The sequence below is a fragment of the Salmo salar genome, chromosome ssa19 (assembly GCF_905237065.1).
Source record: "Salmo salar chromosome ssa19, Ssal_v3.1, whole genome shotgun sequence".
NCBI lineage: Eukaryota > Metazoa > Chordata > Actinopteri > Salmoniformes > Salmonidae > Salmo > Salmo salar.
In genome coordinates, this window is record NC_059460.1 from 71609799 (window position 1) to 71753977 (window position 144179).

A 144179-nucleotide genomic window follows, 5' to 3' on the forward strand; every position below is an offset into this window, starting at 1 on the left:
ATAGAGACCGAGGGATGGAGGGAGGAGGAGAGATGGAGAGACAGAGGGATGGAGGGATGGAGGAAGAGAGATGTAGAGACAGAGGGAGGGAGGAGAGATCTAGAGACAGAGGGATGGAGAAAGGAGGAGGAGAGATGTAGAGACAGAGGGATGGAGGATGGAGGAGGAGAGATGTAGAGACAGAGGGATGGAGGGATGGACGAGAGATGTAGAGACAGAGGGATGGAGGGATGGAGGAGGAGAGATGTAGAGACAGAGGGATGGAGGGATGGAGGAGGAGAGATGTAGAGACAGAGGGATGGAGGGATGGAGGAGAGATGTAGAGACAGAGGGATGGAGGAAGGAGGAGGAGAGATGGAGGGATGGAGACAGAAAGTGAGAAACAGAGGGAGAAAGATAGAGAGAAACGAGAGTGAGTGTAACAGAGACAAAAGAAAAGTGCAAGACTAAGACAATACAATTAAAATTAAATCCTGTATCAGAGATAGCCTGCAGAATTCTGTCATGCTATCCAGGTCTGTGCCCAAACAGTTCGAGCTTCTACTTTTAAAAATCCACCTTTCCAGAAATAAGTCTCTCACTGTTGCCGCTTGTTATAGACCCCCCTCAGCCCCCAGCTGTGCCCTGGACACCATATGTGAATTAATTGCCCCCCATTCATCTTCAGAGTTTGTACTGTTAGGTGACCTAAACTGGGATATGCTTAACACGCCGGCCGTCCGAAAATCTAAACTAGATGCACTCAATCTCACAGAAATTATCAAGGAACCTACCAGGTACAACCCTAAATCCATAAACACGGGCACCCTCATAGATATCATCCTGACCAACCTGCCCTCTAAATACACCTCTGCTGTCTTCAACCAGGATCTCAGCAATCACTGCCTCATTGCCTGTAATGGGTCCACGGTCAAACGACCACTCCTCATCACTGTCAAACGCTCCCTAAAACACTTCAGCGAGCAGGCCTTTCTAATCGACCTGGCCCGGGTATCCTGGAAGGATATTGACCTCATTCCGTCAGCAGAGGATGCCTGGTTATTCTTTAAAAGTGCTTTCCTCACCATCTTAAATAAGCATGCCCCAATAAAGAACATTTGAACTAAGAACAGATATAGCCCTTGGTTCACTCCAGACTTGACACAAAAACATCCTGTGGCATACTGCATTAGCATCTAATAGCCCCCGCAATATGCAACTTTTCAGGGAAGTCAGGAACCAATATACACAGGCAGTTAGGAAAGCAAAGGCTAGCTTTCTCAAACAGAAATGTGCATCCTGTAGAACAAACTCCCAAAAGTTCTGGGACACTGTAAAGTCCATGGAGAATAAGAGCACCTCCTCCCAGCTGCCCACTGCACTGAGGCTAGGAAACACTGTCACCACCAATAAATCTACAATAATTGAGAATTTCAATAAGCATTTCTCTACGGCTGGCAATGCTTTCCACCTGGCTACCCCTACCCAGGTCAACAGCTCTCCACCCCCCACAGCAACTTGCCCAAGCGTCCCCCATTTCTCCTTCGCCCAAATCCAGATAGCTGATGTTCTGAAAGAGCTGCAAAATCTGGACCCCTACAAATCAGCTGGGCTAGACAATCTGGACCCTCACTTTCTAAAATTATCCACCGCAATTATTGCAACCCCTATTACTAGCCTGTTCAACCTCTCTTTCATATCGTCTGAGCTCCCTAAAGATTGGAAAGCTGCCGCGGTCATCCCCCTCTTCAAAGGGGGAGACACTCTAGATCCAAACTGTTACAGACCTATATCATTTACATTTTAGTCATTTAGCAGACGCTCTTATCCAGAGCGACTTACAGTAGTGAATACATACATTTCATTTTTTTTTTTTTTTGTACTGGCCCCCCGTGGGAATCGAAACCACAACCCTGGCGTTGCACACACCATGCTGGCGTTGCAAACACCATGCTCTACCAACTGAGCCACAGTATCCTACCCTGCCTTTCTAAAGTCTTCGAAAGCCAAGTTAACAAACAGATCTTTGACCATTTTGAATCCCAACGTACCTTCTCCGCTATGCAATCTGGTTTCCGAGTGGGTCATGGGTGCACCTCAGCCACGCTCAAGGTCCTAAATGATATCATAACCACCATCGATAAAATACAATACTGTGCAGCCTTCTTCATCGACCTGGCCAAGGCTTTCAACTCCTTCAATCACCGCATTCTTATCGGCAGACTCAACAGCCTTGGTTTCTCAAATGACAGCCTCACCTGGTTCACCAACTACTTCTCAGACTGAGTGTGTCAAATCGGAGGGCCTGTTGTCCGAACCTCTGGCAGTCTCTATGGGGGTGCCACAGGGTTCAATTCTCAGGCCGACTCTTTTCTCTGTATACATCAATGATGTCGCTCTTGCTGCTGGTGATTCTCTGATCCACCTCTACGCAGATGACACCATTCAGTATACTTCTGGCCCTTCTTTGGACACTGTGTTAACTAACCATACAACTCTCCTTCCGTGGCCTCCAACTGCTCTTAAATGCAAGTAAAACTAAATGCATGCTCTTCAACCGATCGCTGCCTGCACCCGCCACCCATCTAGCATCACTACTCTGGACGGTTCTGACTTAGAATATGTGGACAACTACAAATACCTAGGTGTCTGGTTAGACTGTAAACTCTCCTTCCAGACTCACATTAAGCATCTCCAATCCAAAATTAAATCTAGAATCAGCTTCCTATTTCGCAACAAAGCATCCTTCACTCATGCTGCCAAACATACCCTCGTAAAACTGACTATCCTACCGATCCTTGACTTGGGCGATGTCATTTACGAAATAGCCTCCAACACTCTACTCAGCAAATTGGATGCAGTCTATCACAGTGCCATCTGTTTTGTCACCAAAGCCCCATATACTACCCACCATTGGCTATCCCTCGCTTCATATTCGTCACCAAACCCACTGGCTCCAGGTCATCTATAAGTCTTTGCTAGGTAAAGCCCCGCCTTATCTCAGCTCACTGGTCACCATAGCAGCACCCACCCGTAGCACTCACTCCAGCAGGTATATTTCATTGGTCATCCCCAAAGCCAACTCGTCCTATGGCCGCCTTTCCTTCCAGTTCTCTGCTGCCAATGACTGGAACGAATTGCAAAAATCACTGAAGCTGGAGTCTTATATACACACGTGTGTGTGTGTGTGTGTGTGTGTGTGTGTGTGTGTGTGTGTGTGCGTGTTGGTATTATTAGTGGCCTTCTGAAGTGTAATCTGCCCATCATAATTACAGATGTGCTCTCCATTCACCACAGAGACATTATAATGTGCTTTCCATTCACCACAGAGACATTATAATGTGCTTTCCATTCACCACAGAGACATTATATTGTCCTCTCCATTCACCACAGAGACATTATAAAGTGCTCTCCATTTACCACAGAGACATTATAAAGTGCTCTCCCTTCACCACAGAGACATTATAACAGTCTCACTCCACGTCTCGCCCCCACCTCTCCATGTTTGTTTGTGTGGTGGGGGGGTAACCATCCTCGCCCCACATCCACCCATCCCTGCCCTGACCCAGGAGGTAATTGTGCTCTCGATCTGTTTTGGGCATCAAGCCTCTCCTCTTTTTCTCCAACCCTTTCCATTCTCTTATGGTTGTTTGCTCCCAGAGAGAGGACACATGTCAGGAGAATTTTGCCTCTTAGACCACCACCCAATGCGGGCGCATGCACACACACACACACACACACACTCATCTGCCCTCCGCAGCCCCCTCATCAGTAACTATTGTCTAACCCAGCCCCCCACCAAAATCCCCTGACATGCAAATCTGTCCCCTTTATTTCACTTTGGAGAGACATTGAGTGGAGTGGTGGAGTGAAGTACCACTGGCCTCTGCCATCTAACCCCCCCTCCGCCTCTTACCATCTCGATGGGGCAGTCTCCTCGCAGTAGATTGACTGGGTTAGGATTTAATTAATGAAATGTATGATACAGTATGTGATTCCTTTAATAGAATGACTTAGTTTAATGGTGTTGTGTGATGATGATTAATATAGTACTTTAGAACGTGGCTACAGCGGCCAAGGGCTAAACGAGGCCCTCCTCTCTCTCAGTTCCAGACCCCGTCTCGGAGCCTGATACAGCGCTAATGGTGACTGGGGCTAAACTCAGGTATATGGACGACGTCATTCATAGCTGTGCGTGGTGTTTAATCCTTCATCAAATCCTGAACCAGCACCTGACCAACTTCTAGCAACTTTTAGTCATTTTCCACACCATGTTACAGCTTAGTGTGAACTTCAGATGTGAATTGGTGTGTGGTATATCAAATTCTGTACAATCATTTATGGAAGAATATAGAATCACATAGAATACATCTGTACCCTAAGGTCAAAGGCAGTTATTGGTCTCTTTGGGAACTCAAGTGGCAGTCAAGCATAAATCACATTATCATCTAAGTGATGGATGTGTCTGCTGCCTGGATGCTGAAGGTAATGTTGTGAACCCAGTCATTTAATACCGTGCCACATTAAACAACAAAAACAGGTATTTGTACACCTCATATAGGGGTTTCACAGTCTAGCTCTGGAATGGGGTTGAAGTTTTTACTGTGTTAGAATTGATGTGTGTCTCAGTGTGTTTCAGGCTACTTCACTGCCTCCAGCTCTCCTCCAGGTCCAACTGTTTGAAGGTGGCGTGAAGGACGGGAGTGAGCCTGTCGTATGGAGAAACAGGAGGTTTGAGGGAAGAGCTTCTCCAAAACCGTTCGTCACTCTGATACCTGGTAAATGTGATAATTAATACTGTAATTTTACTAAACCCACTCGGCGAGGTCTGTAATTAAAACTGATGTACCTACTTAGCGTACCCAGCATCACAGGTGGGCCCAAATTAATCTGCAAATAGAGCTAAATTGCCTGCACTTAGCATTTTCATCAACGTCATTCAGTTTGGGGGGAAATATCAGTAATTAATTCTGATATAACAAAGTCATAAATTTGAGGTTAAATACGTCGTCGGCAACAGACGCGCTGACAGGCAGAGACCTCATCTGATGTTCCCAGATGGGACCCAATACTGAGACTCCGAGATCTTGGCTGGGAGTTTAAAGGAAGAACTCTGGTTTACTGGAATTATAAAGGAATATAGGAATATCTCTGATAAAGCCTCTTTACACTGGAGGATTTTTCAGAACTTTATAGTCAGTTTGTGTCTCATTCCAAAGCAGAAAGAAAATCTACATTGAGCGGGAGGGAGTTACATTCTAGAACACATTTGCATCTAAGAACAGAAAGAGAATATACTGTATCAAAAGGACATCAGGACTGCCTGTTATTCATACTTATCTATTCTATTGTTCCCTAAATACAATACTATTATTCTGCTAAAGTCCCAACAGTCTTTTTAGTCAAGCAGATACTTTTATTTCAGAGAATGGGTTGGTGTATTTGTTTGATTCTAATGTTTTTTTTCTTCTAATTTCCTCTTTTGTTTTGGTGGCATAGACAGCACACTCCAGTACACTGCTATTGTTTAATGATAATAGTAGATTAAACCAATCCGCAGTCAAATCAAAGAAATAATCATACATTTATGAATATTTAATATCATAGTCATGGCAAATAAGCGAGTAATTAGTAGTTTCCATAAATTTGCAAATTGTTATTTTATGTTAATGAGAGATCTTCAGTTTTATGAATAATTTATGAATCAACAAAAAGTTTATCAGGAAGAAATTAAAAAGTCCAAATTGGTCTGTTTACTAACACAGATGTACTAACAAATACTCTCACACACACACGTGCACACGTTTCTCTATCAGTGCCCATACTATTTAAAGAACTTTCATAGGGAGATGAGAACTTGGGTGACTGTGGGTGGTTGATGAGTGTGTGAGTTCCAGGCTCCCTCTGTGTCCAGTACTGGTTATAGAGGCAGAGAGAGAGCTGAGTTCCAGGACCCCTCTGTGTCCAGTACTGGTTATAGAGGCAGAGAGAGAGCTGAGTTCCAGGACCCCTCTATGTCCAGTACTGGTTATAGAGGCAGAGAGAGAGAGCTGAGTTCCAGGACCCCTCTATGTCCAGTACTGGTTATAGAGGCAGAGAGAGAGAGCTGAGTTCCAGGACCCCTCTATGTCCAGTACTGGTTATAGAAGCAGAGAGAGGCAGGTCAGTCACAATAAAGAGAGACACCACTCTAGTCTGATACAGTCTCACCTCCACAGTGGCCAGATTGGAGCTCACCTACTGTAGGGGACTGTATTACAGTAGGAGCCAATGTTGTAGTGTGGGGGCATGGATGAAGTGGTAGGAGGTCTGGGGAAGGGGTACATGTGAGGGCGGAGGAGGGGGGGAACCAAGGGAGGCAGTGAGTCAGAAAACAAGAGCAAAACAAAGCTGTGATGTGGAACTTTCCGGAGCCAGCCACTCAGGGGGGATTAATGAGGAGTAGGAAGCTGTGAAATTACGTGGCCTTTGAGTGGGGAGAATGGCCCTAGCAGAGCATGGCCCTGAAATGAGGTGAGACAAACTTCACCTGATCCACAATTAACAGCGTCACGCAGAGACAGGGGGTGTCGGGGAGGGAGAAATCACAATTCTCTGTGTGTCAAATTATCACCCCCCAAAAAGGGCAACCATGAGAAACTGGGACCCAGTGAAGGGAGGAGAACGAGTATTTAAACACATCCATTTATTAGAGAGAGAGAGGCAGGGGAGAGACAGACACAGTGAGTGAGAGAAACAGACAGAAACAGAGAAAATAGAGGTAGAGAGAGACAGAGAGAGAGAGCGAGACCGACAGAAAGATACACAGAGAGAAAGACAGACAGATAAGAGTTGGTTCATTCTGTTGTGTTATGAGGGTGACGAGGTGTAACAGGAGCCACACATGATTAAAGGGTTAGGGGGAGCAGGAACACTTGTTTGCCAGGCCCATCTTTGTGTGCCTCTGTTGTCTGGTCTAGCAGCAGGCTTTATCTGTGTGTAATTCTCCCTCTGATGAAATGTGTTTAAAGAGATGAATTGGGATCGGAAGACCCGTCCTGACATGATTATGAGAGACTCATCTGGAGCCATCTGCCACCGTTATGAAAGGGGGGTGAGTGAGGGCTAGCAGAGAGAGTGAGGGATGTGGGAGGAAAGACCAGGAGAGAGAGGGAGAGAGGAAGGGATGGAGAAAAAGAGAGGGAGGGAGGGACCTTCTGTTCAACAGCCCCGCCACAAACCCACAATTACACAGGCCCTCAGCGTACTGTTACCATACATGCTACTTTATATCTAGGTGAGAGAGAGTACCATTCAATCAACACTGATAACCAGGTGGTTGGCTAAGACTTCTAGAACTCTGAAAATACATCTAGAAAACCACATTTACTGAGTAAATAAAGTATTGATTGTCATTTAAACACTATGCTCTCCTGCACATAGAAAAAAAAATATTGACTTCATTAACCTAGTTACTACTTTTACCTGATTAGAGCCTTGAGTGTACACAATCAAATGAGGTCAAAGGTCAGATTTCCACATCCAATGCTATGCCTTTCATATTCAGTGCCTAGTGAAAGTCTACACATGTTGCAGTCTTCACATTTTTCTGCCTTAGAATTCTATCTAAAAGGGGATGAAATTAGATTGAAAATGTGGAGTAGGTTGTGTTCATCGATAGGGAAACAAAGTGAAAGAAACATTTATAAAAAATTCTAAATGAAGATGTATTGACTGAGTTAATACTAGAGTTAATAATTGGTGGAAGCGTTTTTTGGCAGCCATTACAGCTGGGAATCATGTTGAATAAGATTCTACCAACCCGGCCTCCCGAGTGGCGCAGTGGTCGAAGGCACTGCATCGCAATGCATGTGTGACATTCAGAAGGCAAGAAAAAAGATTTTAAGTACCTTTGAACGAGGTATGGTAGTAGGTGCCAGGCGCACCAGTTTGTGTCAAGAACTGCAATGCTGCTGGGGTTTTCACACTCAACATTTTCCCTTGTGTATCAAGAATGGTCTACCACCCAAAGGACATCCAGCCAACTTGACAACTGTGAGAAAACATTGGAGTCAACATGGACCAGCATCCCTGTGGAACGCTTTCAACACCTTGTAGAGTCCATCCCTTGACAAACTGAGGCTGTTCTGAGGGAAAAAGGGGGGTTGAGATGCAACTCAATATTACGAAGTTGTTCCTAATGTTTGGTATACTCCGTGTATATCCATTGTTTTTGTCAAAATTGCTCAAGCTCAGTAAATTTGGTGGGAAATCATTGATGGACAACAATATTCAAACCTCGTTTGTGATTTTCAAGCAGAGTTAAGTCAGGACTGGACCATTCAGAAACACTCAACACGGCAGGTTTTCCTTCACTTTTTACCTAGGATTTGCTCCTTTCATATTTCTTTTGATCATGACAAACTCCCTAGTCTCTGTCAGTGACAAGCACACGAAAAACATGTGAAAGTGAAAAGAATTAAGCCTGTGTTAAAACTGTTTGCAACAAGGCTGTTAAGTAATACTGCAAGACAACACAGCAAATACATTTACTTTGTGGCATGAATAAAAAAAAACTAAAGATTTGGGTCAAATCTAACACAACACAGAGTGGTGGCAGCATCATGTTATGGGTATGCTTGTCACCAACAGTGACTGGGGAGTTTGTCAGGATCAAAATAAATATGAAAGGAACAAAGCCCAAGTAAAAAGTTTGAGGAAAACCTGCCTCAGTCTTTGGAAAACCCAACCCTGGGATAACATTTTTTTAAATTCAGCAGGACAATTACACACATTTTAATGCCAATGACACACCAGAATACATTTCCAAGATTGAGTGTTCCTGAGTGATCCAGTCTCAGTCCTGACTTAAATGTGCTTGAAAATCCGAGAAGGTTTGACTATTGCTGTCCATCAATGATTTCCAGCCAAATGTATTGAGCTGGAGCAATTTTGACAAAAATAATGGATATATGTTGCCCTAATAGTTGTGCAAAGTTGGTAGAATCTTATTCAAAATGATTCACAGCTGTAATGGCTGCCAAAGGTGCTTCCACCAAGTATTAACTCTGGTGTGTGAAGACATTGGCATTCATACGTTTTTTTGTGTAAAATGTTATTTCACTTGTGGAGTAGGTTGTGTAGATCTGTAGGAAAAATATAAAATTGAATCCTTTTTTAAGGAAGCAAAATGTAAAGACTGTGCAAGGGTTGTGTAGACTTTCACTAGGGACTGTATGTGAAAATATATACTGTATATTTGCCAAATCTTCCAGGTAGCAGTGGCTCTGGGCTGGTAAAAATGACATCTATACGTCATGTTCACACACCAGTTGGAGGAGAGGACACACCAGATGGATCCATTGCTCATCGCGACGTCCACTAGCTGTTGGAGAGGAGAAGGCGGACGGAGGCCGCAGCCAACATGCCTGGAGTTGTGTAACAGGCTTTCGTGTCACATGGGAAATGTGCACGTTTTCTTTGCTGTTCCATACCAGCTATACACTGGGTGAACTAAATATTTTCAGACTCAATAGTTTCCCGTGTGTATCAAGAATGGTCCACCACCCAAAGGACATCCAGCCAACTTGACACAACTGTGGGGAGCATTGGAGTCAACATGGGCCAGTATCCCTTCGACACCTTGTAAAGCCAATGCCCCGACAAATTGAGGCTGTTCTGAGGGCAAGAGGGGGTGCAACTCAATATTAGGAATGCTTTGTACACTCAGTGTATACTGCAGATACAAATATATTACGTCATTGATATGCTCAATGATATGGATCAATTCACAATCTGAAGTTCAATGGTAAGAAAAAAAAAGTTAAAAATAAAGAGTTTATGGAAGATTGGCATTGTTCACACATGTAGAGCACTGTAAGTAAAATGCTTGAAACTACAGTTTGTATTGCAATCAACTTCATCTTAGGAGAAAGAGAGGCCTCAGTACAACTGGTCAACAATGAAGACTTATCACAAACTCAGTTGTCAAACAATCTCCCCTATAAAACACAGCAAACCCTCATCTCCTCAATCCTCTCCATATTCCCACCCTTTTACGAAGATCAATACATGAGAGAGAAAGAGGAAAGTGGATGTAAAAATGATCCTACTGGCATCCAACAAGGGTAGTCCCACTACCCCCCTCATTTCTCCTGTGTTAAAACAGTGCCTATTTCATTCCCCACCATTCGGGCTCTGCCATCACTTCACATTACAGGTCAATGTTATGGTGCTTAATTATCTGCCGGCTGCTCGGGGCTCCTAATAACCTGTCATTGGGGGGAATTTGAATGTCACACCATATTGTTGAGCCCTAATGGCGGTCGGCAGATCCACTGATGAGCCTTTTTGGGACAATTACAGCAGATATTCAAATCACAGGTGGGGTGTGAAGTGACCCACTACAAACACACACACACGCAGTAGAACACACACACACACACACAGGAATATACACTACATGGCCAAATGTATGTGGACACCTGCTCGTTGGACATCTCATTCCAAAATCATGGGCATTAATATGGAGTTGTTGCCCCCTTTGCTGCTATAACAGCCTCCAATCTTCTGGGAAGGCTTTCCATTAGATGTTAGAACACTGCTGTGGGGACTTGCTTCTGTTCAGCCACAAGAGCATTAGTGAGATCGGGCACTGATGTTGGGCGATTAGGCCTGGCTCACAGTCGGCATTCTAATTCATCCCAAAGGTGTTCGATGGGGTTAAGGTCAGGGTTCTGTGCAGGCCAGTCAAGTTTTTCCACACCGATATAGACAAACCATTTCTGTATGGACAAGGAAAGGACCTTCCCCAAACTGTTGCCACAAAGTTGGAAGCACAGAATCGTATGCTGTTGTGTTAAGATTTCTCTTCACTGGAACAAAGGGGCCGAATCACAAAAAACAGCTCCAGACTATTATTCCTCCTACACCAAACTTTACAGTTGGCACTATGTATTCGGGCAGGTAGCGTTCTTCTGGCATCCGCCAAACCCAGATTTGTCCGTCGGACTGCCAGATGGTGAAGAGTGATTAATTACTCCAGAGAACGAGTTTCCACTGCTCCAGAGACCAATGGCGGCGAGCTTTACCCCACTCCATGGAAACCCATTTCATGAAGCTATATACGGACAGTTACTGTGCTCACGTTGCTTCCAGAGGCAGTTTGGAACTCGGTAGTGTGTTGCAATCGAGGAAAGACAATTTTTACGTGCTACACGCTTCAGCGCTCAGTGGTCCCATCCTATGAGCATGTGAGGCCTACCACTTCGCGGATGAGCCATTTTTGCTCCTAGTTGTATCCATTTCACAATAACAGCACTTACAGTTGACTGGGGCAGCTCTAGAAGGGCAGAAATTTGATGAACTGACTTGTTGGAAAGATGGATTCCTATGACGGTGCCAAGTTGAAAGTCACTGAGCTCTTCAGTACGGGCCAATGTTTGTCTATGGAGATTGCATGGCAGTGTGCTCGATTTTATACACCTGTCAGCAACAGGTGTGGCTGAAATAGCCAAATCCACTCATTTGAAAGGGGTGTGCACATACTTTTGGCCATGTAATGTACATACACAATGCATCTTGACCACATAATCCAGCACTCTTGACACTGATAAAACGGACACCCTCCCTACCCCTCCTGCTGAAAGAGTTTTAACTGTAGCCTGATCTCTTTTATTATCATCCTAATCCAGATATCAACCATTTCATCAGGCTAGGAAGATATGCATATCATGAATTATTTTGACACTGGGACCTTTTAATTTTCGCTGGCAATATTTCACCCCACCAATCAGTGCCTGGAGTGGTTGTCGCCGGGCGGACGTGGCGGTGTCAGAGGACGAGCCTCCCCTAGTGGCTCCAAATCATCTGAAGGCCATAATGAACTACAGCCACAATTATGAGCTGCAGCCTCTCTCTGTGTGTGTGTGTGTGTGTGTGTGTGTGTGTGTGTGTGTGCATCTCATCAAGACCATGCCACAGGGAGGGGAGGAGGACTACTTACATACAGACAGTAGACACATACACAATCAAAATAATAATACACACACAATATATCCACACACACGGAAGGTATTCTAAATCACAGTCATATAGTGATTCTCTTTGTCTTTTTAGTCAGCTAGAAAAAGGGACATCTCTTTAGTCTTTATGTAGTTCAGCCTGGCTGAACTAAAAGTGGGATGGCTCCATTTATCCTGGAGTAACTGTAAAGATCAGCGTTGAGTGTTTAGCATGGCAATGACATAAACGGCCTCTTAGTGATCTGCTCCTCCTGTCTTTCCACTATTTAGTCTCCATAGAGTCTCAATGCTACATGAGCAAATTGGATCTCCAACCCAGTCAGCAGGTGACCTTCCCTCATCATCCAGCCTGTTGACCCCCCCCCCGTCTAAAGAGAGACATTACATCTCATTACACAACAACACGCCACTCGCTCAGCGCTCAAGATAAAGAAAAATGTCTCAATTAAATCTCCACTGGAGCCCTCCGCCCAAGAGTTATGGCGCCCGGTAACGCTGATTGCTACACTCACACGTCCTCAAAAGTTATTTGACATAAATTACAGGAGTCACATCATTTCCAGCCGCACGGCCCCGGGGGATTTATGGCTGATCCCATTGACTGGAGGCTGAACCTGGAATCAAATCGTCAAAGCAGCCCGGCGGCTCGACAGATACACCTTTCTCCCCTATCTCCTCACGATCAGGCCCTCATCCCCGAGCGCATAGATTAACAATGCAAATAGCGCTGCTGCTAGTGATATGGATGACACATTCATACACAAATATGCAAGTGGGCTGATATCACAGACGAACAAGGAGTGTTTAGGAGAAGGGCACTGGGGCTGCTTGATCAGACAAGATGTGGGTGGAAGTGGGGAGAAGATAGCTTATCTGAAATATCCAATAAATGAAAACCTCTTTGTGGAATTAACATTCTCAAAATAAGATAAGCAGGAAGGCTCTCTGCTGTTCCAGAATCCAGACACACACAGTTCTAGATCTGGAGTGAGGTGTTGCTGACTCTGTTCATTCTCAATGGCAAATAGTTGCTTCCATGGAGTAGCTGGCTTCCTTGAGAATGTGTGGTGTATCAGTAGGAGTTCATGAGGAAATGTTGAAGAATTAATAAAAAGACTAAGAGACACAAGAGAGAAAGCCTTAGTCCGGAAGAAAACCTCATATTTGGTGTTCCTCGAATACTGCATAGCCTACAACCAGAGGACAGGTATTTATAGACGATCATTATGAAACCATGTACAGTGCCTTCAGAAAGTATTCACACCAATTTACTTTTTCCACATTTTGTTGTGTTACAGCCTGAATTCAAAATGTATTCAATTGAGATTGTGTCAATGGCCTACACACAATACCCTATAATGTCAAAGTGGAGTGATGTAAAAAAAGAATTGTACTAGTTAATTACAAATTAAAAGCTGAAATGTCTTGAGTCAAGTATTCAACCCCTTTTCTATGGCAAGCTTAAATACATTCAGGAGTAAAAATGTGCTTAACAAGTCACATAAGTTGCATGGACTCACTGTGTTCAATAATAGTGTTAAACATGATTTTTGAATGACTACCTCACCTCTGTACCCCACACATACAATTATCTGTAAGGTCCCTCAGTCGAGCAGTGAATTTCAAACACAGATTCAACCTCAAAGACTAGAGGTTTTCAAATGCCTCACAAAGGGCACTAATTGGTCGATGGGTCCATGAAAAAAAGCAGACATTTAATATCCCTTTGATCATGGTGAAGTTATTAATTACACTTTGGATGTTGTATCAATACACCTAGTCACTACAAAGATACAGGCGTCCTTCCTAACTCAGTTGCCGGTGAGGATGGAAACCACTCAAGGATTTCACCAGGAGGCCAATGGTGAATTTAAAACAGTTACAGTGTTTAAAGGCTGTGATAGAAAACTGGAGGATGAATTAACGTAGTTACTCCACAATACTAATCTAAATGACAGAGTGAAAATAAGGAAGCCTGTGCAGAATAAAACTATTCCACAACATAGGTCCTGTTTGCAATAAGGCACTAAAGTAAAACTGAAAAAAATATGGCATAGAAATAAACTTTCCGTCCTGAATACAAAGTTTTATGTTTGGGGCAAATCCAACACAACACATCACTGAGTACCACTCTTCATATTTTCAAGCATTGTGGTGGCTGCATCATGTTATGGATATGCTTGTCATTGGCAAGGAATAAGGAGGGTTCTTTTAGGATAAAAATAAACTGAATAGAGCTAAGCACAGACACAATCGTAGGGGAAAACATGGTTTCCAACAGACAATGAGACACAAATGCACCTTTCAGCAGGACAATAACCTACAATTCAGGGCTAAATCTTCACTGGTTGCTTACCAAGACAGGACATTGAATATTCCAGACTTGAACATTTATGGCAAGACCTGAAAATGTCTGTCTAGCATTGATCAACAACCAACTTGACAGAGCTTGTAGAATTTAAGAATAATGTGCAAATATTTTATAATACTGGTTTGCAAAGCTTTTAGACTTACCCAGAAAGACTCACAGTCGTAATCACTGCCAAAGGTGATTCTAACAAATTTTAGGACATTTTAAATACATTTCCTAAAATTTCAACAACAAAAATAAAATCACTTTGTCATTATGGGGTATTTTGTAGATAATGAATTTGTTTTATACATTTTGAATTCAGGCTGTACCACAACAAAATGTGGAATAAGTCAAGGGGTATGAATACTTTCTGAAGGCACTAAGTCAAGGTTCAATTCTTCAGCTACATGTTCAATTACTGCTTAACTCAATTTATCTTTTACTTTTGGGGGGGAAAACAAAACATCTCAAATCTTCTTACAGGGTCAATTGGGCCTGACTTCAGTGAGCTGCTTTAGAACTCTATATTGCTTAAACCGTTGCTAATCAGGGTTGGGGTCAATTCCAATTATCTTCCAATGCAGAAAATTCCATTGTGGAACATTTGACATTGGAATTTGGTTTACTTTAAGAATTGACTGGAATTGAAATGGAATTGACCCTAACCCTTTTGCTAGCCTTTAAAGCCAACTGAAACTGAAAATGTTTAGAGGTCTATTGCATCAATGTAGAAAACCAGTTTCCAGTATGTTTCTCCTTGTCCTCGGAGTTGACATGTGATTGAACAATGAATGGCAAGTTTTGAGTTGGTTTTCATTCTTGTTGGTCACAATTTGTCATTTCCACACATTTCCCAGCTAACTGACTCCCTCTAGCGGAGAGCACATAATTTCCCCAGAGGGCCCGAAAGTCTTCTGTGGTCTGATGCACTTGCCCTCCACATGCGTATGGTCTCGGTTACCCTGCTTGGTAAAGTGAGGCTCGTTGTAGCTTTTTCAGAATAGGTCAGTCCCACTGTGCCTCAAAATGTTCATAGGTGGGGCTATGATAGATGGGTTCATAATAACAGGAAGTTCATGGTTAAAAGGACACTAAGACATGGTACGAATAATAAATAACAGAAAAAAAGTTTATATTGTAGTAATATGTTTTACTGACAACAATGCATGCCCTCCATGAACTCTGGGTCCTTCCTTTACTGATCCTGCAATGTTCAGCGCTCTGCTTCAGTTCATATAGTTGGGTGAAATTAAGGCGAGACCAGTCAATGTTGATCTGTATGAAAACCAACAGGGAGGGGGCGGGCGGGGGGGGGGGGGGCGGCAGGCCAGGGCAGGGCAGGGGGAGAGGTGGACCAGGCCAGGCAGGGGATTGACCTGGCAGGGGATTGACCTGGGGCAGTTCACTTCTGCACCCGCAAGGAAAACAGATTTAATCATATCTTGTTCTTTCCCGCTCTACAAGTACAGCTGCTGCCCTCAGCATTTTGATCTGGCAACACAAGCAGGTTTATAGCTGCTGTACTATGGCCATGGTAGATGACTGCGTGCCTAGGCCAAAGTCTTGCTCTTCCTATGGGGATTGTCAGGTTTCAGAAATCCTATGACAATGGAATTCAACTCAATGCACACACAACATGCCAAGTGTGGCCCTTTTCTGGATAACTCATGAAATGCAAGTCCCCCCCCTCCGCCCACACACAGCTAACACAGACGCAAACCATTTACATCTTTAAGTTATTTTTAATATTCTTTGCCTTAATCGTAAATTGGGAATCAACCGTTTTCAGATCTGAAATACATTATATTACATTAGACAGCAGATACACACTGTACATGAGAAGCTTCTGCTATTCTGAGGACTTGCTACATGATTATGTCAGCCATCCTGATGGAGTGACTATTAAACAATAGGGTGAGCTTAAAAACAAACTGCATATCTCACACAGCTTCACTCATCCATTTTATTTCATGTGTTTATTTCCTTATTTAACTCTGCATTGTTGGTTAAGGGCTCGTAAGTAAGCATTTCACGGTAAAGTCTACACCGGTTGTATTCGGCACAAATTAACATTTGATTTGACATAAGAGATTTAAACCGAGACAAAAAAAACTTGTTCAAGTATTTGATATACAGTACAAGTAGTGCAACTTATAATAAAATGTACTTTACATGTTGCAACTTGAGTCATGACTGATGCTGTTCATGTTAAACAAAAAAAGGAAGACGAAGGATTAAATAGAAGTGATGACTTCATCCTACGACTTGTTGTTCGTAAGCACTGCTTCTGAGGGATGCAGATAGAGAATAAACTCACTGTAGTGGATATACGTTATTAGGTCAATTCTCTGAGGTTATTGTAGGCCTTTCTTGCAGTCAAACAACCAAATCGCCCCTCAGTGGCCTTATGGGTGGAATGTTATTAATATTTTTCATAATTAATAAACATTATTTCATTCTATTTCAGTCTTCTGTGATGTATATAAAGTGTAATATTAGCATGCAAACTCAAAATGTAATACATTTCAACTGTATATCTGACATGGTCCAGGTGTCTTCTGTTTTTAAGCCCATAACCATGTGTTTGAGGTGTATAGTTTTGTTTCAAAGTAGATCTGTTTAAGACTACCAAGAAACACTGTGACCCTGAATTAGTCCACTGCAGTAAAAGGTTCAATCACACCATTCTACTAGCTGTGTGAGCTGTGAGTTTGGCCTCCAGAAGGATAACTATTGTCTGGTCAGCACTTCCTTTACACAATGAGATCATAATTCAGCTGGAAAAGGATTACAGGTATGAAAGGGTTCCTCAAAATGAATAAAAAGTCAATCCAAAGAGGAATCTATGCAAGAACCTAATATCGAACTTCAATGTTTCAGTCAAACCCTCTTCACAAAAGGGCAATATCTACATTTTAAATGTGTTGCATCTTTCAACAACAAAGTAAAATGGAGACAAAGAATAACTGTTGAACAGAAAAAAAACATGATTTCTTCCTGAAATAAGGACTGAGATTAACATTATGATTAATGTTGCTAGGAAACCAGGCACCATTTACCAGAGGGTGGTGCAGTCTGCCCAACGCATCAATGGGGGCACACTGCCTGCCGTCCAGGACACCTACAGCACCCGATGTCACAGGAAGGCCAAAAAGATCATCAACCACCCGAGCCACTGCCTGTTCACCCCGCTATCATCCAGAAGGTGAGGTCAGTACAGGTGAATAAAAGCTGGGCCACAGAGACTGAAAAACAGCTTCTATCTCAAGGCCATCAGACTGTTAAACAGCCATCACTAGCCGTCTACCACCCGGTTACTCAACCCTGCACCTTAGAGGCTGCTGCCCTATGTACATAGAATCACTGGTCACTTTAATAATGGAACACTAGTCACTTTAATAAATGTTTAAATACTGTTTTACTCATTTCATATGTATATACTGTATTCTATTCTACTGTATTTTAGTCAACGCCACTCTGACATTGCTCGTCCTAATATTTATATATTTCTTAATTCCATTCTTTTACTTTTAGATTGGTGTGTATTATTGCGAATTGTTAGATATTACTGCACTGTTGGAGCTAGGAACACAAGCACTTCGCTACACCCGCAATAACATCTGCTAAATATGTGTTAATGTGACCAAAATTTGATTTGAAATGTACATATCAAGACCAGTGATGCTGCTTCCACCTCTAGTGTCCTTCTGACAGCAGTAATGGTGTGTCCGTATGTGTATGTCATTTTAAGGACACTGCTGGCTAAAGGGGGTAAAAAACAAACATTTATAGTGGCTGGGCCACAATAGTGAACATGTTGATGGGCTTAAGGGTGAGGGACACACATTTAGCAGGTGGCTATCAAGCCCTGAGGTGGTTGTCTACATCACACCGATTTAGGACCGGTTGTCTACTCTAAATCAGACCTTTCAGACTACAGATGACCATATGAGAATCCTATATGAAAACACTGATGAAGGGGAAAAGGCTAAAGAAGTCAATTTGATGCGAGTCAACGCATCACAACCTCAACAACGATCCGTCTGAACACTCACCTCTACTGTACAACCAAGAGACTCCCACGTCCTAGGAGGATTTAACGAGAAGTAATGAGTGAACTAAAGTTGACTATCTACAGTATAACAGTAAGCATCATTTCCCTTTTCTTTCTGCATCAGTCCTCTATGGACCAGCTAGTGTCGCGTCATCAGCCGTCCTTCACTGGGGTCTCTTTGTCTCGCTAAAAATATGACATCTCTCTGTGAGAGACATGAGCTGCTAGGGGAAATAGCTCCCAACGCAGAGAAGACAGTTTGCATTATTCACAAGGCTTCATAGGTTTCGAGTGAAGTTAAACTGAACAAATAAATAGCAATACATGGCCGTGAAGAGTCCAAAAGGCACACAACAAAGGATAGAGATGTAAACATGATGAAAACAAGGCAGCGAGCAAGATTGGCACAAACAAAAGCCCCCCCCCCCCCCCCCGCAGGGGACGAAAAGTGAATTAGGGATGATCAAATCGGCAAACAGAAAAAGGCTGAAAAAACCTTGATGAGGAAAAGAAGCAACAGAGAGCACAAAAACACTCCAATTTCCACAAGCGCAGCATCATTCAATGCAATCGCTCAAACTCAGAAGACGATGCAGCACAATGCATTCCCACAATGCAATTTGGTTTCAAAGAGATGATGGACCCATCGGGCGTCAGAGAAAACTACTTCTCTAAAGGAAAAGAGATGTAAGCTGATTCTGAAGTCCTCTGTCTATGGCTTATGAGACGCATAACGAGTAGAGATTGACTTGAGTGTTTTTAGTGTGCAGCGAGTTCAGCCTGTGGTACAGTAGCTAGCATTTTCTTAGCTAATTTTGTTTTATAAACAAGTAAAGGTTATTGCAGGTTGCACTTGGCAGTCCAGCGCTCCTTGTACACTGAGCAGAGTGGTACTCTGTGGCTGCTGAGAGGGAATAGAGAGCAGTGTAGAAGGGCTGGATGAAATAGGCGGGGCTAAGGTGACCGTCGGGTGGTGGTTAGTGGGCTTGGGGTTGTGACGATTGGAACTGACACAGGAAGTGGTCACCAGTAGAAGGAGCGGGACAGGAAGTTGGCGGCTGTGCTGAGCCAGCCCACGCCATCTGTGATGGAGCCAACGCGCGTCACGGCCTTGTCCTGCTCCTGAGACGGGCTTTCCTCCTCAGGGAGGTAGTCTGGGATGTCCTCGTTGTGCTCCACCACCTCCTCCTCTGCACCCTCCTGGAATGGAAGCATCAGCTGGGGGGGAGAAAGACAACAGGGAGTAGTTCACAATCCCTACCTAGTGGCAAACTGCTTTGATATTTAAAAAAATAAAATAAAGTGAAGACAAAACAAAACCAAGATCAGGCAACCTCAAGCTATTCTCGACCTCTCTAGTGCCATGTCTGAAACATAAGTGAACCAGCTCTTCCCCCTGCTGGACAGCAGAGGAACAGCAGCAGGTCAGTGAGGTGCTGTGGCTCCTGTTGAGAAAACTCCCCCCAGCCTACCATCACAGTGACCAGGGGGAGGGGAGCAGTAGTCTAATTTAACTACTTCAGCAGGGAGGGGGAGTTCCTTGTGTTACTAATGACTTTATCCTATCATCCTCATGTATTTTTTATTGTATTCTGCATGTTTGGGAAGCATTTCACTGTTATGCTTCGTAAACAACAGGTGTAGACTGTGACAAATAACATTTGATGGGTGTAGGGGGTTCATGGGGTTAGGTTTCCTATAGATACAGGGTGTCGTGACACACTGCTTCGAGGGCATGCTGGGATTGGTCATGTGACTAGGTGGTGAGTAACGCCCTCAGGACAGAGAGATATGACAAGCTAACAGTCACTCCAAACAACTACCATCCCCAGCACACAGAAGCATCTCCAACAATATGGGTTGGCAAAGACAGCTACCATGCCTACTGCCACTGGATGTGGACCTTTGGAGTTAGAGAATGAACCACAGCACCCTAATATAACCCAACACAAAGACTTGGCCTGTCAGGTAACAGGGCAACCGGTCACAGTTGAGATTTTTGAATCACGTTTGAAAATTCACCTTTTTCAGCCTGGTCTTTAATAAATTATTTTACAGTTATTTAGCTTGGCCTTTAAAACAATGGTTTCACTATTATTTTAGAAAGGTTTTTTTGTTTGATGTTCTTTTATTCATCTATTTTATTACCTTCAGGTTTTTTTTATCTCCTTCATTTTACTATAAAGTGTTGCGATTTCAAATGCACTTGAAATAAAGTTGAGTTTGATTTGAGTACTATCCCTCCTCCTACTCACCTCTCCTCCATCCTCTCCCTTCACCACCTGGGCAGCCTTCATCACCTTGGTGGAGTTGATCGCCGTGCCCAGTGCCTGAGGAACAAAAGATGGGCGGTCTTTGTATGACAGATTTGTAACCAAAACAACTGATGTTTAAACCCTTCTTCTCTGGCCAGAGTGCAGTGTTTAATGGATGGAGCATGCCTGTGTGGTCGGACTCACCTCAGCCTTGATGTCGGAGCGGATCCTGACCACACATCTCTTCACAGCCATCTGGAAGGTGAAGCTGATCACCCCCCGGATCTTCAACAGGGCGTCCTCACACAGACTTCTACGAGTCTGAGAGACGGCGGGGGGAGAATAAACAAAATGAGAGGACGAGAAAAGACAATATTGACGCGAAAGCAGCGCCGGATAATTTAACCATCTACGTTCTCTTCAGATGAAGGGGTTTCATGTTACATTGCATTTACAGCAGCAACATAACAATCAACATGACATTTCAAAAGAGCTCATCTCTCATTGTCCTGTGTGTGTGGAGATCTGAGTGGTGTGTCACTGAGTCTGTCTGGTGTAATGTGATCAGGGACAGTTGCAGCTCTCCTGTGGTGTGGTATTCAGGTCTGATCTCAACACCCTGCTGTTCAATGGCTGACATTTACAACACTGACCTACACTCCCTGACAACCTGCGTTAACACTATGTGGTCACCGTGACAACAGAGCAACAATATGCCTGTCTCAGGGGTTCTAGTGGTGGTGACTTCTCGAAATGTGTTAGCCTATCACAATAAAGAAGACAGATTTGATTCCTCTCCCGTTTTGATTCCAGTGAGACACATTAAGGCCAGAAGTCATGAAGGAAAAAAACTGTTTGGAATCAAGCCAGGATTTTGGGTTTGGCAAACTGATCCCCTCAGGTGTCATTGTGTTTGTACAAGGTGGAGACACCACCATCCACTCACCGAGTCATCCAGGCCGTCGATGTGCAGCACCACGGTCTTGGCCCTCTTGTTGGTGGAGCCCAGGAAGAAGTGGGCCTTGCGTCTGCAGGAGGCAGCCTCAGCCTGATCTGCCTCATTACCAGCTGCCTGCAGAATCTCATAGATCTCAGACGCCAGCAGCTTGGTCTCCCCTGGGGAGCTGCCCCTGAGAGAGGGGAGAAAGAACGAGAGAGGTTAAGTATAAAACATTTCATTTTCAAATCATTTTGTGGACAGTTCTCTCAGCAAACAAAGGCGTACTTGCTGTTGTTAGAGATTTTTAATTTTTTTAAATTTATTTTAAAAACCTTGACTTCTTCATCATGTCAAGTACTCTCCTCAAATCCAGACAAGGGCAAGATGGTAGCAATGAATCCAAGTCAAAAAGGAAGTGGACATACACAGTAAAAAGTATCCATGTCTACTCTGTCTCTTTCTACAACACGACAACGGCGGTCTCCGTTACAGTTGAGTGTCCTGTCCTCGGTGGTCTGGGCCTGTCCATGTCTCTCTCAGAGCCGACTGGACTGAGTGGTTGATATTTCTAAAGGTCGTCGCTCTGCCAGACAAACTGCACGGTAAGAGAGCTGTCCAGCTGCATGACGGGGGGGTCCCACACGCCTACAGAGAGCCACTGTGACAGGCTTGTCACTACCTAACCTTTCCACTGTATAAATAGACAGCCCTGTTGAAGGAGAAATTACCACACTACAATCATAAAAACAGCCAAACATTCACAATCACAAAGGTCTCTGTCAGTCTCTAAAATGTCTAATAATTAGGCTATACTGTTAATGAAAGTATTAAAAGTCTTCTTATTCAACAGATAACATCAGACAGATCATATTGAAAGAGCGAGATTGGTCAGTAAATATGATTTCTAAAGCATATGTTAGCTTGGCTAATAGAAGTACAACTCCTCCTTAGCGGAGAGCATGGCTAGGCTCTAGATCAGGGATCATCAGCTAGACTCAGCCGCGGGATGATTTTTCTGGAGAGAATGGTCAGGGGCCAGAACATAATTACAAATTATTTGTAGAGTACAAATTGACCGCAAGAAGCCCAAACAGATATAATATTACACTAAAACATAATAATAGCAAACCTTACTTACGATCATATATCGCTCTCTCTCATATACACACACACACACACACACACACACACACACACACACACACACACACATGGTGCAGTCGGAAAGACCCCTTTACTTTCTCCACATTTTGTTAAATTACAGCCTCAATCTACACACGATACCCCATAATGACAAAGCAAAAACAGAATTTTAGAAATGTTTGCAAATGTATTCAAAATAAAAAACAGAAATTACTTATAAGTATTATAAGTATTCAGACCCTTTGCTATGACACTCAAAATTGAGCTCAGGTGCATCCTGTTTCCATTAATCTACAACTTGATTGGAGTCCACCTGAGGTAAATTAAATTGATTGTACATGATTTGGAAAGGCACACACCTGTCTATTTAAGGTCCCACAGTTGATAGTGTATGTCAGAGCAAAAACCAAGCCATGAGGTGTAAGGAATTGTCCATAGAGATCCGAGACAGGATTGTGTCGAGCCATAGATCTGGGGAAGGGTACCAAAAAACATCTGCAGCATTGAAGATCCCCCAAGAACACAGTGTCCTCGATCATTCTTAAATGGAAGAGGTTTGGAACCACCAAGACTCTTCCAAGAGCTGGCCGCCCGGCCAAAATGAGCAATTGGGGGAGAAGGGCCTTCGTCAGGGAGGTGACAAAGAACCTGATGGTCACTCTGAGTCCCTCTGTGGAGATGAGAGATCCTTCCAGAAGGACAACCATCTTTGCAGCACTCCACCGATCAGGTCTTTACAATAGAGTGGCCAGACGAAAGCCACTCCTCAGTAAAAGGCACATGATAGCCCGCTTGGAGTTTGCCAAAAGGCACCGAAAGGACTCTCAGACCATAAGAAACAAGATTCTCTGGTCTGATGAAACCAAGATTGAACTTTTTGGCCTGAATGCCAAGCATCACATCAGGAGGAAACCTGGCACCATCCCTATGGTGAAGCGTGGTGGCAACATCATGCTGTGGGGATGTTTTTCAGTGACAGGGACTGTGAGACTAGTCAGGAGAGAGGGAAATATGAACGGAGCAAAGTACAGAGAGAACCTTGATGAAAACCTGCTCCAGAGCACTCAGGACCTCAGACTGGGGCGAAGGTTTACCTTCTAACAGGACAACGACCCTAAGCACACAGCCAAGACAATGCAGGAGTGGCTTCGGGACAAGTCTCTGAATGTCCTTGAGAGGCCCAGCCATAAACCGGACTTGAACCCAATCGAACATCTCTGGAGAGACCTGAAAATAGCTGCAGCAATGCTCCCCATCCAACCTGACAGAGCTTGAGAGGATCTGCAGAGAAGAATGGGAGAAACTCCCCAAATACACGTGTGCCAAGTCATACCGAAGAAGGCTTGAGGCTATAATCGCTGCCAAATGTGCTTCAACAAAGTACAGAGTAAAGGGTCTGATGTTTTTTTATTTTTTATAAATTAGCAACAATTTCTAAAACCTGTTTTTGCTTTGTTATTATGGGGTAGTGTGTGTAGATTGAGGGGGGAAAAAATAATGTAATCAATTTTAGAATAAGGCTGTAACGTAACAAAATGTGGAAAAAGTCTGAATCCGCTCCGAATGGACTAGACAATGCTCCTTGCACAAGCTACATGGTATCACTACCAATTTTCATTAAAGGACTCGAAACAGCTTTAAAATAAAATGAATCCCCACACAGAGTGTAACAGCAGAGCCTTGGGACTGGACTGGTGTTAACACCAACATAGTTAAACTTCGCTAGCCTGTCCCTCCCTTAAGCCTTGTGTTCACACTCTCTCCAGCCATGAACGACCTCTACCCAAAGTCAGGGTGTGTAGAATGGGAGCAGGGGGAGCCGGTGTGACCACAGGGCCCTTCTTGACAGGGCCTGTCACTAGCTGAAGTGACTGGCTGGTTAGCTCCAGGCCCAGGGTCAGTCTCACAGAGAGTTGGGCCCTAGGAGAAGACCATATAGCCTGGTATGGGCCTGCCAACCGCTGGCATATCTCCATCTTAGTGCCAGTGATAAGCAGCAGTCATAACGCCAAACACCCTCCAGATACTCTCACCCAACAACCCGATCTGGAGCATCACACACATCTAAAGACTAGAGAGCCGCCTCTGGATGACCCCAATGTGTCGGCCATTTTGATTTAGCAAGGTACCCAAAGGTGGCTCATTCATCCCTTCTCCTCCCCCTTATAACTCTTCCCCAGGTCGTTGCTGTAAAAGAGAATATGTTCTCAGTCAACTGATAAAATTAAGGGTCAATAAATTAAAACAGGAGGGCTTCCTAAATAATTAAGGGTATATAGTAAGGGTAAATGAAATTGTAAATGTTTTATGCCTGGCTAAATGGCATTCAATGGACATGAACATGACAGACGCAGTGATGAAAGTGTAGATCTTAGCTGCTCAGCCTGATATAACAGTCCTTGAGAGAAATACCTGGCAACCCTAACATTGTTCAGCATTCAACAAAAACCAGTGAGGACACTGACTAGATGAATTGTGATATTTTAAAAAACAAGTGGCAGGTTGCATTAAATCCCTCAATGTGTGGAAACAGCAAATTAAATTGTTTACAGACCCACTTTAATTCAGAATTAATCAAATTCATCCTTACATGTCAACCTTAGACAACCTTCCTGTCCAGAACATTTGCAAACATGCACATATTGCCTGCTGAAAGCAAGAGAAATACTAGGATGAGGTTTAAGTGAAAAGTGCACAGTATGCTTCCATGTGTGTGTGTCTGTCTGCTCATTCCGATGCAGTGCAGTGCCGGTGATGGGGAGGGGACTTACTTCTGCATGACATTCTGCAGACTCAGCATCATGCCCAGCTCTCCCTTCATCTTCTCTCTGTTGGTCCGACATTCTGCCAGGTAGCGCACTGCCTGGAAGGACAAGGGAAACCATTACCTCAAACTGACCTATCACCATCTTTGGTTTTATGTCTGTCAGGGCACACAGTGTTTCCCCTAGGATTTTTTTCAGTAGTGGTGGCAAGGGTAGAGGCTGCTGCTGCAGGGGGGGGTGAGTGGGTTGCATTGGTAGTAGCGGCAGGGGGTGGGGGGGTAGAAAATAGGGGAAAATAACTGGAGTGTGTGTTAAAAATCAGACAGGCAAAGACACATACACACAAAACACGCACCACACATGGCTAAGTAGCCAACCAGCCACTTACATGCAGTGAGAGCAAGTGCTGTGTATGTGTGTGTTGCATAACCAATGCAAACACGCAACTAGTACAGTGTCCAGGTCACCACTAAATAAGAACTATTATATAAACCACTCAGATGTGTGTGCGGATTCTTGGAGATGTGCCTGAGAACACACCATCACTCTAACCTGTCCTGACACAACTGGACAACGGGGGGGGGGCACATGACAAGAACACACAAACCACCTCCCTTTCAGAACCCCTGGAGAGGACAGCTACATAACCTGTGTAAATAAACTTCTCAGACTGACACTTGTTATCATGAGCAGTACGAGAATATGTGCACACTGCTGGTACACTCAAGATTAGCCTAGATCTTTCTTCCCTGTTCCAATTCCTTTTGATCAATGGATCAGCTCACATTTCTGCATAACCAGTGGTGTAAAATACTTAAGTAGTACTTTCCAGAATTTTTACTTACGTCGTTTTTTGGAGTATCTGTACTTTACTATTTATATTTTTTGACAACTTTTACTCCACTTCATTCCTAAAGAAAATAATGTACTTTCTACTCCATACATTTTGCCTGACACCCAAAAGTAGTCATTACATTTTGAATGCTTAGCAGGCCATGAAAATTGTCTAATTTACACACTTAAAGAGAAAATCCCTGGTCATCCCGACTGCATCTGATCTGGCGGACTGACTAAACACAAATACTTTGTTTTTAAATTATGTCTGAGTGTTGGAGTGTGCCCCTGACTATCCGTAAATTTTAAAAACAAGAAAATTGTGCCGTCTGGTTTGCCTAATATAAGAATTTGAAATTATTTACACTTTTACCTTTGACACTTAAAAAAAAAAAGTTATACCAAATACTTTTACTCAAGTATTATTTTACTGGGCGACTTTCACTTTTACTTCAGTCATTTTCTATTAAGGTATCTTTACTTTTACTCAATTATGACAATTGGGTACTTTTTCAACCACTGTGGATTACAGGGGCTGGAGCAAGGAAAACTCCTGACCTTGCATAACCAACAAAATGACCAAATGGTGGTGGATGAGCCTTACCAATAATGCTGAGTAGACGACCTGAGGGTTGGGGTGGTCCAGAAAGAGGATGAGGCCTGGTAAGCAGCCGTTGTCCTGTACTATGGCTCGTCTGTTGAGAGGGTCAGCTGCGAGATCTCGTAGCTGGTTCACCACAGTCAGCGCATCCAACTCCCTACTCATGGTGCCTCCTCTCCCAGTGCCGTGCACATCAAATCAGCCTCTTTACACTGTGGGTATAATAGGATCAAGTTAGATTTAGCTGTACAGTACCGAACATATTCATTACAATGACAACAGTCTCTAATGCCTTTATTTGTGGGACACTCACTGCATGACCAAACCAACCAATTGAAAAGACACTGCCAATAACAAATGATGTATCAATCTGTTCAAATACTGCAATCAGTATGAGCATCAGATTGTGATTTCTGAAAAACAAATCAATTTGACAGGTCACATGAAAAGCAACACCATTATTATTTTTGTCTGTAAGCCTACTAACACAACTATGCTAAAGCAGGTTAAAAAAAGTGCTAGTTATTTATTCGGACACTTGGCTGAAACATAAAACGTGGCAGTCCATTACATGTAGTGACACATGATGACACAGGTTTAAACAATGTAATGATATGGTACTGTTAACGTTACATTAGCAGGCTGTTCTGAAATGGGCCAGTACATACAGTGAGGGGGAAAAGTATTTGATCCCCTGCTGATTTTGTACGTTTGCACACTGACAAAGAAATGATCAGTCTATAATTTTAATGGTAGGTTTATTTGAACAGTGAGAGACAGAATAACAACAAAACAATCCATAAAAACGCATGTCAAAAATGTTATAAATTGATTTGCATTTTAGAGGGAAATAAGTATTTGACCCCCTCTCAATCAGAAAGATTTCTGGCTCCCAGGTGTCTTTTATACAGGTAACGGGCTGAGATTAGGAGCACACTCTTAAAGGGAGTGCTCCTAATCTCAGTTTGTTACCTGTATAAAAGACACCTGTCCACAGAAGCAAGCAATCAATCAATCAGATTCCAAACTCTCCACCATGGCCAAGACCAAAGAGCTCTCCAAGGATGTCAGGGACAAGATTGTAGACCTACACAAGGCTGGAATGGGCTACAAGACCATCGCCAAGCAGCTTGGTGAGAAGGTGACAACAGTCGGTGCGATTATTCGCAAATGGAAGAAACACAAAAGAACTGTCAATCTCCCGCGGCCTGGGGCTCCATGCAAGGTCTCACCTCATGGAGTTGCAATGATTATGAGAATGGTGAGGAATCAGCCCAGAACTACACGGGAGGATCTTGTCAATTATCTCAAGGCAGCTGGGACCATAGTCACCAAGAAAACAATTGGTAACACACTACGCCGTGAAGGACTGAAATCCTGCAGCGCCTGCAAGGTCCCCCTGCTCAAGAAAGCACATATACATGCCCGTCTGAAGTTTGCCAATGAACATCTGAATGATTCAGAGGACAACTGGGTGAAAGTGTTGTGGTCAGATGAGACCAAAATGGAGCTCTTTGGCATCAACTCAACTCGCCATGTTTGGAGGAGGAATGCTGCCTATGACCCCAAGAACACCATCCCCACCGTCAAACATGCATCAAAGGGACATTGGACGGGGCCATGTACCGTCAAATCTTGGGTGAAAACCTCCTTCCCTCAGCCAGGGCATTGAAAATAGGTCGTGGATGGGTATTCCAGCATGACAATGACCCAAAACACACGGCTAAGGCAACAAAGGAGTGTCTCAAGAAGAAGCACATTAAGGTCCTGGAGTGGCCTAGCCAGTCTCCAGACCTTAATCCCATAGAAAATCTGTGGAGGGAGCTGAAAGTTTGAGTTGCCAAACGCCAGCCTCGAAACCTTAATGACTTGGAGAAGATCTGCAAATAGGAGTGGGACAAAATCCCTCCTGAGATGTGTGCAAACCTGGTGGCCAACTACAAGAAATGTCTGACCTCTGTGATTGCCAACAAGGGTTTTGCCACCAAGTACTGAGTCATGTTTCGCAGAGGGGTCAAATTCTTATTTCCCTCATTAAAATGCAAAATCAATTTATAACATTTTTGACACACATTTTTCTGGATTGTTTTGTTGTTATTCTGTCTCTCACTGTTCAAATAAACCTACCATTAAAATTATAGACTGATCATTTCTTTGTCAGTGGGCAAAGGTACAAAATCAGCAGGGGATCAAATACTTTCCCCTCACTGTAGTGCAGGTTAGCAAATAAGGCTCATTATGGAGGCCACAGTTACAACAAAATGCACAACGGACTCATTATGGAGGCCATGGTTACAACAAAATGCACAACGGACCAAAACAAAGCAAATATGGAGCTTTTTTTTTTTACTGAGAATTACCCTCGTTTTATTCTGAACAACCAGTCGCAAGCAAGATCAATAGCCAAAACCGCTAGCTAGCAATCTGATTAACGGGCTAGCTAACCAATGTAGCTAGCTAGTTTGTCATTGCCATTTTTTTCACACTCGTTTGCATGCAAATTGAATGAATTGGTGACGGTGAATGGCCATCCATGTTGATAATCAGAACTGTATGAATTACTAACGTTAGCTGGTTACTTCACCTTGCTGTAGCATGGATTGTTGTCCACGCATAACCTCTGAAAACACGCCCAGGACAACCAGAAACACATTACTCTCTGGGCTACAGTAGCTAACGTTAGTCAGTATTAGCATATTATTACCTTTTCTCCAAGTGATCTCCCGTTATTTTGATTATACTATGACAGCGATTAGGTTAAAAAAAGAAAGCTGTTTCGGTCATAAAATTTCGTCAAATAGCTAACGTTAGCTAGCTAAGGGGTACATTTTACGATTCATCACGGCCTCTGTGTGAAGACAGCTGATTGGACAGTTCAGTTGTGACTGTCAAGGCGAAGAGCCATTCAGAGCGGTTTTTTCTGTCAGGCAGGACACTAGGGCAGAAGATGTTTAGAACTAACCCAAGATAGACCAAATCCTGTCGTTTCCATGTTTAGCAAGTGAATCATAGTGGCCTGAACAAGGAAGGAGGTGGGCAGAGCCAAGCACGAGCTAGCAAGAGCCTATTGACGCTTTCTAGCATGTGTTGCAACCTGTTCTCAGAGCATTTCGTATTATTCTATACGTATATTTGGTATGATATATTATGTTTCGTATGTTTAAAAATATATATTTAACCTTCATTTAACCAGGTAGGCTAGTTGAGAACAAGTTCTCATTTGCAACTGCGACCTGGCCAAGATAAAGCATAGCAATTCGACACATACAACAACACAGAGTTACACATGGAATAAACAAAACATATGGTCAATAATACAGTAGAACAAAAGAAAACAAAAAGTCTATATACAGTGAGAGCAAATGAGGTAAATTAAGGCAATAAATAGGCCATGGTGGCGAAGTAATTACAATATAGCAATTAAACACTGGAATGGTAGACGTGCAGAAGATGAATCTGCAAGTGGAGATACTGGGGTGCAAAAGAGCAAGATGGTACAGTAGGTATTCATTTATGGCTGTCCAGCTCGGGTGATATGTTATGATTTGCAATTCGTATTAAATCAAATCAAATCGTATTTGTCACATGCTGCGAATACAACAGGTGTAGACCTTGCTTACTTACCAACAATGCAGTTTTAAGAAAAATACCTAAATGAAAAATAAGAAATAAAGTAACAAATAATTAAAGAGCAGCAGTAAATTAACAATAGCGAGGCTATATACAGGGGGTACCGGGGTTAGCCGAGGTAATTGAGGTAATATATACATGTACAGTAGGTAAAGTTATTAAAGTGCATAGATCTTATCCTCTTATCCTACCTCATTTGCACATGCTGTATATATATTTTTCTACTGTATTATTGATTGTATGCTTGTTTATTCCATGTGTAACTCTGTGTTGTTGTATGTGTCGAACTGCTTTGCTTTATCTTGGCCAGGTCGCAGTTGCAAATGAGAACTTGTTCTCAACTAGCCTACCTGGTTAAATAAAGGTGAAATGAAATAAAAATAAATAAAAATAGATCATAACAGAGAGTAGCAACAGTGTGCCGTTAGATTAGATGTTCAGTAGTCTTATTGCTTGGGGATAGAAGCTGTTTAGAAGCTTCTTGGACCTAGACTTGGCGCTCTGGTACAGCTTGCCGAGCGTTAGCAGAGAGAATAGTCTATGACTAGGGTGGCTGGAGTCTTTGATAATTTTTAGTGCCTTCCTCTGACACTGCCTGGTATAGAGGTCCTGGATGGCAGGAAGTTTGGCCGCAGTGATGTCCTGGGCCGTACGCACTGCCCTCTGTAGTGCCTTGCGGTCAAAGGCCAAGCAGTTGCTATACCAGGCAGTGATGCAACCAGTCAGGATGCTCTCGATGGTGCAGCTGTAGAACCTTTTGAGGATCTGAGGACCCATGCCAAATCTTTTCAGTCTCCTGAGGGGGAATAGGTTTTGTCGTGCCCTCTTCACGACTGTGTTACGAATTTGCAAAAAGTACAATATGTTACGATTTTTACAGAACATATGATATGTAATGAATTTTTACTAGGTGGCTAACGTTAGCTAGCTCGCTAGCGTTAGCTAGGCTAAGGGTTAAGGGATAGGGTTAAATTTAGGAGTTGGGTTAAGTTTAGGATTAGGTGAAGGGTTAGCAAAAAGGGTTAAGGTTAGGGTGAGGGGAATGGTTAGCTAACATGCTAAGTAGTTGCAAGGTATACTGAACAAAAATATAAACTCAACATGTAAAGTGTTGGCCCCAGTTTTCATAAGATGAAATACTAGAGCCCAGAAATGTTCCATATGCACCAAAATATTATTTACCTGAAATTGTGTGCACAAATTTGTTTAAATCCCTGTTAGTGAGCATTTATCCTTTTCCAAAATAATCCACCTGACAGGTGTGGCATATCAAGAAGCTGATTAAACATTATGATCATTACACCTTGTGCTGGAGACAATAAAAGGAAACTCTAAAATGTGCAGTTTTGTCATACAACACAATGACACAGATGTTTCAAGTTTTGAGGGAGTGTGCAATTGGCATGCTGACTGCAGGAATGTCCACCAGAGCTGCTGCCAGAGAATCCAATGTTAATTTCTCTATCCCAAGCGTCCTCCAACGTCGTTTTAGAGAATTTGGCAGTACGTCCAACCGGCCTCACAACCGCACACCACATGTAACCACGGCAACCCAGGACCTCCGCATCCGGCTTCTTCACATGCAGGATTGTCTGAGACCAGCCACCCGAACAACTGATGAAACTGTGTGTTTGCACTACTGCAGAAACTGTCTCAGGACAGATCATCTGCGTAGTTGTACTCGTTGTCCTCACCAGGGTCTTGACCTGACAGCAGTTTGGCGTCGTAACCAACGTCAGTGGACAAATGCTCACCTTCGATGGCCACTGGCACGCTGGAGAAGTGTGAACTGTAACTCAGTAAAATCTTTGAAATAGTTGCCTTTTGTTTTATATTTATTTAGCTAAAAAATTGCAAGTAGTTGAAAACTTGCTAATTATATAAAATGGTAAAGTTGTCTGTGATGAGATTCAAACTAGCAACCTTTGGGCTGCTAGACGACGTTCGCGTTCTACGGCCACCCACGTTATACGTCCACCCATCCACCCCGATCGGTCTTATGTAACCATACCAAAGTAATATCGTGTCCTAAATGGCTTTACGTATAGAATAATACTAAACGCTCTGAGACCAGGTTGCGCATTTTCCATTAGGGAACGCCTACTCTTCGATGTTTGCTTGTGCAATAACTCAATTCGCCATTGCACTCCTTCTAAACAACGCAATTTTTGGAACCTTTGGCAAAGGGTAAAGCCTAAAAAACGTTGTCCATTCTGTTCGTAACAGATTCTAGTTTTGGAAACAGAAAACTGTATTGAGATCAAATGTGTCATCGATGAGAACATTTGCAGAAAGTCGGCCAAAACCCATCTCATTCCATCTTCTGCCACTGGGCTTCCTCTCACCATCATATTTGGTAGTAAGTGGAACCGTCAACCAGATACTTCACAGTTACACATCTGGTGAAATATGTCTCATTAAAATACATTTTAATATAAAGTTAGCAAAAATAGATATCATCATGGAAAGGAAAATACCTGTATATTTGTGGAAAAATCACCACGATTAACTCTTTAGTCATATCCCAGTTTACCTATTTGCTTATGGTCTTGCCGACACTTAGCGAACAGTTAAAATTATATTTGGAGCGACAAGTTAGACAAAATTCAACGGGCCTATTTATGTAATGAATGTGTTCACGGAAAGTGGTACCTCAGCGCCAAGTCTAGGTCCAAAAGGCTTCTTAACTATGCAAGTCAGTTAAGAACAAATTCTTATTTACAATGTCGCCTAACCCGGACGACGCTGTCCAATTGTGCGCCAAGGCTGGTTGTGATACAGCCTGGAATCGAACCAGGGTCTGTACTGACGCCTCTAGCACAGCAGTGCCTTAGACTGCTGTGCCACTCGGGAGCCATATTACTTCAACAGTATTTAACATGAGATCCTCTATAATCTTTACAGGAATGTGGTTCTGAATATAAACAGCAACACCTCCACCCCTGGCATTTCTGTATTTTCTGTAAATGTTTTAACCTTGTATTGCTACCGCTGTATCATCAAAGGTATTGTCTATTGTCTAAGTGAGTTTCAGAGATAGTCAGAATATGAATGTCATCTGTTACTAGCAAGTTATTCATTTCATTAACCTTGTTTCCTAAGCTACATATTTTGAGCACTTTTATGAGATGCTTGCTTGTTTTCATTGCTTTACTGGGAAGCTTAGCAGAAGTAGATATTCTCATGTTATTTATGTTAGTGCAGGGTGAGCTGCACACAGTGGACTTCCTACTAGGGCACACCGCCTTAGTGCTAACAGCATACATCTGGTTCATAGGCACATGATTACTGCATACAATAGCTGTAGGATCAGCTGAGGCATTCAGGGCAGTTTGAGGGACATAAATTAGGTTACTTACATTGTGTCTACCAATGCCCCTGGTGTAATGTACATTTGCTAAAGCCTTGTGATGACTCAGCGACACAATGGTGGGGATTAGCTGAGTTGGGCTTGGGTCATTGATAAGTCATTGTCTCAACGCAGCCTTATAATGCTGTGAAAGGATCCAGGAACCCAAATGATTTGGGAGGATCCCATCCTCCTTATAAAACATGTTTTGTTTCCTAAAGGTATCGAAATTGTCAAAACAAGTTACACCCATTGAGCTGCAATAATCACGTAGCCAGTTGTGAAGAGAAAGAATCTTGCTAAAGCGTTCAATGCCACGATTCAGAGAGGGCACAGGGCCACAATATGGTGGGTCTTTTATTAGTGTGTAGCAGAGAGTCAATCAGCTCTTTGAAATTCAGTTTCAACTGTTCAGCGCTGCCCTTCATAATGTCATTAAAACCCACATGGACTGCGATAGAATCAATGTCCATGTCCTGGCGTAGTACATTCGGGAGCAGCTTGGTAATGTTATTTAATCGAGCTCCGAGATAGGACATTGTTTTTGCACCAGGAACAGTCGCATTTCTTACCATGGAGATGCCCAAAATCACGGCTGGCGAGAAGGACAAGGACATCCGCCCACTCCCATGCTTTACAGGATTCTGAGAACCCTTTAAGGATGGACGAGATGCAGGATAACTTGAGCCCGTAGCTCCCAGCGCCTGGTGCAGGCCTCCGACAGATGGAGAAGCCCTGCTCGATCCAGAGCAGGGACGGAAGGTTGCCTACGTCGACTTCTAAATCGTAGGGGAAGGATTAGGAGTAGGCACAGCAGCCGCAGACACTGGTACCCTCAGCGACAAAGGTGCAGGAAGATCAGGCTCCAGGGCAGCGAAACTATTCGTTGTTTGCATCCGCTCCAGGCCTCTCGTTGGGAGTGTAGACTGCTTTGCGGGAGGCCACTGTCTTCGGCTTCCACGGCTCGTGATATGCGACCATCGTCGATTGCCATGCTCTTCTTGCTGTGCTCCTTCGACTCCGCTATCAGATGGGGGGAGGAGAGGCAGGAGATGGCTCCCCTGGCGAAAGAACTGTGGGCAACACCGGCCAGTCAGATAACGACAAACGACAAGACGGAGATGAATCCAAAATGCGCAAATGCCTTCCAGCCACCGGTGTAGAAAAGGTAAACATTCCACTCTGCGTTTTCCCCAGTTTCTTACGTAGGCTGGCGACCTGCATGATCAAGGAAGCCACCTCAAGCCTATAATCCCTCAGACAAGCAATCAATTGCCGCATTGGAACTCTGAGTGATCCAGTTTGTCCTGAAACAAAGCGTAGTAGATACAGCTCCTACAGCGCTGGAACCGTTCATTTATTCCCCAGACAAAGAAGGCTCCGTTGGAAAACTCATCTGGGACTAACGTCATTAGCTTGATGGCTAACGTTAGCCGCTTAGCTAGGTTAGCGGCTATTTCAAGCAGACTTTAACCTGTTAGTTAAGCGGGAATCCGGGACAAGAAATTGCGGTCCTAGCTGTTAAAAGCTAACCGCCTCACAGAATCCATGCAAAAACAAGTTAAATTCAAAACAAGTTTGAATCATGGTAATATGTGGTCCCATGTCGCAAGGAACTGTACACAATTCTCTGATGGTGAAAATTTCCCAGTTCTTTCATGGCCTGCATACTCACCAGACATGTCACCCATTGAGCATGTTTGGGATGCTCTGGATCAACGTGTACGACAGCGTGTTTCAGTTTTCGCCAATATCCAGCAACTTTGCACAGCCATTGAAGAGGAGTAGGACAACATTCCACAGGCCACAATCAACAGCCTGATGAACTCTATGCGAAGGAGATGTGTCACGCTGCATGAGGCAAATGGTGGTCACACCAGATACTGACTGGTCTTCTGATCCAAGCCCCTACTTTTATTTTAAGGTATCTGTGACCAACAGATGCATATCTGTATTCCCAGTCATGTGAAATCCTTAGATTAGGGCCTAATTTATTAATTTAAATTGACTGATTTCCTTATATGAACTGTAACTCAGTAAAATTGTTGCATGTTGCGTTTATATTTTTGTTCAGTATATATATTCAATTCAAGGGGCTTTATTGGCATGGGAAACATATGTTAACATTGCCAAAGTGAGATATATATATATATATATATATAATAACTTTTTGCTCAATCTGATTGGATGTGCCTGGTTCTCCAGTGTGTGCACCCAGGTCCACCCATGCCTATGGCCCTGGTTTTAATGCACCTCACTGCTGGAACAATTTACAAAACTCATTACAATTGGGTGTTCTGGTGCTGCTTTTCCCTGATTAAATAAATAATAAATACAAATACATTACTGGAACAAATTGTCACGACCTTGATTACTGTTGTGATTAATTTACTAATGAATGTATTGTATTTACCAAATTGTTCACAAAAAAAGACAGTGACAGTAAACTACAGACAGGGAATTGATGTTACTTGACATTGTGTTACTTGCTGTCTGTAAGCCAAGACCTTGGGTCCGCGTCCTTATGACAAGAACTCCAGTTGGTCAGTTTGCCTGTTATTTATTATAATCAACCAATAATAGTATCATAAAGTTATAGTACCAGCCCAGTCTAAACAATGTCTCAATGCCCATTGGTTCATAAAAATTATCCACCAACCCATACGTCAAGGAAGAAATATTTTTTTCCCGCCCACTCACTCCGCCAGGAACGCGGTTACTCAAGACTAGAGCGGAGATTTGGGAAACACATTTTCCCTGGACGTCGACAAAGTTAGTCTCGTAAGTATTTTTTATTAATCAAATTCGACCCACAAACTTTGCTATGACTTACCTTTCGCTAGACTCGTTATTAACTGTCTACGTTCAAAACGCCTTGGTTAACAAGAAGTTTCGATAGGTATCTACACTAACTTGTTAGTTTAGTTAACGTTAGCCAACCAACTAGCATAACTATGCTTGCTTAGTTACAGAAGACTAATGGAGGGATATGTCAGGAGAGTGAATGGTTCAAAACCCAGTTAAGTTGTTCGTCACGCAGTGGATATTTCCAGAAATGTATGGCTTTCGTCCCAAACTTAAGCCAGGCCAGGCTTAGTTACACACAGCAACTTGCTAGCAGTAGTTTGCAAGTCCGAGAGGCCGGTGAGTTGTCTAACGTAACACTAGCCCGATCACGACTCTGTTCCATTACATTACACATGTCATTGGATGAAGTCTTCTGTAAGGGAGAGTTTTGGTACGAGTCCGACGCTCAATCTGAACCTCATTTACAGGCGTCGCTTTATGGTTTTGGAATCATAAGGACCTTTGTGTCCAGTAGCGGTGCCTGGGTAAAATCACTGGGCAAGCCTATTAAAAAGCCACATTACAACCTATTTTGTGATATTTGCCCTATAACCTATTCATTCATACGCCACCATGATATAATACAATAAGGCCGTGACGACAACAAGACAAGCCACACACTGGCCGAATAAATTCAGCTACACATACTTTTGTTTCGTCACAAAACCGGAGAGCAACATCTGTCCAGTGACATCCACAAAGCAAACATTGCATGTAACAAACCTGCAGCATGGTCAAGTAAGTTAATGTTTCAGACAGTTTACTAAACAACTACTGATTTAGAACCATGCAATTTAGAACCTACTGCAAGTCAGCACAAAGACAACAGGAGCACTGTCTCCACTATTCCAGCACCATTTACACTTAAACATCAACAAGGCTATATGCTTAGTTTAATACAATGAAAACAAACTTAAAGATTTTAAAAAACAATTTAGTCCAATCAGTTTCTAAATATCATGTGTGTGTGTGTGTTGCATGCGCAATTAAACACTTCTCTTTTTTTTACCTGACCCGTCTTGTAGACTAGTTGAACGCCAATGCCAACCTCATCTTTTTCATGTTGGCAAAACGGTCTATGGCTCTGTCATACAGTATGCTTTTAGTTTTGTTTTCATAGGCTACCTAGGCTAGCAAGCATTTTAGCTAACATCCTCTCATGTAAATGGGAGCCTACTAGGCTACATCTAGGCACAATATGTGGTACGATATATGCATGTATGGTTAGATCAGAATCATTGGCCTGTACAGAGAATTAAGTCAAAACCACAATCCAAATCCACATCTCCATCCATGGTTTAGGAAAGTGCAGTTTTAGCATGCTAGCTACTGCAGGACATCAACAGAAGCAGACCAGAAACAGACACGTTTGTCTGACAATGATGACGTTTTGCGAAAGCCGGGGGTACACTACACAATTTTGGCCATGATTTAGCTGTCTCAGACAAGTTTTTGAGATTGGAGACAAAATCCCCATGTCGTTGCCTACTCAGGGCGTGTGGCCATCACCGATGCTCTTTTAATGTGAGCAGATCAAAGACGCAGTCTGAGGGCTACCGATCTCGTCTTTGAGCAGTCCCGATATTTTCAAACAGGTTTGATTTTATCGGCATAAAATTTGCACTGCTCTTCTTGTAGTGAGATGTGCAACGCCAAATTGAGAACGGTGATCAGCAATAGCCAGTGAGATGACGTTGTTTTGTATCACCCAGAATGTGTAGACCCTCAAGCAGGAGCAACAACTACTAGTATGCGTTTGTACTTCCCTTCAACAAAAGCCAGTGTCAAATCGTTACAGCTCTGAAGTTCACAAGCAGTGTTAATTTTTTCAAGATGTTGGCTAGATATTTCAACTCTGTATGGCAAGCGTGAATGTCTGACTGAATGTTTGAGGCTGCTTTGAGCCACAGCTCGTAGCTACGTTAAATTGAATCCCATGATATTTTTTGTGAGACGACATGGTATCGAGAATCATCACGACCAAGTGAAGAATCTTGTAGTATGTGACCACCGTCTGTCACATCATTTAATGTGCACACCACTATGTTGGCAACACACTAAAGGAAAGACGGCCGTTTAATGGGAGACGCTCGGTGATGATAGGGTTTTGAAAGTCATGCAGTGTCCACCCGGCTTTAGAATGTGATTTGATTGGTGTGAAGCCAAATCCAAACTGGCATCCCTTGTGGGGTGTTTTGCTGCGCCAGGACAAACCACAGTTGAGCTCAGCTCAATGCTGTTTGGCTAATATTTGGAAGTAGGGAGAACGTGCATTTAATGGCTTAGACAACTGCTGAAGAAAGTATTTACAGTGCTGAATAACAACTTAAACATGTACTTACTCATAGAAACAGCAGCTCTTTGCTGTATTCATTTAATCTCTCTCTAGTCATGGTTTTGAAATCTCACATCAACACCCTATGTGCTTTAATAAAATCAACTATACTGCCGCACCGGCAGTCATGCGTCGTGACCACAGTAAAATTCTATGTGACTGTTGACTCACGGTAATCTCCTCATGCACTCTGGACATGTTAGTAGTACCCAACTCATTAACTATCATCAGGTCACTAATGACCTGGTACTCAGGGCTCTATTGTCCCTCTAACCACTCTGGATTCAATGCAAATGCAATGGAAAATCACATCAAACACTTATTGTCAAAACAGTATGTTCTTTTAAAACTCACATCACTGTGATGGATTAGTTTGAAAAAAGAAGTTAAGCAGTGGGTTGAAACTGAGTGGAAACATGGCCATTGTGGATGTTGTTTCAAAGCCTAACACGACGAAATGGACAGCGCTTTCAAAGGTGATCATTCATTCAAAACTCCCATATGCATATTAGGGATAATGCATATGCATAGTCCTATATGTGAGCCCAAGCCCAAAAATATGTATTTATTTCTTTGCTACTGCTCAACACAAAAAAATCTCGGTTGACCAACAATCGAACAGTCAACTAATTGGGGTCAGTCCTAAAATCATTTCAATTGGCCTATATTAAGGACATTATGTATTTAGGTGTATAGGATAGTCAGGGGCACACTCCAACACTCAAGACATAATTTACAAACGAAGCATTTGTGTTTAAGTCTGCCAGATCAGTGGCAGTACACAGCAAATTGGCCAGTGTTGATTTTTCAGTGTAACATTTCTAGTGTTAATTCAGGATTCAATTCACTCTGTAAGAGTGAAATTTACACTCAATGGTGTATTAGAACCCTCAGTGTTGGTGTTAATAACCAGAGTTATAAAATATTATTTGTCACATGCGCTGAATACAACAGGTAAGGCTTACAATACCGTGTAAAAGTAGCACAATAAAATAACAATGAGGCTATTTACAGGGTGTACCGGTACCGAGTCGTGGTGCGGGGGTAAAGGTTAGTCGAGGTAATTTGTACATGTAGGTGGAGGTGAAGTGACTATGCATAGATAATAAACAGTGAGTAGCAGCAATGTAAAAACAAAGGGGGGGTGGGGGTGTCAATGCAAATAGTTTGAGTGGCCATTTGATTAATTGTCCAGCAGTCTTATGGCTTGGGGGTAGAAGCGGTTTTACACATTGGATAGTAAAACAGTCCCATCAATCACGCCCATCTTTATCATATTTCCCAGCTGCAAGTAGGTTTATTTTTTAAAAGATTGTTTTAATGCTTTTGCATGTACATTGATTAATTTATTAAACTTATGCTACACACACATACATTTTTTTAAACTAATCCAATCAGTTACATTTATTGCACCCCTTACTGAAATGGTGGTTCCAGTTTAAATGGTTTAGGTAGTCTTCTTATCAACTTTCCTAACCTTGACCATCATTCTGAATGTACGTTATGGGTGAATAAAAATTCCAACTGTTGGATATCCTAACGCTGGCTTGATTCCAAAAGGAAATGCATACAACTTTGCAAGCCAGGATATTGTTACTTGTTTGCGTGATGCGGTCTGTAAACCAGGAGTTTCCTAACACCACTGTGTTAGGGTGAAACTAGGCCATCAAATGAAGGCCTTGTGATGTGTGTATTGTCAAAGAGTTTAATTTTAATGATAGCATTCACCTAGGTACTCACTTGGTGAAAGCCACAGGCCTTTTTAAAAGGAAAGAATTCAATAACCATGTCTCTGTCACTAACAAATATAGTCATGGGTGGTAATAAAAATGTACTCAAAGAAAAGGCACCCTGGGAAATCTGCAAATGATGCTTTGCACCATACAGTCAACATCCAAAAAGTATTTACTGTAACCCCTTAGGCGTTCATTTCTTACACCGAGAATGTGTATCAGCGTCAGCACTAAGGAAAGTGAGTCGAGTTGACTCTAAATTAAGTGTTATGTTTTACACTGTAGGGGTTGCGCATTACTCTACAATAGAGTTCATTTGAACACTAAGAGTTGAATGGGCAACACTGCAACAGAGTTAAATCTTTAACACTTTAAAAAGTGTCATTTTAACACCAGTTCAGTGGGATTCATATGTTCACTGAAAATAGTGTACTTTTAAAAGTGTCAGAGTTTAAATGTACACCATTGATTTCACTGTGTAGGGATGACCAGGAATGCTCTCTTGATGAGTGTGAATTTGTCATTTTTCCTGTCCTGCTAATCATTAAAAATTTACGTTTGGGTGTCCGGTGAAATGTATGGAGTAAAACATTATTTTCTATAGGAAAGTAGTGAAGTAAAATTAAGTTTTCAAATAGCCCAAAAAACAACTTAAGTTGTACTTCAAATGATTTCTATTTAGGTACTTTTCACCACTGCCGTTTCTAAACGTTAAAACACAGCGTCAGGGTTGTAGTTAACATGAGGTAGTCATGGGCGACGCTAATGGCTGAAAACTGTAGGGAGAAGGCAGAATGATGCCGAGAGTTAACATTACACAAGAACCTGAACTTTCAAATCAAATTGCTCATTGATTCTCAACCAGGGGGCTTGGGACCATAGGGGGGCCTTGAGAGCTTTCAGACGGGGTCCCTAAAAAGGCAGGGAATAAAACTAGCTGAGAACTCAACTCCACTATATATATATACTGAACAAAAGTATAAACACAACATGCAACAATTTCAAAGATGTTAGTTCATATGAGGAAATCAGTCAATTGAAATAAATAATCTAGGGATTCTTGGTCCCAGATACCTTTTTATTTATATTTTTAAGTAGCGGTGTGGCTTAGAAAACCAGTCAGTATCTGGTGTGACCACCATTTGACTCATGCGAGACAAATCTTCTTGGCATAGAGTTGATCAGACTGTTGATTGTGGAATGTTTTCCGACTCCTCTTCAATGGCTGTGTGAAGTTTCTGGACATTGGGGGGAACTGGAACACGCTGTCGTACACATCGATCCAGAGCATCCCAAACATGCTCAATGGGTGACATGTCTGGTGAGTATGCAGGCCATGGAATAACTGGGACATTTTCAGCTTCCAGGAATTGTGTACAGATTCTTGTGGCATGGGCCCGTGCATTATCATGCTGAATGATGACGTGATGGTGGCGGATGAATGTCACGACAATGGGCCTCAGGATCTCATCACGATATCGCTGTACATTCAAATTGCCATCGCTTTAAAATGCAATTGTGTTCGTTGTCTGTAGCTTATGCCTGCCCATACCTTAACCCCACTACCACCATGGGGCATTTGACATAAGCAAACCGCTCGCCCACTGAAGTCAGTTACGACGCCAAACTGCAGTCAGGTCAAGACCCTGGTGAGGACGACGAGCATGCAGATAAGCTTCCCTGAGACGGTTTCTGACAGTTTGCGCAGAAATTCTTCAGTTGCGCAAACTCACATTTTCATCAGCTGTCTGGTGGCTGGTCTCAGATGATCCCGCAGATGAAGAACCTGGATGTGGAGGTCCTGGGCTAGTATGGTTTGTGTTTCTGAGGCCAGTTGGATGTACTGCCAAATTCTCTACAACAACTGAGGCGGCTTATGGTAGAAATGAACATTTTAATTCTCATGCAACAGCTCTGGTGGACGTTCCTGCAGTCTGCATGCCAATTGCACGCTCCCTCAATTTGAGACATCTGTGGCATTGTGTTGTGTGAAAATAGCTTTCACATTTTAGTGGCCTTTTCTTGTCCCCAGAACAAGGTGCACCTGTGTAATAATCATGCTGTTTAATCAGCTTCTTGATATGCCACAACTGTCAGGTGGATGGATTATCTTGGCAAAGGAAAAATGCTCACTAACTGCGATGTAAACAAAATTGTGCTCAATTTTAGAGAAATAAGCTTTTTTTGCATATCGAACATTTCTGGGATCTTTTATTTCAGCTCATGAAACATGGGACCAACACTTTACATGCTGAGTTTGTTTTTGTTCCGTATAGTATGAATACAAAGAGAAATCAAATGTGATTGCTAGGATAAAAACTAACACATTTAGAATATCAGGAGCAAGGACAAAATATCACAATGCTAACTACAGGTATTTCCACCCCTGTTTGTCTTCCTGTTGTTTCCCCCAGACTACCTCACAAAGAAGATGCTTTCTTGTGTACAACTGCCTCTGTGAAAACACATCGATAGAATGAGTAAAGAAAGTCCAAGGATAGACATGGACCTGGTGAGTACTTTCATTTTTTTCCCATACCATGGAGTACAGTCATGATCAGACCAGATATTATTTGCCTAAAGGCCGGCAGATGGCGATATTGAGTCGTTTTCATTTTACCATCCAAACGCATTGTATGCACCGGCAATACATTCATATCCCTTGTGAACCGTTTCGTACTTAGATCATTCTCCATTCAGGCTGCATAGGCTTCGATTTCCTCCTGAACTTTATTTAATGGTGAAAGCGGAGAAAAACAGGACAAATATGTGTACCACCAGCATGGTAGAGTGGCTAAATGCTAATCCTGGATGTTGTGTATCACGTTCAGCCAATCAGGTTGCCGCAGTCTGTTTTTTCACCCCTAACCTAAGGGAGTGCTGTATCGCATTAGTGAAAACCTAGATTTCTCAGGGTGGGTCTGCCGGTTTTGACTAGCAGAAGTGACTTTTCTTAGCAGGTTAGAAGAAATTATGCAGCAGGTTAGGAGAATTATGTTAAGATTAGGAAAAGGCTTAGTTTGCTAAAATTGTTCCCGAAGCGACTCAAACGTATTTAGCTTCAACCAGGTCTGCCCTGAGTACAGTCTTGGTTTTCGCTAATGTGATGCCGCTAATAGTTTCAACCTGATTGGCTGAACGTGATACACAACATCCGAGATTAGCGTTTAGCCAATTTAGCATGGTGGTGGGAAATGGTGTTTTCATAAAGGTATGCGTATTTTTCTATTTATAAAAAAAAAATAAAAAAAAATTACGGCTTCTCGCCATTAAATAAAGTTAAGGAGGAAATCGAAGCCAATGCAGCCTGAATGGAGAATGCTTTAGGTTACCTCACCGGTCCAAATGTATTGCCAGCTGCATGCAATGCATTTAGACGGTAAGATGAAACCACTCCATATCACAATGTGCCGGCCTTTATGGTAACCAGATATCTGTCATCTCAACTGTCACTCATCAGACGGTGTAACAACTACAGTATACCCAGAAGTAGAGGAGGACTGGAGACATTGTTGAAGCATCTTGAGATCACAATAGTATCCAATTCATGTCCTCATTGCATTTCCACTATACTGCACTTCTACTCTACTGTCTTATAAGGCATGCTTTAATTGTGATGTACCGATTATCTTGATTCTAGTACTTAACCATAGATCTGTGTGTTTATTTTGACAGGCCTTTGGCTTTTCAGGCAAGGCGTATGGCTCCTCAAGGAGTATTGTGAGAAGAATAGCCACCAATCTTCCCCTTAAACCATGCCCCAGGGTCCATTTTCAGGTAAAACTGTTTCTGCGACAGAGGCTGGCATATAACATGTCTGCCGCCATACTTTGACAGAGTATGATCTGTGTGGGACGTTGTTTCCATGTGACTTTGTTTCCGTGTCTGTCACTGTTTCTGTGTCACTGCTCTTTACCTTGTGCTCAAGTGTCACGTTGTCTTGGCGTTCTCTGGCCTGATGTATTCTGATCTAATGGTCAAGTCACCCTCATCAAGAGTGTTTGCCAGCTTGTTCATTTGTTTTGATGCTTCAACACTAAACAGAAAGGAAACGTCATGAGACCCATAACATGGACCTAGGTGCTGATTTAATGTTTAGGGAAGTTGGGCCATGTTGCTCCCCCCCATTTGCTGCTATAACGGCCTCCACTATTCTGGGAAGGCTTTCCACTAGATTTTGCAGAGACTTGTTTCCATTCAGCCACGAGCATTAATGAGGTTGGGCCTGGCTCGCAGTCAGTGTTCCAATTCATCCAAAAGTTGTTTGATGGGCTTGAGGTCAGGGCTCTGTGCAGGCCAGTCAAGTTCTTCCACACCGATCTCGACAAACCATTTCTGTAAGGACCTCGCTTTGTGCACAGGGGCATTGTCATGCTGAAACTGGAAAGGGCCTTCCCCAAACTGTTGCCACAAAGTTGGAAGCACAGAATTGTCTAGAATCTCATTGTATGCTGTAGTGTTAAGATTTCCCTTCACTGGAACTAAGGGGCCTAGCCCGAACTGTGAAAAACAGCCCCAGACCATTATTCCTCCTCCACCAAACTTTACAGTTGACACTATGTATTGCCGCAGGTAGCGTTCTCCTGGCATCCGCCAAACCCAGATTAGCCTGTCGGACTTCCAGATTATGAAGCAAGATTCATCATTCCAGAGAATGTGTTTCCACTGCTTCAGAGTCCAATGGCAGCACTTGGCATTGCACATGGTGATCTTAGGCTGGTGTGCGGCTGCTCAACCATGCACGCCCATTTCATGAAGCTCCCTATGAACTGTTCTTGTGTTGACGTTGCTTCCTGGGGCGAGTTTGGAACTCGGTAGTGAGTTTTACAACAGAGGACAGGTGATTTTTCCATGCTTCAGCACTTGGTGGTCCCGTTCTGTGAGCTTGTGTGGCCTACCACTTTGTGGCTAAGCTGTTGCTTATCCTAGATGTTTGCACTTCACATTGACAGCACTTGACCAGGGCAGAAATAGAATGAACTGACTTGTTGGAAAGGTGGCACCCTATGAGGTGCCCTGTTGAAGGTCCCTGAGCTCTTCAGTAAGTCCATTCTACTACCAATGTTTGTCTATGGGGATTGCATGGCTGTGTGCTTTATTTTATACACCTGTCAGCAATGGTTGTGGCTGAAATAACTTTAGATGTAGATGGATTACTGTACAAAACATTTTGCCTCAATTCCCAGCAGCGTTGCAGTTCTTGACACACTCAAACCAGTGCACCTGACACCTACCATACCCCATTCAAAGTCACTTCAATCTTTTGTCTTCCACATTCACCCTCTGAATGGCACACAAACACAATCCATGTCTCAATTGTGTTCAAAATTGGTAGGTAAAAGAATGATTTTTAGGCCAGTCTCCTCCCCTTCATCTACGCTGAATGAAGTGGGTTTAACAGGTGATGTCAGTAAGGGGTCAGACTGACCAGGTGAAAGCTGTCGTGGAAAAAGCAGGTGTTCTTAATGTTTTGTATACTCAGTCTGTGTAGGTATAGTTAGATCAACGCTGCTAAATAAATCTAGGTGAAACACTGGTCCTCTTGGACTGTCCCCTGAAAGGTATCTGTCTTCTTTCTTACCTTTTCTATGACTTTATCTCATGTTGACAGACGGTATACAACTAGACCTCGACGGGTTGTTGACAGACTGCATAATTAAGAATAGCCCTCGACAGGCTGACAGACCTCATCAGAATGGCTATCTTCAGTTGCTGTCATGTGCTCTATTTCTAAAAGTCAGCCGTAGCCAATCAAATGTCTGTCAGGTTTCCAAGTAGTGTGAATGATGTTTGAGTCATGAAAAGAGAATATGTGTTTAAATGGGCCAGAATGTTTTAATGTATTAATTAACATGGCTGCCCTGTGTCTCAGCTCGATCCTTACACTGAGGACAGTAGTGACCTGAATAGCACCGGGAGTCAGAATGGACTGCTGGCCTCTCTGGCTGATGTCTTCTGGATCGACGAGGAGGAGAAAAATGACTGGTTTGGATTTGGGAGACTGAGGTAAGAAAAGAGAGGGCGTTTGCACAGGCACCCTTTCTCAAGCCGTGACGCTGCTCTTAAATGCCGTGACGCTGCTCTTAAATGCCGTGACGCTGCTCTTAAATGCCGTGATGCTGCCCCTGTTTATTGACCCACACTGTGCTTATTAGGGAGATCCTTTGGGCTTGTTAACTTTCCATGTGTGTATTACTCCATGAATCTCTTTCCTGCTTTCTAATATGGCGCTTGTATACCATCGGTCCCGTTCAGGTCAGAGGCATCGTCAGGGCTCATGTTCCGTTCTCACCCGCCTCAGCCCAAACAACAACCTTTGCCCAGACGGAGGTCATTACCCAGGCTGGCCGAGCCGGAGGCCCAGGGTCAGACCCGCAGCAACGATGAGGCCATCCAGAAGATCAGTGCTCTAGAGACAGAGCTGGCCAAACTCAGAGCCCAGATCGCACAGATAGTACTGACCCAGGAGCAGAACACACTGACACCAGGTACGGTGTCAGAACACACACAAAATACACACACACTAAAAGGTAAAGAAGAGTCCTCAAAACAGAAAGCTGTATCTCAGCCCTTTCATTTGTTGGATAAGAGTTGTATTTTTTCCACTGTAATGACCTATATCTTCCTGAAGATGGCAGCTGTTCATGGAATAATTGTCAGACTAATCTGTACATTTCTTATCCCCAGGAGGTCCTCCCGCCCCAGGCGGCCCTCCTCCACCCTGCGTCCCTCCCCCTCCGCCGCCTCCCCCTCCTCCACCCCCACTCATGGGGCTCCAGCAGAGCTTCTCAGTCATTAACCTCATCCAGGAGCGCCGTGGGAAGAAGACTGAGGGCCAGACACTGCTGGACCAGGGGCCCAAGCAGGCAGAGATCCCCAATATGCTGGATGTGCTCAAAGACATCGGCAAAGTCAAGCTGCGCCCCGCCAAGAGGTAGGGACCATGTTATGGTCTGACTTCTACATTACAGAAGATGGACACAACTCTCTTGTTTTACTAACTGAAACCTGTACTGATTTTCCCTTACTCCCTCTGTTCCTGTCCAGCCGGCCAGAGGAGAGGCAAGCCAAACCAAGAGAGCCCACAGACGCTGCGTCTCTCATCGCTAATGCCCTGAAGCGCAAGTTTGCCCATCGCTATCGCCACAACAGCAGTGAGGACAAGGAGTTTGACTTCCCAGCCTCTGAACTGAAACCTTTCTGTTCTGAATTCCCCAAGACCAATAAGAAAGTAGAGATTCCCCTGGTAAGAGCAACACGGATACTACATTACTCTCTGTTAGGAATCCCCATTTTGGGCCTTATCATTTTCCAACTACACTGTATGATAGTGCAACAACAACAACAAAGATGTGTGTCTGGGTTGTCAGTTGCTTACCTTTCTCTGTCCTCTAGGTAAGGCAGCCCCGGTTGAAAACCCCAGCCCCTGTAGTGAAACCACGCCCAGAGACCCCCCTGGTAAGAGAAGTGCAAGCATGACAAACCTTTTTGCTTTATAAAGGTATTTGATATGTTTGGAAACTCATTTGTCTCTTTTCCCATCCTGTAGTTTGGGCAGCACATGTTGAAATCTACTGGCAAGAGAAATCTCCTCTGAGCACCCACAGGGATGGGATGGAATTCTGGACTTGGTCGGAGTTCTGGACCTTCAGACAGTCATGGACACTTTAAGTGCCTTATGAAGCGGTTTGTCAGCTGTCTCTGTGAATGGACACATGGTTTCTGACTAGATATTCAGTTCATCTGCTCTCCATTCCTGCTCACCAACAGTGTTGCATTGCCTCATAGTCTTCAGTTCTTGCACTTTGATAACATACAGGATCCGTTTTTGTGTGTACCACGTAGATTTTAACTTGTTTTAATCAAATGTCTTATTTTTGTTTCTTAATTGATGCCAGTTTCAAAGGTCAAATTTTGCTGTACAGATTTGCTGTAAATGTTAATTTTTTTGTATCATAACTAAATTCCAATATGAGGCACACCAGTGTTTATGTTCTGGATACACACTGTAACACTACAGACGCCTAACATTCCTCTCAGCTGTTAATAACTACATTTATTTATGGGAATGAACCTTCTCTAAATCACAGATGGAAAGACATATCCTTTTTGCATGCCCTTTTCAAGGCAGTTGTATTTCTCTTTGCCTCACTGGGTATTTGCTGTCTACTGCTTGCTGTGGGTAGAGAGAAATGTATGCAGAGAGGGAACACTGTCATTTGGTCCTTCTTGTAGAGTATTGGGCCGTTGACTAGAATGCAATTTACAAAAAGTCTAATTTATGATTTCTAGATCTCTTATTTATGTTTTGGTTTGAACTGAATTTAGTTAATACTTGATACAAAAATGAAGTTGTAGCTGTTATCAAAGCATGTATGGTTGATGTAATTATGTTTAGTTTTAGACTGGCTCTCTTTTAGCTTTATTGAGTTTCCTGAAACACTGTTACCATACAGTACCTCAGTATGAAGACTGGACCAAATGAATCTATGGTGACAGTGTTGTTCTAAAGCTTAATACTGGGGTACTCTACCAGTCATTTTAACTATAACTTAGCAATGCTGGGCAGGATTATTATTTATTTTTATTGTTCCAGATCTGGCATTATCATTCAGTTGTATTTTGTTATATGGTTAGAAGCCAAATGGTATCCCGGGAGGTAGTGCTACTTGATGACAAGCTGAGTATCCCTCTGTTTATATCCAGATGCCTTGATACTAAGACTATTTCATACCATAACCACTGTTCCTCTTGGATATATTCTGTTGATGGTTAAGAATTTCATACTTCATATTTTTTGTGGAATAACAAAGGTGTTCTCTGCACACCTTGACACAGATATGGCTATTTAGGGGGAAACAGTATTTCAGATAAATCTAACACTAAGACAATCAATGACCAGTGTGTTTATTATTGACATACTGTATGTGCTGTACCGATATATTTCCTGCTCAGTGTGTTTAAGCTTTGAACTTGAACTGCATGGTGGGAGAATAAGAGAACATGGACAACTCAACTGTCAGTGATACTTGAGGTAAAACACGAGATCTGTGTTGTGAAATGTCTTCCATACTTGAAAGAAAATAAAAATTCATGAATAAAACCAAACTTGTGTGCATGGAATGTTTGTCCAATCAAGATACGTCTTGGGTGAATAAAGTGGACTGTTTCCACATTGCCTGAACACAGTGATCCCAACCATCAAGGTTGAACAGTGAACTATAGTCATTCATGTCCCCAGGAGGGTAATATGCCATTTAGCAGATGCTTTTAACCAAAGCGACTTACTCATCTGTGCATACATATTATGTATGGGTGGTCCCGGGAATCGAACCGACTTCCCTGGCGTTACAAGCGACACCAACTGAGCTACAAAAGGACCAAACGGTGTATGATGTTGAACAGGTACTGTCATGTAAGATCTATTCCTTACATTTCACCTCAATACATCCCTGTATATGACTCCGACCACGGTCAAAGTTCACTTGGATCATTCTCAGTAACAGTCATTCATGTCAACTTGTTTTATTTATCAAAAGGTCAATACGACAAATCCTTTACAAAATGGCTTGACAAGTCTTCTCCCAAAAATGGCTGTCGCAACAAATTGTAAACAGTTTATCAACAGTCTTACAGCGAAAATACTAAATCAGCTAAAATAGGAAAAAGCACCTGTTATTAAAATCTTTGTGCAGTCTACAGAATAAAAAAAAAAAATGTATAAATGGAGATGGAATGTAAAACAACCATTTATATACAGAATGTGTTTTTCCTCACAACAAAAGGCTAAAGAAAATCAGACAGTGCATTAAGATGACAAGCACACGATGTACTTCATGAGATTACTAGAAGAAGTAGTAGTAGGAGCTGGTTTGGTCACTTAGCGCAGTGTGCATAGTTATAAGGCATCGGTACAGCAGTCCTAGGTTGCATGTGGCTATGACGATAATGAGAGACATTCTGAGAGGGAGAGAGTCACATTCAGTAGAAGTAAACAGATGTTTAACAGGTAGCTAAACCACATCAGTAAACTTCCCTCCTACAGTCCACCCTGCGTGAGTGGTGTTGTGATGGGAGTTTTCAGATGGGGTGTGTCGACTATGCCTCAGTGACTGGTCCAGGGTTAGAGGTCACGCATACTCTACAGTCACTGACAACAATGCTTCTTCATATTAGTTACATTCTAGAACACCGTAGAACGCAGTTGCATTCTAGAATACCGTTCTGTCTGTCCCAAGTTCTCTCAGAACAGAAGTTGTGTGTCCAATATTTCAGTCTTTTGGCAGTGAAAGGAAGAGATGAATACAATGGAGCACAGGGGGTGTTTCTTTATGGCATCTGGTGTGTGTGTGTGTCAGTCAACTTCAGCAGTGGGTCGACAATTCAAACACTAGTGGTTCTTCGCATCTGTGCTTAGAAGGCATATTGCGAACCATGATGATTCATTTCAAATGGACAACAAGGATAAACAAACAAGACATCTGTAAACAGTCTTCATAGAGGCAGCAAAAGGACTGGGCTTGTCACATTATCTTCAGGAAGAAGATTCCTTACAAATGCATCAACACACATCACGGAATCTCTGTGCGGTCTTTAGAGAGCATCTCTTCAATACTCTGTGTGTTTCAAATCACTTTCAAAACATCCTACAGAACTTTGTTTGAAAATGGCACTTCGCCTTCAAAATGGTGGTGTTACATTAGTAAGGCTAAAACTACAGAGGACAAATAAATAAATAAAACAGGCCAATAAAAATACTAAATACAGCAGCAGTATCTATTTATGTCAAGGAAAGGAATTAAAAATGAAATAAATTAAATCTGTGGTTTGTCAAATATGGGAGGCAAAAGCAACAAAAACGTGAGTACTGTTCGGGTGTGGCAGTGGGAGTAGGGGGGGGTTAAAGGCCATACCCCGCTCCTCCCACCCTCTACCCGGTGTGTGGCGAGGCTAGCGGTTAAGGGTCAGGGGGTCAGGGTTCTAAGGGCAAACGTGGAGTGTCAGGACTCTTTGCTTCCCTGAGGTATTTCTTTGTAGTTGGTTTCTCCTGTGGCTGTTGCTGTGGTGACAGCTATGGGTTCCGCAGCAGAGGCAGACTCTGGTTCTGACTCGGTGACGGCGGGCGTTGGCATGGTGAAGAAGGCAGGGCTGCTAGGTTCCAGCTCCTCGGGGCTAGTGGACCCCTCCTGCTGTACTAACCCACCCCAGCTGGCCTTGTTCAGCCCCAGGTGGCCCAGCATGGTCTGGGACAGACGCGTGTCAGAGAACCGGCCCCACTCAGCAAACAAAGGCTCCACCACATACGTCATGAAACCTAGGGGAAGGAAGACAGGGATAGGGAAACACACAGGGTTATAGAGGCAGGCCTAAGAGAGCTTCTGGTTTATATCAATGTATTGTAGCTAGTAATAAACTAGAAATTGTCATAAAAACGTACCAATTTGAATGTTAGCCATGGAGTTACTCTGGCTATCACACAGTGGACTGACTTCAAGTCTGTGCTTCTTCTCAATGTCTCCTACAGAGGGATAGACAACACAGCACACACTGATCAGAAATCAACAGGATAGCTGAAAAGTATTGGAGATTAAGAAGGGTAGAGGGAGAATGATAACCATATAGAATGAAAGGAAGAACGAGAGAATACCTTGGTGGAAGAACTCTTCCGTCACTTTCTCACTCCACTGTTTGCTCAGCTCCCAGGGTCTGCAGGGGTTGCAGATGTCCGCACACTTCAGAGCCATCTGCAAGGAGTTAGAGACAAAATAGCCAGTCAGACCCCACAGTTTCCAGCTGATAAGATCCAAAATGGCTGGTTCTACACAGTTTCCCCAGGCCCAACTCTAAGCCTATAGCCCAGCTGGTAACTGACCTGGAGGATGAAGTGTCGGTGGCTGGCATTGCTCAGGCACAGGTCATCCTGGTCCAGGTGTGTCCTGAACTTTCCCAGGTACTCGTTCTGTCTGCTGATGTCAGTGGCCAGGATCAGAGAACCCAGTTGGTGCTCCATCTTCAGCCTGAGGAGATGATGAACAGAGGAATTCATTAAATATGCTTTAAGCGTTTTACTACCATACTTAAATGTACAACAACAACTCATTACCTTGATCTTTAAAACCTCTAAATGTAAAGTCCCCATATTTGTGGACCCTATTTGATTTTTTAAAATTCAATTCAGTCTGATATGAGAACAGTCTGGTATGAGAACAGTAGTCCCTATCTGCAAAAGCAGGGTGTCTGCGGAAAGATGAGTATCTTGGCTATTGATCGGTGTCTTCAAATCTTTGGTGTTACTTACTACAATATATGGGCATTAGAATTTATAAGGGCAGGGCGAGCCGATGAGCTCATTTCAAGATGGCTGCTACCTACATTATGTTAAGCGTTGTCAAGCATAAACAAAATAAACACGGAATAGGTTGACACACCGAAAGCCGGGACTCCACAGATCATGAGGATGTCTTATTTGTCTGCCTGTGACCTACCGTTACTGATCACCAGCCCCGAGAGTCAATATGTTTCTTTTACACGTTTTCACCAAACATCTTACAAGGTAAGCTTCCATTTGGTCTGTGTTTGAGCAAGAGCTACATGGGGGGTATCAAACCTAGCCTGATGGATTCTGTTAAAAATGGAACATGTTTCAAGTTAAACTGTAGTTCTTTTGTATCCTGTTTAGTGAATGATTACTCTGAGTAGTTTAGGCCATGAAACGGTGTATGCTAATTTAGATAGGTTGACCTAATCAGATAAGAGGAAATTGCCTTGGATCAGGCCCAGAAGATGGATAGCTAAACAATAGTGAATAATAACTTTCCAGTGTGCAAAAACAGTGCAATTACCACATTTGAACACTTTGAATGTACACCTTGAATGTATCCTGGATGCTCCATAACACCACCTCAATGTTTGAGTGAGGTTGATATGGTAGAAATTGTGTTTTTATACTGAACAAATAGCATTTAGGGATTGCAATATGTAATAGCACTGGTATTATCTCATTTACAGACATATGTCACTTTGGAGAGGTTTAGGGACACTTGGAAACGTCCCGAGACCACACCTGACACCACTTACTAAAACATCTGCCCATTTGTAGTTGTTAGGTCTATCAATCATTTTTTTCTGATATTGTTCACATGTTGTGGAAACAATCTGACATGTTTCCAGCTCTAGTCATCAATAATTCACTTATAGCTTGTCAATGAAAGATGACTTGTGTACAGTGAACTATGTAACTCCTATCCATCTTCTGATCACTCCTCATAATCTCGCAGATGGCTCCTTTCCAAATATACCAAGTTTTTGCATGTCAGAATCATGTAATTATACATTAATATCAGTTACCTTTGGGTATGTCTATTTAGGCGGAAATCTACATTTTGCCATTACGGTTAATTAAAAACAGTCATTAAATCACTTGGCACTGGGAAAAGAAATGAACAGACTGACCCATCCTCAGCAGGCAGGTGGGAGAACAGGCCGGTCTCTCTGAGCAGACCTACTGCAGACCTCCAGTGGTGGTTCTCCAGAACAGAGGAATTCTACAGACCCATACACATTAGCATTTTTAGAACGCTGTAATCCTGAGCTACTAAGTGCATTCAATCATAGACCTCAACGTTATCTTAAAATAACAAATAACCCATGAACTAGGTCAAGTTATCAACACTTTTGTCCTGTCGAACATGGCCATCTAGTATCCTCCAGCCATGTCTAATATGAAAGCTACAGGAGCTGTGGAATGCACCAGCGATGTGCTCTCACCCTGTAGAGCTTGGCCAGGTAGTGGTTGGTCTTGATGAGGAAGGGCTGGTTGACTCCCGGGTGGTCCAGGTCATGAGTGGCGGCTGCCAACAGGCCCAGGAGGATGTCACAGGACGTCAGGGACTTGGCCAGCTACGGAGAGACAGGGAATGTAGGCGTACTTTTCTCTGCTCATCCCGCTTTTTCCACATTGTTACGTTTCAGCCTTATTCTGGCAACATCATTAAATAGTACCTGCAAAACACCAGTCTCAACAACAACAGTGAAGAGGTGACTCCTGGATGCTGGCCTTCTAGGCAGAGTTGCAAAGAAAAAGCCATATCTCAGACTGGCCAATAAAAATAAAAGATTAAGATGGGCAAAAGAACACAGACACTGGACAGAGGAACTCTGCCTAGAAGGCCAGCATCCCGGAGTCGCCTCTTCACTGTTGATGTTGAGACTGGTGTTTTGCAGGTACTATTTAATGAAGCTGCCAGTTGAGGACTTGTGAGGCGCATGTTTCTCAAACTAGACACTAATGTACTTGTCCTCTTGCTCAGTGCACCGGGGCCTCCCACTCCTCTTTCTATTCTGGTTAGAGCCTGTTTGCGCTGTTCTGTGAAGGGAGTAGAACATAGCGTTGTACGAGATCTTCAGTTAGGCTACGTGTGTGTTTTAAAAAATGTATGTAGTTCTGTCCTTGAGCTGTTCTTGTCTATTAATGTTTTTTATTATGTTATGTTTCATGTTTTGTGTGGACCCCAGGAAGAGTAGCTGCTGCTTTTGCAACAGCTAATGTCTACTCTGTATTTCTGATCAATTTGATGTTATTTTAAAAATGGAAAAGAAAATGTGCTTTTCTTTCAAAAACAATGACATTTCTAAGTGTCCCCAAACTTCTGAACGGTAGTGTATGTAAATGTGATATTTCCGTTTTTTTATTTGTAACACATTTTCAAGAATTTCTAAAAACCTGTTTTCGCTTTGTCTTTATGGGGTATGTGTGTAGATTAATGAAGGAAAAAAAACATCAATTTTAGAATAATGTAACAAAATGTGGAAAAAGTGAAGGGGTCTGAATACTTTCCGAATGCACTGTACATGATAGGTAACCTTGCCTCTGGCCTGAAGACTCATAAGCTAATGCCTAGGCTTTAGCTCAGTGGGATAAGGTGGTCAATAGCCCAGTAAGTTACTTATGAATACTTTCTGTACAATGGAATAATAGCTCTGTTTGATACCTTGGGCTCTCGCAGGTAACAGTACATGGCCTGCGTGACGTCAGCGGCGTGCACAGCGTTGTGGTAGGGGTTGAGGCTGTGGTAGTCCTCCTGCACCATGACCAGGAAGCGCCACAGCTTCACCATGTCCAGCTGAAACAGCTCCAGCAGACCATACTGGTTCAGGAGGTGAAAGGTCAGCGTCACCAGGCTGTTTCCTGCAAGGAGAGGGGAGACATGGTAGATGTAGTTTAAAGATCTGATCAGGAATAGTGTTTGGGGTTGGGTAGTTATGTATTTTTGTGTTTGTGGTGGAGTTTACCATTGCAATAGCATTGCAATGAAAATCTATGGAAAAAACGACCATTCCACATCTACACAGCATTCATCAAAACAAACACCAGAGGGCGCCATTGTCTACAAATGCCTGAGTTGAAAGGAGGCCTATGCAGTAATGTTACACTGTTTCGCTTTTTCTCTGAGGATGATGAACATCTTGAAGAACAATCTGGCCTTAAATGGCCATGTACTCTTATACTCTCCACCCAGCACGGACAATAGAGGACTGGCCACCCGTCGGAGCCTGGTTCCTCTCTAGGTTTCTTCCTAGATGTCTGCCTTTCTAGGGAGTTTTTCCTAGCCACCGTGCTTCTACATCTGCATTGCTTGCTGTTTGGGGTTTTAGGCTGGGTTTCTGTATAGCACTTTGTGACATCTGCTGATGTAAAAAGGGCTTCATAAATACATTTGACTGAATGATTTATAAATACATTTGATTGAATACATATATGTAGGTAAGGCTTTTGGGAGAAAGATGGACATCTGTCAGAAACATACCATTGGTTAATCTGTCGTAGAGGAAAATGTCGAAATTCCAGGTCGCGACCCTTTCCAGCATACACTGCAAGAGAAAAAACATGCAAATGTAGGTCTGTGTTAAGACATAATTATGAATTGTGTATGCATGCTTACGAGTGTATGATTGGCTAAGAGGGTGTGAGCATCGGACCTTGGCCTGTCCGGTGTAGTCCTCATCCAGGATGTGGAGGGGGTTGAGGTGGGGTGTTCCCCGGAGCAGACGGGAGGAGTGCAGGTACCTCTGGAAGCTGAGCAGTCTGCGGAGCCTCCTGCCAGACACAGGCCCAGCTGAACTGAAGCCAGGACCAGGGATAAGACTAGAGGCTGAGTCTGAGCAGGCTGAAGGCACAGAGACAAAGGCTTAGAACATCAGAGTTATTTAGAAGTAAAGCGTTTACAACATGGTAGATAGAAATATAATGCATAGATTTCAAGTAACTGTTCAGTGTTTCCAGATTTCTATGAAATATTACCTATAATTACTTACAATATGAGTGAAATAATTGTACAACATTTGAAGGAAAACTATGTATGTTAAAAAGCAGCTTTTGTGTGTTGGAATGTTGTGGGCATACCCCAAGAACAGAATGTTGTGGGCATACCCCAGGAACAGAATGTTGTGGGCATACCCCAAGGAACAGAATGTTGTGGGCATACCATAAGAACAGAATGTTGTGGGCATACCATAAGAACAGAATGTTGTGGGCATACCCCAAGGACAGAATGTTGTGGGCATACCCCAAGGACAGAATGTTGTGGGCATACCCCAAGGACAGAATGTTGTGGGCATACCCCAAGGACAGAATGTTGTGGGCATACCCAAAGAACAGAATGTTGTGGGCATACCCCAAGAACAGAATGTTGTGGGCATACCCCAAGAACAGAATGTTGTGGGCATACCCCAAGAACAGAATGTTGTGGGCATACCCCAAGGACAGAATGTTGTGGGCATACCCAAAGAACAGAATGTTGTAGGCATACCCCAAGAACAGAATGTTGTGGGCATACCCCAAGAACAGAATGTTATGGGCATACCCCAAGGACAGAATGTTGTGGGCATACCCAAAGAACAGAATGTTGTAGGCATACCCCAAGAACAGAATGTTGTGGGCATACCCCAAGCACAGAATGTTGTGGGCATACCCCAAGCACAGAATGTTGTGGGCATATACCAGTCATTAACAATATTCATGCAAGTAGACTGCTGATTGGCCAGCCCATCCTTCCCAGGAGTATGAGGAAATGGCTATAATCTTTCAAGAGATACAAGTTTGAGGTGGGGAGTTAATAGTTTCTTTCTCCAATTGATGCTTTGGCCACAAATAAGAGTGCAGGACAAGTCAACAACATTATTTGGGTATCAGTTAACAGAATATGAACGTTTAAAAGGGAGAGTTTCACTGGACAGTTACTTAAGTTTCCTGCTCTACAGAAAGGGACATAGAGGGACACTATATAATCATTTAGTAATGTACTCTGCTTGATAATCCGCAGAGTCTCAAACTGCTATAAATCCTAATCAGGAATGTTGCACAACAAATGTTTGGGTGGACTTTGGGTGGGTGGACTAGTTTGGGTGGACTAATTTAGACAGTAAGGGCTATCCAAATTACCAAATGTTGAATAAGTGAATAAGAATTAGAATACTGATGAAACAATAGAATAAATCAATAAGACACGTGTAGAAAACAAATGATTGATGTACTTCATTCCAGTGAGGTCACACTGGATTTAAGACCGGTTGACTATGAACACTACTGCCCAAGGGTGGACACACACACACACCTATTCTTAGCCTACTGCCTTGACACACACACACACACACACACGTCGTGCTTTGTCAGTGGACACACACACACCATGGCTGGCTGGAAAGCCATGGTTCTACTTAGGAAGCACGTCAGTATTCCGTGGAAGGCCATTCATTTTAAACCAGGAAGTGAAGACGCACACGAAACGTATGTCGGCTGAGAGAGAACTCTTCTGGGCTGGGAGTCCCTGACTTCACGCAGCAGGACTCAGATTAAGAGGGGGGGGGGGTGGGTCATTTAAAACATTTAGGAGATTAATTGACATCAAATTCTTGAATTAAATATTGTACAGTATTTTCTCTATAAGACATGACTGAATTAAATGTAACTTCACTTCCTGATCACCAACCCTGCTCAGTCACATAAGCATTCTTCAGGTTGACTTATTTACATTAAGACAGCCAGTGTTAGATGGCGAGGAGGACTAATCAGTGTGTGAAATAAATAAGATATGCACCAACATCTGTCAGTCAATCTGTCTGGTGTGGCAGATCTACAGAGTTAAAGAAAGGTAGTACTCACAGGGGTAGGGCTGTACATATCAGATCTACAGGGTTAAAGAAAGGTAGTACTCACAGGGGTAGGGCTGTACGTATCAGATCTACAGGGTTAAAGAAAGGTAGTACTCACAGGGGTAGGGCTGTACGTATCAGATCTACAGGGTTAAAGAAAGGTAGTACTCACAGGGGTAGGGCTGTACGTATCAGATCTACAGAGTTAAAGAAAGGTAGTACTCACAGGGGTAGGGCTGTACGTATCAGATCTAGAGTTAAAGAAAGGTAGTACTCACAGGGGTAGGGCTGTACGTATCAGATCTACAGAGTTAAAGAAAGGTAGTACTCACAGGGGTAGGGCTGTACGTATCAGATCTACAGAGTTAAAGAAAGGTAGTACTCACAGGGGTAGGGCTGTACGTATCAGATCTACAGGGTTAAAGAAAGGTAGTACTCACAGGGGTAGGGCTGTACATATCAGATCTACAGAGTTAAAGAAAGGTAGTACTCACAGGGGTAGGGCTGTACATATCAGATCTAGAGTTAAAGAAAGGTAGTACTCACAGGGGTAGGGCTGTACATATCAGATCTAGAGTTAAAGAAAGGTAGAACTCACAGGGGTAGGGCTGTACATATCAGATCTAGAGTTAAAGAAAGGTAGTACTCACAGGGGTAGGGCTGTACGTATCAGATCTACAGAGTTAAAGAAAGGTAGTGCTCACAGGGGTAGGGCTGTACGTATCAGATCTACAGAGTTAAAGAAAGGTAGTACTCACAGGGGTAGGGCTGTACATATCAGATCTACAGAGTTAAAGAAAGGTAGTACTCACAGGGGTAGGGCTGTACATATCAGATCTAGAGTTAAAGAAAGGTAGTACTCACAGGGGTAGGGCTGTACATATCAGATCTAAAGAGTTAAAGAAAGGTAGTACTCACAGGGGTAGGGCTGTACATATCAGATCTAGAGAGTTAAAGAAAGGTAGTACTCACAGGGGTAGGGCTGTACGTATCAGATCTACAGAGTTAAAGAAAGTAGTACTCACAGGGGTAGGGCTGTACGTATCAGATCTACAGGGTTAAAGAAAGGTAGTACTCACAGGGGTAGGGCTGTACGTATCAGATCTACAGAGTTAAAGAAAGGTAGTACTCACAGGGGTAGGGCTGTACGTATCAGATCTAGAGTTAAAGAAAGGTAGTACTCACAGGGGTAGGGCTGTACGTATCAGATCTACAGAGTTAAAGAAAGGTAGTACTCACAGGGGTAGGGCTGTACGTATCAGATCTACAGAGTTAAAGAAAGGTAGTACTCACAGGGGTAGGGCTGTACGTATCAGATCTACAGAGTTAAAGAAAGGTAGTACTCACAGGGGTAGGGCTGTACGTATCAGATCTACAGAGTTAAAGAAAGGTAGTACTCACAGGGGTAGGGGCTGTACATATCAGATCTAGAGTTAAAGAAAGGTAGTACTCACAGGGGTAGGGCTGTACATATCAGATCTACGAGTTAAAGAAAGGTAGAACTCACAGGGGTAGGGCTGTACATATCAGATCTAGAGTTAAAGAAAGGTAGTACTCACAGGGGTAGGGGCTGTACGTATCAGATCTACAGAGTTAAAGAAAGGTAGTGCTCACAGGGGTAGGGCTGTACGTATCAGATCTACAGAGTTAAAGAAAGGTAGTACTCACAGGGGTAGGGCTGTACGTATCAGATCTACAGAGTTAAAGAAAGGTAGTACTCACAGGGGTAGGGCTGTACATATCAGATCTAGAGTTAAAGAAAGGTAGTACTCACAGGGGTAGGGCTGTACATATCAGATCTAAAGAGTTAAAGAAAGGTAGTACTCACAGGGGTAGGGCTGTACATATCAGATCTAGAGAGTTAAAGAAAGGTAGTACTCACAGGGGTAGGGCTGTACATATCAGATCTACAGAGTTAAAGAAAGGTAGTACTCACAGGGGTAGGGCTGTACGTATCAGATCTACAGAGTTAAAGAAAGGTAGTACTCACAGGGGTAGGGCTGTACATATCAGATCTAGAGAGTTAAAGAAAGGTAGTACTCACAGGGGTAGGGCTGTACATATCAGATCTACAGAGTTAAAGAAAGGTAGTACTCACAGGGGTAGGGCTGTACGTATCAGATCTACAGAGTTAAAGAAAGGTAGTACTCACAGGGGTAGGGCTGTACATATCAGATCTAGAGTTAAAGAAAGGTAGTACTCACGGGGGTAGGGCTGTACATATCAGATCTACAGAGTTAAAGAAAGGTAGAACTCACAGGGGTAGGGCTGTACATATCAGATCTACAGGGTTAAAGAAAGGTAGTGCTCACAGGGGTAGGGCTGTACATATCAGATCTAGAGTTAAAGAAAGGTAGTACTCACAGGGGTAGGGCTGTACGTATCAGATCTACAGAGTTAAAGAAAGGTAGTACTCACAGGGGTAGGGCTGTACGTATCAGATCTACAGAGTTAAAGAAAGGTAGTACTCACAGGGGTAGGGCTGTACATATCAGATCTACAGGGTTAAAGAAAGGTAGTACTCACAGGGGTAGGGCTGTACATATCAGATCTAGAGAGTTAAAGAAAGGTAGTACTCACAGGGGTAGGGCTGTACATATCAGATCTAGAGTTAAAGAAAGGTAGTACTCACAGGGGTAGGGCTGTACGTATCAGATCTACAGAGTTAAAGAAAGGTAGTACTCACAGGGGTAGGGCTGTACATATCAGATCTAGAGTTAAAGAAAGGTAGTACTCACAGGGGTAGGGCTGTACATATCAGATCTAGAGTTAAAGAAAGGTAGTACTCACAGGGGTAGGGCTGTACGTATCAGATCTACAGAGTTAAAGAAAGGTAGTGCTCACAGGGGTAGGGCTGTACATATCAGATCTAGAGAGTTAAAGAAAGGTAGTACTCACAGGGGTAGGGCTGTACATATCAGATCTACAGAGTTAAAGAAAGGTAGTACTCACAGGGGTAGGGCTGTACGTATCAGATCTACAGAGTTAAAGAAAGGTAGTACTCACAGGGGTAGGGCTGTACGTATCAGATCTACAGAGTTAAAGAAAGGTAGTACTCACAGGGGTAGGGCTGTACGTATCAGATCTACAGGGTTAAAGAAAGGTAGTACTCACAGGGGTAGGGCTGTACATATCAGATCTACAGAGTTAAAGAAAGGTAGTACTCACAGGGGTAGGGCTGTACGTATCAGATCTACAGAGTTAAAGAAAGGTAGTGCTCACAGGGGTAGGGCTGTACGTATCAGATCTACAGAGTTAAAGAAAGGTAGTACTCACAGGGGTAGGGCTGTACATATCAGATCTACAGAGTTAAAGAAAGGTAGTACTCACAGGGGTAGGGCTGTACGTATCAGATCTAGAGTTAAAGAAAGGTAGTACTCACAGGGGTAGGGCTGTACATATCAGATCTACAGAGTTAAAGAAAGGTAGTACTCACAGGGGTAGGGCTGTACATATCAGATCTACAGAGTTAAAGAAAGGTAGTACTCACAGGGGTAGGGCTGTACATATCAGATCTACAGAGTTAAAGAAAGGTAGTACTCACAGGGGTAGGGCTGTACGTATCAGATCTACAGAGTTAAAGAAAGGTAGTACTCACAGGGGTAGGGCTGTATGTATGTATTTGGGTTCCATCTCTAGCTCTCTTAACTGATGTTTTTACACTACTGCTACTCGTTGTATATTATCTATGCATAGTCACTTTTCGAATGACCTCGACTAACCTGTACCCCCGCACATTGACTCAGTACCGGTACCTCCTGTATAGAGCCTCATTATTGTTATGTACATTTCTTACGTTACTTTTTGTTTGATTGATTATATTTTTTCATTTAGTAAATATTTTCTTAACCAACAATGCAGTTCAAGAAATAGAGTTAAGGGCTTGTAAGTAAGCATTTCACAGTAAGGTTGTATTTGGTGCATGTGACAAATAAAATTGGATTTGATCAGTGAGGGTAGCTAGAGAAAAATAATACTGTATGTCACTACCAAGTGCATGAATTGAGACTGGATATGTAGAGATATTCAGTCACTCTTCTATTGGCTTGTTGTTAATAATGGGTCGTGGCATTCCAGTCTTCAGTGTGGGTAGCAAGTAGCACCCTTTTCACAATACCACAGATTCTCTAGAGGTTTCAAAAGAATACCCTGGGCTATATATATCATGTGAACTTGCTGCGTCTCTAACGCTACCTCTGGAGGTAGTGCACGACACTCGCCCGACAGTTGCCCCCACTCTGAGCAGGGCAGTGTGAACAGTATAAATGGTAATAGCAAAGCAATGATTCTGAAACAGCTGAAATATATAGACATGTTCCTAATATTTTAGACTTGTTTTATTTTGTTTTTACTCTAAACTGTAGTAACAGCCTGTTGCATTCTGAAATTGCCGGCTGCACGGAGCCACGTAAAACTATGGAAGTCCGTCCCCATCACCATAATACATGTATAATGCAGAGAGTAGATCAGACAAAAAGGATATGTTCATTTTTTGATTTGTGTGGTGATTTCAGAGGTGGCACCACACGTCCCAGAGTGGTGGGGGAGAAATAGTTTTTCCTGATCTGGTAGACTAACCTAAACAACTCCAGACCCTAGATGTAGGGTGTGACAGTAACCAGCTGTGAAATAAAATAAATAAATTATGTATATAGACTATGATGGGACCATGAATCTTTTTCTAATCAGTACATTTTTTAATCTATTTTTTTAAGTAATGGAAAAATTCCTTGCCCTAGGGAGGATGAAATGATTAAAACCCTGTCAAACTGAAGCAACCTTGCACTTGTCCATATGATATCTATTACAATTCTATCATATGGGTCCTTTACACAGACAGAGAGACAACAACTGCTATTGGACAATAGAACTAACTAATAGCCGGGCTGAGCTTGCTTTATGAAGGGTTGCATTGTGTAGACCTTTGCATTTGTAATTAAAAGGTTTCTCATACAGTATGTCATCACTATTGTGTTGATTGATTCATTCCAGTCAGTAATTTTGGATTAAAAAAGGTAGCCACCCACGGTTTGAATATCAACCAAATTTGATCACATTCACAATTTCTCAGAACACAAATAAAATGGGCTTATATTAGGCTATAAATAGCTTAGTCTTAAATATGATGTTACCGCTTGGTTTCCCCTGACCAGGCCCAGATACGATCAGAAGGGCTCTAAGATACCTGCAGCTGTGGTTGTTATAGGCTGCAGTTGATCAGAACACAGATCCATTGTGCACAAGTTGAACAAATCATGAGGCATTTCAATTTATACATTTCTTGGGATGGCAGGTATGGGCTTCCTTATAAAACAGCTTGTCGCAGCTCCCCAATCAATTCACTTTATATATATGTGTGTGTGTAAGGGTTAAGGGTTAAGGTAAGGGTTAAGGTAGGTCTACTGTACCTTTATATTCATAAGAGGGGGTAGTAAACCTTATCTTACATTTGATAGGATAGCGTTACTTGATGAGGACATGCACTTAGCAACTCCTGTGCTTTCGTCTTGAAGCTAAAATGTAACCAGTAGCCTATAGACGAGAAATTAAATCCTTTATTAAAATGTAACCAGTAGCCTATAGACGAGAAATTAAATCCTTTATTGTCAACACATGCTTGTGAATTGTTGCATTATTAAAGAGTAATGTGGTTTGGTTCCATTTTTTTCAAACGTGTAATATGGTTAACCTGTTGGGGCTAGGGGGCAGTATTTGCACGGCAGGATAAAAAACGTACCCGATTTAATCTGGTTACTACTCCTGCCCAGTAACTAGAATATGCATATAATTATTGGCTTTGGACAGAAAACACCCTGAAGTTTCTAAAACTGTTTGAATGGTGTCTGTGAGTATAACAGAACTCATTTGGCAGGCCAAAACCTGAGAAGATTCCTGACAGGAAGTGGCCTGTCTGACCATTTATTGCCCTCCTTGATCATCTCTAACAAATACAGGGGATCTCTGGCATGACGTGACACTTCCTACGGCTCCCATGGGCTCTCAGAAGGCGGGAAAAAGCTGAACGATGTAATTCCATCCCCAGGCTGAAACACATTAGCGCGTTTGGCAAGTGCTCTATCAGAGGGCCATCAGACTGAGGCTCGTGCATGAGGGGATAGCATGCTTTTACTTTCACTCTCTTTGTAATAAAAAACGATTTCCCGGTCGGAATATTATCGCTTTTTTACGAGAAAAATGGCATAAAAATTGATTTTAAACAGCGGTTGACATGCTTCGAAGTACGGTAATGGAATATTTAGAATTTTTTTGTCACGAAATGCGCCATGCCCGTCACCCTTATTTACCCTTTCGGATAGTGTCTTGAACGCACAAACAAAACGCCGCTGTTTGGATATAACAATGGATTATTTGGGACCAAACCAACATTTGTTATTGAAGTAGAAGTCCTGGGAGTGCATTCTGACGAAGAACAGCAAAGGTAATAACATTTTTCTTATAGTAAATCTGACTTTGGTGAGTGCTAAACTTGCTGGGTGTCTAAATAGCTAGCCCTGTGATGCCGGGCTATCTACTGAGAATATTGCAAAATGTGCTTTCACCAAAAAGCTATTTTAAAATCGGACATAGCGAGTGCATAGAGGAGTTCTGTATCTATAATTCTTAAAATAATGGTTATGTTTTTTGTGAACGTTTATCGTGAGTAATTTAGTAAATTCACCGGCAGTGTTCGGTGGGAATGCTAGTCACATGCTAGTCACATGCTAATGTAAAAAGCTGGTTTTTGATATAGATATGAACTTGATTGAACAAAACATGCATGTATGTTATAACATAATGTCCTAGGGTTGTCATCTGATGAAGATCATCAAAGGTTAGTGCTGCATTTAGCTGTGGTTTGGGTTTATGTGACATTATATGCTAGCTTGAAAAATGGGTGTCTGATTATTTCTGGCTGGGTACTCTGCTGACATAATCTAATGTTTTGCTTTCGTTGTAAGGCCTTTTTTAAATCGGACAGTGTGGTTAGATTAACGAGAGTCTTGTCTTTAAAATGGTGTAAAATAGTCATATGTTTGAAAAATTGAAGTTTTTGCATTTTTGAGGTATTTGAACATCGCGCCACGGGATTACACTGGCTGTTGAGTTGGTGGGACGCTTCCATAGAGGTTATAAGAAAAATCGATTTCAAAGTTGAAGCATGCTGGCTAGTGGCTGTACTGGGATATTTCATAGGGATATTTACAGTAAATGTCTGCTGCCAAGCGCCAAACCCTCTCGCGGCACAAAGTTCCCTTCACTAATGTTAATTGAAAAGTTAATGTACATTTTATTTCAATTGAAATGTCATCACACTGCCTCTCCAACTTTGGTCAATGAGAAAAGCCTCTAAGGCAAGTAGTGAGGAATGGGAAGGTTTTAGCATGGTTCATACTCACAGTGTAGGGTGCGGAAGTCGATGCACAGGTACGAGTAGGAACCTTTTCCTTCTGGGTCAAATCCTACCCGACTTCTCACTCTCACATCTCCTAGAGGGAAGCAACACACACATCCTCAAGAGTCATGTAATATACAGTGGAAAAAGAGCTCACACACACACACACACACACACACACAAGAGAGGCAACTTGTAGACCACCAAGGCTGTGTTTACAAAGACAGCTCAATTCTGATCTTTTTCCCACTAACTGGTATTTTGACCAATCACATCAGATTTTTCACATCAGATCTTATTGGTCAACAGACCTATTAGTGAAAACAAATATCAGAACTGGGCTGCCTGTGTTAACACAGCCTAAAATAGCAAGGAAAAGCTGACAGCTGAGCATGCAATGCCATGCCAGGCACATAACACATAACACTATTAGTAGTCAGACAGGCTAGGAGCAGCAGAGGGACCTGCAGTAACACTAGTATTAGTAGTCAGACAGGCTAGGAGCAGCAGAGGGACCTACAGTAACACTAGTATTAGTAGTCAGACAGGCTAGGAGCCGCAGAGGGACCTGCAGTAACACTAGTAGTCAGACAGTCTGGGAGCAGCAGAGGGAACTGCAGTAACACTAGTATTAGTAGTCAGAGAGGCTAGGAGCAGCAGAGGGACCTGCAGTAACACTAGTATTAGTAGTCAGACAGGTTAGGAGCAGCAGAGGGACCTGCAGTAACACTAGTATTAGTAGTCAGACAGAATAGGAGCAGCAGAGGGACCTGCAGTAACATTAGTATTAGTAGTTAGACAGGCTAGGAGCAGCAGAGGGACCTGCAGTAACACTAGTAGTCAGACAGGCTAGGAGCAGCAGAGGGACCTGCAGTAACACTAGTATTAGTAGTCAGACAGGCTAGGAGCAGCAGAGGGACCTGCAGTAACACTAGTATTAATAGTCAGACAGGCAAGGAGCAGCAGAGGGGCCTGCAGTAACACTAGCAGTCAGACAGGCTAGGAGCAGCAGAGGGACCTGCAGTAACACTAGTATTAATAGTCAGACAGGCTAGGAGCAGCAGAGGGACCTACAGTAACACTAGTATTAGTAGTTAGACAGGCTAGGAGCAGCAGAGGGACCTGCAGTAACACTAGTATTAGTAGTCAGACAGGTTAGGAGCAGCAGAGGGACCTGCAGTAACACTAGTATTAGTAGTCAGACAGGCTAGGAGCAGCAGAGGGACCTGCAGTAACATTGGTAGTCTGACAAGCTAGGAGCAGCAGAGGGACCTGTAGTAACACTAGTATTAGTAGTCAGACAAGCTAGGAGCAGCAGAGGGACCTGCAGTAACACTAGCATTAGTAGTCAGACAGGCTAGGAGCAGCAGAGGGACCTGCAGTAACACTAGTATTAGTAGTCAGACAAGCTAGGAGCAGCAGAGGGACCTACAGTAACACTAGTATTAGTAGTCAGACAAGCTAGGAGCAGCAGAGGGACCTACAGTAACACTAGTATTAGTAGTCAGACAGGCTAGGAGCAGCACAGGGACCTGCAGTAACACTAGTATTAGTAGTCAGACAGGCTAGGAGCAGCAGAGGGGCCTGCAGTAACACTAGTATTAGTAGTCAGACAGGCTAGGAGCAGCAGAGGGAACTGCAGTAGCACTAGTATTAGTAGTCAGACGCTAGGAGCAGCAGACGGACCTGAAGTAACACTAGTATTAGCAGTCAGACAGGCTAGGAGCAGCAGAGGGGCCTGCAGTAACACTAGCATTAGTAGTCAGACAGGCTAGGAGCAGCAGAGGGGGCTGCAGTAACACTAGTAGTCAGACAGGCTAGGAGCAGCAGGGGGGCTGCAGTAACACAAGTATTAATAGTCATACAGGCTAGGAGCAGCAGAGGGACCTGCAGTAACACTGGTAGTCTGACAAGCTAGGAGCAGCAGAGGGACCTGTAGTAACACTAGTATTAATAGTCAGACAGGTTAGGAGCAGCAGAGGGACCTGCAGAAACACTAGTATTAGTAGTCAGACAGGCTAGGAGCAGCAGCGGGACCTGCAGTAACACGAGTAGTGAGACAGGCTAGGAGCAGCAGAGGGACCTACAGTAACACTAGTATTAGTAGTCAGACAGGCTAGGAGCAGCAGAGGGACCTGCAGTAACACTGGTAGTCTGACAAGCTAGGAGCAGCAGAGGGACCTGCAGTAACACTAGTATTAATAGTCAGACAGGCTAGGAGCAGCAGAGGGACCTGCAGTAACACTAGTATTAGTAATCAGACAGGCTAGGAGCAGCAGAGGGACCTGCAGTAACACTAGTATTAGTAGTCAGACAGGTTAGGAGCAGCAGAGGGACCTACAGTAACACTAGTATTAGTAGTCAGACAGGCTAGGAGCAGCAGAGGGACCTGCAGTAACACTAGTATTAGTAGTCAGACAGGCTAGGAGCAGCAGAGGGACCTGCAGTAACACTGGTAGTCTGACAAGCTAGGAGCAGCAGAGGGACCTGCAGTAACACTAGTATTAATAGTCAGACAGGCTAGGAGCAGCAGAGGGGCCTGCAGTAACACTAGTATTAGTAGTCAGACAGGCTAGGAGCAGCAGAGGGAACTGCAGTAGCACTAGTATTAGTAGTCAGACGCTAGGAGCAGCAGACGGACCTGAAGTAACACTAGTATTAGCAGTCAGACAGGCTAGGAGCAGCAGAGGGGCCTGCAGTAACACTAGCATTAGTAGTCAGAAAGGCTAGGAGCAGCAGAGGGGGCTGCAGTAACACTAGTAGTCAGACAGGCTAAGAGCAGCAGAGGGACCTGCAGTAACACTAGTATTAGTAGTCAGACAGGCTAGGAGCAGCAGAGGGACCTACAGTAACACTAGTATTATTAGTCAGACAGGCTATGAGCAGCAGAGGGACCTGCAGTAACACTAGTATTAGTAGTCAGACAGGCTAGGAGCAGCAGAGGGACCTGCAGAAACACTAGTATTAGTAGTCAGACAGGCTAGGAGCAGCAGAGGGACCTGCAGAAACACTAGTATTAGTAGTCAGACAGGCTAGGAGCAGCAGAGGGACCTACAGTAACACTAGTATTATTAGTCAGACAGGCTATGAGCAGCAGAGGGACCTGCAGTAACACTAGTATTAGTAGTCAGACAGGCTAGGAGCAGCAGAGGGACCTGCAGAAACACTAGTATTAGTAGTCAGACAGGCTAGGAGCAGCAGAGGGACCTACAGTAACACTAGTATTATTAGTCAGACAGGCTATGAGCAGCAGAGGGACCTGCAGTAACACTAGTATTAGTAGTCAGACAGGCTAGGAGCAGCAGAGGGGCCTGCAGTAACACGAGTAGTGAGACAGGCTAGGAGCAGCAGAAGGACCTGCAGTAACACTAGTATTGGTAGTCAGACAGGCTAGGAGCAGCAGAGGGACCTGCAGTAACACTAGTAGTTAGACATGCTAGGAGCAGCAGGAGGACCTGCAGTAACACTAGTATTGGTAGTCAGACAGGCTAGGAGCAGCAGAAGGGCCAGCAGTAACACTGGTAGTCTGACAAGCTAGGAGCAGCAGAGGGGCCAGCAGTAACACTGGTAGTCTGACAAGCTAGGAGCAGCAGAGGGACCTGTAGTAACACTAGTATTAGTAGTCAGACAGGCTAGGAGCAGCAGAAGGACCTGCAGTAACACTAGTATTGGTAGTCAGACAGGCTAGGAGCAGCAGAAGGGCCAGCAGTAACACTGGTAGTCTGACAAGCTAGGAGCAGCTGAGGGACCTGCAGTAACACTAGTATTAATAGTCAGACAGGCTAGGAGCAGCAGAGGGACCTGCAGAAACACTAGTATTAGTAGTCAGACAGGCTAGGAGCAGCAGCGGGACCTGCAGTAACACGAGTAGTGAGACAGGCTAGGAGCAGCAGAGGGACCTACAGTAACACTAGTATTAGTAGTCAGACAGGCTAGGAGCAGCAGAGGGACCTGCAGTAACACTAGTATTAATAGTCAGACAGGCTAGGAGCAGCAGAGGGACCTGCAGTAACACTAGTATTAGTAGTCAGACAGGCTAGGAGCAGCAGAGGGACCTGCAGTAACACTAGTATTAGTAGTTAGACAGGCTAGGAGCAGAAGAGGGACATACAGTAACACTAGTATTAGTAGTCAGACAGGCTAGGAGCAGCAGAAGGGCCTGCAGTGACACTAGTATTAGTAGTAAGACAGGCTAGGAGCAGCAGAGGGACCTGCAGTAACACTGGTAGTCTGACAAGCTAGGAGCAGCAGAGGGACCTGCAGTAAGACTAGTATTAATAGTCAGACAGGCTAGGAGCAGCAGAGGGGCCTGCAGTAACACTAGTAGTCAGACAGGCTAGGAGCAGCAGAGGGGCCTCCAGTAACACTAATATTAATAGTCAGACAGGCTAGGAGCAGCAGAGGGACCTGCAGTAACACTAGTAGTCAGACAAGCTAGGAGCAGCAGAGGGACCTGCAGTAACACTAGTATTAGTAGTCAGACAGGCTGGGAGCAGCAGAGGGACCTGCAGTAACACTAGTATTAGTAGTCAGACAAGCTAGGAGCAGCAGAGGGACCTACAGTAACACTAGTATTAGTAGTCAGAGAGGCTAGGAGCAGCAGAGGGACCTGCAGTAACACTAGTATTAGTAGTCAGAAAGGCTAGGAGCAGCAGAGGGAACTGCAGTAGCACTAGTATTAGTAGTCAGACAGGCTAGGAGCAGTAGAGGGGCCTGCAGTAACACTAGCATTAGTAGTCAGACAGGCTAGGAGCAGCAGAGGGGGCTGCAGTAACACTAGTAGTCAGACAGGCTAGGAGCAGCAGGGGGACCTGCAGTAACACTAGTATTAGTAGTCAGACAGGCTAGGAGCAGCAGAAGGACCTGCAGTAACACTAGTATTGGTAGTCAGACAGGCTAGGAGCAGCAGAGGGGCCAGCAGTAACACTGGTAGTCTGACAGGCTAGGAGCAGCAGAGGGACCTGCAGTAAAACTAGTATTAGCAATTAGACAGGCTAGGAGCAGAAGAGGGACATACAGTAACACTAGTATTAGTAGTCAGACAGGCTAGGAGCAGCAGAGGGGCCTGCAGTGACACTAGTATTAGTAGTCAGATAGGCTAGGAGCAGCAGAGGGACCTGCAGTAACACTGGTAGTCTGACAAGCTAGGAGCAGCAGAGGGACCTGCAGTAAGACTAGTATTAATAGTCAGACAGGCTAGGAGCAGCAGAGGGGCCTGCAGTAACACTAGTAGTCAGACAGGCTAGGAGCAGCAGAGGGGCCTCCAGTAACACTAATATTAATAGTCAGACAGGCTAGGAGCAGCAGAGGGACCTGCAGTAACACTAGTATTAGTAGTCAGACAGGCTGGGAGCAGCAGAGGGACTTGCAGTAACACTAGTATTAGTAGTCAGACAAGCTAGGAGCAGCAGAGGGACCTGCAGTAACATTAGAATTAGTAGTTAGACAGGCTAGGAGCAGCAGAGGGACCTGCAGTAACACTGGTAGTCTGACAAGCTAGGAGCAGCAGAGGGACCTGCAGTAACACTAGTATTAATAGTCAGACAGGCTAGGAGCAGCAGAGGGACCTGCAGTAACACTAGTATTAATAGTCAGACAGGCTAGGAGCAGCAGAGGGACCTGCAGTAAGACTAGTATTAGTAGTCAGACAGGTTAGGAGCAGCAGAGGGACCTGCAGTAACACTAGTATTAATAGTCAGACAGGCTAGGAGCAGCAGAGGGGCCTGCAGTAACACTAGTAGTCAGACAGGCTGGGAGCAGCAGAGGGGCCTGCAGTAACACTAGTATTATTAGTCAGAAAGGCTAGGAGCAGCAGAGGGAACTGCAGTAGCACTAGTATTAGTAGTCAGACGCTAGGAGCAGCAGAGGGACATGAAGTAACACTAGTATTAGTAGTCAGACAGGCTAGGAGCAGTAGAGGGGCCTGCAGTAACACTAGCATTAGTAGTCAGACAGGCTAGGAGCAGCAGGGGGGCTGCAGTAACACAAGTATTATTAGTCATACAGGCTAGGAGCAGCAGAGGGACCTGCAGAAACACTAGTATTAGTAGTCAGACAGGTTAGGAGCAGCAGAGGGGCCTGCAGTAACACGAGTAGTGAGACAGGCTAGGAGCAGCAGAGGGACCTGCAGTAACACTAGTAGTCAGACAGGCTAGGAGCAGCAGAAGGACCTGCAGTAACACTAGTATTGGTAGTCAGACAGGCTAGGAGCAGCAGAGGGGCCAGCAGTAACACGAGTAGTCAGACAGGCTAGGAGCAGCAGAGGGACCTGCAGTAACACTAGTATTAGTAGTTAGACAGGCTAGGAGCAGCAGCGGGACCTACAATAACACTAGTATTAATAGTAAGACAGGCTAGGAGCAGCAAAGGGGCCTGCAGTAACACTAGTAGTCAGACAGGCTAGGAGCAGCAGAGGGACCTACAGTAACACTAGTATTAATCGTCAGACAGGCTAGGAACAGCAGCGGTAACCTACAGTAACACTAGTATTAGTAGTCAGACAGGCTAGGAGCAGCAGAGGGACCTGCAGTAACACTAGTATTAATAGTCAGACAGGCTAGGAGCAGCAGAGGGACCTGCAGTAACACTAGTATTAATCGTCAGACAGTCTAGGAGCAGTAGAGGGACCTGCAGTAACACTAGTATTAATAGTCAGACAAGCTAGGAGCAGCAGAGGGACCTGCAGTAACACTAGTATTAATAGTCAGACAAGCTAGGAGAAGCAGAGGGACCTGCAGTAACAGTAGTATTAGTAGTTAGACAGGCTAGGAGCAGCAGAGGGAACTACAGTAACACTAGTATTAATCGTCAGACAGGCTAGGAGCAGCAGCGGTAACCTACAGTAACACTAGTATTAGTAGTCAGACAGGCTAGGAGCAGCAGAGGGACCTGCAGTAACACTAGTATTAGTAGTCAGACAGGCTAGGAGCAGCAGAGGGACCTGCAGTAACACTAGTATTAATAGTCAGACAAGCTAGGAGAAGCAGAGGGACCTGCAGTAACAGTAGTATTAGTAGTTAAACAGGCTAGGAGCAGCAGAGGGACCTACAGTAACACTAGTATTAATCGTCAGACAGGCTAGGAGCAGCAGCGGTAACCTACAGTAACACTAGTATTAGTAGTCAGACAGGCTAGGAGCAGCAGAGGGACCTGCAGTAACACTAGTATTAGTAGTCAGACAGGCTAGGAGCAGCAGAGGGACCTGCAGTAACACTAGTATTAATAGTCAGACAGGCTAGGAGCAGCAGCGGTAACCTAAAGTAACACTGGTATTAGTAGTCAGACAGGCTAGGAGCAGCAGACGGACCTGCAGTAACACTAGTAGTCAGACAGGCTAGGAGCAGCAGAGGGACCTGCAGTAACACTAGTAGTCAGACAGGCTAGGAGCAGCAGAGGGACCTGCAGAAACACTAGTATTAATAGTCAGACAAGCTAGGAGCAGCAGAGGGACCTGCACTAACAGTAGTATTAGTAGTTAGACAGGCTAGGAGCAGCAGAGGGACCTACAGTAACACTAGTATTAATCGTCAGACAGGCTAGGAACAGCAGCGGTAACCTACAGTAACACTAGTATTAGTAGTCAGACAGGCTAGGAGCAGCAGAGGGACCTGCAGTAACACTAGTATTAGTAGTCAGACAGGCTAGGAGCAGCAGAGGGACCTGCAGTAACACTAGTATTAATAGTCAGACAGGATAGGAGCAGCAGAGGGACCTGCAGTAACACTAGTATTAATCGTCAGACAGTCTAGGAGCAGTAGAGGGACCTACAGTAACACTAGTATTAGTAGTCAGACAGGCTAGGAGCAGAAGAGGGACCTACATTAACACTAGTATTAGTAGTCAGACAGGCTAGGAGCAGCAGAGGGACCTGCAGTAACACTAGTATTAATAGTCAGACAGGCTAGGAGCAGCAGAGGGACCTGCAGTAACACTAGTATTAATAGTCAGACAGGCTAGGAGCAGCAGAGGGACCTGCAGTAACACTAGTATTAATAGTCAGACAGGCTAGGAGCAGCAGAGGGACCTGCAGTCACACTAGTATTAGTAGTCAGACAGGCTAGGAGCAGCAGCGGGACCTGCAGTCACACTAGTATTAGTAGTCAGACAGGCTAGGATCAGCAGAGGGGCCTCCAGTAACACTAGTATTAGTAGTCAGAGAGGCTAGGAGCAGCAGAGGGACCTGAAGTAACACTAGTAGTGAGACAGCCTAGGAGCAGCAGAGGGACCTGCAGTAACACTGGTATTAGTAGTCAGACAGGCTAGGAGCAGCAGAGGGACCTGCAGTAACACTAGTATTAGTAGTTAGACAGGCTAGGAGCAGCAGAGGGACCTGCAGTAACACTAGTATTAGTAGTCAGACAAGTTAGGAGCAGCAGAGGGACCTGCAGTAACACTAGTATTAGTAGTCAGACAGGCTAGGAGCAGCAGAGGGACCTACAGTAACACAAGTATTAGTAGTCAGACAGGCTAGGAGCAGCAGAGGGACCTGCAGTAACACTAGTATTAATAGTTAGACATGCTCGGAGCAGCAGAGGGACCTGCAGTAACACTAGTAGTCAGACAGGCTAGGAGCAGCAGAGGGACCTGCAGTAACACTAGTATTAGTAGTCAGACAGGCTAGGAGCAGCAGAGGGACCTGCAGTAACACTAGTATTAATAGTTAGACATGCTAGGAGCAGCAGAGGGACCTACAGTAACACTAGTATTAGTAGTCAGACAGGCTAGGAGCAGCAGAGGGACCTACAGTAACACTAGTATTAATAGTCAGACAGGCTAGGAGCAGCAGAGGGGCCTGCAGTAACACTAGTATTAGTAGTCAGACAGGCTAGGAGCAGCAGAGGGACCTACAGTAACACAAGTATTAGTAGTCAGACAGGCTTGGAGCAGCAGAGGGACCTGCAGTAACACTAGTATTAATAGTCAGACAGGCTAGGAGCAGCAGAGGGACCTACAGTAACACTAGTATTAGTAGTTAGACAGGCTAGGAGCAGCAGAGGGACCTGCAGTAACACTAGTATTAGTAGTCAGACAGGCCAGGAGGAGCAGAGGGACCTGCAGTAACACTAGTATTAGTAGTCAGACAGGCTAGGAGCAGCAGAGGGACCTACAGTAACACTAGTATTAATTGTCAGACAGGCTAGGAGCAGCAGAGGGACCTACAGTAACACTAGTATTAGTAGTCAGACAGGCTCGGAGCAGCAGAGGGACCTGCATTAACACTAGTATTAGTAGTCAGACAGGCTAGGAGCAGCAGCGGTAACCTAAAGTAACACTGTTATTAGTAGTCAGACAGGCTAGGAGCAGCAGACGGACCTGCAGTAACACTAGTAGTCAGACAGGCTAGGAGCAGCAGAGGGACCTGCAGTAACACTAGTAGTCAGACAGGCTAGGAGCAGCAGAGGGACCTACAGTAACACTAGTATTAATCGTCAGACAGGCTAGGAACAGCAGCGGTAACCTACAGTAACACTAGTATTAGTAGTCAGACAGGCTAGGAGCAGCAGAGGGACCTACAGTAACACTAGTATTAATAGTCAGACAGGCTAGGAGCAGCAGAGGGACCTGCAGTAACACTAGTATTAATCGTCAGACAGTCTAGGAGCAGTAGAGGGACCTACAGTAACACTAGTATTAGTAGTCAGACAGGCTAGGAGCAGAAGAGGGACCTACATTAACACTAGTATTAGTAGTCAGACAGGCTAGGAGCAGCAGAGGGACCTGCAGTCACACTAGTATTAGTAGTCAGACAGGCTAGGATCAGCAGAGGGGCCTCCAGTAACACTAGTATTAGTAGTCAGAGAGGCTAGGAGCAGCAGAGGGACCTGAAGTAACACTAGTAGTGAGACAGGCTAGGAGCAGCAGAGGGACCTGCAGTAACACTAGTATTAGTAGTTAGACAGGCTAGGAGCAGCAGAGGGACCTGCAGTAACACTAGTATTAGTAGTCAGACAAGTTAGGAGCAGCAGAGGGACCTGCAGTAACACTAGTATTAGTAGTCAGACAGGCTAGGAGCAGCAGAGGGACCTACAGTAACACAAGTATTAGTAGTCAGACAGGCTAGGAGCAGCAGAGGGACCTGCAGTAACACTAGTATTAATAGTTAGACATGCTCGGAGCAGCAGAGGGACCTGCAGTAACACTAGTAGTCAGACAGGCTAGGAGCAGCAGAGGGACCTGCAGTAACACTAGTATTAGTAGTCAGACAGGCTAGGAGCAGCAGAGGGACCTGCAGTAACACTAGTATTAATAGTCAGACAGGCTAGGAGCAGCAGAGGGGCCTGCAGTAACACTAGTATTAGTAGTCAGACAGGCTAGGAGCAGCAGAGGGACCTACAGTAACACAAGTATTAGTAGTCAGACAGGCTTGGAGCAGCAGAGGGACCTACAGTAACACTAGTATTAGTAGTTAGACAGGCTAGGAGCAGCTGAGGGACCTGCAGTAACACTAGTATTAGTAGTCAGACAGGCCAGGAGGAGCAGAGGGACCTGCAGTAACACTAGTATTAGTAGTCAGACAGGCTAGGAGCAGCAGAGGGACCTACAGTAACACTAGTATTAATTGTCAGACAGGCTAGGAGCAGCAGAGGGACCTACAGTAACACTAGTATTAGTAGTCAGACAGGCTCGGAGCAGCAGAGGGACCTGCATTAACACTAGTATTAGTAGTCAGACAGGCTAGGAGCTGCAGAGGGACCTGCAGTAACACTAGTATTAGTAGTCAGACAGGCTAGGAGCAGCAGAGGGACCTGCAGTAACACTAGTATTAATTGTCAGACAGGCTGGGAGCAGTAGAGGGACCTACAGTAACACTAGTATTAGTAGTCAGACAGGCTAGGAGCAGCAGAGGGACCTGCAGTAACACTAGTATTAATTGTCAGACAGGCTAGGAGCAGCAGAGGGACCTGCAGTAACACTAGTATTAGTAGTCAGACAGGCTAGGAGCAGCAGAGGGACCTGCAGTAACACTAGTATTAATTGTCAGACAGGCTAGGAGCAGCAGAGGGACCTGCAGTAACACTAGTAGTAGTAGTCAGACAGGCTAGGAGCAGCAGAGGGAACTGCAGTAACACTAGTATTAGTAGTCAGACAGGCTAGGAGCAGCAGAGGGACCTGCAGTAACACTAGTATTAATAGTTAGACATGCTCGGAGCAGCAGAGGGACCTGCAGTAACACTAGTAGTCAGACAGGCTAGGAGCAGCAGAGGGACCTGCAGTAACACTAGTATTAGTAGTCAGACAGGCTAGGAGCAGCAGAGGGACCTGCAGTAACACTAGTATTAATAGTTAGACATGCTAGGAGCAGCAGAGGGACCTACAGTAACACTAATATTAATAGTCAGACAGGCTAGGAGCAGCAGAGGGACCTGCAGTAACACTAGTATTAGTAGTCAGACAGGCTGGGAGCAGCAGAGGGACCTGCAGTAACACTAGTATTAGTAGTCAGACAAGCTAGGAGCAGCAGAGGGACCTGCAGTAACATTAGAATTAGTAGTTAGACAGGCTAGGAGCAGCAGAGGGACCTACAGTAACACTAGTATTAGTAGTCAGACAGGCTAGGAGCAGCAGAGGGACCTGCAGAAACACTAGTATTAGTAGTCAGACAGGCTAGAAGCAGCAGCGGGACCTGCAGTAACACGAGTAGTGAGACAGGCTAGGAGCAGCAGAGGGACCTACAGTAACACTAGTATTAGTAGTCAGACAGGTTAGGAGCAGCAGAGGGACCTGCAGTAACACTGGTAGTCTGACAAGCTAGGAGCAGCAGAGGGACCTGCAGTAACACTAGTATTAATAGTCAGACAGGCTAGGAGCAGCAGAGGGACCTGCAGTAACACTAGTATTAGTAGTCAGACAGGCTAGGAGCAGCAGAGGGACCTGCAGTAACACTAGTATTAGTAGTCAGACAGGCTAGGAGCAGCAGAGGGACCTGCAGTAACACTAGTATTAATAGTCAGACAGGCTAGGAGCAGCAGAGGGACCTGCAGTAACACTAGTATTAGTAGTCAGACAAGCTAGGAGCAGCAGAGGGACCTGCAGTAAGACTAGCATTAATAGTCAGACAGGCTAGGAGCAGCAGAGGGGCCTGCAGTAACACTAGTAGTCAGACAGGCTAGGAGCAGCAGAGGGGCCTGCAGTAACACTAGTATTATTAGTCAGAAAGGCTAGGAGCAGCAGAGGGAACTGCAGTAGCACTAGTATTAGTAGTCAGACAGGCTAGGAGCAGCAGAGGGACCTGCAGTAACACTAGTATTAGTAGTCAGACAGGCTAGGAGCAGCAGAGGGGCCTGCAGTAACACTAGCATTAGTAGTCAGACAGGCTAGGAGCAGCAGGGGGGCTGCAGTAACACTAGTATTAATAGTCAGACAGGCTAGGAGCAGCAGCGGTAACCTAAAGTAACACTGGTATTAGTAGTCAGACAGGCTAGGAGCAGCAGAGGGACCTGCAGTAACACTAGTATTAGTAGTCAGACAGGCTAGGAGCAGCAGAGGGACCTGCAGTAACACTAGTATTAATAGTCAGACAGGCTAGGAGCAGCAGCGGTAACCTAAAGTAACACTGGTATTAGTAGTCAGACAGGCTAGGAGCAGCAGACGGACCTGCAGTAACACTAGTATTGTCAGACAGGCTAGGAGCAGCAGAGGGACCTGCAGTAACACTAGTATTTGTCAGACAGGCTAGGAGCAGCAGAGGGACCTGCAGAAACACTAGTATTAATAGTCAGACAAGCTAGGAGCAGCAGAGGGACCTGCACTAACAGTAGTATTAGTAGTTAGACAGGCTAGGAGCAGCAGAGGGACCTACAGTAACACTAGTATTAATCGTCAGACAGGCTAGGAACAGCAGCGGTAACCTACAGTAACACTAGTATTAGTAGTCAGACAGGCTAGGAGCAGCAGAGGGACCTACATTAACACTAGTATTAGTAGTCAGACAGGCTAGGAGCAGCAGAGGGACCTGCAGTAACACTAGTATTAACAGTCAGACAGGCTAGGAGCAGCAGAGGGACCTGCAGTAACACTAGTATTAATAGTCAGACAGGCTAGGAGCAGCAGAGGGACCTGCAGTAACACTAGTATTAATAGTCAGACAGGCTAGGAGCAGCAGAGGGACCTGCAGTCACACTAGTATTAGTAGTCAGACAGGCTAGGAGCAGCAGCGGGACCTGCAGTCACACTAGTATTAGTAGTCAGACAGGCTAGGATCAGCAGAGGGGCCTCCAGTAACACTAGTATTAGTAGTCAGAGAGGCTAGGAGCAGCAGAGGGACCTGAAGTAACACTAGTAGTGAGACAGCCTAGGAGCAGCAGAGGGACCTGCAGTAACACTGGTATTAGTAGTCAGACAGGCTAGGAGCAGCAGAGGGACCTGCAGTGACACTAGTATTAGTAGTTAGACAGGCTAGGAGCAGCAGAGGGACCTGCAGTAACACTAGTATTAGTAGTCAGACAAGTTAGGAGCAGCAGAGGGACCTGCAGTAACACTAGTATTAGTAGTCAGACAGGCTAGGAGCAGCAGAGGGACCTGCAGTAACACTAGTATTAATAGTTAGACATGCTAGGAGCAGCAGAGGGACCTACAGTAACACTAGTATTAGTAGTCAGACAGGCTAGGAGCAGCAGAGGGACCTACAGTAACACTAGTATTAATAGTCAGACAGGCTAGGAGCAGCAGAGGGGCCTGCAGTAACACTAGTATTAGTAGTCAGACAGGCTAGGAGCAGCAGAGGGACCTACAGTAACACAAGTATTAGTAGTCAGACAGGCTTGGAGCAGCAGAGGGACCTGCAGTAACACTAGTATTAATAGTCAGACAGGCTAGGAGCAGCAGAGGGACCTGCAGTAACACTAGTATTAGTAGTCAGACAGGCCAGGAGGAGCAGAGGCACCTGCAGTAACACTAGTATTAGTAGTCAGACAGGCTAGGAGCAGCAGAGGGACCTACAGTAACACTAGTATTAATTGTCAGACAGGCTAGGAGCAGCAGAGGGACCTACAGTAACACTAGTATTAGTAGTCAGACAGGCTCGGAGCAGCAGAGGGACCTGCATTAACACTAGTATTAGTAGTCAGACAGGCTAGGAGCAGCAGCGGTAACCTAAAGTAACACTGGTATTAGTAGTCAGACAGGCTAGGAGCAGCAGACGGACCTGCAGTAACACTAGTAGTCAGACAGGCTAGGAGCAGCAGAGGGACCTGCAGAAACACTAGTATTAATAGTCAGACAAGCTAGGAGCAGCAGAGGGACCTGCACTAACAGTAGTATTAGTAGTTAGACAGGCTAGGAGCAGCAGAGGGACCTACAGTAACACTAGTATTAATCGTCAGACAGGCTAGGAACAGCAGCGGTAACCTACAGTAACACTAGTATTAGTAGTCAGACAGGCTAGGAGCAGCAGAGGGACCTACAGTAACACTAGTATTAGTAGTCAGACAGGCTAGGAGCAGCAGAGGGACCTGCAGTAACACTAGTATTAATAGTCAGACAGGCTAGGAGCAGCAGAGGGACCTGCAGTAACACTAGTATTAATCGTCAGACAGTCTAGGAGCAGTAGAGGGACCTACAGTAACACTAGTATTAGTAGTCAGACAGGCTAGGAGCAGAAGAGGGACCTACATTAACACTAGTATTAGTAGTCAGAGAGGCTAGGAGCAGCAGAGGGACCTGAAGTAACACTAGTAGTGAGACAGGCTAGGAGCAGCAGAGGGACCTGCAGTAACACTAGTATTAGTAGTCAGACAGGCTAGGAGCAGCAGAGGGACCTGCAGTAACACTAGTATTAATAGTCAGACAGGCTAGGAGCAGCAGAGGGGCCTGCAGTAACACTAGTATTAGTAGTCAGACAGGCTAGGAGCAGCAGAGGGACCTACAGTAACACTAGTATTAGTAGTCAGACAGGCTCGGAGCAGCAGAGGGACCTGCATTAACACTAGTATTAGTAGTCAGACAGGCTAGGAGCTGCAGAGGGAACTGCAGTAACACTAGTATTAGTAGTCAGACAGGCTAGGAGCAGCAGAGGAACCTGCAGTAACACTAGTATTAATTGTCAGACAGGCTAGGAGGAGCAGAGGGACCTGCAGTAACACTAGTATTAATTGTCAGACAGGCTGGGAGCAGTAGAGGGACCTGCAGTAACACTAGTATTAATAGTCAGACAGGCTAGGAGCAGCAGAGGGACCTGCAGTAACACTAGTATTAGTAGTCAGACAGGCTAGGAGCAGCAGAGGGACCTGCAGTAACACTAGTATTAATTGTCAGACAGGCTAGGAGCAGCAGAGGGACCTGCAGTAACACTAGTATTAGTAGTCAGACAGGCTAGGAGCAGCAGAGGGACCTGCAGTAACACTAGTATTAGTTGTCAGACAGGCTAGGAGCAGCAGAGGGACCTGCAGTAACACTAGTATTAGTAGTCAGACAGGCTAGGAGCAGCAGAGGGACCTGCAGTAACACTAGTATTAGTTGTCAGACAGGCTAGGAGCAGCAGAGGGACCTGCAGTAACACTAGTATTAATTGTCAGACAGGCTAGGAGCAGCAGAGGGACCTGCAGTAACACAGTAGAGTAGACAGGTTAGTGTGTTATACTCAGAGGCGAGCGCTGACAGTATCGTTATGGTACTATGGCACTTTCCCAGGCAGCCCAGTCAATACTAGTCTTCTATATGAGTCATTCAGCAGTAATGTCAGACTGACAGACTAATGCAGCTCTTCAATACTGATTTGTACATTAGATCAAATCAGGCATACAGTACTGTACAGTCTCTCCCACCAGCTTGCTACTTACTTGGGAACAGCTGTTTGAATATAACAAAAGCCCCTCGAAAATAGCAATACTGGGAATTACCATGAAAGGAAGTAATGAATGGTAACATTACATATAGTTTACACAGCATTCACAGATTAAATGAAAATATACAAGGTTATGTATGGTGTAAACAAACTCTTCCACTTTCTCACACAGATGCAATGGCAAGTAATTGTGTGTGTGTGTGTGTGTGTGTGTTGAGATGCAGAGAGTCAAGTTTTTCCATTCTGTGTGGCAACGGGCCTTGAGCTGGGGGGGAAATACGGGTAAGACAGTTGATTACCCATGTGTCCTGACCTCTACACTCTAATGTTCTTAAACCCACTGTATGACAACACAGCAACAGATCAGACTGGCCTAGGAACTTTTCACAGACCCTGGCATATAGCCAGCATGTCCTAAACTGGGACCCTGCTGCACCTCTTAACAAGAACTGTAATATCCACTGAGTCCACACAAACATATGCTCTCAAAGTAAGCCTAATACTAGAGTCAGAGATAACCAGGGGAAAGCTAGCAACAGTAAATCAATTGTTAAGTCGTTGAATTAAGCTTCCTGCTTAAGCAAAATAACTAATGATTTAGATTGTCTTCAGATTTCTTTAACTAGTGTGGGTTTTTATCCAACTTCATCTTCCAACAACATATTATCCAAAAATACTACAGGTGTAAGATCCGAATTTGATCACCCTGTTGTTGCAGGAAATGTCCTGCACAGCAGGAAATACAAATGTGTAGTGTATTCAAGGTTATCACAAACTATTTGCAGTATGAACCATAATGGCTTCCACCAGGCAGGAATTAACAAAGATTATCAACAAAGATTATATACTGTAGGGTGTCCACCCACCTCTGTCCAAAGTGGGTGTAAACACACTTTGGTGATGAAATTTCACTTATGTTATAAAATACATTTTACCAAGACAAATATGATTCTTCATGTTCTGAATAAATTATCAATATTTAAATAACACATCATTAACATTATATCCAAAAAGTCGGATCTCGTAACCTAATACATCCCATAATAAGCAGAGCTTGAAGGAGCGGTGCCCGTTTCTCGCAGCGGCTTTTAAAGACATGTTGTGAAGCTCATCTGCAAAATTGCGGGTTTCAAAAAGCTAAATTAACACAAGCTGAATTAGATGTAAAAGGCATTGAAAATAAAAAGCTTGCGGTACGCTCAGTGTACCGTTGACGTTTAACAGAGATACGCTTTACGTGAGAAATCTTTGAAAAAGAACAGGAATTTCACATGAATATGAAAAACCTGTACTCCAGGTAAAGTGTAGGTCCCATGTTTCATGAGCTGAAATACATAATCCCATAAATGTTCCATATGCACAAAAATCTTATTTATCGCAAGTTTTGTGCACAAATTTGCCAAGATAATCCATCCACCAGAACTTGTCATCTTTCTACTGGAATCGAGAAGGCAATATAGGGGTAAGATAGATATCGATTTTGAGACATGACATGAAGTATTTTCATGTTTTATACTGAACAAAAATATAAAACGCAATATGCAACAATTTCAAAGATTTTACTCAGTTACAGTTCATATAAAGAAATCAGTCAATTGAAATAAATGCATTAGGCTCTAATCTATGGATTTCACATGACTGGGAATACAGATATGCATCTGTTGATCACAGATGCCTTAAAACAACTTAAGAACTCTTAAATCGTGTGGTTATATCCAATATAACTCCAATCCACATGATTAGGTCTGTCTTCTCTATATGACTTCACAGTCTGTTTGGCAGTTTGTTAGAACAATGCTACTGTCCAGATTTTTTTGCATTTCTTTTTCTCTGTCCTCCGTTGATTTAGTCACCATAATTTTGGCCAACCTACAAGGGTTAATAAAAACTTTTGTATGGATTATGATAACCAGTGGTCCAAACCTCGTCTCTTTCTCAGAGGAGTATCTACACAATTTACATATTATTTTACACATTGGTCAAAAGATGCGTTTCTGATTAGACACCCTATATAGACTGACAAGATAAGGGACTGGACTAGAGGTCGACCGATTAATCGGAATGGCCGATTAATTAGGGCCGATTTCAAGTTTTCATAACAATCGGTAATCGGTATTTTTGGCCACCGATTTGCCGATTCAAAAAATTATAATTGTAAAAAAAAAAATCTAAATTACACCTTTATTTAACTAGGCAAGTCAGATTAAGAACACATTCTTATTTTCAATGACGGCCTAGGAACGGGGGTTAACTGCCTTGTTCAGGGGGGATTCATTTTTGCAACCTTCTGGTTACTAGTGTCACATAATCCATGGTGCTGTTGAAAGGACGACCAAAGCGCAGCGGGAATATGGATGCTCATATTTTAATTTTAAAAAAAGGAGTAAAGCATCCACTGAAAAACCCAATAAACAAAACAATGAACAGTACTCACGAAATGACAGTGTAGCAGGCACTGGCAGTCTTAAGCGCAGGGTTGGCATCTCCGGTGCTGGCTCGATGCCTATTTTCCCCTGGCACGTGCGGGGTGCTGGTATTAAGCCTACTGGCCTAAAAATACCAGGCCTTACCATGGCACCTACCCCAAAGCACGGGACCTGTCCAGTCTGTTTACTTTTAACAGGGGTACGGGGCGCTGGCCTGGGTCTCCAATCTTGCCCCGTCACACAGCCCTTGTGCCCCCCCCCTAAAAAATTATTGGGGGTGCCTCTCGGTCTCCCTTACCCGACGTGTTCCCCAGTCCTCGCCAGAATTCTTCCGCTGCTTGGTCCTGTGTTGGTGGGGAATTCTGTCACATAATCCATGGTGCTGTTGAAAGGACGACCAAAGCGCAGCGGGAATATGGATGCTCATATTTTAATAGCAGGCTAAACCAAAAAAAGCAGTGCTCACAACAATTCCCCACAAACACACAGACAAACACACCCAACTAATATAGGACTTCCAATCAAAGGCAACACCACACAGCTGCCACGCCCTGACCAACACTTGTACACCTACTCCACCTGCTGGTCAGGACGTGACACTAGTCCAACGCTCTAACCACCTGCCTTACATTGCACTCCGTGAGGAGCCTGCATGGCAGGCTGACTACCTGTTACGCGAGGGCAGCAAGAAGCCAAGGTAATTTGCTAGCTAGCATTAAACTTATCTTATAAAAAACTATCAATCTTAACATAATCACTAGTTAACTACACATGGTTGATGATATTACTAGTTTATCTCACGTGTCCTGTGTTGCATATAATCGATGCGGTGCCTGTTAATTTCTCATCGAATCACAGCCTACTTCGACAAACGGGTGATGATTTAACAAGCGCATTTGCGAAAAAAGCACTGTCGTTGCATCAATGTACCTAAACATAAACATCAATGCCTTTCTTTAAAATCAATACACAAGTATATATATTTTTAAACCTGCATATTTAGTTAATATTGCCTGCTAACATGAAATTCTGTCACTGCTCTTGCGTTCATTGCCTGGCTCATTGCAAACTAATTTGCCAGAATTTTACGTAATAATGACATACCATTGAAGGTTGTGCAATGTAACAGGAATATTTAGACTTAGGTATGCCACCCGTTAGATAAAATACGGAACGGTTCCGTATTTCACTGAAAGAAAAAAAAAACGTTTTGTTTTCGAGATGATAGTTTCCGGATTCGACCATATTAATGACCTAAGGCTCGTATTTCTGTGTGTTTATTATATTATAATTAAGTCTATGATTTGATTGAGCAGTGGTAGGCACCAGCAGGCTCGTAAGCATTCATTCAAACAGCACTTTCGTTTGTTTTGCCAGCAGCTTTCGCAATTCATTGCGCTGTTTATGACTTCAAGCCTGTCAACTCCCAAGATTAGGCTGGTGTAACCGATGTGAAATGGCTAGCTAGTTAGCGGGTGCATGCTAATAGCGTTTCAAACGTCACTCGCTCAGAGACTTGGAGTAGTTGTTCCCCTTGCTCTGCATGGGTAACGCTGCTTCGAGGGTGGCTGTTGTCGATGTGTTCCTGGTTCGAGCCCAGGTAGGAGCGAGGAGAGGGACGGAAGCTAAACTGTTACACTGGCAATACGAAAGTGCCTATAAGAACATCCAATTGTCAAAGGTATATGAAATACAAATCGTATAGAGAGAAATAGTCCTATAATTCCTATAATAACTACAACCTAAAACTTCTTACCTGGGAATATTGAAGACTCATGTTAAAAGGAACAACCAGCTTTCATATGTTCTCATGTTCTGAGCAAGGCACTTAAACGTTATCTTTTTTACATGGCACATATTGCACTTTTACTTTCTTCTCCAACACTTTGTTTTTGCATTATTTAAACCCAACTGAACATGTTTCATTATTTATTTGAGGCTAAATTGATTTTATTGATGTATTATATTAAGTTAAAATAAGTGTTCATTCAGTATTGTTGTAATTGTCATTATTACAAATACATTTTAAAAAACGGCCCATTAATCGGCATCGTTTTTTTGGTCCTCCGATAATCGGTATCGGCGTTGAAAATTCATAATCGGTCGACCTCTATACTGGACTGTTCGAACAATGGGAATAAATGTCCCCAAATGAGGGAGGAGGCGGGATCATTCTAGCCAGGAATTGAGCAAATGTCAGGTCTGCTGAGCGCAAACTTGAACTTTGTGAAAATTCTGTGCAACTTCCGGTGTGCGTTTACTGTGAACACAGAGGCTGTACCCGCTTTAAGTTACAGTTTTAACAGTGGCCAAGTTGCCAACAGTGGCTATTTGATCATAATGTAGGCCTACCAGAGTGACCTACCATCAAAAACAATAGAGAAAACACATAACATAACAGTCGAATATGGAAATAGCTGTTCTATCATTCAGCCTACAGTAGCAGCCAACTTGTGGTGTTCAATGCCTACATTCCATTAGACTTTTGAAAAAAACAAACATTCAGGACTTGACATTAACCTGTTTTGTTTACCTACTTGTCCTTCAGACAAGGGTATGACTGAAAATATTGTGTTTGATGCAAGAAACCACTTTACAAAATACAATTCATTATCACAGAATCAGAGAAATTACGCTACGCTCTGCCTATTGGCTACTTAGCGTATTCAAGACCGTCTCGAAAATACAACACTTCCCCTTTAAGATATAAAAAGCTCTTTACCTGACTCGCTTTTCAAAGATGGCTAGAAATGCACACGTTTTGTGCTCTTGTAGGAAGCAACCACTCCCCCATTGTTGACAAGAAATTAGCTATAACTGGACTAATAACTCACTAACTATCAAGGAATATGAACAAATGTGTACACATGGCTACATGCAGCTCTCACTTTGATCTCAAAACAAGCACATCTACTCACGACCGCTCATGCTGTAGCCTAAACACAGTCCAGTTCAAAGTGAATGGCACAGATCCATATATGGCAATAGCTATTTGCATATCGACCTACTGCAGCTCTGATTGGTTATGGCGCACCAGTCTGTGTAGAGTATGGGCCTGTCAATGCAATAGAATCCTACTCCAATGAGCTCTGCCTACAATAAATTATCTTGCACAGTTAGTTTTACATATTAAATCTAGCCTATTTCGTTTTGTTTCGGTATAATACATTGAAAGTGGCTAATATTGCATTGATTCGATCACAATTCCTACAGTAGAGTGAAACGTTGATAGTGTTAACTAAAACGGGAAAACTGTAGAAAATTGAGTGAAGTTCAATCTCGTGCTTCTCTCCGCCGGCTCATATTTGACTGACCTCCATACCAAAAAATCCCCACTTCCTCTGCTTCACTGTATTTTTGAGCAGACAGATTTTGGGACAGTCATCAAATCAAATCAAATGTATTTATAAAGCCCTTCTTACATCAGCTGATATCTCAAAGTGCTGTACAGAAACCCAGCCTAAAACCCCAAACAGCAAGCAATGCAGGTGTAGAAGCACGGTGGCTAGGAAAAACTCCCTCTCGCTTTGCCGTTTCCTCTCTGGGGGGGGCCCAGAGTATTACCTGGTCAGGTCACATGGTCAGAGAAATCTCTGGGCCCTGTGTATATAATCTCCCATAACAGCAGAACCAATTATTTATATATACACTAGATGATTGATAGGGGGCGCTGTGTTGAAGCCACCATGCCTCCATCTTGACACTCCTCCACCATTGTAATAAGTATTTTTGAGGCTATAGAAATGCATGTATTAATGTCTACATTAGTTTTTGTCACATGTATTCTATTACAGACACCTACTTTTAAATGATATGTGAGCTAAACATAAAAAATATATTTTTTAAAGATATATATATATATATATATATATATATAACACTGCTCAAAAAAATAAAGGGAACCCTTAAACAACACAATGTAACTCTAAGTCAATCACACTTCTGTGAAATCAAACTGTCCACTTAGGAAGCAACACTGATTGACAATAAATTTCACATGCTGTTGTGCAAATGGAATAGACAACAGGTGGAAATTATAGGCAATTAGCAAGACACCCCCAATAATGGAGTGGTTCTGCAGGTGGGGCCACAGACCACTTCTCAGTTCCTATGCTTCCTGGCTGATGTTTTGGTCACTTTTGAATGCTGGCGGTGCTTTCACTCTAGTGGTAGCATGAGACGGAGTCTACAACCCACACAAGTGTCACACGTAGTGCAGCTCATCCAGGATGGCACATCAATGCGAGCTGTGGCAAGAAGGTTTGCTGTGTCTGTCAGCATAGTGTCCAGAGCACAGAGGCGCTACCAGGAGACAGGCCAGTACATCAGGAGATGTGGAGGAGGCCGTAGGAGGGCAACAACCCAGCAGCAAGACCTCCGCCTTTGCAGGAGAAGCACTGCCAGAGCCCTGCAAAATGACCTCCAGCAGGCCACAAATGTGCATGTGTCTGCTCAAACGGTCAGAAACAGACTCCATGAGGGTGGTATGAGGGCCTGACGTCCACAGGTGTGGGTTGTGCTTACAGCCCAACACCGTGCAGGACGTTTGGCATTTGCCAGAGAACACCAAGATTGGCAAATTCGCCACTGGCGCCCTATACACACTGCTCAAAAAAATAAAGGGAACACTAAAATAACACATCCTAGATCTGAATGAATTAAATAATCTTATGAAATACTTTTTTCTTTACATAGTTGAATGTGCTGACAACAAAATCACACAAAAAGAATCAATGGAAATCCAATTTATCAACCCATGGAGGTCTGGATTTGGAGTCACACTCAAAATTAAAGTGGAAAACCACACTACAGGCTGATCCAACTTTGATGTAATGTCCTTAAAACAAGTCAAAATGAGGCTCAGTAGTGTGTGTGGCCTCCACGTGCCTGTATGACCTCCCTACAACGCCTGGGCATGCTCCTGATGAGGTGGCGGATGGTCTCCTGAGGGATCTCCTCCCAGACCTGGACTAAAGCATCCGCCAACTCCTGGACAGTCTGTGGTGCAACGTGGCGTTGGTGGATGGAGCGAGACATGATGTCCCAGATGTGCTCAATTGGATTCAGGTCTGGGGAACGGGCGGGCCAGTCCATAGCATCAATGCCTTCCTCTTGCAGGAACTGCTGACACACTCCAGCCACATGAGGTCTAGCATTGTCTTGCATTAGGAGGAACCCAGGGCCAACCGCACCAGCATATGGTCTCACAAGGGGTCTGAGGATCTCATCTCGGTACCTAATGGCAGTCAGGCTACCTCTGGCGAGCACATGGAGGGCTGTGCGGCCCCCCAAAGAAATGCCACCCCACACCATGACTGACCCACCGCCAAACCGGTCATGCTGGAGGATGTTGCAGGCAGCAAAAAAACCCATTTGATTAATCAAATATTTAATCAGTCATCTTCCTCAAATGAAGGGGATGACAGAATCTTTGCGAGAAGGAGGAAAATTACTTAATTGGTCCTCAACTCACAGCTCAGAGACTTCATTCAGGATAAATGGAGTTAGCTCTGAGTTAGCCTGCCCCGGAGCAGGTTAGTTCTGAAGGATTCGTTGCCATAGAAAAGGTGAGCCACTTTCGTGGTACCGGTTATCCCGAATGGAACTCAAGAGTTTACCAAATTTACCTCAGTAACTCCTCAAACTTGATTTGTAGTATAGGGCTCAGATGAAAGGGTCTACTATCCAGCCATCTATCCCTCTTTCAATCTCAAATTCAAGGCAACACACAGTATTATATATAGAGCTATGATCACAAGGAACTCCCATCTCAAATTACTCGAGCAAACAGCAAAACACCACTCTGTCTGACCTAGTTATGTATACTGTATGTAGTAATGTATGTATGCATATAGGTCTGTAATGTCTATGTTCATGTTTTTACATTTTATGTAAATTGTTTAAGTATTTTTGTCTGTAATGTCTTTTTCGTTATGTGTCGGACTAGCTAATGGGGATCCCAATAAAATCGGAAAAATCCAAATATCCGTCCCTCTCACATTTCTCAACTTATCGATCCCTCTCTCGAGTTTCTCAACTTATCCATCCCTTTCTCACGTTTTGTTACTCAAGTTATATAATGTGTCAGAAAATTATTTGAGAAATTGTTTCCTTTCCTTGATGCAATCTAGAAGCCTGATGATGCCTGTTCATTCTGAATATGGGGACGGTGTGCAGGGCTAACAGTAACTAGCATAAGTTGTTCTGTACTGTATGTGATGTGTATGTGACAGTGGGTAGTACTCACCGAGCATACGAATGTACAGAGCGGTCTGATCTGAGCTGTCATAAGAGATAGCACCTCGTCTCTGGAGAGAGGAGAGAGAGAAAAAATTTTGTTTTTTGCTAAACATGAATGCTTCCGAGACAGTCAGTAGAGCACCAGAGAAATGTGTAACGAATGAAATGCAACAGTTGAATAATACAGGTAGTGTTGGCCTACTGGTTACTAAAGTCATTTAGGTGAGGTTCATGTGGTTCATTTTGTTCTGTGGAGGACTGCTAGGCTGCTGAACTGTTGCGTTAAACGAATAAAGAGTTTCCTCATCTGTATGATGGTGCGCGCGCACACACCCACCCACTGTTTATCAGTTTGCGCGGGAAACACGTGGAGAAAGTGTTTGTGTGGTGTGTGAGAGATATTGTGTGAGAGACTGTACTGTGTGTAGAGCAGGGCTTTCCAACCCTGTTCCTGGAGAGCTAGCCTCCTGTAGGTTTTCGGTCCAACCCCAGGTATAACTAACCTGATTCAGCTTATCAACCAGCAAATTAGCAGAATCAGGTGCGCTAGATTAGGGTTGGAATGAAAACATACAGGACAGTACCTCTCCAGGAACAAGGTTGGCGACCCCTGGTGTTGGGGAACATGCTGCTCCAAACAGAGTTGAGTTGTCCATCTGGTAAAACCTTAGACTTAATTACACCTCGTTTCCCCCAGTAATATGCTCCTTGTTACCGTGACAATAGAGCAAAGCTGCTTGCTGATTAGGACAGCAGCAGAAGACACTCCCACTGACTCTAGGTTTACCAAGCACGAGAGATGGAAAGAGAGAGGGGGGAGGAGAGAGAGTGAGACAGACAAGAACATACACAGAAAAAGAGAAAGTGAGACAGACCAGGCATTCCTTCCGACTGGGACTGAGGGTAAGAGTATTCATATAGCCAAAAGATGGAAAACATTGTCTAAATTGAACACAAACGTAGACCTAGGACAATACCAGATCATCCTATGTATATATATATACAGTTGAAGTCAGAAGTTTACATAAACCTTATCCAAATAAATTTAAACTCAGCTTTTCACAATTCCTGACATTTAATCCTAGTAAACATTCCCTGACTTAGGTCAGTTAGAATCACCACTTTATTTTAAGAATGTGAAATGTCAGAATAATTGTAGAGAGAATTATTTATTTCAACTTTTATTTCTTTCATCACATTCCCAGTGGGTCAGAAGTTTACATACACTCAATTAGTATTTGGTAGCATTGCCTTTAAAATGTTTAACTTGGGTCAAACGTGTCGGGTAGCCTTCCACAAGCTTCCCACAATAAGTTGGGTGAATTTTGGCCCATTCCACCTGACAGAGCTGGTGTAACTGAGTCAGGTTTGTAGGCCTACTTGCTCGCACACAACTTTGGAAGTATGCTTGGGGTCATTGTCCATTTGGAAGACCCATTTGCGACCAAGCTTTAACCTGTTGGGGTATAGGAGGCAGTATTTTCACGGCCGGATAAAAACGTACCCAATTTAAACAGGTTACTACTCTGGCCCAGAAACTAGAATATGCATATTATTAGTAGAGTTTGATAGAAAACACTCTGAAGTTTCTAAAACTGTTTGAATGGTGTCTGTGAGTATAAGGGTACTCATATGGCAGGCAAAAACCTGAGAAAAATCCAAGCAGGAAGTGGAAAGTCAGAATTGTAGTTCTTCTTTTGATTCTCTAATCGAACCTACAGTGTCTGTGGGGTGACGTTGCACTTCCTAATGCTTCCATTGGATGTCAACAGCCTTCAGAAAGTGGTTTGAGCATTCTCCTGTCACTGGGCAGATAATAGGAGCTCAGTTACTGAGTGGACTGCCTGGCAACAAAGGGATTGGATATGCGCGGTCACGCGAGCGCACCATTCCTTCTTTTTCTTCTTGAATGAATATGCTATTGTCCGGTTGGAATATTATCGCAATTTTACGTTAAAAATACCATAAAGATTGATTTTAAACAGCGTTTGACATGCTTCTAAGTACGGTAATGGAACATTTTGACTTTTCGTCTCTGGTACCGCGCTCGCGCGGTATGCCTTTGGCTAGTGACCTGAACGCATGAACAAAACGGAGGTATTTGGACATAAATATGGAGTATTTCAAACAAAAACAACATTTCTTGTGGAAGTAGCAGTCCTGGGAGTGCATTCTGACGAAGATCAACAAAGGTAAGACAATATTTCTAATACTAATTCTGAGTTTAGGTTGCCCCGAACTTGGCGGGTGTCTGTATAGCTCGCTGTGATGGCTGAGCTATGTACTCAGAATATTGAAAAATGTGCTTTCTCCGTAAAGCCATTTTAAAATCTGACTCGGCGGTTGCATCCAGGAGTAGTCTATCTATAATTCTTTAAATAATTGTTATATATTTTGTCAACGTTTATGATGAGTATTTTTGTTAATTGATGTGCACATTCACCGGAAGTGGGAATACATTTTCTGAACATCACGCGCCAATGTAAAATGCTGTTTTTGGATAGAAATATGAACTTTATCAAACAAAACATACATTTATTGTGTAACATAATGTCCTAGGAGTGTCATCTGATGAAGATCGTCAAAGGTTAGTGCTTCATTTAGCTGTGTTTTGCGTTTTATTGACACATGTCCTTGCTTGGAAAATGGCTGTGTGATTATTTTTGTCTATGTACTCTCCTAACATAATCTAATGTTTTGCTTTCTCTGTAAAGCCTTTTTGAAATCGGACAATGTGGTTACATCAAGGAGAAGTGTATCTTTAAAATGGTGTAAAATAGTTGTATGTTTGAGAAAGTTAAATTATGACATTTTGTTGTTTTTGAATTTGCCGCCCTGATATTTCACTGGATGTGTCTCGCAGGTGGGACGCTAGCGTCCCACGTAGCCCATAGAAGTTAACTTCCTGACTGATGTCTTTAGATTTTGCTTCAATATATCCACATAATTTTCCTGCCTCATGATGCAATTTATTTTGTGAAGTGCACCAGTCCCTCCTGCAGCAAAGCACCCCCACAACATGATGCTGCCACCCCCGTGCTTTACAGTTGGGATGGTGTTCTTCAGGTTACAAGCTTCCCCCTTTTTCCTCCAAACATAACAGTGGTCATTATGGCCAAACAGTTCTATTTTTGTTTCATCAGACCAGAGAACATTTCTCCAAAAAGTATGATCTTTGTCCCCATGTGCAGTTGCAAACCGTAGACTGGCTTTTTATGGCGGTTTTGGAGCAGTGGCTTCTTCCTTGCTGAGCGGCCTGTCAGGTTATGTCGATATAGGACTAGTTTTACTATGGATATAGATACCTTTGTACCCGTTTCCTCCAGCATCTTCACAAGGTCCTTTGCTGTTGTTCTGGAATTGATTTGCACTTTTCGCACCAAAGTGCGTTCATCACGTGCAGACAGAACGCGTCTCCTTCCTGAGCGGTATGACGGCTGCGTGGTCCCATGGTGTTTATACTTGCGTACTATTGTTTGTACAGATGAACGTGGTACTTTCAGGCGTTTGGAAATTGCTCCCAAGGATGAACCAGACTTGTGGAGGTATATCATTTTCTTTCCTGAGGTCTTGGCTGATTTCTTTTGATTTTCCCATGATGTCAAGCAAAGAGGCACTGAGTCTGAAGGTAGGTCTTGAAATACATCCACAGGTACACCTCCAATTGACTCAAATGATGTTAATTAGCCTATCAGAAGCTTCTAAAGCCATGACATCATTTTCTGGAATTTTCCAAGCTGTTTAAAGGCACAGTCAACTTAGTATGTAAACTTCTGACCCACTGGAATTGTGATACAGTGAATTATAAGTGAAATAATCTGTCTGTAAACAATTGTTGGAAAAATGACTTGTGTCATGCGCAAAGTAGATGTCCTAACCGACTTGCCAAAACTATAGTTTGTTAACAAGAAATTTGTGGAGTGGTTGAAAAACGATTTTTAATGACTCCAACAACTTCCGACTTCAACTGTATAGGCCTAATATGTGTATGTTGGTGCCTGGCCCTACTCAGCAGGTTGCAATAACATGAGGATCTAACGAAGGGATATCCTCAACCCCCTGTCACCCCAGCCTAGATATCACCCACAGACAGACACTCAGGCCTCAGTACGGCCTTGCCTCACCTCCCCTTGCACCACACACCCCCCTCCAAACCTAGTCTCCAGAGAGGTGCGCTCCCACCCTTCTGCATTTGCAGTGAAAGGTGGCAGAGCAAGAGCGGTGTTTATCGGACCATGAGGCATCCTGAAAATCAGTCTTCTCACAAAGATGTATGTAGCGTTCGAATGGTTTGGCCTACAAACTATTATGACCCCTCTATAGAAAGGTGAGTCTCTCACAAACACGTACATGGATGCCCACCAGCCTCACAAGACTATTTTTCCCCCTTAAGTAACCATCTATCTTATGTAACCATACCAAATGAAACATATTGGTGTGCCCTGTAAGAATTTGTCAGCGAGTGGGTAGGCCAGCTCTACCATCCATTCTATTGGGCAACGTGCGATCACTGGAAAATAAACTGGGTGATGTCCATTCGAGACTATCCTACCAACGGGACATTAAAACTGTAATATCTTCTGTTTCACAGAGTCGTGGCTGAACGACAACACGGATATACATTTGGCTGGGTTTTCCATGCATCGGCAGGACAGAACAGCTACGTCTGGTAAGGAATATGTTCCGGGATTCATCCAACGGCATTGAGGAGTATACCACCTCAGTCACCGGCTTTATCAATAAGTGTATCGACAACATAGCCCCCACAGTAGCCGTACATACATATCCCAACCAGAAACCATGGATTACAGGCAACATCCACACCGAGCTAAAGGCTGGAGCTGCCGCTTTCAAGGAGTGAGACAGTAATCCGGACGCTTATAAGAAATCCCGCAATGCCCTCCGACGAACCATCAAACAGGCAAAACATCAATACAGGACTAAGATTGAATCCCACTACACCGGCTCTGACGCTCATTGGATGTGGCAGGGCTTGTAAACTATTACGGACGACAAAAGGGACACCCAGCCACGAGTTGCCCAGTGACGCAAGCCTACCATACGAGCTAAATGCCTTTTATGCTCGCTTCGAGGCAAGCAACACTGAAGCATGCATGAGAGCACCAGCTGTTCCGGACACCGGTGTGATCACGCTTTCCGTAGCCCTAACCCTTAAAAACGGGTCAACATTCACAAGGCCGAGGGACCAGATGGATTACCAGGACGTGTACTCAAAGCATGCATGGACCAACTGGCAAGTGTCTTCACTGACATTTTCAACCTCTCCCTGACTGAGTCTGTAATACCTACATGTTTCAAGCAGACCACCATAGTCCCTGTGCCCAAGAAAGCAAAGGTAACCTGCCTAAATGACTACTGCCCCATAGTACTCACGTCAGTAGCCATGAAGTGCTTTGAAAGGCTGGTCATGTCTCACATCAACACAATCATCCCAGAAACCCTAGACCCACTCCAATTTGCATACCACCCCAACAGATCCTCAGATGACCCAATCTCAATCGCACTCCACACTGCCCTTTTCCACCTGAACAAAAGGAACACCTATGTGAGATTGCTGTTCATCGACTACAGCTCAACGTTCAACACCATAGTGCCCTCAAAGCTCATCAATAAGCTAAAGGACCCTGGGACTAAACACCTCCTTCTGCAACTGGATCCTGGACTTCCTGACGGTCTGCCCCCAGGTGGTAAGGATAGGCAACAACACATCTGTCACTTAGTCCCCTCAACTCCAACACCATCATTAAGTTTGATGATGACACAACAGTGGTAGACCTGATCAGAGAACGATTAAACAGCCTATAGGGAGGAGGTCAGAGACCTGGCAGTGTGGTGCCAGGACAACAACCTCTCCCTCAACGTGAGCAAGACAAAGGAGCTGATCGTGGACTACAGGAAAAGGAGGGCAGAACACACCAAGACAGGTCGTGAATACCTGGCACGACAACACCTTTTCCCTCTCAGGTGACTGAAAAGATTTGTCATGGGTCCCCAGATCCTCAAAAAGTTCTACAGCTGCACCATGGAGAGCATCCTGACCGGTTGTCTCACCACCTGCTATGGCGCTACAGAGGGTAGTGTGTACAGCCCAGTACCTCACTGGGGCCAAGCTTCCTGCCATCCAGGACCTATATACTAGGCTGTCAGTGGAAGGCCCAAATTAATTGTCAGACTCCAAGACTGTTCTCTCTGCTACCGTACGGCAAGCGGTACAGTCTAGGTCCAAAAGGCTCCTTTACAGCTTCTACCCCCAATCCATAAGACTGCTGAACAATTAATAAAATGGCCACTGGATTATTTACATTGACCCCCCCCCCCGTTTTCTTTTTACACTGCTGCTACTTACTCTGTATTATCTGTGCATAGTCACTTTACCCCTACCTGCATGTACAAATTACCTTCACTAACCTGTACCCCCACACATTGACTAGGTACCCAACCCATTGCCTCGTTATTGTTATTTTGTGTTACTTTATTTAACTATTTCTTGAACTGCATTGTTGTTAAGGGCTCGTAAGTAAACATTTCATAGTAAGGTCTACACCTGCTGTAGTCGCGCATGTGACAAATAAAATTGGATCATACAAATGGTCCCGGAATTACGTTTACCATGTTACGTCTAGTCTATGAGACCAGGCTGACCACACAGGCCTGTGAAGTCAATCGGCTCCGCGTCATGTGTATCCATGATTTTTATCCATTACCATTCCCTCGGTCATTCGGTCTCACACACACACACACACACACACACACCACCTCCCTTTCTCTCCCATCCCCTCTGGGCTTTTCTGTCAAAAGGAAAAATGTAACCCTTTGAAGCCATTTTCTCCCACAATGCAGTATGTGTAGAGGCTGTGTAAACATTCATTTATTGAGGCTTAAAAATCACACATTACAATTAACAAAATGTCTAAGCAGGTTATGGCCTGGTCCTATTGTCAATTGTACCATCTGAAAACACAGTCGTGTAGTAAAGCTATAGTGACCAGTTTACCAACCACTGTCACACACCAGCTTATTTATCACATGCGTCATAGACAACAGGTGTAGACTAACAGTGAAATGCTAACTTACAGGTACTTTTTCATAGAATGCAGAGTTAATAAATACGCAGTGAATGAAACATTTAACACACACACAGAGTAGAAAATAACATTGCTATATACACAGGGAGTGCCAGTAATGAGTCGAAGTGCAGGGGTACGAGGTAATTGAGCTAGCTATAGGTAGGGGTAAAGTGACTAGGCAACAGGATAGATAGACAGCAGCAGCAGCAGCAGCAGCGTGTGGGGAGTGTGAAAGTGTGTATGACGTCAGTATGCATGTGTGTGGGCGTATGTACAGTAGTGTGTGTATGTATTAGGGTGTCATTGTAAGGGTAAAGTCCAGTGTGTGTGCATAGAATCAGTGCAATAAATAAATAAGTCAATGCAGGTACTCCGGGTAGCCATTTGATTGGGGGGGGGTGTAGAAGCTGTTCAGGGTGCGGTTGGTTCCAGACTTAATGCATTGGTACCGCTTGCTGTGCAGTAGCAGAGAACAGTCTTGGAGTCTGACAATTATTTGGGCCTTCCTCTGACACCGCCTGGTATAGAGGTCCTGGATGGCAGAGAGCTTGGCCCTCTGTAGCGCCTTGCGGTCAGATGCCAAGCAGTTTCCATAGCAAGCGGTGACGCAGACAATCAAGATGCTCCAGATAGTGCAGCTGTAGAACTTTGAGGATCTGAGGGACCATGCCAAATCTTTACAGCCACCTGAGGGGGAAGAGGCAATGTCATGCCCTCTTCACAATGGTGTTGGGGTGTTTGGACCATGATAGATCCAATTCTAACCACTTACAAACACAGATAAGTATCAGAGGGGAGAATCTCAATTGCATACTCCTCGTGTCCCCACTCCTCTCCAAACCTATTGGAGAAGATCAGAGAGAGGGACCTCTGGCTCTCATCCAATGGGTTTTGAGGAGGCAAGTAGCGAGGCTGCAAGGAGAATGCAATTGAGATTCTCCCAGGTTTGTTCTCCTACAAGCACACACACACATTTTAGTAATTTACTAGTGAGTGCATACATTTTCATACACACTCTCTCTGGGTGTATCCGTCTCCCTCTGCCCCTCTAAGTCTAAGCTCACATGACGGTGGCAGCCAATCCAAGGCTAATCTTTTACCATCTGGCAAACAGGCTTGATCACGGTAGGTAATGTGGTGCAGTATTTTACTGTCAACACGTCACTGTGTTTACACACAGCACCGCCACTTAGCGTGTGAGTAATAACCACCGTGTGTGTGGGCGAGGCACTCAGGCATATAGAGAACAGCATCATACTCACAACACAAGGCTGGTAGTCTGATACTACCTTTGGATAAGGGCAAAGTAACATGCCCCGATACCCCACCTCACTGTAAACAGAAACATACTGTACACAACGCTGGCATTGGCTTGGGCAGATGTTTGGGCTTTGTGTGCTAGTATGGTCACTATATCAATGTCACAGCTAAATGTGCAGAGGAACACACACAAAGATAAGACACAGACAGGCATAACCAGACAGGCATAACCATACGCAAAGACCCCAAACTAGTGGATATAACCTTCTTACTCACACAGTCACAAAACACACAGAGCTTTAGCTGACATCTGCTGCCGGTGTCTAGGCTGGCCTGTACGGTCATTCATCACGTCAGTTAGCAGCCAACGGGAAGGATTACCCTCTACTCTACTAGAGGTCACAACCCCAGCACACACACGTCAAACAGGACAGGAGGGGTGTATACACACATCCAGTACAGGTCAAAAGTTTGGACACACCTACTCATTCAAGGATTTCTTTATTTAGACTATTTTCTACATTGTAGAATAATAGTGAAGGCATCCACACTATGAAATAACATGAAAACTGGTAACCAAAAATAAGTGTTAAACAAATCAAAATATGTTATACTTGGAGATTCTTCGAAGTAGACACCCTTTGCCTTGATGACAGCTTTGCACACACTTGGCATTTTCTCAACCAGCTTCACCTGGAATGCTTTTCCAACAGTCTTGAAGGAGTTAGCACATATGCTGAGTACTTGTTGGCTGCTTTTCCTTCACTCTGTGGTTCAACTTATCCAAAACCATCTCAATTGGGTTGAGGTCAGGTGATTGTGGAGGCCAGGTAATCTGTCGTTGCACCAATGTGTACCTAACCATAAACATCAATGCCTTAAAATCAATACACAAGTATATATTTTTAAACCTGCATATTTAGTTAATATTGCCTGCTAACATGAATTCCATCACTCTCATTCTTGGTCAAATAGTCCTTACACAGCCTGGAGGTGTGTTGGGTCATTGTCCTGTTGAAAAACAAATGATAGTCCCACTAAGCACAAACCAGATGGGATGGTGTATGGCTGCAGAATGCTGTGGTAGCCACACTGGTTAAGTGTGCCTTGAATTCTAAATAAATCACAGACAATGTCACCAGCAAAGCACCCCCACACCATCACACCCGCTCCATGCTTCATGGTGGGAATCACACATGCAGAGATCTGTTCACCTACTCTGCGTCTCACAAAGACACAGCAGTTGGAGCCAAAAATCTCAAATTTGGACTCATTGTTCTAATGGCCATTGCTTGTGTTTCTTGGCCCAAGCAAGTCTCTTCTTATTATTGGTGTCCTTTGGTAGTGGTTTCACAGAGTCTCCTCTGAACAGTTGATGTTGAGATGTGAACTCTGAAGCATTTATTTGGGCTGCAATTTCCGAGGCTGGTAACTAATGAACTTATCCTCTGCATCAGAGGTAACTCTGGGTCTTCCATTCCTGTGACGGTCCTCATGAGAGCCAGTTTCATCATAGCACGTGATGGTTTTTACGACTGCACTTGAAGAAACTTTCAAAGTTCTTGAAATGTTCCGTATTGCCTGACCTTCATGTCTTAAAAAGTAATGGACTGTCATTTCTCTTTGCTTATTTGAGCTGTTCTTGCCATAGTATGGACTTGGTCTTTTACCAAATAGGGCTATCTTCTTTATACCTCCCCTACCTTGTCACATCACAACTGATTGGCTCAGACTCATTAAAAGGAAAGACATTCCACAAATTAACTTAAGGCACACCTGTTAATTGAAATGCATTCTAGGTGACTACATCATGAAGCTGGTTGAGAGAATGCCAAGAGTGTGCAAAGCTGTCGTCAAGGCAAGGGGTGGCTACTTTTAAGAATCTCAAATATAGAATGTAACATTGATTTGTTTAACTCTTTTTTTGGTTACTACATGATTCCATGTGTTATATTTAGTAGATGTCTTCACTATTCTACAATGTAGAAAATAGTAAAAACCCTTGAATGAGTAGGTGTTCTAAAACTTTTGACCAGTACTGTATGTGATATTTCAGTTTTCTATTTTTAATAAATTAGCAAAAAATAGCCACGGTAAGGTGCTAGCTAGCATTAAACTTATCTTATAAAAAAAACTATCAATCTTAACATAACCACTAACTAACTACACATGGTTGATGATATTACTAGTTTATCTAGCTTGTCCTGCGTTGCATATAGTCGATGCGCTGCCTGTTAATTTATTATTGAATCACAGCCTACTTCGCCAAACGGGTGATTTAACAAGTGCATTCGTGAAAAAAAGCACTGTCGTTGCACCAATGTGTACCTAACCATAACCAATGACTTTCTTAAAATCAATACACAAGTATATATTTTTAAACCTACATATTTAGTTAATATTGCCTGCTAACATGAATTTCTTTTAACTAGGGAATTTGTGTCACTTCTCATGCGTCTGTGCAAGCAGAGTCAGGGTATATGCAGCAGTTTGGGCCGCCTGGCTCGTTGCGAACTGTGTGAAGACCATTTCTTCCTAAAAAAGACCGTAATTAATTTGACAGAATTGTACATAATATTGAAGGTTGTGCAATGTAACAGTAATATTTAGACTTAGGGATGACACCTGTTAGATAAAATACGGAACGGTTCCGTATTTCACTGAAAGAAAAAAACGTTTTGTTTTCGAAATGACAGTTTCTGGATTTGACCATATTAATGACCTAAGGCTCGTATTTCTGTGTGTTATTATGTTATAATTAAGTCTATGATTTGATAGAGCAGTCTGACTGAGCGGTGGTAGGCACCAGCAGGCTCGTAAGCATTCATTCAAACAGCACTTTCTTCCATTTGCCAGCAGCTCTTCGCTGTGCTTCAAGCATTGCGCTGTTTATGACTTCAAGCCTATCAACTCCCGAGATTAGGCTGGCAATACTAAAGTACCTATTAGAACATCCAATAGTCAAAGGTATATGAAATACAAATGGTATAGAGAGAAATAGTCCTATAATAACTACAACCTAAAACGTCTTACCTGGGAATATTGAAGACTCATGTTAAAAGGAACCACCAGCTTTCATATGTTCTCATGTTCTGAGCAAGGCACTTAAACGTTAGCTTTTTTACATGGCACATATTGCACTTTTACTTTCTTTTCCAACACTTTGTTTTTGCATTATTTAAACCAAATTGAACATGCTTCATTATTTATTTGAGACTAAATTGATTTTGAGGTATTATATTAAGTTAAAGTGTTCATTCAGTATTGTTGTAATTATCATATACATATATATATAAACATTTAAAACATCTGCCGATTAATCGGCATCGGCTTTTTTGGTCCTCCAATAATCAGTATCGGCGTTGAAAAAACATAATCGGTCGACCTCTAGTTCCCAGTCATGTGAAATCCATAGATTAGGACCAAATTCATTTATTTAGACTGATTTCCTCATCTGAACTGTAACTCATGGGAAATAGTTGCATATATTTTTATTTTACCTTTAACTAGGCAAGTCAGTTAAGAACAAATTCTTATTTACAATGACAGTGGGTTAACTGCCTTGTTCAGGTGCAGAACAGATTTTAACCTTGTCAGCTCAGGGATTCGATCTAGCAACCTTTCAGTTACCGGCCCAACACTAACCACTTTGCTACCTACCACCCCAAAATTGTTCAAGATAGATAGGATATCCCCCTCAGACCAGGGTCAGGCAACCCACCCAGGGTCTCTGGGTTTGTAGGTCAGACTGGATGGAGGATTCAGCCATAGACAGGTTACCACCATAGTGTACGTAGGTTGTCATTTAACCTACTTGCAAACAAACAAAGTGTGCCTTAAAATGTACCTTTTGTCTGAGATAAACGTTTTAGATTAAGTAAACAAACAAATGTTTTCAGACGGAATTCAAGCATAACGCATTGAGAAAGTTTTCAGCATGGAGTTTGGTCTCATGTAGCCTAGTTGATGCTGTATTGAAGGCGTACTTAAAGCTAGTGAATCTAAACCCAACCAGAACTCTACAGAGCTAACCCTGCGAATGATCATTTATGCCAAGTCTAGCAGCTCCAGGTCTTTACAGTGGTGTTCAGCAGAGACTGGTCAAAGCTCATCCACACACACACTTCCCTGTTTTAGCCCCATTGATAAAACCTGACTTCCTCATGTTGGGTTCTAGCCCAGGGCATAAAACCCTGGGTTCTAGCCGAGGTCGCAAAACACTGGGTTCTAGCCGAGGTCGCAAAACACTGGGTTCTAGCTGAGGTCGCAAAACACTGGGTTCTAGCTGAGGACTGCCCACAGACAGACAGCACAAGTCAGGCTAAGGAGGAAGCCATCACTATTCCCATAAACTCTGGAATAATACACACGGTGTGTCTAAACAGATAGAGCAGCAGAGCTTCATAAAGTGACAGCTTCCTCCTGAGTTATGGACCCTCGCGGTGCAATGCTGTAATACGTCATGGTACATTCCAGTAAGGCAGTGCTAAAGCCATAAACCTGGACTTAACCGCAATGCAGGTTGCTGCATGTGTGCACGCGTGTGTGCCATTGCTTACACAAATCTAGTTTGAATCTGCTTGCCAACACGGGTTATATAGGGAGTGGACACACTCCACTCCAGGCTGTTGCAGGGAGATTTCACTGCAGTGGAATTCCACAGGCATCCAGGCAGTGGCTCAGGGTATTGAAACACCTGTTGTATGTGAAGTGAATCAAGGTAAAAATGTAGTCATTCATAACCGCCACTCCAATGCTAATGTTTCACAGAGTAAACACAAAGAGCAGGAAGGAAGACTTGTAGCCCGAGCAGTGAGAATGCAGCTCAAACTGTCTGTGGTGTTGACGTGTACAGCCTCATTCTCACATCCCATTGTACTCAACACAGTAGCACATAAACAACACTAACGTGACAGAGGGGCCCCGAGAGAGAGAGGATTGTACGGTTCGTTTAGATCCTTCCTGTTTCCTACTGTAAATAAGGTCCTGAACTGAAGTCCATAACTCCTCCAGGGAGAGTAAATACTCCTGTTAATTGAGTCATGTAAAGAAAACTCCAGACATTTGATAAGGGACAGAGCTATTCCTAAAGGGGGAACAGTCAGACTATTCTCATGAAGGTTGTGTCAGTTTGGCGTGTTGGGGGTTAAAGCCATGTGGATGTGAAAGAGCAGCAGCAAGGCTCTGAACAGCTCCTTCAGCATTCTTACCACATCCTGAAACTACATCAATCTAGCCACACATGCCACCATCTCAACACCGTATCGCTACAGTTAACGTCAACGAGCCAACGCAACAAAAAAAGTGCACTCTTTTACACCCCCCTAAACACGCCCACAGCCAAAAACTCTTGATGGGATCCCCTCTGTCTGCAGAAAAACAACCGGTGGTATCTCGTCCTGTTGCGTACCTCGCTGGATTATATTTGCCAATTCTCCTTTTTCCTGTCGGAAATCAGCATGTGACTTACTGCTCCAACTCATCAACAGGGTGTTTCTGTCGACATAGATTTCTCAATATCAATTGGCTCCGCGGTGTGTATTTCAGTGATCGATCAATGCTCCAGGCACAGTGGCACATGGTACTGGCAGCTGCATTGTTCCCTGTAATGGCCTGGCTCTCTCGATGTAAACACCAACTCAGGAGTCAAATTAGGTAATCTTGCCTGTGTGTAATGTAAACCACATAATTAAATGACCGTGTTCTACTCCTTGTCCTGTACAACAGGACTTGTCATAGTGTCCGACGTCAATCTAATGTCTACTTGACTCCTAGGGTGGACCTGCCCACTCTGTTTCCAATCTACTTGGACATTATCCTGATGTCATATCTAAGTCAAACACCTTGAAGCCATAGAATATACTTTAGCCTTCCCTTTTTACACCTCAACCTACATATGCATAGGCCCCTAGAAGGTGTTTCTCCTTTAAATGTAATGTCATTCCATTGACCCCGTCTACAGAGACTGCATGCAGTAGGCTACAATATTGCTGCAAACTAAAAGCCCTACGAACACAAACAAGGCCTTCTCTTCCCATGCTGTGGCCATGGGAGCCGCTACGCCTCTTCTAGAGCATATTTCACACCCATTCACATGCATACTCCAAGGAAACTTTTGTTTTTGTGCTTGAACCCTACACTTCCACCCTCTGTTTACAAGAGGAAATGTGAGTGAGATCTGAGTGGCCTCAGAAACTGGGCACGTTGAACCGGCTCCCTCAGTAAGGCTACCTCTAGCCGTTCCCATGTCCCTGCTTCCACAAACACCAGGACCAAGCAGCGAGCACACTGGTACCAGAACCACAGAAAAGACACTGCAGTGACCACAGAGGAAAAGACTCACCCTTACGGCCAAACAGTGGGAGAAAAACACAAATGTTGAGAGGGACAGTAGTCGCACCATGGCAGCGATGGTGTGTGTTCTGAAAAAGCCCACAAAGCAAACATCTCCCTTCCCTCCCCTACTGGGGCAAGTCTTAACTCTGTAGTGCTGATCTCTTCACATGAAGAAACCAAAACCTGATGCAAATCAGTGTTTCAAGTAACCCCACAAAGCCTGCAGCTCGTAAGAGCGCAACAGCACACAGCCACCCATTACAAATGAACTGTAGCCCACTCCAGAGAAACAAGAGGCAAACACAACCCAGGAGCACAATGGACCCTACAGTGCATTTGTACACAGGGCCATCTGATCTAGCGCCCTGCTGACTATGGTCTTCTCACAGGGGGCATAGAACTAGAATGAGCAGAAGGGACATCCCCTGTTCAAAGCAACGTTACATGGTGTAACATGGCAGCCATTTGGAATATTCAACTAACTAATGATCATCACATCAGAAAACTGAGCGAGACTTTATCCGTTCTAGTAACAAATTCTATGCTGTGTGGTCAGGACTCCGGTGGTCCTTCAGTGGGGAGGGTCTGAAGCATGGTCCATCAGAGACCAGTGCTCTAGAATGGGCGCACACACAACCGGACCCTTTACTATCCCACAATGCACGCTAACACACACCACTTCTACAAGGATGATGGAACACAAAGGGCCCAGAGTGATGGATGGATGTAGCTTGTCTGGTTGATCTATCCCTGCGCACATTCCACAACACCTGACAGAAAATAATTTATCCTGAGAGCCAGAGAAAGGTGGGCTCAGAGAGGGGCTGTATATCTGTCAATGAGTGTGATTTGAAAGCAGACACACGTGGGTGGTTATGTGAAGCAGTGGGCTTGACAAAAGACTAATGGATTGCCCACCGAAGAGGGATGGGTCCCGAACACAAAACACACGTCTCACTGCCTGGTTAATGTGTTACAATGCCATGGGAGTTAAATTGGGGGGGGGGCTGACTTCAACAAAAGTGTGATGTATAACTATTCTGTAGGATGACTACGAACTACTAAACATGATACAAGTTCGCATCATCACCATTAGTTGATTACTTTAGTCATATGTTATCAGTTCCAGAACTTACCAAATTGAAAATATAATAATGTTATGACGTTATAATGACAAAGATATTGGCTTCCTTGCAAAGTTTGCATCAAAAGATACTGAAACTCATAGGCCTAAGCGACATTGCACAACTATGCCATTAATAGGCCTACTGTGCAATTGGAGGATAAGAACTAAAGGAATAGGTTATCCAATGTGGCTCAATATTTTAACGCGAGTCTGTTAACGTGTCTAGATTGGAACACACTACAAAGTAGACAGGCAGCACATTCCTTGGCGCAAACATAACAACTGGTAGGAGACAGTTGTTGCAACTAACACTAAGCCTTGCAAAAATAACAATACAGACAATGTTCCCGATACTGTACAGTCATGTGTATGTGCAGAATTGAAACGTGACTGCATTAACTGATCAATTACAACGGTTCATGTTGTACAGTTTCAGGGTGACATTGCAAATTGATACCACCTGCAGGATTCCCATACGACTCATGAATCTGAAAGAAGCGATTCAACAGCTGGTTATTAGGTAGTACATGGCATTTGTCATCAACTTGATTATGTAGTGTCAATATGGCGTGCAGAAACCGTGTATTTCAAACCGAAACAGGTCAAATAATTAGGTAGTACCTGAGACAGCTGTCTTGGATCAGGAGCGCCGAAGAGAGACGAGCTGGAGCTGAAACTGATGGCACCTCTCCGGCTGAGGACATGCTTAGGAACCGGCCTGTCTAGAGGCAAAACCGGCAGCTGATAACATACTTCCATTGAACAAAGTCAGAGCTGGATCCAGATCAAAATTCAAATAAAAAAAATGTATAAACAGAAATGAATTGATAGAATGGAAAATGAAATGCAGGAAAAGAATAGGGTTGATTGCAGAGCGGTATCCCTCCTTTGTGGGGGGGGATCAGTTGTAATGCTTCAGCAGTAAGGTAGGCTACTTGTTCTTGGCGACTTTAAACTTGACAAAATCGCCGTCATTGATATTGTCTATGTTTCTCGTCTCATTTGGTCCCATTCTATCCGGATTATTTTCATGCTGCTCCTTCGCTCCTTATTCCACACAGATTTGGGCCCTCAAAAGACGAGGCCTCTATATTTTCTGCATCTTTATAAAAACGCGTACTCATTTTTTGTCCAAAACTCCTCTCAGACGTGATTCATCGTGATATGTCTCCAAATCTAAACAAAAGGAACGACCCCTCAAAACACGACAGCTACCGATGTACAACACTGGTGGATGAAGTGAAAGGAATCCTACGAGGTAAATATTGGAGAAGTTGCCTTTACAGTGGTTTGGTGGTATTCATTTAACGTGCCAGAAGAAACATTATCAATATGTATTCGGTCTTTTTTCACAATGCAAGTATAAATAGTACCCGTAATTGACCACAATTCTGTTCCACTCAATGCAGCACTGTGTAATTTCAACAGAAAGTGGCTGGCTCAAGGGGAAACCCGACGTCAATCTCACTCAAACTCGGCGTCCGGCAAACAATATTAAGTGCAACGAAAAAGCAAAAATGTGAATCAAGGTAAATGTATCTCCTTTAACTACCTCGCTAGCCATCTTCCTAAACATTAGTCTGCTCTCGACCACACCACCTGCCAGAGATGGAACCGTTCGAGCGACCGCATAACGCCCGTGTCCAATTTATCCAATTGCAGCATGGCTACTAATGTCACATCTATAGTGATTGGACAATGGCATAGACTTCGTTTGCAACAAGCTACGCTATTGGCTAGACGTCCAGGGCGATCCCCTGATACTGATTTGAGCAGTTGTTCACCGACGGCGCGGATCTCCACAAGGGTATTCCAGCACAATGGGGTTTGCCCTAGAGCAGTCCACATCATTGCATGTGATTACCTTTCTTGCATGAGTCATCCAGTTGTAGCGTACTTGAGAAGTGGGACTCCAGTTTTCAATGTGAGGCTATGGTGGAATTTAGTGGAATACACTTCCAGTATACAGAAAGTAATGTTTTTTTAATGATCTATTTATTAAGCTATAGGGTGTCTGATAGCTCAGACTAATATAATACAAATCAAGAATAGGCTACTTACATCTGAAATTAAATTTGAAAGCCTGGCTAGCTATGCACACTTTGGCACATGTAACCTTTATTTAACTAGGCAAGTCGATTAAGAACAAAATCTTATTTACAATGACGGCCTACACCAGCCAAACCCGGACAACGGTGGGCCAATTGTGCGCTGCCCTATGGTACTCCCAATCACATCCGGTTGTGATACAGCCTGCATTCGAATCCACGTGTCTTTAGTTACGCCTCTAGCACTGACATGACATGGAATACAAGGAATGGAGTGGAATATTAGCGAAACCGATTGGCAACCACCCGCTGGGCACACACTGGTTGAATCAACATTGTTTCCACGCCATTTCAACTGACGCAGTAGGAAGGAGAACTTCCCACAAATGTATCTGAGAGAGAGAGGGGGAGAGAACAGAACTCATACTCCGCCTGTCCTGCATCAATGTCAGGCTGACCTATATCCATTACTAACACCTATTACCTGCAGACAGTGGCTATTGTCCGGTAGGTCTCTATTGTCAGGTCGTGTGAGTAGTAGGCTAGACCTAAATAATACCTTCTTTCCATGAAGTCAAGGAACACACCATTCCATTCAATAATTCTCTCCTGAAAACACTGTTCTAAGAACCACCTCTACTTACATTCTGATTCAACTTTTTTGGGGGGACTTATGCAGGAGAACTGGGGGACAAGGCTGAGCTGTACCATGGCAACAGTCAGGCTGAATGCCAGTTGAGAGGCATAATGAGTACCCCTATGGCTTCTCCTCCACTACATCCCTCCCTCCCTCTCTTCTACGGCACTCTCAATGCAATTCCACACAATCACACTCCTTGGGAGGTCCTGCGTCTTTTCCAGGCAACTGAAGCAACAGTGTGCCAAATCACTCCACCAGCCAGTCACTCACCCTCAGCGAAGACTAGGCACATGATAGTAGACCCCCATATCAACCTTAGCAAAGGACAAGCCAATCCAGACCCATTAGACTAGATATCGACTGGTGACGTTCTAACGGGTCAGAATGACTGGGCCTAGCTGTGGTGATTAATTAACTGCATTTTTCATACCCATTTCAAAAAGTCTAGTTGACGTTGGTGTTTATTTGGTATTTTTTACTAAATGTTTTCAACAAACCACTTGACCACTCTAAAATGACATAAGTGTGTGCATGCATGTGTGTGTATGTGTACACACTCCCATGAGTGTGACTGTCTGTGGGAAAGGGTAGGAAAACATTTGTTAATTAATTCCTCCAACAGTTCCTTTATAGCACACACATTTTGGTCCCTAGGCAGATATGCTCAGCTGCATCAGGCACTCGGCAAGCCCAGGGGGGCACGGAGTACAGAGCATGGAGTCCAGGGACAGGTTAACTGCATACCTGCTGATTCTCCAAGCAGCTACAAGTATCTTGTTGCAATCCCCCCACACCTCCCACCCCCTCCTCCTTTGTCTGTGACAGCCTTTAGGGAACCAGAGGAGTCGTTAGCGCTAATTGATGATACAGTGGGCCCCTCTGGATAAGAGCTACTGACTATTGGCAAAAAGTGGCATTCCTTATATAACATGTTCAGATGTAATAAGTCCACACGTTTAATTTGACTAGACTTGAACAATAAACATGGCTGTTTTTTATCAGGAAATGAACCGTCAATAACATTTGAATCCAATCCTTCATGCCAATTTGTGGTTTTCTATGGACTAACAACACCATGAAGAATAAATTACAACTGTGATATGCCACTCCTTGATAAAATCACTGGTCTGATAACTTTACCCAATCTAAATTATTAGATATAAAATCAAATCAAATTGCATTGGTCACATAGACATAATTAGGTGATGATATTGCGGATGTAGCGAAATGCTTGTAAAACAATAAACGTTCAGGGTTAATAATGTAAAAAATAACACACAAAAAAAAAAAAATACTGCAAAGTTACTTAGTGAACTAGAACCAGAGCTGCCATGTCTGTCGGCGCCATCTTGCCTTTTACTATTGCTATCATTAGTCTTTATTAAATACACTGAGCTGAGGTGAAAACTATTTATATTGTTACGGTAAACTTTGAGTCCACCTGCAAACCCTTTATGGAGCTACGTTTTTACCTCTGGTCATGTTCATCTGTAAAATATGCATGTATGTATCGCCATCTTGTGGAAGAGTATTCATGCAGGAAAATATTATTTTCCTTACCTTTCTTCTATATTCCAGTAGGTGGTGCTCTGGTGTCACTGAATACAGAGGTCTTGTGAAAACCATGGTGGAAAACTATCGAGTCTACTAAACAGATTGTATACGAAAAAGCACAACATTACATTAAATATTTGACCTTATCTTTCACTATCCTCTCAGACAGTCATCAACCAGTTGAACCCCGTTACTATTCCACCCAAACACCTCAGTATCCTGCAGTATAGTAGACCTACATCCGAGTCCCCTTTAAACCCCAACCCAACATCCAGGTAACCATGTTAGGGCCACTGGCAGCGAGGCCTGCTGAAATGTGAGCCCATGACTATCTGCCTGTATTTTTTATTCATCTCATCCGCTGATCTAGTCCTCCACAGAGCAGACACCTGACTCCACTGACCTGTCTGTCTCTCACAGGGACGACTGAAGCACTGGAGCTGACAGCCTGGACAGAGGAACAGGTATGAAAGAGAGGAACGGGAAAGTCAGAGACAGAGATAAGAATAACTGTGGACAAATGCAGAGGATGTGTTTGGCAAAAATGTATCTTAAGTCTTTTGAGTTGTGTTGTTTGGGTTTTGAGGTCTTAGTCCATGTTTCAACAGTAAGGCGACAGGTTCTCTCATTTTGGTGTTCTCTGATGAATTTGGACAATGTATTAAGTGACTCTTGGATCGAACAGAGTGTTGAAGATAAAACATAGTGAGGGAGAGTTTGGGAAACAATTGAACTGTAGGTTCCCTGTGGGAATTTTTTTAATTAATATTTACAACAGTTCTATCAATAATGAATAGAGATGCTGTGTGAACAGTATACAATTACTGGCAGATCAGGGGATCAGCTGAACAACCGCACAGTCAACATCAGGTATCATATGAAAATCATTGTGGTTGATGTGTTGTGCAGGTAATGGTGAGAAAAGATGTCAGAGCAAAGGCAACGTTCCCTGTCCACCTCAGGAGAGGCCCTCTATCTGGTCCTGGGCCTCGACAAGACCTGTACACAGGATGACATCAAGAAGTCCTACAGGTACACACACACAACAAAACACCACACACACTAAATCCTTGCTCCTTGTGTGTTTGTGCATGTGCAACCCATTTAAAGATTGAGTTGTTGCCTTGAAGCGAGGACCCACCATTTGGAGTCATTGGCTTTGTAGAGTAACATATAACCTTATGCCTCAATGGAGAAACTGGACTGCATATTACATCACTGACAACAACCCTTCAGCATGTTGACTCTTGTAAAAACATTTATTCATATAACTAGAAATACTGTAATGCTGTTGGATTTTGGTTTGTAAACAAAGATCCTTTTCTTCATCAAAGCAGGTTATACATTGATCTGTAACCATGCACAAACAAACGTCATGTAACAACCAATGTCTATGGAGGTCAGAGGGAATCATTTTAATGGGATGTTTTTCAGGAGAAATGTGGCACAGATGTAGAAAAAGAATAACTTTGTGAGACAGAGTGACTGACTGCTACAATACCTTTTATAATCACAGCAAGTGATTGTCAGACAGCTGCATGAATACAATATGACTTCCATAAAACTAAAATATTAATACTACAGAACAGATGGTACCCCTCCTTGTACTCAGTTCATATCGTGTGTGTGTGTGTGTGTGTGTGTGTGTGTGTGTGTGTGTGTGTGTGTGTGTGTGTGTGTGTGTGTGTGTGTGTGTGTGTGTGTGTGTGTGTGTGTGTGTGTGTGTGTGTGCGCGTGCATTTCCCACACACAAGCGTGGGTGTACTTGGAAGCTTGTCACAACCTGTTGGGAATTGTATGACCCTAGCATTATTGCAGCAGACAAATTGCTATGTACCCACACAACAAGTAGTACCTCAACCTTATAATAAAATAGCAGGACAGACTTCCTATAATATGGAGAGCTGCTGATAAAACTCACTGGTCTCAGTACTCAACTTTAATATGGTTATTGTGTAATAATGTTAGTATGAAAGGAACCTTTGATGATTAGACCTAATCCAAATCAATTGTCTTAACTCAAGCCGTTATCAATTATATTTGGTAATGTAATTCTACATTTGAATGTAGATTTTGTTTAAGATAACTCTTTTATCCTATAACCTACATTTCAGTCAAAGGATGCCTGTCAAGCCCTCGTTCATACCTTGAGTTCTCTCTCATTTCACCAATACATTTCCATTATGTAGTAAGGCATTCCAACATGTAGTAAGTCAGAATCTAATGACTTGTAATATAAATTCACTTCAGACTCGAGTCATACAGATGCCATCACAATTAGTAGTTCTTAATTAATTGCTCTAATTGGAATTCACTTCCAGGAACCATCCAAATGGTTAGCGTTTGAACAGCCCTTGTTTGTGGTTAATGAATATGTAATCATAGCAGCATTTTCAGAGCCTCTTGGCTTCATTAAAAATAAACAAGCAGACGTGCTTCAGAGCGTCATGAAATGTTGATGAGAAATTATAATTTACAGCAAAAAAAGAGAGTGAGAAAAAAATGAATTATGTAAAAGTGACTGTAGTTATATTTATTTAATGGTGTCTGTCAACCAAGGGTTCCAATGGACCTAATGCCAAAAAATAAAAACTGCAGTTGAATTCAAAATGGCAGACTGGTACACCATGTATAGAACTGGGCACCAGCAGTTAGCTCAGTGTTTCAGTTATATACTCTAGGTTAAATATTTACATTCTCTAGCCTGACTTAAGAGTTTTAATTGTACTATACATGCTATTACAACTTTCTTTGGCTTATTGAACTAATATACCAATGCCTGGCAGGTGTGTGTGTTGATGGGTGTGAGGGAGCAGGCTTCTAACCACACCTAATGGGAGATAACAGTGCTGCCTCTTACTGAACTCATTAGATAAGACCATAAAATAACAAGACAGTAACAATGAAAACAACATTTCTGTTAGCGAAGCCTTTCGGATTGCATCATCTTTTCAATTTCGTAATATTTTTTACTATTTAGAAAACATGCTTTGAAATATCATCCAGACAAGAACCCAGAGAACCCGAACGCCACAGATAAATTCAAGGAGCTCAACAATGCCCACTCCGTGCTGTCAGATGCCTCCAAGAGGAACATCTACGACAGCTATGGCTCCCTCGGTCTGTACGTGGCACAGCAGTTTGGAGAGGAGAACGTCAATGCTTATTTCATGCTCTCCAGTTGGTGGGCAAAGGTGGGTGTGTGTGTGTGTGTGTGTGTGTATGCGTGCGTGTGTGTGTGTGTGTGTGTGAACAAGGAAAGTCTATGTTCATGTGTTAATAGTGAGTGGTCTATGTCCATCCTCCACACAGGGTCTGTTTGCCGTCTGCGGGGTGCTAACAGGCTGCTACTTCTGCTGCTGCCTGTGCTGCTGTTTCAACTGCTGCTGTGGGAAGTGTAAACCCAAAACTCCTGGAGAGGAGGACCCCGACAGCTACGTGTCCCCTGAAGACCTCGAGGAGCAGATCCGCACAGACATGGAGACAGGTGAGCAAATCAAATAACATTGTCACGTGCCGAATACAACAGGTGTAGACTTTACTGTGAAACGAGCCCTTTCCCAACAATGCAAAGTTAAAAAGGAAGAAAATTATCACACAAAAAAAGGAAATAGTAACACAATAAAAGGGTACCGGTACCAAGTCAATGTGCTGGGGTATGAGGTAGTTGAGGTGATTGAGGTAATATGTACATGTAGCTAGGGATAAAAGTGACACAGCACAGTTACAATGGTCAGGGTTTTGTAACAGAGAGATAAGGTGAGCCCCACTGAGAATAATGAAGTTTCCCTTTGACACTGATCTGAGGTCAGTGTTGCATTTCACATTCCTAATGGCTAAGGTTAGGACTCTAGGATGGTAAGCTGATCCTAGATCTGTGCCTAAAGGCAACTTCTACCATGAGCAAGCCTCACAGACTATCTCTCACTGTTTCAGAATTAGCCTATAGCTCGCAGTTTTATTATCCATCTGTTGAAACAACAACAGCAGCAACCTCCTTAATAAGCTCTGCCTACATCACTCTCCTACCGTATCAATATTACCTCATCTATCAATGGAAAAGCATTTGATGCTGCTAGGGCACAAAGACAGTGGAATGGCACAGACAAACTTAAAATATGTTTTCTCAAACACACCAAGTCCGCCAGTTAATGAAAATAAATATACTTGATATATTTGTGCCAGATGTTTGGATATGATAAATTGCTCTGGTGCCAGTTAGCTGTGGGAGGTGGGGTGTGGGTTTTTCCCCATGTCTCTGCAGTTCTCAGATACAACTGATAATTACTGCCTCTGAGTCACGTCTCTAAATGTGTTTCCATAGCAGTTATTTTGAGCCCCATCTCACGATTAAAGGGAAACAATGGCCTTGGTTTCAGGCACTCACTGCAAAGTCTCAGCCCCCATGGGAGGATGATGAGAAGGCCTACTCATGTGTTTGGCTTCAGAACACATTGCTTATGATAACATATTTATTGGGAGAATTTCTGAATATGAATAGGACCTCCTACTGTAGGCATAGCCCAGGGTAATTGAACTGATTAACGGGGACTTTACAACCAAAGTTGTAAAACTGCCCTTCAAGCCAGCCAGGCTGACACAGTGTGTGGTGCCAAAAGGACAACCGGCAGCAGGAGGTAAGAGGCTTGACACAGGTAGCCGTCACTCCCTCACAACAGTCAAGACATCCCCCAGTCTCAACAGGAACAGCTATACTATAGATAGTGTCCTAGGCCTATGTTTAGGAACATTTTGGAGGATATGACATATTTTATTAGTTCTGTGCAACATACTGCAACAACGTAAACGGATGCACTGATGAGTTTTTCTTACCTTCTCCAGATGCTGACGACGTCCCCATAATACAGCAGCCAACCAATGCAAGCGAGAGGACCGGGTTGATTGGTGACGGACGACGGGCCTATACCTAACACAACTGAGAAGAAAGATCGGAGGACTGGTGATGTCATAGGGATTCCAGAACTGGCTTTAAATACGTGTATTTGAGTATTTGTTATTTGAATACTTATTTTCAATGTATTTTAGTATTTTCAAATAATGTGGCCCGAATCAACTACAACTAAGTATTTGAAAGTGTTTTCAAATAATTTCCTATAAATAGCCTACTATTTAACTTGTTTCAAAAACTATTTTGAAATACCTGGGTTAAATGCATGGGAGTGTATTTGAGTCATTTTATTTCAGTATTTTCAAATACATTCCAATATTCAACTACTTGTCTTTTCAAATAAAACATATCTACTTACTTCCAAATGTATTTGAAAGTAATTTAAATACCCTAAATAGTATTTGAACCCAAGTCTGAGGGGATTCATTCCTTGACCTGGTAGATCCCAAAAGGGTTCCAATTACATTCCACCCCTTGACTACACTTTGTAAATTCTGAATGAGTGTTAGTTTGTGTGCATTGTGTTTTGTGTTTGTTTATTATTTATTCTGAACAAAATACAAAGTATCCCTAGAATTGTGCAGTTCCAAGTTTGGGCGGTAGCCTAGTGGTTAGAGCGTTGGACTTGTAACTGAAAGGCAAGTTCGAATCCCCGAGTTGATAGGCAGTTAACCCACTGTTCCTAGGCCGTCATTAAAAATAAGAATTTGTTCTTAACTGACCTGCCTAGTTAAGTAAAGGTAAAAATAACAAAGTGTGGTTGTGAAAGAATTGAGAGATGTCTCTATTTTGTCATGTGAGCAATAAAGACTGCCCTTTTTGAAATGTTACTTTAGCATCTATTTTTTTTAAACCACATTGCCAGTTTTTCAAACATGTAGATAATTAGATCAGTGTGTATCAATTGCTATAGTTTCACAAATCAGGTAATAAAAAATGTCTTCCTTCGAGCCGGATTTGAACCAGCGACCTAAGGATCGCTATTTAACCTCTACAGTCCTCCGCTCTACCAACTGAGCTATCGAAGGGTATACATACAGGAACGTCGCAGTGGGCAATTTATACGTTAAGGTGCTTCTCTGGCAGGCATTCTAGCTAAGTTGTGTAGTTTACTTTCTGTCATAATTAATTTGGGTTAAATAAAATGTATTATGAGACTACATTTTTCAATCACAAAATTGTTTATTTCACCTCATTTTAGCAGTCACATATTTAAATGAAGTATAAAAACAAACGAGCTATCTAGCTATGCACATAGCTAGTTACAGTAGCTAGCTAGCCAACGACTTTCAAACGCATTCGACACACTTAGCTAGCTAGCTGGAGTCAAGTCGAAGATAATGTGGACATGTGTAACCTAAAAGTATGCTAGCTGTAACAATAATTTACCATTGTCAATGCCTACATTTTCCATCGAAGCTAGCAAGCAACAATGTTACTCTGTGAGCCGGAGACTGCCAGTGCCACATATGTGAAGCTAGCCACAATAAGAATTAACCACAATAGTGGCACTTTCGCCTTGAAAATAAAAGTCCCTTATTGAAAGTGATGCAAATGCATACTAAACTGCAAAAAAAGCTAACTTAACACGTGAAAATATTTGTATGAACATAACAAGATTCAACAACTGAGACATAAACTGAACAACTTCCACAGACATGTGACCAACAGAAATGGAATAATGTGTCCCTGAACAAAGGGGGGGGGTCAAAATCAAAAGTAACAGTTAGTATCTGGTGTGGCCACCAGCTGCATTAAGTACTGCAGTGCATCTCCTCCTCGTGGACTGCGCCAGATCTTGCTGTGAGATGTTACCTCACTCTTCCACCAAGGCACCTGAAAGTTCCCGGACATTTCTGGGGGGAATGTCCGTAGCCCTCACCCTCCGATCCAACAGGTCCCAGACGTGCTCAATGGGATTGAGACCTGGGCTCTTCGCTGGCCATGGCAGAACACTAACATTCCTGTCTTGCAGGAAATCATGCACAGAACGAGCAGTATGGCTGGTGGCAATGTCATGCTGGAGGGTCATGTCAGGATGAGCCTGCAGGAAGGGTACCACATGAGGGAGGAGGATGTCTTCCCTGTAACGCACAGCGTTGAGATTTCCTGCAATGACAACAAGCTCAGTCCGATGACACTGTGACTCACCGCCCCAGACAATGACGGACCCTCCACCTCCAAATCGATCCCGCTCCAGAGTACAGACCTTGGTGCAACGCTCATTCCTTCGACGATAAACGCGAATCCAACCACCACCCCTGGTGAGACAAAACCGCGACTCGTCAGTGAAGAGCACTTTTTGCCAGTCCTGTCTGGTCCAGCAACGGTGGGTTTGTGCCCATAGGCAACGTTGTTGCCGGTGATGTCTGGTGAAGACCTGCCTTACAACAGGCCTACAAGCCCTCAGTCCAGCCTCCTGCGGACAGTCTGAGCACTGATGGAAGGATTGTGCATTCCTGGTGTAACTCGGGCAGTTGTTGTTGCCATCCTGTACCTGTCCCGCAGGTGTTATGTTCGGATGAACCGATCCTGTGCAGGTGTTGTTACACGTGGTCTGCCACTGCGAGGACGATCAGCTGTCCGTCCTGTCTCCCTGTAGTGCTGTCTTAGGCGTCTGACAGTACAGACATTGCAATTTATTGCCCTGGCCACATCTGCAGTCCTCATGCCTCCTTGCAGCATGCCTAAGGCAGGTTCACGCAGATGAGCAGGGACCCTGGGCATCTTTCTTTTGGTGTTTTTCAGAGTCAGTAGAACGGCCTCTTTAGTGTCCTAAATTGTCATAACTGTGACCTTAATTGCCTACCGTCTGCAAGCTGTTAGTGTCTTAACGACTGTTCCACAGGTGCATGTTCATTAATTGTTTATGGTTCATTGAACAAGCATGGGAAACAGTGTTTAAAACCTTTACAATGAAGATCTGTGAAGTTATTTGGATTTTTACGAATTATCTTTGAAAGACAGGGTCGTGAAAAAGGTTTATTTTTTTGCTGAGTTTATTACAAACAGTGGTGGAAAAAGTACCCAATTGTCATACTTGAGTAAAAGTAAAGATACTTCAATAGAAAATTACTCAAGTAAAAGTGAAAGTCACCCAGTAAAATCCTACTTCAGTAAAAGTCTAAAAGTATTTGCTTTTAAATATACTTAAATATCAAAAGTAAATGTAATTGCTAAAATATACTTAAGTATCAAAATGAAAAGTATAAATAATTTCAAATTCCTTATATTAAGCAACATTTTCTTGTTTTTTTAATTCACAGATAGCCAGGGGCGCACTTCAACACTCAGACATAATTTACATTATTTATGTAGTTTACAAACGAAGCATGTGTTTAGTGAGTCCGCCAGATCAGAGGCAGTAGGGATGACCAGGGATGTTCTCTTGATAAGTGTGTGAAATAGACAATTTTCCTGTCCTGCGAAGCATTCAAGTAGTACTTTCAAGAATTTTTACTTAAGTACTTTACACCACTGATTACAAATAGTGGAATCATGTCATATTTGGACTAGATAATCATTAACAAGATCGGAATGTTGTTATATAAAGGCAACAAAAGACAATAATTTGTTAATTTCACACTAAAAAAGTCAAATATGAGCTACAACACTAGTATTTGTGTAATCTCTTCACAGTTGTGTTCTGTGGGTGTCACTGAGTAGACTGATACACCATTTAATTTATCCACAATTCACAGTTAAGGCTGTGCAGTGTAATTTGAATGTCAATATGCACAATAGGCTGACTGGGGAGGTGATTTCCCACAGTCAAAGTCCCGTAATAACAGCTACGGCGCTAATATTTGTGTAAACGCTTCACAGCTGTGTTCTCTGGGTGTCTCTGAGAAGACTGATACTTAATTGATCCTCAATCCTGTACAGTGCAATTTGAATGTCCAATACACATATAGTAGGTTGACTGTTAAGCTTAATGTGGCTCATTTCACAGTGGTTTCAGAGTCCTGAGCTATGATGCTAATATTTGTGTATTCTCTTCACAGTTGTGTTCTGTGAGTGTTACTAAGTAGACTGATACCCAATTTCATTGATCTACAATCCATAGGTAAGGCTGCACCCTGCAGGTGATTTCCAGGGCCCGGTTCCATAACGGGGCAGAAGAGGGCTTAGCCCCCTCAGTTGAAACTTGTGCCCCTCAGTTTTATGTTCTTATATAAAAAACAGCAAAAAAGGCACACAGAATCCTCAGTCTTCTCAACCCTCCAAACAAATTGCTCAAGGCAAAAGCAACAGATCTTTACACTGGAGTCAAAGTTGTCCGTAGTGCATTTGAGTCCCCCGAGAAGACATTTGGGTGCAGTTCAGTGCCAATGGCACTGACACACCACCAGTTCCAAGCAAATAACAAAGTTATGTATGTATAAATATCCAGCAATACGTGGTGGACAGTACAGTAGGCCAGGAGGACAGAGGAGAAGAGACTGAGTGTAAAAGGCTGTTCTTGGATGCTGTCATTGGTGAAATGTCAGAATGATTCAGCAAATGCAACAGCCAACTGGTGGAGGCCCTGTGTGCCCTTGACCCAGAGAGCCATGACTTTCTAGATGTAAAAAAAGGTTGGTGAAAGCACTACTGGATCAAAGCAAAACACATTTGGTGGAAGCTGAGTTTAATGTCGCTCGCCAGTTTTTGCAGACTGAAATCGCCCGCTCCTGCTCCAATTAGGTCAAATGGACACCACTTGATATCCTGCAACGATTCTCTGGGCCTCTCTCCGCTATGCCGACCATGCTTACTGCACTGACACATGGATTGACTTTTGGTGCGTCCACAGCTACATGCGAGAACAAATTTTCCACTTTGACAAACGTGTTCAGTCGGCACAGATGAAGCATGGGGATCTTACAAGAAGATTTCGGGGAGAATTGAATGATCGATTTCTCAGGAAGTTCCACAGAGCATCAAGGAGGCTGCAACTCTTCTGAAGAAAAAAAATCTAGTAGTTAAAAAAATAATATATTTTGTCATATCCAATTAAGATATCTCATTGCTGCAACTTGGGAGAGGCGAAGGTCGAGTCATGCGTCCTCTGAAACATGACCCACCAAACCGCGCTCCTTAACACCCACCCACACCAATGTGTCAGAGGAAACACCATTCAACTGATGACAAGGTCAGCCTGCAGGCACCTAGGCCACCACAAGGAGTCACTAGAGCGCTATGAGCCAAACCATCCCCTTACCCGGACGACACTGGGCCAATTGTGCACTGCCCTATGGGACTCCAGGTCAAGGCCAGTTGTGACACAGCCTGGGATCAAACCCAGGTCTGTAGTTATACCTCAAGCACTGTGATGCAGTGCCTTAGACTGCTGTGCCACTCAGGAGGCCAGCTGGTTGGTTTTTATAAAAATCTTGGGTGGTATAGCCATTGGTGTAATTTCATCAAAAACCTAGGGTATGGAATGGCAAAATGACTTCCTTAGCCACTAGCCTACAGTAGGTTTCCAATGGCCTTGCTTTAGTGTGTAGGCCACTGTCCATGGAGCTGATAGAGCACCGCAACGATTTCATGCCAAACTGTCACTTCTTTGTCAAAAGCGCTCAATGGTTTCAACATTTGAACTTTTATGTTTATTGTGGTATAGTGTGATATAAGCAGAATTCAATATAATTGTGCCACATCACAACGTGCCGCTGAACTCATGAGCGCCATGATTTTCCATGTATGAAGCGGGCCTATAGGCCTGTTTATTTGACAAGACAGCTGTGCATGGCTGCATCTCACTGTAGGCTATGTTTTGGTTATTTGATCTCCATTCACCTTTTGTTTACTGCATTTGTTACTGTTAATGTAACTAGCCTAAATATAGATTTTTCCGTGCCATTATTGATCTGTTATTTTGTTTACTAGGCCTACTTGGTATAGCTGTTTTGTTTTGTTCGCATTCATTTGTTCGCATTCACAGTCGTGTCAGTATTCTAAGCCAAATTATTATCCAGTAATTTTGTTTGCATGTATTAATAACTAGGCTACTACTTTCAGCGTTTAGTTTGCATTATTTAGGTAAGACAGCTGTGTGTACGGCTGCATTCACATAGGCTGTCAGTAATACTCTAGGTGAATTACCCTATCTATCTTGTAGCCTAAATTCATTACCAAAACTTACTTTAGTGTGTAGGGTACTATCCATTGTACTGATACAGCGCAGCGGAGATAAGCTACGGATTTAGTGCCAGTGTCACTTCAAAAGCACTCAATCATTGGTGTAGAAGTCGCTGCATTTTAACTTTATGTTTATTGTGGTATATAAGCAGAAGTAATTCCAATGCAAAAAAAATAAAAAATTGTGCCACCTCTGGCCCCTCACCGATTTCAATTGCCCCCTTATCACTTTATCCTGGCACCGCACAATAAGAGCTACAATGCTAATATTTGTGTAAACTTCACAGTTGTTTTCTGTGGGTGTCATTTTCAGTGAAAAATGTATGTGCAATACACATAGTAGGTTGACTGGTAAGCTTAATGTGGTTAATTTTACAATGGTTTCAGAGTCCCGCAATATGAGCTACAACACACAAAATGTTTGTCAAATCTTTACAGTTGTGTTCTCTGGGTGTCATTGAGTAGAATGATACTCCATTTCATGAATCCACAGTCCAATATGAATGTCAGTAAGCACCATAGGCTGACTGGTGAGGTCAAAGTCCTGCAATAAGAGCTATGACACTAATATTTGTGTCAACTCTTTACAGTTGTGTTTTGTGAGTGTCACTGAATAGACTGATTCACAATTCATAGGTAAATCTGTACAGTGAAATATAATGATGCTCCCAATGCAATTCTGAAGTGTCATACGTTCACAGTGCAATATCAACAGTTTTTTAATCATGGACTTTTATTTTGAAGGCGAACCGCAATTCCACTAGTGTGTCTAGCTTCACATAGGTGCCAGTGCTGAGAAAGAACTGCCTGAAAATGTTTCACTGCAAGGGAAGTAGCAACATTGTAGCTTCACTCAAAACAGCACTTGAGATAGCCTGCTGTATTCATTTTATCCACTGCTTCCTTTTTGTTTATGTGGGGAATTAGCTCAAATGGTAGAGCGCTCGCTTAGCATGCGAGAAGTAGCGGGATCGATGCCCGCATTCTCCAAAACTTTTCTCGTCCCAGCGCGTGGCAAAATTTAAGTAAACGTGAGTAAACATTACTTTGTGGCGATATTTCGCGTTATAGCTTATACCACGCGTTATAGCGGTAGCCTGATATAGTAAAGATTTACTTTCCTTAACTTTTCCTGCTCATCTCTATGGTAAGTCTTATCGCTATGGGTGTAATATATTCGACATAGCAATTAGGATCTGGCTAAAAATACCTGAATCAGTTATAGAACCCATTGCCCTTTATGGTTGTGAGGTATAGGGTCCGCTCACCAACCAAGAATTCACAAAATGGGACATACACCAAATTGAGACTGCATGCAGAATTCTGCAAAAATATCCTCAGTGTACAACGTAAAACACCAAATAAAGCATGCAGAGCAGAATTAGGGCGATACCCGCTAATTATCAAAATCCAGAAAAGAGCCTTTAAATTCTACAACCACCTAAAAGGAAGCGATTCCCAAACCTTCCACAACAAAGACATCACCTACAGAGAGATGAACCTGGAGAAGAGTCCCCTAAGCAAGCTGGTCCTGGGGCTCTGTTCACAAACACAAACAGACCCCACAGAACCAAATGACAGCAACAAAATTAGACCCAACCAAGTTATGAGAAAACAAAAAGATAATTACTTGACACATTGGAAAGAATAAAAAAAAACTGAGCAAACTAGAATTATATTTCGCACTAAACAGAGAGTACACAGTGGCATAGTACCTGACCACTGTGATTGACCCAAATTTAAGGAAATCTTTGACTTGCTATTGAGAAAGGCCACCGTAGTCTATGTGCACACAGCCCACAAAATGAGGTGGAAACTGAGCTGCACTTCCTGACCTGCCAAATGTATGACCATATTAGAGACACATAGTGTGCCATCACAGCAGCAAGATTTGTGACCCGTTGCCACAAGAAAAAGATCAACAAGTGAAGAACAAACAGCATTGTAAATACAACCCATATTTCTGTTTATTTATTTTCCCTTTTGTACTTTAATAAGGATCAGACCTTCTTTTTTTTTTTTTGTCTAAAATGACATACCCAAATCTCTGCCTGTAGCTCAGGACCTGAAGCAAGGATATGCATATTCTTGGTACCATTTGAAAGGAAACACTTTGAAGTTTGTGGAAATGTGAAATGAATGTAGGAGAATATAACACATTAGATCTGGTAAAAGATAATACAAAGAAAAAAACGTGATTATTTTTTGTACCATCATCTTTAAAATGCAAGAGAAAGGCCATAATGTATAATTCCAGCCCAGGTGCAATTTTGATTTTGTCCACTAGATGGCAGCAGTGTATGTGTCAACGTTGTAGACTGATCCAATGAACCATTGCATATCTGTTCAAAATATTGTATCAAGGCTGCCCAAATGTGCCTAATTGGTTTATTAATACATTTTCAAGTTCGTAAGTGCACTCTCCTCAAACAATAACATGGTGTTCTTTTACTGTAATAGCTACAATGGACAGTGCAGTTAGATTAACAAGAATTTAAGCTTTCTGCCCATATCAGATATGACCTGGGATTTTTGCTAATCACATTAGCCTACATTAGCTCAACCGTTCCGCGGGGGGTACACTGATCCCGTAGAGGTTTAAGTTTGTTATTACAGACCGATCTGGCATTTCACCATCTGGAAACAACACAACTGCAATTGTTTTCTCTCATTTATGTCCAAGATAGCTAGCCACAAAGCTAACTAGCTAGCAGAGCAGCACTCCCCAAAAAGACAGGTGTCACTTTTGCTTTTGGAACTTTCTAATCATCTCTTAAGTTGTTTAGCATGCGATCACACTAGCTACATATATTTAGCTAAAAAGACTGTTGATGAAATGGATTGCTTTCTTTGTAGCTAGCTATCTAGCTTGGTTGTAGGCTAGTACAGTAACGTTACAGTAGCTAGCTAAGTTACACCTTTACTGAATGACAACAATGCAGCCTGAAAATTTCTGTCTAGCTAGTTGGGCTTAGAAATTGATAAATGAACATATGGAGAGATCACAAATTCATGCAGCTGTGGTGGTGTCAATTGTTTAGCTATTTCCCTGCTTTAAAGAGTGAAAATACTCAAGCCTTTATCCATACCAGCAGGTCTCCCATGAAAAAGTAGTCTTCAATGGGACAACCAGGTAATTAAAGCTAAAATATTCTGTGCACTCTCACTAGATAGAAGTGTGTGCTTCAGTGGCAGATTTTCTAAAAAAAAAAATAGACAAAGATAGTTAGTATCAGCAATTCTAAGTCAGATGAGACACCTGGTGTCATTCATTTACAGATGATACTTAGATTGAGAATGATTTCCATATATTTTATTGAGCATGGTGTGCTATTGTTTTTAAACACACAGCAAACAAAAAGCTGCCACCATTGTGGGTGCCGTATATATCTTTATAAGTTATGCATACTTCATGTTAATATTCCATTATCCGAGGTCCTCCATTCCTGAACGACAAGCCACCTGACCCTAGCAGGAAAGACCAGAGATCTGACTTCGAATTGAGTAAAATTAAGATCACTCAAGTTGATATTTCGATTTAGAGTGACTGACATGAATTGGAGCATGAACAGGCTTAGGACACTCAGGTCGAACAACAGATACGTAATGCATTTGTCAACAACGGTTGTGCCAATTAATGCATATCACAAGGGTTGAGAGGTGTGTACACACTTGCAATGTAACCTACATCTGTTGTTAAACTCATTTTAAAAAATGAATGTTTTTTTACCCCCAATTTCATGGTATCCAATTGGTAGTTACAGTCTTGTCTCATCGCTGAAACTCCCGTACGGACTCGGGAGAGACAAAGGTCAAGAACCATGTGTCCTCTGAAAAAAAACGACCCAACCAAGCCGCACTGCTTCTTGACACAATGCCGGCTTAACCCAGAAACACCAATGTGTTGAAGGAAACACCGTACACCTGGCGACCGTGTCACCACTGGAGTCGCTAGAGCAAGGACATCCCTGCCGGCCAAACACTCCGCTAACCCGGAAGATGCTGGACCAATTGTGCACCGCCCCATGGGTCTCCCGGTCCGCTACGACAGAGCCTGGACTCGAACCAGGATCTCCAGTGACCACTGTGCCACTCGGGAGGCCCCATCTGTTGTTAAACGCGAGTGATGAATAAGCCCTAGAGGTTTTGTAAATTCACATGATTAACCCTATGTCAATCCAGATCTGAATGTTTGATATCCTTTCTACTGTACGCTAGTAGTTGATGCCAAAGCTAATCTTTGAATGTCCTACTACAAGGACTCGGTCAGTTTGACAAACTTTTGTGTCATATGAACACACACACCATTGGTTGCCATGGCGAGTACACTGAGCAGTCAGGAAAAGCTCATATTGTGCATTAAGTGACTGAATGCAACAAAAAATAAACAGCACATTGACATGATCACACAGTTCACTTTCCGCCTCTCAATTACACGCTCACTCACTCGCATAGTTTAGCTTTATGATTATTCTCATTTAAGGTAATTGGGCCTCTATTTCAGGAGAGGGATGACATGCATGACCTGGCTCTCCTCTGCTGAGACCGATCCGGGCCCAGCAGCGCAGGCCCAGCTCTAACAGTGGTTCTCCCTACAGGCTGTCCTGTTTCCCTCCCCTTTGGCACCAGCTCCTGACACAACAAAAGAGGATTGCTCTGAAGAGTTCCTGCTGGATACAGGTAATTCAAATGATATCACACACATAATTATGTGTGCAGGCACTAACTCATTCTAACACACTGGGCCCATCAAGAGATGAGGTTGCCTTTTCATCATGGACCACGGCCCATGGACAGAGCCCATTAGAACTGCCAGTGATGTCCTACTGGTCAAGCACCACGGGGAGGAAGAGACCCTGAAGTGGACGCACAGCTGTGACATTATGTTACTGCAGAGAGTAACGTAATGCCACATCCCCTTCCACCTGCACTTCCACAGCAGAAAACCTCACCAATTCAAGGATACCATTTGAGGATTTTGCTGCGGCTGCCTTCTTTCAATGGGAGCTGGAGGCCTCGATGCAGAGGAAGGAGTGAGGAATGGACGAACTGAGAAAAGAAAAAATCCTTAGAGCAGCATCCCTCCGGCCGTCTGTACAGGTTCTGCCACCAGCCGCTGAAACAAGGCCCCAACAGCCCTCACACACATACCGGCTTTCCTTGAGTGGCAGGAAAAGATCTACTGCCTAGCCAAAGTGTTTTCCCTGTACCTTGCACTGGGCTTTGGAGGGAGCTCCAACAGTCTGCCTTTTATGAGACTGAAAGGTGGAGATGGAGGGTGAAGAAGGGGGAGTGACTCTACAGACACACACACAGAAATAAATAGGAGCTGAAAATCTATTTCCATTAATGGAAGTGGTTTGGACTCGTTTGATTTGTATTTATTTCACAGGTACTGTCCATTCTTTTACATTACTGTACATACATTGCTGGATATCACTGTATATATTATTGTCCATTACTATTTTGTGTAAATGTTACACAAAGGCCAACCATTTATTCTAATCGCGGTGAATATGTCTTGTATCATAAACTAATTGCTATAGTTAGTGTGTGAATAAGTTTGTTATATGAAGGGTTGTGCTCCAACACTATCATAACTATGGCTTTGATTTCATTCGAGTAAACCTCAAAGTAATATTCTCTATGAGCTGCTTTAGAGTTGTCTTTATGAGTAAGACACATGCCTTTCCATTGTGCTCTAACACTCATAAATATTCCTTTGATTTCATTCTATTAAACCTCAACGTAAAGCAATCTTCTCTTGTTTCTAATATTGTCTTTATATGCATCAAAGGGAAAGGAAAGGGGGTTACCTAGTCAATTGTACAACTGAATGCATTCGACGGAAATGGCAAATGCAAAGTCCTCCAAATACAAAACGTCCTCCAGCGATGTCAAAACGTCCTCCAGCGATATCACAACTATAAACAGAGTAAAGTACACGCACTAAAGCGTAAAAATAATTATTTTTAACAAAACAGTGTTTTTTAGATAACTTGTTAGGCATTCAAAGTGTTGGTCTGATGGGAATCTGTGACGTCATCTTGCTTGAAAAATGGTAAAACTAGTTAATAACAGTGGGTCCCTTCCTGTCCTGTAAAACTAGTTAATCACAGTGGGTCCCTTCCTCTCCTGTAAAACTAGTTAATAACAGTGGGTCCCTTCCTCTCCTGTAAAACTAGTTAATCACAGTGGGTCCCTTCCTCTCCTGTAAAACTAGTTAATAACAGTGGGTCCCTTCCTCTCCTGTAAAACTAGTTAATCACAGTGGGTCCCTTCCTCTCCTGTAAAACTAGTTAATAACAGTGGGTCCCTTCCTCTCCTGTAAAACTAGTTAATCACAGTGGGTCCCTTCCTCTCCTGTAAAACTAGTTAATCACAGTGGGTCCCTTCCTCTCCTGTAAAACTAGTTAATAACAGTGGGTCCCTTCCTCTCCTGTAAAACTAGTTAATCACAGTGGGTCCCTTCCTCTCCTGTAAAACTAGTTAATAACAGTGGGTCCCCTCCTCTCCTGTAAAACTAGTTAATCATAGTGGGTCCCTTCCTCTCCTGTAAAACTAGTTAATCACAGTGGGTCCCTTCCTCTCCTGTAAAACTAGTTAATCACAGTGGGTCCCTTCCTCTCCTGTAAAACTAGTTAATCACAGTGGGTCCCTTCCTCTCCTGTAAAACGAGTTAATCACAGTGGGTCCCTTCCTCTCCTGTAAAACTAGTTAATCACAGTGGGTCCCTTCCTCTCCTGTAAAACTAGTTAATCACAGTGGGTCCCTTCCTCTCCTGTGAAACTAGTTAATCACAGTGGGTCCCTTCCTCTCCTGTAAAACTAGTTAATCACAGTGGGTCCCTTCCTCTCCTGTAAAACTAGTTAATAACAGTGGGTCCCTTCCTCTCCTGTAAAACTAGTTAATAACAGTGGGTCCCATGTCTCAAAAAACTCAAAATCATGCTACGGGCTTTACACAACTGGCCTTCTGCCACGCACGGGTTGGTTTTTATTCTTAGGAAATATGCTAGGTAGATGCGTGGCTATAATGTATCTGAACGATTAGAATGTATTTGAGACGTGAATGTGCCTCTTATAGATCGGCACCTGCGGTATTTCCAGCGCGAGATATTACTTTTTGTTCGAGACACTGCATGATTCTGATCACATAATCGGATACATTTTTATAAAGGTACACATTATTTTAAAATGCCATAATACATCAAGTAACCTCTATCCATCCATCCATCTATTCCAATAATAAAGCAGCCATGCCCACCTGTACCTGTTTCTTATCAGCACATCATTTGTCTTATCAGTCCAATATGTCTATCCTACCATAGCATGTTTTGCCCCAGATCAACCAGCCTGGTTTCATAGACTAGACGTAACATAGATGTAAATCCGAGATACTCAAAATAGTATGATATGTTTTGTTGGTTATGATTGCATAAGAGAGAAGGTTACTTGAGTCAAAAGTAGGGTGGGTGGGTAAGTGTATAACACCAACATCAAGCAAACCAAAGGTTGTATGTTTGAATCACGGGCAACTTTGCAACTACATACTACTTTACAACTACTTAGCATGTTAGCTAATCCTGCCCCTAGCCTTAACTCTTTAACCTAACTCCTAACCAGTGCTTAATTTGCAGGAGCAGGATACAGCAGTGTTTGCAATGTAAAAATTAGAATAAAAGCAATCGAGTTCATTCGAGTTGCATTCCCATTAATTCTCCTGCCCCCTAAAAAAAAGTTATATTAAAACGCAGATTTTGATTTGGGCTTATGATTTGCTTAACATTATAGCCTGTTTGAGACCAGTGCATGGCCATAGCTGTGGTGAGAGAGAGAAGCACTCCTGTATCTATCTCAGAACTAGACTGAGATTCACTTTCTATGATCTCGCTCCCTCTCTCTGCTAGACATGAGCCTGCAACTGTCATCTCTCCAGCATTGCACTTGATCATTTATTTCCTTATAGAATTATAGCCGTGGGAAGGGTGCTGGGAGAGCTGCAGCACCCCTGGTTAATTTAAATACATTTGCCAAAGTTGTAGAATTACTGCTGTCAGTTCAGAAATAAATAAAATTATTCAGAATACTAAACCAGGAGTAGGCCTGTAATTTAACCACAGATGACCAATAACTTCTTTTAAAAAATAGCCTAGCTGTGGATTGTGTTTATGTAGCCCAACCACAAGGCATATAGAACATGTGGCAAATCTGTCAGTGAACAGCATGCAGCCAGAACAAGCCTTTCGCAATATTTCAAATACAATCGCGGGAAAACACAGACTAGAAGGTAAATGGCTGCTGCTTAAAAGAGAAGACTCTAATATGACTGTTGACTACCAAAATATGTTATCTTCCCGATAGGTCTATTGAGCAAACATTGTTCGCCAGCGAGTGAGCTGTGCGTAATTGGGTGAGTCAGTGAAAGCTTTTTTAGGACTATAATTTCCTCCTCATATTGTACAATAGGTGTCTCCACATTTTACAATTTAAGCACTGGCCCTAACCTTAACCTTAGCCTAGCTAACGTAAGCCACCTAGCTAACTTTAGCGTTAGCCACCTAGCTAAAGTTAGCAACAACAAATTGGAATTCGTAACATATTGTACTTATTGCAATTCGTAACATACTGTATCATATGAATTGTAATTCATAAGATATCATACGAAATGGATGATGGACATCCACAAATTAATACATACCATACGAAATGTAACATACTAATTGGAGTGTCCCGGATTTACATTTACTAGGTTAGGGCCCCAAACACGTTTGTTATACATTGATATTTGCATATAAGCTAACAGTTTCATGACATGTGTAGAGCTTTACATTAAATAGGGTCAGCTTGTAGACTATAGTCCTACTGCAAGGAAACATCAGCTGCTCATGCACTAATTAGTATCAGTTTCATATATGGGCAAGTAAACATGGGAACCTTTGACGTGACACTTTCTAAAAACAGCCCTGACACTCGCTCGAGCTGCCAGATTGGGGGCCACGTGAAACTCTGTATGAGGAACAGCTTGAACCAGTGCTATTACTGTGGCCCTTCTTTCAACTTCACTCCGAACTAAACGGCTTGGGATGTTATGAAGCAGGATTAACCATTGCCTATTATTAATTTGACACTATTTTAATGTCTTATCGGAGTGGGTGCATCAGAAGAGAAACGTCATAGATAATTTGGAGAAGCAGCTGATTTGTTCCATCTGCCTGGAAACATTTACCAAAACAGTGGTCATTTTACCGTGGCAACACAACCTCTGTACAAAGTGTGCCAATGATATCTTTAAGGTAAAGTAGGCCTGCAATTACATTGGAGTATTGGAAAGTATTTTAGAGAAGGTTAGTATGTGATAGAACTATAGATTAAACTGTGTCTACGCATTATCCATAAACTATTATTTGTTTCTCTATATCTATAACAACTAGTTTGACTGTGGGGGATGTTTTTGTTTGGTTCTTGTCTAGGCACTGAGGCTACAGGTGTAAGATCTTAATTTGATCACCCTTTTGTTGCAGGGAATTTTCTGCACAGCAAGAAATGCAGTGTATTCAATGTTTAAAAGCGTTTGCATTTTGTAATTTCTACTTAACATTTTCAGACTTGATTTGCCCTTACCAGAAATGCATCAACCCCTACACAATAATTCACATTTCCTGTTGCTGCAGGGTCAAATTAAGATCCCTGTCACGGTTATCGTTGGTGAAAGAGGACCAAAATGCAGCAGGACTGTGTTGGTTCATCTTGAACATTTATTAAACTCAAAATGAACTCCAAAACAAACTCACGATCACCGAACAGTCTTCTCAGGCTCATACACGCTAGACAAGAAACAATCTCCCACAAAACCTACACCAAACAATTACCCATATATAGGACTCTCAATCAGAGGCAACGAGGAAGCACCTGCCTCCAATTGAGAGTCCCAAACCCCAATCAACCTAACATAGAAATACATAAACCAGACTACACATAGAAATACATCAACATAGACCATAAACCAAAAAACCCGGAAATAATAAATCAAACGCCCTTCTACCAAAACACCACCCCGAACCACATAAAACAAATACCCTCTACCACATCCTGACCAAACTACAATAACTATTAACCCTTATACTGGCCAGGACGTGACAGTACCCCCCCCCTAAAGGTGCTAACCCCGGAAGCACCTCAAGAACAGGCACCTTAACAAAAACCCCAAACAACAACAAAAAATCCCCCTAAACTAAAGGGAGGGAAGGGAGGGTGGCTGCCGTCCCTGACGGCACTTGTGCTACACCCCCCCCCCTCCCCCAACCCACCTATGCAGGTGGTGGTTCAGGCTCCAGCCTATTGTCCTCCAGAGTGCCGACCGACCCGATCAGCCTCGGACCGTAGGCAGACTCCCCCTGCTCTGGATCATGGGCAGACCTCCTCCTCTCCACCCTGTATACAGACTTATCAATTAAACCGTTAATTACTTCAAGTTCTGAAATGTCAGGCTTACTCAGTTTAGGGTTGCTGCTAGACTCCCTTGATTCTTGGTCATCGGCAGACTCTGGGCAGATGGGCCAACCTGGCGGCTCCGGGCAGTCTGGCCGCTCTTGACTGACGGGCAGCTCTGGCCGCTCCGGGCAGTCTGGCCGCTCTGGCGACTCTTGACTGACGGGCAGCTCTGGCGACTCCTGACTGACGGGCAGCTCTGGCGACTCCTGACTGACGGGCAGCTCTGGCGACTCCTGACTGACGGGCAGCTCTGGCGACTCCTGACTGACGGGCAGCTCTGGCGACTCCTGACTGACGGGCAGCTCTGGCGACTCCTGACTGAGCCGACGCACTGGAAGCCTGGTGCGTGGTGTCGGTACTGGCCGTGCCAGACTGGGAACACGCCCCTCCAGGCTAGTGCGGGGAGCGGGAACAGGATGAGTCGGACTGGGCTGACGCACTTGAAACCTGGTGCGTGGTGCTGGTACTGGACGTGCCAGACTGGGAACACGCACCTCTAGGCTAGTGCGTGGAGCGGGAACAGGATATATAGGACCGTGGAGGCTTACTGGCGGTCTCGAGCTTAAACCTGGCATCGCCCTTTCTGGCTGAATGCCCACTGCCCCCTGGTAAATGCGGGGCGCTGGTATAGCGCGTACTGGCCTAAAAACACTTGGCCTCGCCATAATACTCATTACCCCGAAGCACGAGACCTGTCCATTAACTGGCTTCTGTGAAACAGTCCGGGGATTTGGCCTGGGGCTCCGAACTTGCCCCGCCAAACTACCCATATACCCCCCCCAAAAAATTATTGTGGCTGCCTCTCGGGTTTAATCGCCAGTCGTGTTCCTCGGTAGCATTCCCGGTCTTTGCTCCATTTCTTCCATGGGCCCTCTCCAGCCATAACTTGCTCCCATGTCCATTTCTCCCGTTTGTCCAATTCAAATTCCCTCTGCTCCTTACAGTCCACCTGTCGCTCCTTCCTCTGCTGCTTGGTCCTTTGGTGGTAGGAGATTCTGTCACGGTTATCGTTGGTGAAAGAGGACCAAAATGCAGCAGGACTGTGTTGGTTCATCTTGAACATTTATTAAACTCAAAATGAACTCCAAACTCACGATCACCGAACAGTCTTCTCAGGCTCATACACGCTAGACAAGAAACAATCTCCCACAAAACCTACACCAAACAATTACCCATATATAGGACTCTCAATCAGAGGCAACGAGGAAACACCTGCCTCCAATTGAGAGTTCCAAACCCCAATCAACCTAACATAGAAATACATAAACCAGACTACACATAGAAATACATCAACATAGACCATAAACCAAAAAATCCGGAAATAATAAATCAAACGCCCTTCTACCAAAACACCACCCCGAACCACATAAAACAAATACCCTCTGCCACGTCCTGACCAAACTACAATAACTATTAACCCTTATACTGGCCAGGACGTGACAATCCCACATCTGTATGCACTGTAGCCTACCGCAGATCCTCTGTATTGTTCTCATTTTATGCTTTGTAGTATCTTGTTGCCACGAGCCATTCCAGTCTTCAATCTCAGTTTTGTACATCCATGTAATTTTGTGTAGCCTCAAATGTGACTGCAGTTTTCACATGAAATAGTAGCCATAAGCAATAATAGGTGTTACATTTGGTCTACATTGTATTATGCCTCCGTCTGTTCTATCCTGTCTAAGCCTCCAACCCATACCTCCCAATCAGAGGGGGGTCAGTGACCTCCGGTGGCCGTTTCCGGTGCCCGTCCTGCAGGCACGAGGTGGTCCTGGACCACTACGGGGTCTACGGGCTCCAGAGGAACCTGCTGGTGGACAACATCATCGACATGTTCAAACAGGAGTCCACCAGGTGAGAGAGTCGTACACTGTAGGAGTCCAAAGGAAAAATAATACTTCCGGTACCTGGACTTTGCTTTCCAACCAAGGTGCATGAACAGATGAGAAAACTGGGGGGAAACTATTTGCTCCATGTACTCGCTAGCTTGTTACAGGTACGGTACAGTTCTTATTACAGTAATCATTTAAAAATGTAATTATTAAAGAAAGAAACCACCGTCTCAGATAGACACCACCACCACCATCATCACTACCATAAGTGGTCCAATTTGCAGGATCCTACTATACCACAGACTGAAAGCACAGACATCCAGTTACTCCATTTTGTGACTTTTGGCCAAAATCCATTTCTATGTGTAATTTCCTTAGCTTCCCTTATTCCATTACCAGGCTTTAAACTACTTCCAATATGTCACTGAATTTCCTACAAGAAGACAGAACAGTGAATTCTAAAAGGTGTTCAGTTAGGGCATTGAACAGGGAATTCTAAAAGTAGGTCAGTTAGGGCATTGAACAGTGAGATACTAATAATGATAGCAATGTGACATTTTCTCTTCTGATAGAAATATTAAAAACTCATACAACCTACATGCAAAACGTGTTGAAACTGTTCTCAGGAAAAAAGTCCTGGTGCCACTCATTCTGAATGTTTTCTTCAATATTGACTACTTTTCTCACCTTGTTTACCAGACCTCCAGGGTGCCTTATAAAGACACATGGTGGCTGGTGAACGTGACTAGTAGTAGTTTCTAAACTAGAGTTGAAAAACAAATAATGAGATACAGGTGATGTTTTTAACCAGGCAGCAGGTAGCCTAGCGGTTAAGAATGTTGGACCAGTGACTGAACTGTTTCTGGTTTGAATCCCCGAGCCGACTAGGTGCCCTTGAGCAAGGCACTTAACCCTAATTGCTCTGTAGTGTCTGCTAAATTACTAACATGTAGATGGCTCCCTCCAGAAGAAACAGAGGTGACAACAGCTAGAGCTAAATACAGTTAAAGAAGTATGTAGTTCAAAAACATTGCATTTACATGAAGGATTACTGTTTATATTTAACTCCGGGTAAAATAAGTGTCAGGGTTTTTGTAGTGAAAGTGTCGTCTTATCACTGCTTTGAGGTGGGAGTTTGGCGCTATAAGAACGCATGAGATGAACACGTTGCTTTGAAGCAGGGTTGGGTAGGTTACTTTCTAAATGTAATCCGTTAATTACTAGTTAACCTGTCTGAGTTTTTTATCAGTAACAGAACTTTTGGATTACCCACATTTAGTTTTGTTTTCTCATTACTTTCCATTTAGAAGAAGACAAAGAAGACATTAGAAGAAGACAAAAAGGATCCATCAAACACATTTGGTGTGTCATCATAGTGGTCTCTGATTGGTGGTCATCATTTGGTGTGTCATCATAGTGGTCTCTGATTGGTGGTCATCATTTGGTGTGTCATCATAGTGGTCTCTGACTTGTGGTCAGACTCGCTCAGGTGGAATAAACTTAAACTTGCGCCTTAAACCGAATGGTGTCATAGTGTGTGTGTGTGTGTGTGTGTGTGTGTGTGTGTGTGTGTGTGTGTGTGTGTGTGTGTGTGTGTGTGTGTGTGTGTGTGTGTGTGTGTGTGTGTGTGTGTGTGTGTGTGTGTATTTGGAAGAAGTGTGACTAATGCCTTACTGTGTATTTTTTCCCACAAACATCCTTCTGAATTGAAATGTAATCCAATAAGTAGTCATCCAGTTTTCCAAAATAATCTGTAATCGGATTACAATATTTTTGCTGGTAACGTAACTGATTACAGTTACAGTTTTTTGTAATCAGATTATATGTAACTGATTACATCCTTTTAAGAATAGGAGCCCAGAGGCAATGTAATCTAGCTCTCTACTGTCCTGTATCCAACATCACGCTTAATGCTTCAGGCTTTATTTCTGAGACAAAACTCTCTTCCGCTTGACAGAGAGAGAGAGAGAGAGAGAGAGAGAGAGAGAGAGAGAGAGAGGGATGGAATGGAGGAGAGGGGTGCTCTGTGTGTTTGAGGACACTCACTAGCTCGACAGAGAGAACAAAAGAGAGAAGAAGAGGGATACTTACTGTGTGTTTTTGAGTGCTTGCTAGTCGGAAAGAGAGCACGTGTGTATACTGTAGATAGAAGTGGAGTAGGGACCATCTAGGGCAACAGAAAAAGGGAGAGAAAGGAGTAGAAGAGGGTCATGTTGTGTGTCTCCTTGTGTTGTGTTGGGAGATGGAGGCATTGTGTCTGTCACTCAGCACTGGTGCCCATATGAACCCATAGACCCACAGTGAGTCAGAGGGGTGATTCGGTTGGCAAGAGGTTTCCGGTACAAGTCAGTCACACAATGCTATACTTCCAACGGACTTGGTGTGTGTGGTGTGTGTGTGGTGTGTGTGTGTGGTGTGTATTTGGAGGAAGTGTGACTAATGCCTTAAGGCCTGTACGACACACACAACACTCCATTTAGATACTGTCTGTACAGATGCTCATGGCTCAGGATGTGATGTTACCTATGATGACCTTCTGACTTCATGGTGAGGTGTTCAGTTACCATGGGCAGGCAGCCTGAATCTAACCTCAACTGATCAGGAGAGGAAGCCACTATACTATTACAGTAAGATGCACCCCTAGTGTTGGGAGTCTCAGCATGTCTCCTTCCCCCTCCAGCAGCCCTAGTGTTGGGAGTCTCAGCATGTCTCCTTCCCCCTCCAGCAGCCCTAGTGTTGGGAGTCTCAGCATGTCTCCTTCCCCCTCCAGCAGCCCTAGTGTTGGGAGTCTCAGCATGTCTCCTTCCCCCTCCAGCAGCCCTAGTGTTGGGAGTCTCAGCATGTCTCCTTCCCCCTCCAGCAGCCCTAGTGTTGGGAGTCTCAGCATGTCTCCTTCCCCCTCCAGCAGCCCTAGTGTTGGGAGTCTCAGCATGTCTCCTTCCCCCTCCAGCAGCCCTAGTGTTGGGAGTCTCAGCATGTCTCCTTCCCCCTCCAGCAGCCCTAGTGTTGGGAGTCTCAGCATGTCTCCTTCCCCCTCCAGCAGCCCTAGGTCAGCGGCCCCAGAGAGGACGGAGGAGCAGGCCATGTGCCAAGAGCACGAGGAGGAGGAGGTCAACATCTACTGTGTGACCCACAGCGTGCCCACCTGCTCCATGTGCAAGGTGTTTGGAGCCCACCAGGACTGTGAGGTGGCGCCGCTCAAAAGCATGTACCAGACACAGAAGGTGAGGACTGGCTGATGTAGGAAAACATCTTCTTCAAGACATTTACAGTACAGTAGGTCAAATGGGAAAGTTGCCTCCTGTGTATATGTCAGTACATTGCAACTCACTCAGTGACTGATGCTTCTTGGCTTCTCGTTCCTGTGGTTGTGTGTGGTTGTGTGTGTGTGTGTGTGTGTGTGTGTGTGTGTGTGTGTGTGTGTGTGTGTGTGTGTGTGTGTGTGTGTGTGTGTGTGTGTGTGTGTGTGTGTGTGTGTGTGTGTGTGTGTGTGTGTGTGTGTGGTTGTGCGTGCTGGTGCGTGTGCTGGGGCGGCCACAGACCGAGTTGACTGACGGGATAGCGATGATGGTGGGGAACAACGACAGGATCCAGGGCATCATCAGTCAGTTAAAGGAGACCTGCCAGACCATAGAGGTGACTGGCCCAGTGTGGCAGCACCTGTCTTTCTGTCTCTGTCTGTCTGTGTGTCTCTCACACAGACAGACAACTGAAACCAGGATGTTACTGTAATCAGCCCCCCACCCCATTCCCCAAATACACACATAGACTTAGAAAAATGACTAGGTGTTCTACTGCCTGTGTTGTACTGCCTCACACGAATAAACACATACGTTTCCAGAGATTCCTTCTCCTCCCTCACACATACCAAGAAACACACAGAAATGTTACTGCCTTCCCACTCGCTCACACTGAGAAACCAGGAGGAGAACTGATGGGGAGAGAGTGGACACCCCTGATGTGCACACGCAGAACACACACACACACACACACTGGAGTTGATGAGCTAGCTAGTAGCTGTACTGGGGCGGAAGCTGGAGCGGCTCCAGTCCCCTCTGTGTCACTCGTGGTGGTGTTACCCAGGATTGCCATGTAGAGCTGGGTCGTGTTCAGAACTGGGTCGTGTCCACTAGGCACAGAACTGGAGAAAACACTTGCGTGTGTCCATCTGTCTGTCCATGTGTGTGTGGTTGCCTGTGTACAGGAGAACGGCAGGAGGCAGAAGTGCCAGGTGTGTGTGGTTGCCTGTGTACAGGAGAACGGCAGGAGGCAGAAGTCCCAGGTGTGTGTGGTTGCCTGTGTACAGGAGAACGGCAGGAGGCAGAAGTCCCATGTGTGTGTGGTTGCCTGTGTAAAACGGCGGAGGCAGAAGTCCCAGGTGTGTGTGGTTGCCTGTGTACAGGAGAACGGCAGGAGGCAGAAGTCCCAGGTGTGTGTGGTTGCCTGTGTACAGGAGAACGGCAGGAGGCAGAAGTCCCAGGTGTGTGTGGTTGCCTGTGTACAGGAGAACGGCAGGAGGCAGAAGTCCCAGGTGTGTGTGGTTGCCTGTGTACAGGAGAACGGCAGGAGGCAGAAGTCCCAGGTGTGTGTGGTTGCCTGTGTACAGGAGAACGGCAGGAGGCAGAAGTCCCAGGTGTGTGTGGTTGCCTGTGTACAGGAGAACGGCAGGAGGCAGAAGTCCCAGGTGTGTGTGGTTGCCTGTGTACAGGAGAACGGCAGGAGGCAGAAGTCCCAGGTGTGTGAGAAGTTGGACCATCTGTACGCCATCTTGGAGGAGAGAAAGAGGGACTTAAGTTTGAATTTGGTGGCCGAGCAGGAAGAGCTTAACTACATCCGTGGTTTAACCAAGAAGTACAAAGAGCACCTGGAGCGGAGCTGTAGGACCGTAGAGACAGGCACACAGACCATGGAGTAACCAGAGATGGCCGTCTTCTTACAGGTGACTGCCACAAACACACTTCCTCAACATTCAGGCTTGAATCCTGATTTAAGTTTCACACTGCAAAAGACCTCCTTAGAAAGTGAGTACATTTGCTGCCTAACACTAATTCTTGATCAAACAAAGTGTGTTTCATGTACCACATTATTTACAGATCTATGGAGACCACACAGAATAAGGGAAGCCTGACTCTCCGTGTGTGTGTGTCAGGATTGGGGAGGCGTCGAGCACCTCCTACCTGGATAGGTGGAGCGTGGAAATGAGGCGATGGATCACTACACCGTTAACTCCTGGAGAGAGGGCAGGGCTCTGCGTAACATCCACTTCATCTCAGGTAGGAAGTGTTGACCGTGAAGCGTCTTATTAGAGCTGGGCGATATAGACAAAAATCCATATCGTGATAAATTGGCTGAATTGATGTGATAAATAGAACGATAAGTTTATAACATTAATGTGCACCATAGTTTTATTTGTTTATTATCCTTTAAACTACTATTACTAGTTTGATGGTCGTAGCCATCAATTGTCCCAATAACAATCACCCATATTAGCAAACATTTCATTTCAAACTTCACATTTTTCTAGTATAGGCTACTTATCATAATGAACGATATCAGCAACATGCCTGCGATAAGTGATCTGTATGATCGGTATGGATAATTTCCAGTTTATCGTCCCAGCTCTAGGTCTTCTTGAGTATCTCTGCACACAGAGGCTTTGTCATTGAGTCTCTCTATGTCTGCCGCTGCACACAGATGCTCTGTCACTGAGTCTCTCTATGTTAATCAGTGATGTATTGTTGTCTCTACCTTCTTGCCCTTTGTGCTGTTGTCTGTGCCCAATAATGTTTATACCATGTTTTGTGCTTCTACCATGTTGTTGCTACCATGCCGTGTTGTCATGTGTTGCTGCCTTGCTACTGTATGTTGTTGTCTTAGGTCTCTCTTTATGTAGTGTTGTGTTGTCTCTCTTGTCGTCATGTGTGTTCTGTCCTATATTTATATTTTCCTTCATTTTTTTTATATATTTTTTTTAATCCCAGCCCCTGTCCCCGCAGGAGGCGTTTTGCCTTTTGGTAGGCCGTCATTGTAAATAAGAATTTGTTCTTAACTGACTTGTCTGGTTAAATAAAGGTCAAATAAAAATAAATAAAAGTCTGCCCCTGCACACAGAGGCTCTGTCATTGTCAACATCTCAGGTCCTAGAGGGATGAGGGGCTGCATCTCAATTGTCAACATCTCAGGTCCTAGAAGGGATGGGGGCTGCATCTCAATTGTCAACATCTCAGGTCCTACAAAGATGGGGGATGGGGAGGTGCATCTCAAATACAAACATCTCAGGTCCTAGAGGGATGGGGGGGGTGCATCTCAATTACAAACATCTCAGGTCCTAGAGGGATGGGGGGTGCATCTCAATTACAAACATCTCAGGTCCTAGAGGGATGGGGGGTGCATCTCAATTACAAACATCTCAGGTCCTAGAGGGATGGGGGTGCATCTCAATTACAAACATCTCAAATCCTAAAGGGATGGGGGGGTGCATCTCAATTACAAACATCTCAGGTCCTAGAGGGATTGGGGGGTGCATCTCAATTACAAACATCTCAAATCCTAAAGGGATGGGGGGTGCATCTCAATTACAAACATCTCAAATCCTAAAGGGATGGGGGTGCATCTCAATTACAAACATCTCAGGTCCTAGAGGGATGGGGGGGGGGTGCATCTCAATTACAAACATCTCAGGTCCTAGAGGGATGGGGGGTGCATCTCAATTACAAACATCTCAGGTCCTAGAGGGATGGGGGGTGCATCTCAATTACAAACATCTCAGGTCCTAGAGGGATGGGGGTGCATCTCAATTACAAACATCTCAAATCCTAAAGGGATGGGGGCTGCATCTCAATTACAAACATCTCAGGTCCTAGAGGGATGGGGGTGCATCTCAATTACAAACATCTCAGGTCCTAGAGGGATTGGGGGTGCATCTCAATTACAAACATCTCAGGTCCTAGAGGGATGGGGGGGGGGTGCATCTCAATTACAAACACCTCAGGTCCTAAAGGGATGGGGGGTGCATCTCAATTACAAACATCTCAGGTCCTAAAGGGATGGGGGGTGCATCTCAATTATAAACATCTCAAATCCTAAAGGGATGGGGGGTGCATCTCAATTACAAACATCTCAAATCCTAAAGGGATGGGGGGTGCATCTCAATTACAAACATCTCAGGTCCTAGAGGGATGGGGGGTGCATCTCAATTACAAACATCTCAAATCCTAAAGGGATGGGGGGTGCATCTCAATTACAAACATCTCAGGTCCTAGAGGGATGGGGGGGGTGCATCTCAATTACAAACATCTCAGGTCCTAGAGGGATGGGGGGTGCATCTCAATTACAAACATCTCAAATCCTAAAGGGATGGGGGGTGCATCTCAATTACAAACATCTCAGGTCCTAGAGGGATGGGGGGTGCATCTCAATTACAAACATCTCAGGTCCTAGAGGGATGGGGGTGCATCTCAATTACAAACCTCTCAGGTCCTAGAGGGATGGGGGGTGCATCTCAATTACAAACATCTCAAATCCTAAAGGGATGGGGGGTGCATCTCAATGACAAACATCTCAGGTCCTAGAGGGATGGGGGGGGGTGCATCTCAATTACAAACATCTCAGGTCCTAGAGGGATGGGGGGTGCATCTCAATTACAAACATCTCAAATCCTAAAGGGATGGGGGGGTGCATCTCAATTACAAACATCTCAGGTCCTAGAGGGATGGGGGGTGCATCTCAATTACAAACATCTCAGGTCCTAGAGGGATGGGGGTGCATCTCAATTACAAACCTCTCAGGTCCTAAAGGGATGGGGGGTGCATCTCAATTACAAACATCTCAGGTCCTAGAGGGATGGGGGGTGCATCTCAATTACAAACATCTCAGGTCCTAGAGGGATGGGGGGGGGTGCATCTCAATTACAAACATCTCAGGTCCTAGAGGGATGGGGGGGTGCATCTCAATTACAAACATCTCAGGTCCTAGAGGGATTGGGGGGTGCATCTCAATTGTTAACATCTCAGGTCCTAGAGGGATTGGGGGGCGCATCTCAATTGTCTTGTGTCATTTCATTTATTTTCCTTGTTTCCTGTCTGTCATCTTTATTGATCCGTAAACAGGCTAGGTAAAAGCAACATTAAGCTTTCCATAGATGCTGCTGTTTTTCTTCATTCATCCCTCACTTCCATATCCCTCTGTCTGTAGATGACGAAGATGAGTATGAGGAGGTAGATGGTGGAGAAGCCTCTAGTTGCTCATCTAATGTCAATTTTGAGTTTTTCCCCTAATGCAGGGTTCCCCAACTGGCAGGCCGAAAAAGACTGTAAAAAAACACCAGGAAATCAGCTCCATGTGATTTTAATTTGGGAAATCTGTTCCAAAGTATTCCTACGCATAATAAAGAGTTATATGGTCGTATACAAATGTAAGCAAGGTTTTATGTTTTTGTCAAATATTGTATCTGTTTGGGCTTCTTGCGGTCAATTTGCAGTCTACAAATGATTTGTAATTAAGTTCCAGCCCCCTGACCATCCGCTCAATAACAAATTGTCCCGTGGCTGAATCTAGTTGATGATCCCTGCCCTAATGGTTAAGGTTAGTGGTTAGGTTAGGAGTGGGAGAGGGAAAACTGAGCCGTGATCAGGTGATAGACTGATCATTCTGGCACAAAACTCTCCTGGGACTTCCTCCCAAGTCTGTGGTTGGATGCAGCTAGATATGGACATGTTTTTTTGCCCAATAGGAGTTCATTTCAGGACTTTGAGTCAGGAAGTTCACTCTGGGAAAACTTTTTTGCCTGATTAAATTCACAGCTGAGTCTACCTATGTAAAGAAAAAAGGAATGTACTACCAGTGTTTTTGTTTTGTTTTTTCAAAAGGAGATGTGGCTCGTTTTAGTGTTCCCTCAGACTGCCATTGTAGCACTTTGCCTAAGCAGCAGTGCTGTTGTTTTTAATGAAGTTGGCAAGATGCCACCGTCTGATCTACATCATTAGAGAATATTATAGGCTGAACATCTCAAACAAGAACTTTTGGAGGATTTTCATGGTTTTTGCCTTTTTGTGTTTTTGTTTTTAATGAAAAAGTATTCCATGAAGGAACGCACAGGTAGTAAGATAAAGCAAAATTATATTTGGTAACATTGGGACTTCACATGGGAAAATAATATATAGGTTTAATATATACAGTATAGGTTTTTCAATTACTGTAAGAGACAGCAAGCAGTCTTTTCTCATTTGAAAAAAATAAGAAAAAACGTTTTTAAGATGATATTTTTCCTGCATATTGTCACAGTGTATATTACGTTGCATAAATAATTACGTTGCATAAATAAAGTGTGTGCATAAAACTTTTTGGGTCAGGTGTCCTTCTTCCTTAGTGCATAACATCTGAATGCACCACTACTTCCTCCCTGTAGAAACCTTGTCTCCAGCAGAGTATATAGACCATTATAGGCATGTAGGGCAAAGTCGTTTCCATTGGCCTCCAACACCATTTCTCCATGAGGTCTTTCTCTTACACCTCCCCTCCTTAGCAGTAAACAGACGTTAGTTCACACATCTCACTGCCTCAGTTCAGCTAACGATGTCAGGGAGCTTGTTGTGCAATCCATATACCTCCTTCCATCAGAGTGGAGGGAGTGTGTGTGTGTGTGTGTGTGTGTGTGTGTGTGTGTGTGTGTGTGTGTGTGTGTGTGTGTGTGCGTGCGTGCGTGCGTGCGTGCGTGCGTGCGTGCGTGCGTGCGTGCGTGCATGCGTGCGTGCGTGTGTGTGAGAGAGGTGGATCTTGAGGTGGTGCTTTAACATGTCTCACACACACGGATCCATGTAGAGATAAATCTGATGCAGATATCAGACCTGATAGTCTGGTTAATCAGTTCAGTTTCTCCAGATATCTTGAGTGGTGTTACGATTGTTTCACTGCACATATAGACAACTGATGTACTATTTTCCTTTTGTACATTTCATG

The 144179-nt window shown here is 43.6% G+C and overlaps 5 protein-coding genes and 1 non-coding gene across 10 annotated transcripts; 3 read left to right on the forward strand and 3 right to left on the reverse strand.

Moving 5' to 3' along the window:
* Positions 1–16056: 16056 nt before the first annotated feature.
* LOC106579535 (armadillo repeat-containing protein 1) lies at positions 16057–29951 on the reverse strand. 2 transcript variants are annotated; one of them, XM_014159534.2, is made up of 7 exons: positions 29511–29951; positions 26930–27138; positions 25498–25589; positions 21590–21773; positions 20848–20964; positions 20644–20718; positions 16057–19606 (listed from the first exon to the last, which is right to left on the reverse strand). In XM_014159534.2, exons 2-7 carry the CDS (start codon positions 27089–27091, stop codon positions 19412–19414), a joined length of 825 nt encoding a protein of 274 aa, XP_014015009.1. In that variant the 5' UTR covers positions 27092–27138; positions 29511–29951; the 3' UTR covers positions 16057–19411. The 2 variants fall into 2 exon arrangements, with proteins under 2 accessions (XP_014015009.1, XP_014015008.1); XM_014159533.2 differs by having other exon boundaries at positions 29631–29950.
* Positions 29952–36590: 6639 nt separating this feature from the next.
* LOC106579534 (mitochondrial fission regulator 1) lies at positions 36591–49928 on the forward strand. 2 transcript variants are annotated; one of them, XM_014159532.2, is made up of 9 exons: positions 36591–36686; positions 43235–43332; positions 44496–44597; positions 46693–46826; positions 47076–47308; positions 47508–47754; positions 47868–48066; positions 48216–48278; positions 48370–49928. In XM_014159532.2, the coding sequence occupies exons 2-9, from the start codon at positions 43297–43299 to the stop codon at positions 48415–48417; spliced, it is 1062 nt and encodes a 353-aa protein (XP_014015007.2). In that variant the 5' UTR covers positions 36591–36686; positions 43235–43296; the 3' UTR covers positions 48418–49928. The 2 variants fall into 2 exon arrangements, with proteins under 2 accessions (XP_014015007.2, XP_045558642.1); XM_045702686.1 differs by lacking the exon at positions 36591–36686 and adding an exon at positions 42123–42141.
* Positions 49929–50329: 401 nt separating this feature from the next.
* LOC106579529 (high affinity cAMP-specific 3',5'-cyclic phosphodiesterase 7A) lies at positions 50330–107458 on the reverse strand. Of its 2 annotated transcripts, none has more exons than XM_014159525.2 (12): positions 107242–107458; positions 90818–90878; positions 66368–66457; positions 56799–56986; positions 56627–56690; positions 55811–56007; positions 54588–54719; positions 54273–54364; positions 52693–52837; positions 52468–52564; positions 52258–52338; positions 50330–52134 (listed from the first exon to the last, which is right to left on the reverse strand). In XM_014159525.2, the coding sequence occupies exons 1-12, from the start codon at positions 107377–107379 to the stop codon at positions 51821–51823; spliced, it is 1599 nt and encodes a 532-aa protein (XP_014015000.1). In that variant the 5' UTR covers positions 107380–107458; the 3' UTR covers positions 50330–51820. The 2 variants fall into 2 exon arrangements, with proteins under 2 accessions (XP_014015000.1, XP_014015001.1); XM_014159526.2 differs by having other exon boundaries at positions 66368–66454; positions 107242–107395.
* Positions 107459–107769: 311 nt separating this feature from the next.
* Positions 107770–116601, forward strand: dnjc5 (DnaJ homolog subfamily C member 5). Of its 2 annotated transcripts, XM_014159490.2 has the most exons (6): positions 107770–107878; positions 111283–111326; positions 111772–111894; positions 113843–114056; positions 114175–114349; positions 115705–116601. In XM_014159490.2, the coding sequence occupies exons 3-6, from the start codon at positions 111788–111790 to the stop codon at positions 115791–115793; spliced, it is 585 nt and encodes a 194-aa protein (XP_014014965.1). In that variant the 5' UTR covers positions 107770–107878; positions 111283–111326; positions 111772–111787; the 3' UTR covers positions 115794–116601.
* Positions 116602–116713: 112 nt separating this feature from the next.
* trnay-gua (transfer RNA tyrosine (anticodon GUA)) lies at positions 116714–116799 on the reverse strand. Its single transcript is given in 2 exon segments — positions 116714–116749; positions 116763–116799. It is a non-coding gene; the product is annotated as a tRNA-Tyr (tRNA).
* Positions 116800–130632: 13833 nt separating this feature from the next.
* Positions 130633–138318, forward strand: LOC106579531 (tripartite motif-containing protein 54). The gene is made up of 5 exons (XM_045701942.1): positions 130633–131192; positions 134101–134244; positions 137263–137446; positions 137763–137902; positions 138306–138318. The coding sequence occupies exons 1-5, from the start codon at positions 131179–131181 to the stop codon at positions 138316–138318; spliced, it is 495 nt and encodes a 164-aa protein (XP_045557898.1). The 5' UTR covers positions 130633–131178.
* Positions 138319–144179: the final 5861 nt, after the last annotated feature.

Coding starts and splice junctions, on each gene's coding strand:
- LOC106579535 (XM_014159534.2), bottom strand. CDS start 27,091: ATGAGTAGGGAGTTGGATGCGCTGACTGTGGTGAACCAGCTACGAGAT. Junction 25,590..26,929: donor TCGTCTACTCAGCATTATTG/GTAAGGCTCATC, acceptor TTGTCCTTCCAG/GCAGTGCGCTACCTGGCAGA. Junction 19,607..20,643: donor AGGGAGAGGATGGAGGAGAG/GTGAGTAGGAGG, acceptor TCTCCCCCCCAG/CTGATGCTTCCATTCCAGGA.
- LOC106579534 (XM_014159532.2), top strand. CDS start 43,297: ATGAGTAAAGAAAGTCCAAGGATAGACATGGACCTG. Junction 46,827..47,075: donor TTTGGATTTGGGAGACTGAG/GTAAGAAAAGAG, acceptor GGTCCCGTTCAG/GTCAGAGGCATCGTCAGGGC. Junction 48,067..48,215: donor AGAAAGTAGAGATTCCCCTG/GTAAGAGCAACA, acceptor TCTGTCCTCTAG/GTAAGGCAGCCCCGGTTGAA.
- LOC106579529 (XM_014159525.2), bottom strand. CDS start 107,379: ATGGAAGTATGTTATCAGCTGCCGGTTTTGCCTCTAGACAGGCCGGTT. Junction 56,691..56,798: donor ACTACACCGGACAGGCCAAG/GTCCGATGCTCA, acceptor TTTCTCTTGCAG/TGTATGCTGGAAAGGGTCGC. Junction 54,720..55,810: donor GTTACCTGCGAGAGCCCAAG/GTATCAAACAGA, acceptor GTCTCTCCGTAG/CTGGCCAAGTCCCTGACGTC.
- dnjc5 (XM_014159490.2), top strand. CDS start 111,788: ATGTCAGAGCAAAGGCAACGTTCCCTGTCCACCTCAGGAGAGGCCCTC. Junction 111,895..113,842: donor GACATCAAGAAGTCCTACAG/GTACACACACAC, acceptor TTTACTATTTAG/AAAACATGCTTTGAAATATC. Junction 114,350..115,704: donor CCGCACAGACATGGAGACAG/GTGAGCAAATCA, acceptor TACCTTCTCCAG/ATGCTGACGACGTCCCCATA.
- LOC106579531 (XM_045701942.1), top strand. Junction 134,245..137,262: donor TTCAAACAGGAGTCCACCAG/GTGAGAGAGTCG, acceptor TTCCCCCTCCAG/CAGCCCTAGGTCAGCGGCCC. Junction 137,447..137,762: donor GCATGTACCAGACACAGAAG/GTGAGGACTGGC, acceptor GGGCGGCCACAG/ACCGAGTTGACTGACGGGAT.